This window comes from Sebastes fasciatus, chromosome 19 (genome assembly GCF_043250625.1).
Source record: "Sebastes fasciatus isolate fSebFas1 chromosome 19, fSebFas1.pri, whole genome shotgun sequence".
In the NCBI taxonomy this organism is placed as follows: domain Eukaryota; kingdom Metazoa; phylum Chordata; class Actinopteri; order Perciformes; family Sebastidae; genus Sebastes; species Sebastes fasciatus.
The window spans coordinates 27,008,484-27,152,662 of NC_133813.1; the positions used below are offsets into that span (position 1 = coordinate 27,008,484).

General features: G+C 41.3%; 3 protein-coding genes and 1 long non-coding RNA gene across 55 annotated transcripts; 2 read left to right on the top strand and 2 right to left on the bottom strand.

Moving 5' to 3' along the window:
• Nucleotides 1–1,038: 1,038 nt before the first annotated feature.
• egfl7 (EGF-like-domain, multiple 7) lies at nt 1,039–16,026 on the top strand. Of its 2 annotated transcripts, none has more exons than XM_074617349.1 (9): nt 1,039–1,247; nt 7,671–7,877; nt 8,901–9,023; nt 9,798–9,910; nt 10,786–10,881; nt 11,491–11,691; nt 13,655–13,731; nt 14,018–14,180; nt 15,543–16,026. In XM_074617349.1, the coding sequence occupies exons 2-9, from the start codon at nt 7,798–7,800 to the stop codon at nt 15,560–15,562; spliced, it is 873 nt and encodes a 290-aa protein (XP_074473450.1). In that variant the 5' UTR covers nt 1,039–1,247; nt 7,671–7,797; the 3' UTR covers nt 15,563–16,026. The 2 variants fall into 2 exon arrangements, with proteins under 2 accessions (XP_074473450.1, XP_074473451.1); XM_074617350.1 differs by lacking the exon at nt 1,039–1,247 and adding an exon at nt 4,747–4,981.
• A 1,244-nt stretch (nt 16,027–17,270) lies between these two features.
• agpat2 (1-acylglycerol-3-phosphate O-acyltransferase 2 (lysophosphatidic acid acyltransferase, beta)) lies at nt 17,271–35,243 on the bottom strand. Its single transcript, XM_074617351.1, has 6 exons — nt 34,788–35,243; nt 25,936–26,069; nt 22,278–22,453; nt 21,950–22,045; nt 20,301–20,373; nt 17,271–20,193 (listed from the first exon to the last, which is right to left on the bottom strand). The coding sequence occupies exons 1-6, from the start codon at nt 34,961–34,963 to the stop codon at nt 20,036–20,038; spliced, it is 813 nt and encodes a 270-aa protein (XP_074473452.1). The 5' UTR covers nt 34,964–35,243; the 3' UTR covers nt 17,271–20,035.
• Nucleotides 35,244–41,407: 6,164 nt separating this feature from the next.
• Nucleotides 41,408–120,806, top strand: fnbp1b (formin binding protein 1b). 50 transcript variants are annotated; one of them, XM_074616888.1, is made up of 20 exons: nt 58,375–58,687; nt 70,461–70,576; nt 76,546–76,602; nt 77,653–77,800; nt 85,970–86,032; nt 87,294–87,398; nt 92,634–92,648; nt 94,880–95,008; nt 96,611–96,757; nt 98,309–98,500; nt 99,941–100,129; nt 105,523–105,615; nt 108,157–108,171; nt 108,475–108,510; nt 112,315–112,424; nt 112,505–112,637; nt 113,064–113,181; nt 113,302–113,478; nt 115,398–115,556; nt 118,256–120,806. In XM_074616888.1, exons 1-20 carry the CDS (start codon nt 58,526–58,528, stop codon nt 118,261–118,263), a joined length of 2,172 nt encoding a protein of 723 aa, XP_074472989.1. In that variant the 5' UTR covers nt 58,375–58,525; the 3' UTR covers nt 118,264–120,806. The 50 variants fall into 50 exon arrangements, with proteins under 50 accessions (XP_074473018.1, XP_074473020.1, XP_074473031.1 ...); XM_074616890.1 differs by having other exon boundaries at nt 58,388–58,687; nt 113,064–113,182; nt 113,315–113,478; XM_074616897.1 differs by lacking the exons at nt 58,375–58,687; nt 118,256–120,806 and adding an exon at nt 48,906–48,962 and having other exon boundaries at nt 115,398–116,040.
• A 7,157-nt stretch (nt 120,807–127,963) lies between these two features.
• LOC141757632 (uncharacterized) lies at nt 127,964–135,027 on the bottom strand. Of its 2 annotated transcripts, none has more exons than XR_012591686.1 (3): nt 134,921–135,027; nt 128,510–128,650; nt 127,964–128,273 (listed from the first exon to the last, which is right to left on the bottom strand). It is a non-coding gene; the product is annotated as an uncharacterized LOC141757632 (long non-coding RNA). The 2 variants fall into 2 exon arrangements; XR_012591685.1 differs by lacking the exon at nt 134,921–135,027 and adding an exon at nt 129,677–129,747.
• Between the last annotated feature and the right edge of the window lie 9,152 nt (nt 135,028–144,179).

A 144,179-nucleotide genomic window follows, 5' to 3' on the forward strand; every position in this document is an offset into this window, starting at 1 on the left:
TAGGCCTATAAGGCAAGAATACTTATTTATACTTTTCTAAAGTATATCTCGATCAAAAGATTAAGTACAAGTAGGCCTATAAACCAAGTATACTTTTTTGTATACTTGTCAGTATGAGCCAAGTATACTTAGACTTTTATGTATACTTGCAAGTATGAGCCAAGTATACTTAGACTTTGATGTATGATTGCAAGTATGAGCCAAGTATACTTAAGACTTTTCTGTATACTTGTCAGTATGAGCCAAGTATACTTAGATGTTTATGTATACTTGTCAGTATGAGCCAAGTATACTAAGGCTTTTCTGTACACTTGTCAGTATGAGCCAAGTATACTTAGACTTTTTTGTATACTTGTCAGTATGAGCCAAGTATACTAAGGCTTTTCTGTACACTTGTCAGTATGAGCCAAGTTTACTGATGTATACTTTTGTTAAGTATATCTCTGATAAGTACATAAAGCGTAAACTGAAAGTATACTCTTATTATAAGTTTAAAAAGAAGTATACTAATAGCACACTTGAATAAACTTCTTGTTGTTAAGGTTAGTGTGGATGAGAGTGACACCATTCCTCCCACTGAGCTACCATTAGTGCACACAAGCAGAAGGAGGAAAATGAAACTTATTTCTTATCGTGTCGACTTTAACCAGCTGCAATTTCCCAGATTTGATCTGCCAGTGGCCTGTAAACATGAGTTGTATATATCAGCTGAGTATACTAGAAACAATAGGTGATCAGTGTTCTATTAATCCAGGTGTAGGTACTGATGGTTCCTGTGTTGTTCCTCAGGACTGTAAAGGCAGCAGTTGGGCCATGAGGTGAGAAGATGTCTCCTCTGCACCACAATGGGGACAGAAAAGTGCTTCAGAATCAGATTCTCGGGCGGTTGGAGCAGGATGGAGCGTGTTTGTGCAGGAGAGGAGTTTTATCAGCGGCAAACACTCACAGGAAGTCCGGTTTGGGATTGTCCGTCCAATTCCTGCGTTCCACAGGAAGCTCTGCATAAAAAGCAACTGAAAAACGCCCGAAGACATTTCATTTGTGGCCGCTCGACTCACCGGGACCGACGGGGACCGACGGGGAGCAGCACCGAGAACTAACCGCCACGGTTTTTATCTGCAGAGCACCGAGCCGAGCTTTAAAAGAACCGGCAGCATGGAGCAGTCCTCTCATGCACCGGGGTGGCGGCTCGTGCCCGTGGCAGCCTGCGCACGAACACACACACCTGATGACCCCCTACTGCCAGGGTAAGATCTTTTTATGCATTTACAGATGTTCAGTGTAGCTACAGCTGGGTTCATAAATACACTTTAGATTGACTTTATTACAAAGAGCAGATGTACAGAAGGATATATTATATTATATTATATTATGTAAACTCAACTATTTCATTCATGCAAGAGATGTACAATAAACTATACTATACAGCCACAGTTACAGCTAGTACAAATACTTTGGTTTAATGCAGTGGTGGAGGAAGTACTCAGATCTTTTACTTCAGTGAAAGTACTTTAGTTGCTTCAGTAAAAGTACTCAATACCACAGAATAGAAATACTCTGGTAAAAGTCAACAGTATTCACAATTGTTCTTAAGTATAAGTACAAAAGTATTAGCATCAAAATATACTGAAATTACCAAAAGTAAAAGTAATCATTATGTGTATTATAATTATAGATGCATTGATGTGTTCATCACTTTAATGTTGCAGGTGGAGCTCATTTAATAAAAGCTACTGCTGTGCAGCTGGTGAATTTCCCTAATGATAATATTAATCACACATCATTATTATATTTTGTTCTGAATCTGTAAAGTAACTAAACTGTCAGATACATATAGCGGAGTAAAAAGTACAATATTTCCCTGTGAAATGTAGTGGAGTAGAAGTATAAAGTAGCATAAAATGGAAATACTCAAGTAAGGTACCTCCAAATTGTACTTGTACTTGAGTAAATGTACTTAGTTACTTTCCACCACTGGTTTTCTGTGCATGTGTTGAGAGTATACGTACAGTACAGTCAGACTTATGTGACAATGAAAGGATCATTATGCATCTTGTGTCATTTTTGGGATGTTTGGGGACTTTTTCTTTCTAAATAAATCCTATAGTGACTTCCACATCCAGGGTCCATGGCCCGTAATGATCTCTTAAAGGAAATAATAGCCTGTAGTCGTAGTGTAGTGCAGGCTGTCTACATTAGTACTCAGAGCATGACAGAAATACAGTAATAATTCTTTTCATTCACTTTTTATTCATTTAATATTATCTTTATTCATCATTATAGGCTGAGACGTAGCTTCATAGAGGGATCGGCACACTAGTGTTGACAGAATTTAATAAAAGAACAAAAAACTAAATTAAAGCTCTTAATCACATCATTTCTAATTTCCATTTTTACAGACACATGTTTCTTTTGCACATGAAGGTTTTAAATTTTAAAGGTTTATATTATTTCTAATTAATTAATTAATGAATTACTTTAGTGATTTGTTTTTCTGCAAAAGACACCAGTTTGAATGATTTGTGATTTACTAAGACGAGAAAACCTGCCCTCAATCAACATGTTAAAGGATAAGTTCACCATTTTATAACCATTGAAACTGACTTTGCTTGCTGCAATCATTCCTCTTTTCCAAAATAGCCATTATGAGATCCCTTCGTAATGCGCATATACGTGACGGGGACAACATCCACAGTCCTTGTCCCGTGCACAATCTTATTCCAAAGTTCATCTGAAGCTAATATGAAGCTCCAACAGTCTGAAATCAGGAGGATATCTAGATCTTTTTAGTATAAAAGTCCTGCTTTGTGTTTCGATATTTCCACCGATACAGATCAAGGAAACACTGAAGCAAGTTAGGATGAGATCTCTTAAAGCTGCAGTCAGTAACTTTGGGTACATATGATTAAGAAAAAGTTATTTTTATAAAACGGTCACTATATCCTGACAGTAGTGCATGAGACGGAGAAGGAAAACAACCAATCAGAGTCGAGGAGTCTCTACAGCAGCTGTCAATCAAACGGTCAAACTAGGCAGCGCTGATCAAATATGAATCAATATTCTGTTACTGTAATGTCTATTTCTCTCCTCAGATGTTCTCAGAATCATCTTGTAGTGCATGGTTTAGCTGTAAAATGAGAAAAGTTGCTCCGGCCGGTGGGCGGTTTTGTCTTGACTATTCTCAACATGACTGCCGGGCCACAAACTTAAAAAATAAGTCATCCCTGCACCACTCTGTTAGGAGCACTAGGAGGACACAGAGACAGAGGCCCATTCCAAACCCCCCCTACACCCTCTCTCTACTTACTTCCACTCCGTTTGCACGTTCGCGTGGAGGGTCCGCCATATTAAGGGCCATTCCAGACCAATTCACGGGGAGTGGAAGTGGGTTATGAAACCCTCCAACGAGCTGCATCGATGCCGACTAACCAGCTGCCCTTACTGATGAGGTGCAATATATATATATATATAAAACACACAACATATATTTATTATTTTTACCCCTATCAGGAGTTATAAATACTGATTTAACAGGGCAATAATTTAGTGCAATAATTCAGCTGTGCAATAATCTGGTTTACTCCGGCATTAACTGCATTTATTTATACAGAACATTTAAACTAATGTTCTTATTTTACACTATTCTTGCATTCTTATAAATGCATGCATTTATATTATTTGCATAGATCCTATTTTTCAGCATTATTATTTGCACTGTTGTTATATATATATTTTATTTATATTTTCTCATGATTTCTCTATTTTTATATATTTATATTTATATTCTAGAACGGGAGCAAAACGAGCTTCATTGAGCTGTGAGTGTGACTACAAACAGAGTTCACTCCACCACGGAGTGGGGGGATGGAGGGGCTGGATTGGAACTGGGCCAGATTATCTGTTATCTCATACTGTCAGGATGAAGTGACAGTTTTATAGAAAACTTTTTTTTATCATATTTGCTCAAAGTGACCTCCTGCAGCTTTCGTGGCCACTATGGACAGGAAGAATGATTGTGTTTCAGTGCTCATGTGGCTGCCTGAATATTGTTTTAAAGCTTCAGTGAGCAGACATTTGTTGGCATCATTGTGCAACAATTCCATAATAACCTTTCAGCATATTGTAATTCAAGTGTTCTGAGAGAAAACTAGACTTCTGCTCCTCCTCATGGCTCTGTTTTCAGGCTTTAGAACATCTAGCCTGTGACGGGAGACTTTGACCAATCACAGGTCATTTCAGAGAGAGAGAGCGTTCCTATTGGCTGTGATCCAGCTGGTGGGCGGTGCTTGGTATTCCCTCAACAGATCTCAACATGGCTGCCGGGTCACAAACTTTCTCATGTTACAGTTAAACAGTACACTACAAGATGATTCTGAGGACATCTGAGGAGAGAAATAGGCATTACAGTAACATAATATTGATTCATATTTGATCAGCGCTGCCTAGTTTGACCGTTTGATCGGAGTTCAGGAGTGATTGACAGCTGCTCAGACACGGCAGACTCCAGATCACCTCTGATTGGTTGTTTTCTTCCGGTCTGTGAAATCTTACAGATGAACCTTTTTAAAAATAAATAATAATAATCATATTTACTTTATTTCTACCCACTGCAGCTTTAAGACAGACTTTAATCCTAGCCTAGCAGCTGCAGGGTCTCTCTCCTCCACTCAGTCTGTCAGCAGCTTTATGAATGAAGAAGTAGTCCACGTCCAGTGACGTCACTGGCGGGTCCCCGCCGTGCAGGCAGTGTGAGCTCCGGTAGACCGGGACACCCAGCTGGAGGAGGTCCTACCATCACCCCCCAGGTCTCTCTGACACTCTGTCTCTGAGCTGCACGGTGGACTGCTGGTCTCCTCCACTATATAGAACATCTATACAACATCTATAGAACATCTAGAGAACATAACGGGACTAACTTTGTTCAGTGGAGGACTGTGGGACAGTGGGACTGGTTGTAGGACAGCTGATTGTTCCGTGCACGGTTTGTGATTATTTTTTTATCCATGCATGCGCCCCTCGGCTTCTAATGGCTTGTGCGTGCGTGTCCAGCAGCACCCTGCTGGTTGATCAGTGCAGGATATCTGCTTTTCTCTGCGTTTATTTCTTCTTATTATCCGTTTAATGCGCGAGCGTGTGACTGTGCGTGGCTGTGAGTGAGTGTGTGATGGAGATGTGCACAGTGCTGTCAAACAGCGCCCTCTCATGGACTCTATAATGTCCTGTAATGTGTCAGTAGGTCACAGTTTATTATCACATGGTGATCAGAACATGATGCAGATGTGAACACGCGCCCTGAGCCTGCTGAGCACACATCTGGATCACAAGCATCATTTCTGAATGAACGGTATTCAGAGTGAAAAACCAACATCTATTCAGATTAATTTAATGTGTTTTATGTGAGATTAATTACCACTTAATCTGTGCAGAGTGGTCTCCCTCATGTAGAAATGTTGGTTTTTGCATCCCAGAGATGAAGAATGTGTTTTTAAAGGTCCCATATCATGCTCATTGTCAGGTTCATACTTGTATTTTGTGTTTCTACTAGAACATGTTAACATGCTGTAATGTTAAAAAAAAACTTTATTTTCCTCATTCTGTCCGCCTGAATATACCTGTATTTACCCTCTGTCTGAAACGCTCCATTTTAGTGCATTTCAATGGAATTGCGTTGCTAGGCAACAGCTTTGGTCCATGTTTACTTCCTGTCAGCTGATGTTATTTACATACACTGCAACAGGAAATAAACTGGGACACATTTATAGTGTTTTATGTTTAAAACCGTGTAATGGTCTAAATATTGTATATTTGTGACATCACAAATGGACAGAAATCCTAACGGCTTGTTTCAAACGCACAATTTCTGAATACGGACTGTGTGTATTTCTCCGTATATTGAGCGTTTTGATAGTTTAACAGTATTTATATAGCACTTAAACCTATTTTATAATATAAAAGACCTGAAAATCTCACTTTTTACAATATGGGACCTTTAATATTTAATAACCTTCCATAGCACAATAATAAAAAGCTCTTATCCAATCATATCTTCTTCTGGTTCCCAAACTATTTTCCTCGAAGCTAAAGGAAAAAAAATTGCAAATCTTCGTAAAATGATTCAGTGTATTAAATGAGTCAATAAATTAGCTTTCTTTAATGAATAGATTTCATCAGTGCTTCCTTTTGAGAGCAAAGCGTTGATTTTGACCACAGTGAAAATGTTGTTTTTGAAAGGCTAAACACTAATAAATATGGATTGAAGCATAAAAAAAAAATATGTTGTAAATTTTTGAAATGATAACATCAATCTTATTTCAATAAATGTTGACTTTTGGACTTTACAATGCTCTGGAGTTATTGGAAATGTTTGTATCACACAAGTCTGAAACAGTCCTACGCAGCAACCTTTAATTCTATTAATAATTCAATATTAACAATATTAGTGTATCTGCAGCTGTGCAGAAATAATGGGTTTAAACACAATGTGGTCGACTACGCAGCAAAAAAGACTTTTGTAGAGATGAACCAGTGAGTGTGTTATTACAACTTTAGTTACACATGTACAAATCCAATTTTGACAACATCAGAGAAGACAAATCCTGGAGCACCGACCCCCCTAAGGGGGCCCTGACCCCAGATTGGGAACCACTGTTCTATGTTAAAACACCTCCCTCGTTGCCAATGTTATGATGCTTTACGGTCACACGTGCACATGTTGTGCTCAAAGTGTCCTCCTGCTGTGCTGAGTCACGGCATGCTCTGATTTGTGAATGAAGGCGTCAGATGTGCGTGTCCCGTCTCTGGGCGTGAAGCCAGCGGGGGATCAGAGAGGCTTAGCATTGCCCCCCCCCCCCCCCCTCTCCCACCAGGGTGACTGAGGACTCTCCTGCAGGCCACGCCCCCCCCGTAACCCGCCATCTCACCCGGCTGGCTTTAATGCCCTTTTTCCCAAGGGTTTAGTATCTGGTCTGCAGGTCCACGCTGAGTGTCCCATCCTTTTAATCCTGTACAGTATGCAATAATCCAAAATGGTGTGAAAGGACGAGTGAACATTTGTGTGAAGGGAGAGTTCTTTGTCCTTTGTGTTCTAGTCTCAGAGTCCATGCAGGTGCAGGTCAGAGACAGTTCAACCTGCTGTGTCCACAATAACTCAGGACTGTATATACAGTACATGAGCACATACATGTCTACAAAGATGCATTCAGACTTCAGACATTTGCCCGGCAACAAGTTGTCTACTGTTGGTGTCCAACGTGTCTCAGAAAGTCTGTCTGTGCTGTAGGGAGCATTAACTTCACATGGACAGCCAGAGCAAACTCAGCCTTCAGTCTAAAGCACACAAACTTTACTTGTGGTCATAAAAAGGTTTCAGACTGGAGGATGTGGAGCACTGCTCTCTGTTTTACGACCTTTAAAATCACTCACCAGGGAAACACACTCAATCTATGGGAAAAATAATAGTTAAGAATGTTGAAAATAAACATTTGATCATGTCAAACATTTGAAAATGAGAATGCAACAATAAGAGCAGAATTTTAATAAAACAAACAAAAAAAGTCACATATCCATTTTGTCCACTGACACTTTAATTGAGGGAAAATGACAACTTCTGAATTCGTATTGCTCGGCTCGTGAACTCTGTTTTAATACACAATTATGTCCTCTGTGTCCAGGTAGCTGGAGTCGTCCTGGAGGACAACGTCCACACTCAGCGTGAGGAGACTGTCCTCTTCCCTCCGACCGGCACAGAGAAGAAGAGTGTGAGAGAGCGAGCGAGGGAACGTGGGAAAGAGGAAGACGATGTACCAAACGCTGCTTCTCTCCTCCTCCCTCTTCATCCTGCATGTGATGGCCACTCCTCAGTTCTTCGCTCACCATGGGTAACGGCTCGCTAAATACTCTTCCTGTGTTTATTATCATGTTATCAGCGCGGCCCTTATAGCTACAGACCTCCTCTTTAGCCGTCGCTCAGACATTCTCACCCACTGTCGACGTATACAGTGCACTCTCTCAGGACCGAACCCCCACCCTTATGTCCCAGACTGCAGCATCATGGGAGAGTCTCCAGGCGCGTCTTGTCATTTTCAGTTGATTTGCACAAAGACCAAAATAAACTGAGAGCTAAACTGAAAGGTCAAGTGGAGCCAAAGAGGTCAAAGATCAACTCTCAACTGACACATTCAGGAGTGATTACACGGGTCAGTCAGGAGCTATTAGGCTACACGCCAACTTCTGGTGACAAACAGAAACCTCCAGACTCCTAATGTGGAATCAGATGGGAGCTTCCTCATCTCTGTGGAGATTACTGATGTACATTGAATATTTATACAAAATTCTGTATATAAAACTATTTAAAAATCTGTATTTTGTTGTTACTTAGTTGGCCACATTCTGTTTAAACCCAGTATTTCTTTGATCAGGCTACACTAATATTATTAGTATTATACTATTTGTAGAACTAGACTCCAGTGGTGGCTGCGTTGGATTGTTTCCAAACATTTCCAATAAGTCCAAAAGTCTAAATTTATTTAAAAAAAGGTAGATGTCATCATTTCCAAAATACACAACATGGTTTATCTTAAGAAAATGTTTGCTTCAGTCCGTATTTGCTGGCACACGACGGGAGAAACACACCTGTATCAACGGGGCAATCTAACAACACCATATATTACATTTATTTAAACCCAATAAAAAGACTGAATCAACTTATGTAAATTGAGGATTTTAACTTTTTTAAAGGGTGATGAAGTCAGAAAATATGGGGGTGGAGGGGCGGGGGGGCTCAGCTTTAACAAGTAAGTTGGGAACCACTGATCTAAAATCAGCTCAGCTCAGATGCTCTTTGAAGCCGAAAGTCTGCATTTCAAGTTTTAAATGTTCCATCTCATTTCTCCCTTTCTCAGGAGGAGGGTGTGCGGCCGAGACCTCCGTCACAGCGTTGCTGTGGCAACAGAGTCCTACGTCCAGCCGGTGCACAAGCCCTACATCACCCTGTGTCAGGGGCATCGCCTCTGCAGCACATACAAGTGAGACTCACAGAAACACACCCCTCAACACACGACAACAACATCAGACATGTTCAGAACAGCAGCTGAACCAGCATGTGAACCAGGACTCGGCTGTCTTTACAGCGTCGTAATTAAGCCATCACAAGATTTACTGTATTTAATTAAAGATGTACAACAATGCTTGACATGTTTAGGAAGGGAACGAGTTAGAAGTGCAGTCATAAATAGATCGAGACTTTGTTTTACACAGAACTGGGTCACAGTGGCACATATTTGTGTGGAATCTAAATATCGAGTAGTTTGTGTAACTACGGGAAATGAACTGGCCGCCCGCAGAGACCACGGCCGTGTTTATTTTGGACCGCGTCTCACTCCATACTTACATACACACTCTCAATCTCTCCTCAGGCCCCCCCCTTACATTCCCTCCATCTTAATCTTTCTTTTTAACTCTTCCCTCACCACCAAATTTGTGTTTTTGCTCATTATGTCGGCAGGAACGGGCCTTCTGATCCCGTCGTGGTTCTCCCTACTTTGATTGATTTCACTTAGTTTGTAGCTATTTCCTCATGTATCTCTCCTTGTAAACCCAACATACCAGAGTCTCAGTCTGACTCTTCTCTCTCTCCATCCCTCCCTCCATCCCGGTCTCATCTCTGGTGGTTTCAGTATCCTACCAGATTCCCTCATCAGCGTTCTTTCAGTCTGACAGAACGTGGAAAAGACGGGGTCAACCACACACGGCAGCATTACAAACAAGCAGGATCACCTAACTGTGTTCTGTCTCCACAGGACCGTGTACTCAGTGGCGTACCGGCAGGTGAGCAGAGCAGCGCCTCCTTCGCATTTCTACTCCGAGTGCTGCCCGGGCTGGCAAAGATTTCACTCTCACAACTGCAACCAAGGTAACCTGGAGGGTTTATCCAGCCGTACCTGCAACTGTTGAGTGGAAAAGCTTTTTAAATGTTAAAGGAAACATGCATGTTCACGTTCATGCAAGCACTCTCATGCTTGTGTGCTAAGTATGAACCTCCAGCCAGGAGACGGTTAGCTTAGCTTAGCATAGAGACTGGAAGCAGAGGGAAAAGGCTAGCCTAGCTCTGTCTAAGTTGTGGTTTCATGGGTGGTTACTGTCTGTGCTGGACTGTTTCAGATGCAACCAGTGGAAACTCCAAGAAGTCACTGCTCCCGGCCAAGAAATAGTCCAGCATGTAACTCCCCCAAAAAACACAACTTGTTGTTTTTACATTTTGTTTTCTGTGTGGCTTAAACAAATGAGATATGTAAGGGATAATGTACAGCTAGTGGGTCATTGTTGGCTTGGCGTCGGGGTCCACATCGTCCTGAAGGTGTTAATCTCACAACAATGACCCGCTAACTGCACATTATCCCGCTAGTTACACGGCTACTTACTGAAGAAATCAATATTTTGACACAAAACTGACATCAGAACCGCGGCCATAGCAGCGGTCTGTTCTAAAGAAATGACAGGCCGTAAAACAATTTCTCACATTTGTGCTCAGACAAGCCGAGAGAATAATTCCACCAAAGGAAATTAAAAATGTCAGTTGCAGGCACAAATGTGCGTGTTGATCAGTGAAACTCTGGGGTGCTGGTAGGCAGACTCTAGGCAGCCAGGCTAGCCATTTCCCCCTGCCCCCCAGCTAATGGTCTCCTGGCTGTAGCTTCATATTGAGTGCTTCTGATTTTATCATCTAACTCTTGGCAAGAAAGCAAATTTCCCCAAATGCTGAATCCTACCTGTAAACGTGTGTTCCAGCCGTGTGTGGACAGCCCTGTGTGAACGGAGGAACCTGCTTAAGACCCGATCGGTGTGCTTGTCCGCTGGGCTGGACGGGACACCAGTGTCAAACAGGTACACACACACACCTTTACCTGCACAACCACACTGGTCTCTGTGAGCACATTCACACATATAAACTAGGAAGCTGTGAAAGTTAACGCCATAATAACGCAACCTATGATTTTTAGGTTTTAAAGCTTGTCATGAAGGAGGTTAAATAACGCTCCAAACTTACGCTAAATGTTGGTGTGGAAAAACTGTCATGTCCATTTTCAAAAGGGTCCCTTGACCTCTGACCTCCAGATATGTGAACGAAAATGGGTTCTATGGCTACCCACGAGTCTTCGGGCAAGTTTGAGCATATTGTTTTATGCTAAATGCAGTAGCTGTGAGGGTTTCTGGACAATATCTGTCATTGTTTTGTGTTGTTAATTGTTTTACAATAATAAATATATACATACATTTTGCATAAAGCAGCACATTTGTCCACTCCCATGTTGATAAGAGGATTAAATACTTGACAAATCTCCCTTTGAGGAACATTTTGAACACATAAAAAATGTGTGATTAATTTGCAATTAAACGTGATTAACTATGTGCAATCATGCGATTAATCGCGATTAAATATTTGAATCGATTGACAGCCGTGATATAAACCCGTTTCTTTGTGTTTCTTGCCAGATGTGGATGAGTGTGGCGAGCAGCGGCCGTGCGCCCAGGAGTGCACGAACACAGCTGGCAGCTATCGCTGTGCGTGCAGAGACGGCTTCAGGCTCGCCGGAGATGGCCGTTCCTGTCAAAGCCTTCCTCCTCCTCCTCCTCCTCCTCCTCCTCCTCCCACCCACACCAGCCAGGCAACAGTGGGTGGTCACACTGTCGCGGGTAAATGAGCAGCGTAGGAGCGTGTGCGTGAGCTCACATGGTGTAATTTTGTGTTTCCTTGCAGCAGCAAAATGTCTGGAGCACAGAAGAAGAGAACCATAGCCAGGTTCGCGGTCCATTATTACTTTTGGTACGCGCTATGCCACTCTCAACTCGTACCGTGAGTAATAATGCACTGCGACTGGTGCCGACTCCAGACAGAGGTCCTGTGGTCTGGCCCCCCCGCTGCCAGACTGGGACCAGTAGGTCTTTGATAATGACTTGGTTGACTCTTATGAGTCCTGTGAGGAGAGCAAACATCTGCCTCCAATAGAGCTCCCATGCTAATACACACATATTTTTACCCTTTATAAATGTTGCAACGTTGTCTCTTACTGTGAAAGTTTCTTCCTGTATCTTAGCAACAAAATAATACAACCCCCCCCCCACCATGTCTACAAGTGTAGTGGTTGACCCCAGGACATTCCTTTTAATTCCTGTTCTGTGTCAACATGAAACCTTAAAGAAGACTGAACCCTTTTCCTGATTTCTCCCAAATCTGTCCCCTTTTGGGGTATTTTTATTGAGTCCCCAGACAGTAAATGTAAAGGGGGAAACCGTCTCATGTGTCAGAACATGAAATATCTATCATGTAAATGTAAGATTGCCAAATTTCCCCGGGCTCCGCTCCAAACTGCCTCCTATTTATCAGTGTTTCTGTAGAGAAGAAAGTCAGAATAGGACTGCTCAGCTAAAACCAGACCCTTCACTCCCATGACTCCACGCAAGAGTCTTGCTGAGTCAGCATGAGGGGGGGTGAAAAGCAAAAATATGACAGATCTTTCTACTCGGTGAAAGCGACGGATGGGTTACTAGTGGGAGCGTGCTCACTTTCACCGCTCAGCTCTCGGATGGGAAAGAAATGCAAAGTCAGCAGAGTTGTTTTACTTAGTTATCTGACGGTGTATCTGTCGGTGTATCTGACGGTGTATCTGACGGTGTGTCTGACGGTGTATCTGAGGGTGTATCTGACGGTGTATCTGATGGTGTATCTGACGGTGTATCTGTATCTGAGGGTGTATCTGACGGTGTATCTGAGGTTGTATCTGAGGGTGTATCTGTCGGTGTATCTGAGATTGTATCTGTTGGTGTATCTGACGGTGTATCTGTTGTAATGGAGACGTCAGAGGGATGTTGATGGAGATCACAAAAAGAAGTTTAAATGCTCCAAAAAAGCTGCAGTCCGCCGAGCGGCTGTGGAGGAGTGTTGGATTACGTTTGTGTCTCTCCGTCTCCCTGTTTCTCTGCGCTCTTGGCCAACACGTATTCTCATTCCAGCTCCATCAACTCTGTCTGCTGGGGGTCATCGCCAGCTCCCCCCTTTTCCTCCCTCCTCCTCCTCCTCCTCCTCCTCCTCCTCCTCCTCATCCTCCTCCTCCTCATCCTCCTCCCTCCTCCCTCCTCCTCCTCCTCCTCCTCCTCAGCCTGTTTCTGAACTCGTTCTCGTCTCAGTAATGGACCACATCTGGGAGAGATTGAGCCGCTCCAGCTCTGTCTGCCAGATCACAGCCGGATCGCAGGGGGTCCCAAATTTTGCATCCCGATCTGGGTCCCGACTGCTCCGGGGACGTTCCCCCTGGCATGGAGCCGGGCAGACCGATGCCTGTTCACAGGAGGGATGATTGAGCGCTCATCTATTTCTGGTGACCTCTCTTTCAGCTTGTGAATCGGCCTTCTTTGGGCCGTTCCCATGTCTGTGATTCCCCTCCCCCCCGCCCCTCCTGCAGCTCTGCGGTCCTCTTCCTGGTCTGTAGTTCAGAGACGTTGCAGCGTCCATGAATCATTCAGAGAGAGGGATTGATGAGGGAAGAGGGAATCTTTTGGGATATAAACTTTAGATCTGAAAGAGAAGATTAGACGTTTTTCCAGATTCAACAGTCTCCGTCCTCTGATGTACATGTCTGTGTTTATGTGGTTTCTACAGGTGGAGGGTTCAGCCAGGTGGAGAACGTGACGGAGGAGGTCCAGATCCTGAGGAACAGAGTAGAGCTCCTGGAGAAGGTACACAAGGAAAGCCACCCACACTGATACCTCCCAGCCTCACTCACCAGGAACACCTCTGGTCCTTCTATGATAGAAAGTCTGAGCTGCTGTTTAATCCCCAAACAGACGATTCTTTGAAATGCCAGACCTACACAGGATGTTTTACGGGCTTTAATAGAACCCTGCTTCTGTTTAGTGAAACAGGCAGAAAGAGTGAAAGAAGAAGTATAATGATGCCGTAGGTTGTATTGATTTGTTGTTTACGAGGTGAGTAATAGCCTCATTCTTTCCTCCCCGTGTGCAGAAGCTGCAGTTGGTGTTGGCCCCCTTCAGCAGCTTCTTCCCACTGTCGCTGGACGAGGGCTGGTCAGAGAAAACCACCTTACTGTCCCACTCCTTCCAGCAGCTGGACCGCATCGACTCCCTCAGCGAGCAGATCGGCTTCCTGGAGGAGCGCATCGGCACATGTGAGTGACCACAGGCTGACCTTAGACCGGTCACTTAGACGAGGGAAAATCCAACATTTAGCTGAACACTGCTGGAACTTTGTGTCCCAGGAAAGCAGGAAAAACTTCTTCAAAAAGATCAGCCCAAATGTAACAAATGTCCATAATGTGATAAAATAAAATGTATTAATAGAAATCTAATAACATAATAAAATCTTGTGCCTGTAACTTAATAACCTTTTTGGCTAAGTAAGTTTGGTGATACGATCAGAGCAGATCAAACTAGAAGTGAAACCTAATTAAGACATTAAAGATTAGATAAGAAGACGCTAGCGGCGCCGTGAGGCCGTACTCAACCATAGTGGTGCTGGAGGAAATATCAGGGGATCACCAAAGTCAGTAGCATTCATCATCTGGGAACCATAAATATCTGCACAATATTTTCTGTCAATCTATCTAATAGTTGCTGAGACGTTTCAGACCTAAATGGTGCACAGACCAACAGACAGACATTGCCATCCTTGCAGCCACAAGCTCTTTATTGCTGCAGTGTAACTGGACATGCACGTACTTTACATCTTAAAGGTAGGGTTGGGAATGTTGAGAAACTAGCAAGCGTATTTAAAAAAATGAGCCCAGTGTTGCCAACTCTTCTCCAATGAAAGCAGCTAGCAGCACGAGCTCCAGAAGTCACTACATCTAGAGAGAAAGTCACCAAGTCATCAACACTGACAGTCCCAGACGCTAATAAGAAATAGTGTGCAATAGATTTATTTTTTTTTCTTTAAACACCCTGTCAAGGTGCTGACTGGAGCACTAACCTGCGGTCTCTTGCACATGCCCAGTGTGGCCTCTGCAGGTCACTGAGGGTGTCGCCTTTGATTGACAGCGGTGCAGGGATGACGTGTTTTTGTAGCCCAACCAGGAAGTTAGCATCGCCCTGGTTCCCTCCACAAAAAGACAATGGGATTGTTTCATAGGATTGAGGTTTACCGCAGAAGATAATCTCTGTGGCAAACACACGTTTATGATACTAACATGTTTTGTTCAGCAAGATAATCTCCACTAATGAACACCACTTTATGATCTTTGAAGCGTGAAGGCGATCGCCAGAAGTAAAAAGCTAACGTTAGGCTATAAACTAACTACGCCACGGTCACATGAACGCGAGTATACACAACGAGGCTGTGAAGGAGGACGAGTCGCCGTGATGACGTTTAGTCGTCTCATTTAGCCAAGTTTGCAACATCACATCCGTATCTATGAAATCAGGCTACAGTGTTAAAGCACGTTAACCGATGCAATTTCATGAACTTTGTTTTGAAATGTAATAGCAAATAGCCAACACGATTTAATAACTCTTTCCACTCTTCTCGCCTGCAGGTTCTTGCCAGGAGAATTAGCTACCGAACATTTCCGGACATCTCCCGCCACGAAGTTAATAATGACACCAACCTGCCAGAGATCGTACGAGCCAACACGGCCGCCGCAGTTTACAAGAAGCAGAAACAGCCTCAGTGACGTGATCATCATCTGTGATTCTCACTACTCCCAACAGCTTCATTTACTTTTCTTGTTGAATCACCGTCAAAGATCTGGATTTTGCAACCTGTGGCGGGGTCAGTGTCAGCATGACATCATCCCTGTAACATCTGAATGAGGGTCAAAGGTCAAATTGGCCACTTTTGTTTCTGTGTTTGTTTTGCATCGGTGCAGCTGTGTCCTCTGTCTAAAGCCCAAACTGTCCCGGGGCGGACGTGGACATCTGTATTTATCTATTTAAATTATGATTACATCTAGTTATTTCTCCAATAGACATTTTTACCTAGTTTTGTAACATTTTGTAATAAAAAGTCTTAATCAAAAACAGTCCGTGTGCTCACTAATATTAATATGACAGGATTACATTGCTGATATAAGATAGCCAACACAACATCTGGATGTCTTCTGTAGCCCTGCTATACCTGTACTTTAATCAATGGTGGAGGAAGTATTCAGATACTTTACTGAGGTAAAAGTATCATTAAGGCATCGTGACAGTACTTCATTACAAGTAAAAACCCTGCAATTACAGTTTTACACAAGTATTATTAGCAGTATGTAATTCAAGCATCAAAAGTACAAGAACCCATTATGCAGATATTACTTATTGAATTTAACTATTTTATATGATAATCATATTATGTTTCTATCCGCCTGTCTGTAGGGATTATTACAACCGTTTTTTCAACAGAACTTAAATAAGGGGTGAAATGCAAAGGGAAAATAGAGCATACATAAATGAATATATACATGAATAAATACATACATATAAAAAGAAATATAAAATAAACTAAATGCATAAATAAATAAAAATAAATGCAAAAATAAATACATTTATGAAAAGTAAATGTAAAACATATTATAAATTATTATAAATATATGAATAAATAAAGGGAAATTAAACAGAAGAGTAAATAAATAAGGGAATTAACAGAAAGATAAATAAGCAAATATTAGCAGAAATATCAATTCATGTCACATTTTATCAATTAATTAATGGCTACATTTATTTTTAATATCATTTTTGCTACATTTAATGACATTTATTTTTAATATCATTTTTGTCACATTTAATGACATTTATTTATTCATTGAGGCAGGTTATGTCCTCCGTACAAAGAAACCAGAAAGTATTCACATTTTGTTTTCTTAAAAAGTTATTCAAACCGCTCTGAAATGTAGTGAAGTATAAATTAGCAGAAAATGAAAATATTCAAGTAAATGACCTCTAAATTGTGCAGGTATTTGAGTAAATGTACTTAGTTACTTTCCACCACTGACTGTAATATAAATCACAGAAGCATTTCAGTGCATGACCAAGTATGAAAAAAAGAATTGATGTTTATTTATTCTTTTGCATTCACGTTGAACCAGAACCGGTGAAATCAAGAACACTACATCATCAATATTAACCAGATACTATAATGTGCGTCTATACCATGTGTGCATATTCAGACACACACACACATACAAGGCTCTGCAGGATGTCAGCTCTGTTTCTCAGATCCATGTAAAGCGACCACCACTGACACTTTTAATAGCTTTGGTGAAAAATCACAGAAAACGTTGTTTTATTTTTCCACCCAAACTCAGCATGAAAAGTGCTTTATTAAGGTTCAGAATACTTTGAATATTTTATCTTACAGTATCTCAGTTCGTAAACAACTGCCCAAAAACCAACCAGCGGGGTTGTTGCGGAGCCTGTTCGCCGCCGGCTCAACCTCAGGACACAAAGCTTACAAATCACACATTTGTATTACAAAATAACAAAGAAATAAACAGAAAATAAATGGATAAAACACTCCTTTAGCAAAATTTATATGGTATACTTCATATTTTTGGAAGAAATCAATTTGGTTGAGTACATTTATAACATTCAGACCACCTGCTGCAAAGGTCAAATCTGCCCTTACAGATCGAAACTCAATAAATAGATTCAAACTAAGAAATCAAACAGAATTAGTATTAATATGGGGGGTATATTCTATACTGGCTGTGAACATGAATGAAACCCTGACCATCACCAGCAGGTAACTCACCTATGAACAGCAGTGGCTTAGTGCCAAAGTATTGATAAATCCATTCACAAGGTGATCTGCTCAGGAGGTTTGTGTGTACGAGTCAGTCGAAATTTAACATGTAATGGTCAAATTAAATACACTTTCTAGATGCGATGCCAACTGTAAGCAAGACAACATCCACATTAATACAATAAAAGAAATTAAAATAATATGATGCAGTTAGTAGTACACAAATATCCTGAATGCTGAAATACATTCTCAGATGGTGTTTGATGGGCAAAAGCGGCGAAATAAGTGCTTTTGCAAACCGTGTAAAGGCAGTGAGCAACGTGAAATGTAAGACCTGGATGTAAACTAAAACAGTTCAGTCGGTTCTACGCGGTTAGAAGTCTTCGTCAGTTCACGTTACAGAACAGAAGCAAACTAGCCCAACAATCCAAGGTGCAACAACAACAGCCAATCCAACTTAAGGCCAAAAGTTCCACAACCTTCTTAAAATAATCTAATATTCTTCTAGGAGGTTAACTGAATCAGAACATCACAACTAAAACAATGGTATTCACTTTTATATTGATTGAAAAAAACAGGGACAACCTTTAAACTCTTCTGAGATGTAGACATAGAGCGGGGGCAGGCGGTAGATTTTTTGGCATCATTGGGCAACAAAAGGACGTGCACGCTCATCTGCATTTCTAGAACAACCAATAGGAACGCTCTCTCTCTCTCTGAGATGACCTGTGATTGGCACAAAGTCTCCCGTCACAGGCTAGATGTTCTAAAGCCTGAAAACAGAGCCATGAGGAGGAGCAGAAGTCTACTTATCTCTCAGAACACTTGAATGACAATATGCTGAAAGGTTATTATGGAAGTTTGCCCGATAATGCCTCAAAAATAGACTGCCTCTCCGGGCTTTAAGTATGCCAGGTTTGTTAGTAATTAGTGAATATTCAAGTTAATCAGAACAAATGAAATCAGTCAAAAAAAACGCTCGAGATCAATCATTTCACGATTTGACACAAGCTGTACCCTCATCCTCATGATTGGTTCAGGGCTATCAGTCAGTGATGACTCATTAAAGCAGTTCATAGTGAAATAATAACGGGCTTACACTGGAAACTTCCCAAAAAAACACTTTGTCATGGCACAGCAGGTAGCTTGCACTTTGGAACAGTAATGCTAAAAACAGTTGGACATTGCACAATATGAAATCACCTGTTTGACACGTCTTAAATATTTCACTTGTGAGTTGCTGTCCGAAGCGCAAAAATCACTTCTAAAAAAAAATAAAACAAGATTATCTGATGTAGAAATAAATAGAAAGCAAAAATACAGCGAGAAGACACTTGTTGGTCAACGCAGGTTATTTCTAATCTTTTGGAGAGAATATGAAAGAATGCACAATGATACACCCACAATGCACAACATTGAGAACTGATCAGTCCAGTAATTCAGTACAGATGGGTGCTATTGGTACACACTGCATCTTGTAAGCTTGAATTCCTCGCTCGCTGACATCATGAAGGATGTCACGAAGCTATTGGTCGTTCAGTTGAAGAGCCAATACGGATATAGAGTTGAATTCATAGCGACAGAACTTAAGAAGTCCGTGGTCGACCGGTGTCGACCTCTCACCTCCACACGCTCCTTCGCTCGCGGAGACCCTGCTCCTTTTGTCTTTAGGCAAGAGACTGGAATGCAGTAAGGGGGAGAGCACACTCAAAGGAAAGCAAGGAAGGAGATGGGGTACTCTGGATGAGGGTGTGCGAGTATGTTTGTGTGCGAGAGCATCCGAGGATAACTCAAATAAAGGCAGTATGAGAGGAACAAATGAATATCCACTGACATTTATGAACAGAGAAAATGCCAAGGATGATCTGCTAAACTGAAGGCAGGTGGAGAAACAAAGGCCAAAAAGAAAAAAAAGGTACAAAATGGTGATAAAGTAAGACAATAAAAAAGGCAGAGAGCAAAGCAAGGATGAAGGTGGACAGAGCCATCCAAAAGGCATGCATGAAGAACGACACACACGTATACTGTTCGGCTTGCCGTCCGTCACTCCACTCACGGCGTGCAGAGCAGCGCTGCTGCTGGTGCTGCTGCTGCAGACACAGTGAGGGTCAGGACTGGCTGTGCTGTGTGGTCAGGCCAGAGGCGGACCGGACCAGGCGTCGACTAGACAAGAAGAGATTTCATGACAAGAGACCTGTGTCACGGTGTTTCCTGGCCAGGTAATGGGACAACCCGGGGAGAGCGGGGAGGTCTGGGGGAGGGATGGGCTATAGGAGGAAAAAGAAGCGGGAGCATGGTAAATGTTCAGTGCCTCAACGGCCCGTTGCTCTGGGTTACGGAGTCAGAGACGTTCAGGTAGGCAGAGCGCATCACTTCGAAGGATTTGTCACAGAGGGACGCAACGTCGTCTGACGTCATCCCCTTTGTCTCGATCTTTGGGAGGATCTGCAATCTGATGGTCCCTGAGGAGGCACAAAACTTCACCGTCAGAAGTCTCACAGAACATCACACAGACACGAAAGGACCGCATGTAAGAGGAAATAAATCAAAGACAATCAAGATGAGTTACCCGAGTTGAACTGCTTTTCTTTCCGTAGGTAGAAGCCGCTGTAGGAGGAGAAAACGATGGGTATGATGGGTACCTGAAAAACAGACAGGGAAGAAGATCAAACAGGATATCCCAAAATATTATCATCAGCTCACAGACCTCCTGCAGGAGATCCGGTTAAATCCATCTAAAATAAAAACATTAATAACAAGAGCATTCATTGTTTTTGCAGCAGAAAGCTAAAGGCCCTGAGTAACATCACACCGAGCAGACAGTTACATCACTCCAACAAATGACATCACAATAAGCAAAACTACCCATGTAGGCACTGGCAGACCATTTCTATTGCAGAGTTAAAGGGTTAAGCACACAGATCTAAAGTCATCTGACTCCTACATTTTGCTTTTGACCATTTTCTTTCTCCGAAGCCAAAAGATGAGAAACAAACGGACAGAAATGCTTGACTGAACCGACATCACGCTCTTTCTCTCCCTCACACACACAATCAGCACGACACTAGCAATCTCCATCTCCTCCACTAATAGAGGCCGAGTTGCTCTCTCGAGGCCTCGAGTGGCCCCTTCAACGGGACCGGCTGAGCCAAACGTGGCTCCCCCTGGGGGCTGTCCTGCTTCCACTCAATCTGGCCGGTTGGGTACAAACGGAGAAGGCTGCGCTAGAACTCGGCAGAAGCAAACACAGAGAGATAGAAATAGTCTGTGTTCACACAGGAATAGTCTCGAGTGTGAAGCCAACAGGGAAAACCAAAACACGCATTGTGTTCTCCAAACCTCAAATGGAGTTATTCCACCACCTCATGCCAACACACACAACAACGAGTCCAACATGCATACTCTGTTTGTATAACACGTAAACACGCATGAGCCCCTATAGAACATGGTAATGTGTTTGCTAATAAGCAGCAGCAGGGCTTTATTTGTCTAGCCTCTCAGCCTCCGTGCATATCTGAACCAATCCCGTATTCATCTTTAGCAGCACATAACAAAAAAAACAAAGAAGGACTCACACATACACACAAACGCACAACACTTTTTTTTGCCTGGGGCGAACCGAGTTGCGGTTTCTGGCCACATCTCATTCAACAATGTTTTTTTAATTCATTCCACCTGTCGGACTCCCGAGTGTGTGCTACGAAACATCAACTAGAGAACAGAGACCTCCCACCTGCACGCATGAAGAGATCGCAGAACGCACACAGCCAACTTACTCAATTACTCGAGTCATTCTGCGTTGTCTGCCCTCCCTATAATCATTTGGTGCGAAGCGTTGGGGGGGGGGGGGGAGTTACGTCATGCACAACCAAGGACAATTTCACAGAAGACCGAGACAGAAATATCCCAATGAGAGTGCTCAGACAAACTATTTCAGAGCATGTGTATACTGGATATGGTGAAATCATCATGTTGCCCTTGTGCCACATTAGGTTGCTAGCTCCCCCATGTGTCTAGAATCGGCACATTGCTGGCAACATCTCTCCTTTAGAAGACAAGAGTTGGCAGAAGTCTCGTGGAATACAGCCAGCATCATCACAGCCCTTTTTGCCAGCAGGGTTAAGGATGTGTTAGGATAGCGGACAGTTGCTCTACCTCAGTACACAGATGCTCCAAAAGAGAAGTGAATCTTGAGGAGAGAAGAGGGGAAGCACTCACTTGTGCCTGCACCGCCAGGTGGAAAGCCCCTTTTTTGAAGGGCAGCAGGTCGCCTCTCTGGTTTCGCGTTCCCTCTGGGAACACCCACAGACGGATCTGTGGAGGTCAAAGTACAAGGGTGGAAAGGAAAAACAGTGATTTAATCATCCCATGTCATCCGTCATCACTCAATGTGTCAAAAACAGAAAGTTGAGATGGATTAAGTGCAAAAAGAAAAATAAAGAAAAACCACAAGAGTCGAATTAATATGACATAAAAGCATGAAGTATTAGTTCTTCAGGGATCTAAACCATCACTTAAACTGATACAAGTGTATCCTGTGCATTACCTGGTCGTCCAGCATGGTTTGGGCAGCGTCAGCCATGACGCTCTTGGCATCGCTCGTCTTCTTGCGGTTGATAAAAACGATGCCACCCAGCCAGCAGATGAGACCTACTGTGCCGGCGTAGATCAACTCCTTCTTGGCGATCATGGTGCAGCGGTCTGGTAAGATCTCCATCAGGCCTGACAAACAGACGACAACAGAGGAAACATGTGAGACAGGCAGTTACTGCAGATATACACTACTTTTTTCTTTTTCTTTTACAATATTGTGTCATAAATGAGAACCACTAATGTGTACTATATGTTCCAATACATTATCTCCAAGTAAAGCTCGTCATTCATGTCCGACCACGAGCATAAGAAATAGGACTCAATTAATGAATAAAATTAGTTTTCTGGTATAAAATTAAAAGTAGTAGCAAAGCAGAGACAATGAGGTGCTTGGTATTTGAAGATAATCCAACATTTCATACTTGACTGACTAAAAATAGTGCAATAAACATCCAAATGGGATTCACTTTTTTGGAGATTTTATTTTCTATCCAGGTGCAAAAGTATGAATACTGTAGAATTTATTATTAATTATTATTATATTATTATTATTATATTTATCATCATTTGTTGATATTCAAATTAAAACTCAAAATTAACTAAAATTCTATTTAATTCTAACTTTTGGAATTTCTAAAGCAAACATAAACACTTAAAAATCACAAGATCTGTAGTGTTGTTCACATAAGCAGTATTACTCTTGAAGACATTTTCATAGAAGAAGTTGGCTAATTTATTATCATAGAGCCACTAGCCAATTTTTTTTTTTTTTTTAAACATGTACTTATTGATTTTACACATTTAACGTATTGTACATACAACACAGAACCTTTCCCCAAACTGAACATATGGAAGTGTATAAAATAATAATAATAGTCAAAATAAAAATCTCTTGAAAATAAATAGCTTAACATAAAGTTAAAAAGGATATAGATTAACAATTAAAATATAATGGAAGTAAATATATAAAATAAAAGATATATACATAAATTAAATAAATTAAATAAAATTAAATTAAGAATACAGTCACAAACATAAAACAGAGTACAACACACATTCAAGCCTGAATTACATAATAATGTTTAGTTTTTTTGAAGCATTTTCCACTGAAATTGGTCCTGGTAGTAAACAACTGAGACCTTGAAATAAGGCGTCTCTAATGGGGCGAGTTAAAAGAAGTCTCTAACGTATACAGTACGCTTCCATCTTATCCCTCTATGGCTTTGTCAAAACCTGAATTTCATCATCAAGTACAGCATAAAACCTGCTGATGTAATACATGTGATGTTGGAAAAGAAGTCTCACTTCATTGGTTGTCAGTTATATCCATGGATAGTGTTTACATTATGAAATCAGACATGTTTGATTAACCTTCGTGCAGAAGATAAGAGTGCAAGATGTCAAACATACACCATATTAGAGGGAGGAAGTCAAAGTGTGTGAAATAAAGGATGGCAAACAGCAGGGCAAGTAGACGAGTCGACATCGGAGCAGACAGAAGCAAACTGACACCAGAAAGAGTGAAACCCAGCCCTAGCTGTGGAGGAAAGTACTTCCGTACGGTCTTATCACATCAGCTTGAGGATGAGCAGCTATTAAATGGCTGGGGTGTAACGGTTGGCATGGCAACTTGGACGCCAAATCAGACTCATGCTGAGTTTTCTCAGCCTTAATTAGATGCCTAGTTCTCCCCCTGCTGTCACCACCCTGGCCTGAAGCCTGCCCTCATCACTCACCGGCACTGAGAAACACTCTCTGCCAGGCAGTGATGGAGAGAAACCACACCTCTGCTAAACAAGTGGCCTCAACACCACCATCAAGAAGAATGAGCCAATGAGAAAAGACATGACCACACATGCAAAATCATAAACGAACAAGAATCTAAATCTTTCTACAACATGCTCTTACTCAGTGTACAAGCAGCCATCATAGACTGGGTGCTGTGAGGCCAGTAAAGCTGCTATTATCTCACATTTGTAACACTTTCAGCAGGACCGTTGCTTAACTTCACTGCAATCTGCCTAGTCGGGTTTCCACCGGGACTTTTAGTCCTTGGAACTATTTTTCAAGGAACTTAAAGGTTCCTTCTGCCCACTGTTGTCTGCGTTTCGACCATGGTCTAAAGACCTGTGAAGATTAGGTAAATTAGTCCGCTGACATATGAAAAAGCAACACAACATGGGACGAAGACTGCTGATGGTCACACACTTGACGACGGTGGTATTTACTGCTAGTATTTACTGATGCACGTTGAATGTAATGAATGAAATGCAACTAAGAGCGTCTGTCTCCACAGTAAATCAGCTGTTGAATGTTTGACGGTTATTTGTGCTTTAGAATGTTAACGCTGTAAAACAATCAGAAACACTGATTGCAACGCCGCGCCTGTTATGTTCCCCAAACAAACAAAAACCTGAATGACAGGGGTCGCTACTGGGAAACTAACAAAAATAAACTGCACACAGAAATAATAAGAAAAGGGTCCCTTGGGTTCTAAAAGGAGACTGTGAAAATATAACTCCCCACAGCCGACCACTAAATCTACCAGAAGTTGTGAGTCACTGAGAGGGGACACAGAAGAGAAGTAGAGGCTGGCTAAAGATGGTCACACTCAAAATAAAAAACACACAAAACACACAGAATCACTAAACCCAAAATAAAGCCAGAGAGCCAGCTGAAGGTGTTGACCCTCTGCAGACACACAACCAGATGAGCAGGGTGCAGCCAACCTGCTTCTACAGCTGAGAGTGATCACAGGTGATGAGCAAGGCTCAGAGAAACCTGCAACCCAGATCTGTCATGATCCCTCTGACCAGAACACGCCGTATCCCTCTTTTAACTTTACCGCTCGCCCTTGCGATCTCTCGCTCTTTTTCTCTTTGTCTTTTTAAAATGAGTCGGGAAGCCGACAGCAAAGCCTAACTAATCAAACAAAGAGAAATGCTCTCCCCTCGTCCCAAATCAATACTAGAGTACTTTCTTGTTTTATGAATGATGCGGTACAGTTGAAGCAGCGGCGCTGTGTGTGTGTGTGTGTTTGACCAATCAACCTTACAAACTCAACCCTGAAAGTTCCTGTACTTTCAGAAAGTCCTACCCCCCGACCAGGGCATTTTCTGGGGGTAAAAAAGGCCCCGTAAAATGTCCCCAGAACTTAATTTAGACCCTGGTCCCTGCGGTCGAAACGCAATGAGTTCCTCAAAAGGTTCCTAGTTCCTGTTGTCAAGAGGAGAAGTGGTTCTTTGTAGAATGAGGATTTTAAAGTTTCTATGGTATGCACCTAACGGACCTTAACATTTGGTTCCAACAAGTTGTGGCTCAGGTGAGAGCAGTATGTGCTGACTTTCCCTTACTGAATCGGGAGAAGTACTGAGTCCTGGAGGGTAGGAAGAGCGGCACCAATGATGACTTCAGTAGTCTCGAGTGTCCATTTGAGTCTGTTCTTGAACCGTTTGTTGACCGATCCAAACCAGACTGTGATTACCGTCCAACGTAAACAGGATGCAGCCGTGTTGCATTCCGGCTCTGTCGCAGCTGTCAGAGACAATCCTGCTCTCTCTGTGATCACAAACACTGTGTAGCTTCATACATAAAGGTAGAACATCACCCACCCAAAACATCCAGGGAGCTCTGGTGGTTGGAGATGATGACATAGGGTCCCTCCGTCTGCAGCTGCTCCCAACCGCTCACATCAAACCGAAGACCCAGGAAGTACTTCACATGACGAACCAAGACGCGAATAATCCTGGGGGGTGGGGGGGGGGGGGGGGGGGGGGTGAAAATGTTAATTACAGTGCTGAATAAGTATAGGTTACTGTTCACAGTCATGTGAGTGCAGCAGGCTACATATTATTAACAAGAACCCTTTATGGAAAGGTTGGAGGCAACAGTGGAATGTATAAAGCCTGTTAGATACTGGAGTATTACAGTTTATAGTATTATAGTGCAGTGGAAGTATGCCAGCTCAAATACATAACATTTGACCTAAATCAGACAATCATGACTGTCTTAAAAATACAGGACATCTGGTAGATTAACTGTGTACAACATCCCTCTTAGCTGTGTTTGTCTCTTGGTTGGTTAAATAATTGCCTGCAGTAAGAACAACGCTCCAATGAGCTTTGAGAAAGAATGTCCAACCATCTGCCTGTCTGCCTCTGACACTGAAAAAACTAAACAAAACAAAACAAAACAAAGTTATGAGGGATTATCCCCATTAGTAATGGGGATTTATCAGATCTAATCAATACTTTGATTTGTCCGGAACTACACTCTTGTGGAGTGGAAAGGCAGGTTTTTTTTAATTTTTTTTGCTTAGCCCACTTCCAGTTGAGAGGGGGTAAATGCATACTTTATGCTTTTTTAATATTTGATAATTTTAACAATCTTATTTCCCAAATACCTAAAATGAAGGAATTATGACAATATGATATAGACATTAGGGCTGAACTAAAAATAATTTTCATTATGAATTAATCTGCAGGGTTTTTTTTCTATTATTTGACAAATAGTTTCGTCTTAAAGTGTCAAGAAATAATGAAAATGTCTGCTAAAATTTCAAACACTCAAGATGATGTCTTCAAATTTCTTGTTTTATTCAACCAAAAGTTAAAATTCCAAAGATATTCATTTTAATATCATATATTTAAAAAAGAAAAGCATGAAATCATCACAACTGAGAGGATGAAATCTGTGAATATTTGGCATTTTTGCTAAAAAAAATAAAACTGAAGTAATCTATTAACTAACCGACATAACTATATTATTAGCACGTCATGCCCGTCACACAGCGACAAGTCGGACAACAGTTTGTACCTTCTTGTCCCCGGCTTCCATTGAAAATGACTTGTAGCCTGTTGCTGTCGCTCATAGTGTGAACACAGCATTAGGTGTTTTGTTCTATGTGATTTTGGCACAATGAGTGACACTTTCAGATTACACACAGTCATTTGATTTAATATCAATATCAAGTTACTGAAAGAAACAATACGTAGTACTGACAGCTAGCGTTTTAAAATGAAATGAGCAGTGGACGGGATCACACCGGCCAAAACAAAGACAGACGTCCTGGACCGGAATGGAAATTTAAAAGGAGAACATACTGACTGTGGCATTGTTGTCAGAGAAGTCAGTATTTCCTTAATCTCTGATCACATATCATGATCATTTTATGATTTATTAGAGTAAATATAGTACATATTGGTCCTTTAATGAAGCTTCAAGAACTGTGTTCAAATTAAATATTCCTAATATTGTTTACTGTTTTTACTCTTTCTGGTCGTGGTTTATCTTTAGGGATGTATAAAACTCGAACTTTGTAGAGACAAAGAAGATAACTATAGAGATAAGTTCTGAACTATGTTAAGAAGTATCCAAGGTCATCTCTGTTTCAGTGTGATTCTAAACAAACAGCTCCAGGATGAGAGTCCAAACCTGATCATGCTTTTACTTCCATCAAATGAGATCCTTTCTCACCAAGCACTAACATCCATGATATTTTCTCTTTTGCCACTAAAACACTTTCGAAAGCCTGTCCTCAATCAATACACTTTCTCACCTCAAGCACACAGAGTATGGCTGCCAATTTATCGGAACTCTGGTGTTGATGTGTAAGGCTGATGAGAGAGCCTTGGCATTTTATGTCCAGGCCAACTCCATGTTACAATCAGATACTTAGCGCTCCATTTCTTGGCTTTTATTTGATCATCATTCGATTGGGACTAACCTCTTTTTCCTCTTGGAGCCAGAAGCAGTATAGTAGCAGGACTGTGTGAAACTACGGTTTCACACAGTCCTTTATCTGAAGGTTTGAGGAGTAAGTCTACTCTCAAGAATCGGCAAAGGACACGAGAAAGCTCAGACCATATTAGCTTAACATACATAGTTGCTGAAACAATGACCCATGAAGGTGAAGCCTTACACATTTAGGGATGCTCTGATTGACTACAAATGATTTGATCAGAATATCAATGGTACATTTTATGTAATTATGGAAAATAATCAAGCAAAACTCAGTAATTTCACTGATCTATTACTACTAAGAGCTAATAGCGCTTACAGAGATGATAACAAGGTGTAGGACCTGGAATTGTCCATTATAATACAGTAAGTACGGCAGGTAAAAGTTGAACCAGGGAGTATGTTTTAATGGAAGTTTACACTTTGACTTGGGTTTTAAAAAAAATAAAAAATAAAAAAATTCCCTTCAACTAAAGTAATTAGTTTGTGATTGATTGATTTTTTGTTTGCAATGCCCAATGGAGCACAAAGCTGAAAATTTGTTGACCGGAGTCCCAACTAGGGCTGCAACTAACGATTACTTTCATTGTTGATTAATCTGTCGATTATTTTCTCGATTAATTGATTAGTTGTTGTTTGGTCTATAAATATCAGAAAATGGTGAAAAATGTCGATCAGTGTTTCCCAAAGCCCAAGATGACGTCCTTAAATGTCTTGTTTTGTCCACAACTCAAAGATATTCAGTTTAATGTCATAGAGGAGGAAAGAAACCAGAAAATATTTACATTTAAAAAGCTGGAATCAGAACATTTACTTTTTTTTCTTAAAAAACTACTGAAAATGGATTAATTGATTATTAAAATAGTTGCCGATTAATTTAATAGTTGATGACTAATTGATTAATCATTGGATCTCTAGTCCCAACAAACCCATATTTTAGCTGAGATGCCAATATTTGAATGACAATCAAAACTACAAAAACAAGACGCAATTTCTTAAAAAATAATAAAATAACACCCCTCCCAAAAATCTGACGTTGTGCACACCGGAGTTAAAAGCCTTAGGAAATATTTCACAGGATTGGCAGATCGAATAGTCCCTTCTCTTTAAATGATTTTCTAATTAGCTTTTACAAGATATACTGTACATTAATGTTTTATAATTACTCTACTAACTCTTGCCAAGCTGTAGTTTTTCCACTATTTGTAAGATGGGCTGGGTAATGATGACCCAGCATAGAAAACTGCCGTACCTTCTATTTTTGGTAATCAAATCAAAGTGATTTTAATTACTACATCAAAAGGTAAAGCTCACAATGTTAATCAAAGACACGAGGAAGCTCTTGAACACCTTGTGACTCCACCTAATGCAATCATCTCTCACTTATCTTGCACATAAAGTATACGTTTAATTGGTGTACCACAGTAAAATAACTTTAACCTTTAAAAAGTCTTTAGGTTATCTTTCAACACAGCAGTACAGTGATAACACACTGAGTCTAGTGCAAAAGCCACTGGTTATGCAACGACTCAGCCAGCGCTGCAGCAATCGTAAGATTGTTCAAGGGGAATGAAATGGCCTCGGTTGGATTCTTTTTATGGCCAATCCACTAAGCTTTTCCTCCGCTTCACTTCATTATCAGTCTCTACATAAGTTCCTTTTCCTACAGAGCATAATGACATTTAGGCTGATTTGTTACCAGCATAGATTCAACACCACCTGGCTGCTCATGGATTAAAAGGTTAGCCTGACCGGTCATCCCTAAAAATGTTGTACCAACAAAGATACCAGTGCCAAAGCTAATTCAGGTGCTAAAGGTCAGAGAGTTGTTCACAACAGGGACATGGTCACATAATCACAATGACATACCAGAAGATGAATTCATTCAGAAAGGCAGGGACAAGAAACTACGTAGGTTTCAAAGGTCAGTCACTCAACGGCCTGAGTGACAACATTACTGCTTAGTCAAACACACTGGTAGTCTCCCAGTGATGTTAAAATCCATTACACAGCATGGAACCTGAGCTCAATCCTCTGTCTTTTATCTTTTGTCATGAGATCGTACCTGATAATTAACGTTAGAGCTGTTGCTAAAAGTTCACATACAGTATGTGAGAAGTAAAACTGTGTGTCTGTTAGGGTTGCTTGATTATAGCAAAAATCACAATCCCGATTATTCTGGTCAATACCGCGATCACGATTATTTAACACGATTACTCATTGACTTTGGAAACATTGTGCATTTAGAAAGAACATTTTGTAAATGCATCAATCTGGTGCACTTTGAGAACTAAATTAAGAGGCTAGATCTATGAAGCACTTTGTGTTCTTGTAAACAATTTCATTAAAGGTCCTGTTCAGACCGGGTATTAAGATGCGTCCTCAGTGATCGGATCACAAGTGGACAGCTCCACACAGTCTCCACATGCGTCTTGAGTGGCCACTTGTGATCCGATCTCACTTCCTGGCTATATGCAAGTAAACACGTAGTAAACACACGGCTAATACAGCAGACTAAGCGGCGAGGTCCGGGCGAGGAGTGTTGTTAAAACCTTCACCCAGGGCCTTTCCAAGCCGACCTAGAGTCGGTTGCGGTGCACCACCACGGAGGAAATACGACCGGCGAGGTTCCAGCCAGCGCCGAGGAGAGTTCCCATGAGGGGATCCTCCCACACGTGGCGGCCCTAACCCGCCAAGCGAGGCGAAAGCGCACCGCTGTAAAGGAAAGGGGTTTACAGTATAACATGACAAAACGGATCGTGTCTATAAGGGAACCCGCAAGTTGGGGGAACTCTCACGAGATGATTAAGGGTAGGCAATGATCTCGAATAGTTAAGGTTAGAAACTGATCTTGAATAGTTAAGGTTAGGAATTGATCTCGAATAGTTAAGGTTAGGAATTGATCTCGAATAGTTAAGGTTAGGCATTGATATCGAATAGTTAAGGTTAGGCATTGATATCGAATAGTTAAGGTTAGGCAATGATCTCGAATAGTTAAGGTTAGGCATTGATATCGAATAGTTAAGGTTAGGCATTGATCTCGAATAGGTAAGGTAAGAAGAAGTTGTCAGCAAGAGTTTTTGCAAGTTTTTGCAGATTTCGCAATTTGCGGATTACCTGCTGGACACAACCGACAAAACAAGAGCGTCATTGTGAAACAGAATGCCGCACAATAATTGTTTTAGGTTGATTATCTTGTTTTCATAATTGTTGGAAGTCAAAATCATAAATTGTAACTGAAATTTGATACTGCACAGCCCTCGTGTCTGTAAACTCTATTCAAACACTTACAATAAACTGAAAACCAACAAGAGTGTTTCAGGAAATGCAAGTACAATATTAACAGTGACTTGAGGTCTATGGATGCTTTTCACTGCGCAGAGGTCTGTTCTGGCCCAACATAGTTGACTGTGTTGCATTCAAGTCCTCCAAGTCAGCTGTGAAGCCAGTAATCAACCCCAGAATCCAGGCCTTTGTGTACCCGTCTGACAGCAAATGTCTGTGACACACTACTCTGTCCTTGATGAATCACAGCGCTCTTTCTGCCAGAGCTGGCGAGTGTGTAAAATGTGCAGCCAAAACTCTATTCACTCCCAGTACAAGGTCTGACCCCGATTCAGTCGCTTTGTCACAGTCAACAGGTCCAGATAACCTTTGAGCTGACAGAACGGCTCACTGGTGCAACATGACACCACGGCCGTGGCTAACAGTTATTCCGAGAGCAGCGAGGCCGTAAGGTCTGCTGTTATAACTGACACGGCTGCTGTCAGCATTGTGGATGGGCCTCATAACTATTCAGCAACCCCACTCTAATCCGGGGGAAAGTTGCCATCTGGCATCGGTCTCTTCAAGGTAATTACTTGAATGCAGTCACTTGTGTCCAGCAATCCATCCTCACCATCTAGGTTTAACCACAACAACAAAACTACCCGTGCTACAAAGTGGACACCGACACTGGAGGCGTACTACATTTCAATCCTTACAGGTATCAGTTGACCCAATCGTTGTGTGTGTCGGGTATAAAATAACATATTTCCTTCAGTGGTAAGGTCAAGGGGTCATCCCTACAGAGCCTATATCCTATAATAACTTACAGTATGTTACAGACGATCAGAGAGTTGTAGTTAGTGCAGCTCTTGTTAGACTGCATTACAGTGGTTTCTAGTGGTGGAAAGTAACTAAGTACATTAACTCAAGTGCTGCACTTTTTTTAGGTACAGTACTTTACTTAAGTATATCCAATTTATGCTACTTTATACTTCTACTCCACTACATCTCAGAGGGAAATATTTTACTTTTTTACTCCACTACATTTATTTAAAAGCTATAGTCACTTTGATTTTACGTTAACAAAACATGATCCATTTATGAAATATGATGAATGTTATAGATTAAAGACCCTCACAGGTCAGTGATGTTGCTGATTAGACCTCCTCAGGTCGGGGTCCTGTGAAGCTCTGCTTCTGCTGGGATTTCATCATCATGTACTAAAAAGAATGATAAAGTTGTAAATTGCCCACATTTTTTTATCTTACTGCACACGATCATAATCTGTGTGTGCAAATTATTATCTTGAGTGCATAAATTAAGAAATAATCTTTCAGGACCTTGAAGATGGGGCTAATTCAGCAATCTGAAAGGGGCCATTTAGCCTAGAAACTACAATTACTTTTGATACGTTAAGTAGGGATGCACTGGTACCGATACCGGATCAGATATGGCGCCGATACAGACTCAAATATTTAATAATAAATAACAATTCACTAAATTTAAGTTATGTTATCTATGTATTTATTTGTTACATTTTGTTTTACAAAGTTAGGAGCGCAATGTTTAAGTCAAGCCTGATGTTGCCTTATGCCCGGGTCAGACTACACAATATCAGCCCGATTACAGCCCGACACGGCCGTCGTAGGGTGTCGACTCGGATTGGGAAGGATAAATCAGTGTCGTGTGCGATATTGATCGTATGTAGTGTGTCATAGTACACGACAACCGCTGCCGTGTCTGGAACGCCTCACGACGTCCCGACAGAAAGTCTAGCATGTTTGATTTGCTTTTTTGCTTTCCACAACGTGTTCCGTCATGGCTGTGACTTTGACAGTAGGATATTCAATCTAGGTTGTGTTGGAATAAAAAACACCACCGCCATTGCGTCTCCCGGTGCCAGGAGAGTGTGTATTGTCGGAACAGGGGACCAACATGTAGTCTGTCATGTGTCGCGGCCAAGTCCCAACAAGAATTTGTGACTCCCAATCATCTAATCTGACAGAGACCATCGTAACCGTCAAAGATGTTGTGTAGTCTGATCCTGACACAACACATACGAGAAAGATCCCAGTCACTTCCACACATTGAGGCATATTAATTAAATGGACTTGGACTTATATAGCGCTTTTCTAGTCTTCCGACACTCAAAGCGCTTTACACTACATGTCAGTATTCACACACACATTCATACACTGATGGCAGTTTTCTAGTCTTCCGACACTCAAAGCGCTTTACACTACATGTCAGTATTCACCCATTCACACACACACATTCATACACTGATGGCAGAGTTTGCCCATCAGGATTTAATTTAAATACTCATTCACACACCGATGGCTATGCCTCCGGGAGCAATTTTGGGGTTAAGTGTCTTGCTCAAGGACACATCGACATGTGACCCGGAGCAGCCGGGGATCGAACCACCGACCTTCCGATTGGTGGACAACCTGCTCTACCCTCTGAGCCACAGCCGCCCTACACTGGTATCGGATCAGTACTCATTATCGGCCGATACCCAAAGCCCAGGTATTGTTATCGGTATCGGGAGTGAAAAAGTCAGATCGGTTACTTTAAGTACACATTGCTGCTAATACTTCTGTACTTTTTCCTCAACTAGTAATTTTCTTGTAACAGAGTATTTTTACATTGTGGTATACTTTTACTGAAGTGAAGGATGTGAGCACTTCTTCCACCACTGGCTGATTGTAATAGTCAGCCGCTGACATATATGGGAAACACCATCACCACTACTACTACCACTAACTAGAGCCTCAAGAACTCAATCCACACCTCATTCATACACTTTCAACACCATTCAGAGCTTCATGAAGATAGGATTTATAGGATTTCTCTATGGTGCACAGGTGTACTTTGAACGGGCACACTGACATTTGCATTATTAAAATGAGCTTCTGTCATTTCCACTACAAATCAGAAGAGAAAAGCAGCTGTGATATCAGAACTAGTAAAACAATGCTCGCCTTGTTGTGATATTCAGTGAGCAGTCTAACTCAGCTAATGTCAGCCATATGACTGGAGGGAGGAGAAGTGAGCAGACATTCCTCTTACAGGAAATCTAATTAGGTTTCTCTGAGGCTGCTTTGGGTTCACACACATCGGAACAAGTCCTGACTCGGTTCTCTCAGCATGTTAGCACGTTAGCATGTTAGCATTCCTGTAGTCCTCCTGTGAGCTGTGTGTCTGCTGTCTGGGGGCTAATGTTAAAGTTACTGTTAGCACAACTACTGTGTATGATTAAACATGATTCATTGATGTGTTTTTGTCAGACTAGAAGCTCCCTGTCCGTTCTACAGCACCGTGATGTCCACACAGCACACCGCTACAACAACACAACGTTTCATAGAAACTAGCTAGCCACAGCAGCTAGCAGGCTAGCAGGCTAACTGTGGCTAGCTGTCAGAGCTCCATGTCTGATGCCAACAGACTAACTCACCTCATGTTCTCCACGTCTCTGCCGCCGCTCTTCAGGAAACACAGAGGAATGGCGACCAGAGCCAGCACCATCATCCAGCCCACGTAGAAACACTTCTTGAAATAGAAAACAAAGGTTCTGCTGGTCCACATGAGGAGCGGAACCAGCAGCAGCGGGATCAGCCAGAGCGCCTCCATAGCGGTCCGCTACAGTCCGCCACACACAGACTCTCAGTGCCCGCTATAGGGGCAGCACACGCGGGTAACACAGCGGCCAGGCTCCGGTGCAGGAAGGAAGGGAAGCACCGTGACCCGTCCGACCATCACACAGTCACTAGGAGTCCTTTATATGGCACCCTGGCGACGGTACTGCTGCTCTCTGGCTGCCTTAACTCAACATGGATGGATCGCTGCTCATCTGTTGCTAGATGGCATCATGAGGTGGAGTCAAGTCGTCATCAGTTGTGGGCTTTTTTTTCTCCATTTCCGGTTGCTGGACCACTACGGGTCTGATGGTCTGATGTCACAAGCTACACATTTCTCTCCTAGCCTGTCTGCTGGCTGGATTCATGCTCAGGCTGGTCTAGGCTGCAGACTAGGGGCCCCAGATTGGCCAGATTATTTTAGATTATTTAAATGTACTTCAGAGAGAAAAAAAACTTCCCATATTGCCCCTTAAGAAACATTCACAAATAATCATCTCTAAATCAACTAGATATTTCAAGGTTTACGTTAAAGGCTGTCTCAGTGTGTGTATATTCCTAGCAGTCTTTTACACATGGCACTTAATTACTTTATTTCTGGTAATGTTAGAGCATGATGAGTAACGGTGGGGGGCCCATACTAAGAGTAGCCTAGTGGCGCCTGACCACCTTAATCTGCCACTGCCTGTATGAGATTAAATTAACTGTCGAAGCATTTGCATTTTTATGCACAATCACAGCTCTTGTATGATATGTGATTTAAAGTTTTGTGCGGCCAAACATCCAAATGTATCACTGTTATAACAGGCCTACTGTATGTGGATACACTCTCTCCAAACTGTTATCCTTATGATACCAGTTTGACAGCCGATTAAACCCAACATGTATAATTGGATTAACAGTGATAATCCAGTCCTTGGCTATAATCTGACACTGTCCAGAACCCCCGACTGTGAAGTTTCAGCCATGTCGAAGAGCTCTACTTGACATGATTAGGATTAGATTAGGATCAATCAGTCATTAATCCTGATTAGTATGTGCGGTGATCCTAATCATTGACAGACTCTAAACTTGGCATCGGTCTACTCATTCAGAAGCAGACTGTCTAATTTGAACTTTGTTGAATACACTGAAGCAAAGGATCATTTGAAGTAAAGAATAGAAACAAGCTTTCTAGATTGCTCTTGATTAATGTCCATTTAAAATCAGATAAAAACTTCTTTGTTGGGCTGGAATTCAAAAAGGTTCTTCTGTCTAAAGACTATTGGGAAGCTGAGGGAGATTTGATAGAGGGATGGTTGTTGCAGGGGGTTGGAAGACGTAGAACAGGTTGGAGCAAGCAGGGCTGCAGGCTGTTATACTGTAAAACCAGTGTTTGGGATTGAACAGCCTACGCATTTTGAGTAGCAGCAGAAGGTTTTGAGGTTGTTGATCAGAGCAGGACAGGGGTACCTTGCACTCCATCCTCTTGTAGCCACTAACAACCAAAATGAATTGCATACGCCTACTGGAGGCAGAGTCCACTGGCTTTCAGGAAATGATTTTATTACTGCAACTTGTTGTCAGAAACAAAATAAGACCTCCCTTTTCTTTATTGAAGATGGATGGACAAAATTAGATGTCAGAGCTCCTGTTCTGCTGCTTTGTCTAGGAAAACACCATGGTTTCACTGTGCCCAGTCATGCAGGTACACAGTCAACACCTGTTTGCTTTGGAGACTCTCATGTACTGTTTACTTAGTAACTCAATGTCGTGACAAGATGTGATGCATGGAGAAAGGAAGAAACTTGACACACAGTTATAACAACCAATGCTGGAGATCCTCTTTTGTTTGCATGAGTGTGTGTTTGTAGTTATGATATGTGTGGTATATTTGTACTTGTGAATGTGTTTGCACAAGGTTTGAAGCTAACTGTAAGATTGTACTACATCCACCTGGTGATGTAGCAACAAAAAAATAGCTCGTCCACATGAATTTAGACAAATACAGCTGACAGATTTATAGAAAATCTAATCCAAGTTGCCAATTCCTTTTCTCGTATTATTCCACCACAAATGCAATCAGCCGTCACACTGTTTCACTTCTGCTTATTAAGACAAAAAATACTACAAGCAAAAACTGAAAGCTTGACAAAGTGGAAAGGCAAGATACTCAGGGAAAGTTTCCTGAGTAAATTAAGGAGATATATTAGAGATGGCTGTTATTTGTGATGTTGTCAATGATACTCATTATATGAGGATAGAGAGCTATGCTTGTTTTAACTCAGTTGTTTTTGTTGCTTTGCTCTGTAGACCAAAGATTTACTGGTAAGGTAGTGTAGAAATAAGTCACCTGAAACCTCTGAAGCGGGAGCAGAGGGAGCAGTGATGTTACAATGCTTGTGGGGAGACATCCCAGGTGAATAGGGTAAAACATTTAACTACAGGATGAAACTTCCCCTGTTGATTACTTACATAAAGACAATTATTTTTTGTATTGCAAGTTTTCTGAAATGTTATGTGTAAATATGTAAATGAGGTAGTATCTTGTGAAATACAAAGATATGGTATGGATAGTCAAATTCCATACATTTTGCAAGAAAGAAGAATAGTGTGTAAAACATTTTAACTAATAGATATCGGCATAAAAAAAAACAGTGCATGAAAAACAATGTTTTAGCCTGTATTCTACTGAGGTGTCTTGCCTTATTGGGAAACCAGCAGTCAATGTGGAATGGATCCACTGTCGGGTGGAAGGATCTAGATCTTGTGCGAGAGATTGAGAGGTCAGGGTCACATCCAGGCTCTCTAGAATCAAACTCCTCCATCTGGAGCGTGTAAAGACCTAACGGCAGCCTTCAGTAACTTAATGTGAAACTACTGAGAAACCTTGAGAAGAGTGACCAAGAGAAACAGAGGTCCGGTTCTGACCATGGTTTGTTGTGATTGGACATCTGCGCGGGCCGTGAGTGGTTCAAGCTAAACATCCTGTTGAAACACAAGAGGATTCACGAATGATGCACGCGGTATCAGAGAGCTCAGGGCCAAAGGATGATGTTGAGTTTGGAGTTGTTTTATTAGACCTGCATGGGCACTTGGATGAATAAAGAGGCCGAGGTGTCCACTGATCGCCATCTGGTGATGTGCTGGATCAGAGGAAGAGGGGAGACTCGTGATCTCATCAGGTAAACTGAAAGCAGGTGGGAAAAGCTGTTGATATGACGTAAGGTATATCACTGTCCTTTAAAAGTTGAGCCAGGAAGACCTCACATTCAAGTCACCGCTCCTCCGACAGAGAGAACAACCAGTCAAGTGTTTGGGTATTTGGGACAGGACGTAAAGCATTTAATGCTTAAGATTTAAAAATACTTGATTTCAGTAGCCTATATTTTGATGTTGTGTATGCAGACTGGTGCCTGACACTGACAGTGAAAGCCCCTGTGCCCCCCCTGCTGGTGAAACTAAGTTTTACTTCAAATGATGTCATGTGTTTTTTCTGTGTATAAAGGCACAATCCCTTATTCCAAATGTAAACAAAGAAGTCGACCTATGACCTTAACTTAAAATCACCAGAATGGAAACTGTTATGACTCTTCTAATACATGGACTAATACTAGAAAACCGAAACAAAAAGTTTTGCATTGTTTTTAAAGGTTCTTTTTTGTTGTTTTTGTTTTAATTTCAGTAAAACATAAATGAAATCACTTAAAAGCCAATTCAATTCTTTCATCATGCAATTAAAATCTTTCAGTATATATGCAAATACACCTGCAATGTAAGCAATCCAACAAATACTAATAAAAATACAGATTGACCCTTTAATGAACATTATTGGTACTTAAACTTCTGACTCATTTTGTTTTACATGCAGTGCACATGCCTGTGTGGTATGTCCAACAGTTAACAGAGTTTACAGAGTTCATACCATATAGTTCATCAACGATACAGGAATGTTCTTTCTGTGTTTTGTTTTGATTTTTTCTCATCCTTTTCATTTTTTTTTTATCTCTGTTATTACTTTTCTTTATTTCTTTATGTTATTACATCAGTTTTACTTTTTCACTATAAAATACATAGACATTGTAGGAAGTATGAACAACATCATATGTTAGAAAATGCAAATGAATGTTAACTCCTGCACTTCTGATACAAAGTATTAAAAAGGTGCAATGTAATCATATGTGAGCTGTCAGCATTTGGCAGCTGTAGCAGAGACTTAGAACTAAAGTGATCACAGTAAACATGATGCCTACCGCTGTTTAAAATGTGTTATCAAGTTATCATTGCATGGTAATGCAGTTGAAAGCACAGATTGGTTTGAATTAAAGTCTGCTCCGTATCACTGCACAACAGTTATGTAACTAACAAAACTGAAATTGTGATAGATTAAGTAAATAGGAAGTTTTAAGTGGCTGCCTGGAACAACCTTTTAAAAAATCTCAAAATCTCTGGTCAACAGAAATGTTGGTTAAAGGTGATTTATCGTAAATGAGCTGAAAAATACCAAACGTGTAAACGATCCTTTAGGGCATGTTAGAGTTCAGTCAAATACGGTGTCATTTTGGAAGAAACGGCACGCATGCCTATAGATGGGTTGATCCTACTGAGTAATTATGACAGAACAGCTAAAGGTTTATTCTATTTGGTGGCTATACAACAATGCTGGGCATAAAATCATCAGAGAAATTCAATAAGAATGGACATCCTCCCATTGGGTTAGTATATAATCCCTAATAATACTGGATACTAATGTGTTTTGTAACTACTGACATTTATAAATGCCAACTGATGAACTCAGGAATCAGTGATGTTCTTGAGTCGTATTCGACTATTTCTCTCAGCCGATGCACCAGCAGTTACTGATAAGCTAGTTAGGTGTGGGCATTGTGATGTGAATAAAGGCCTCCATCTCGCTGCACCTTTAGTGCTGTCTCTAAAATCCAACCACTAGATGGTAGTGTTGTAGTAACAATAAAGGACTTCCCTTCATCATTTCTATAAAACTTAATGCTTATGTAATGATTCACATGGTTAATCACAATGACCGAGATCATGATAATTGCTTGTATACAACTGTTTTTGATAGCCCTTAATAATTAATCTGATTATCTGATGTCTTTAATTTTGTCTAATACAGCTATTGACCTATTTGTTTTATTGTAAATTTCTGAATGTCAACAGTTGGTTTTAAATGTGTTCTATGACAACATTTCACTTGATTATTGAACATCTCATTTCACTTTTCCTTTAACCAGGTAAAAGTCTCTTTTTCAAGCTGGCCAAGAGGGCAGCATTACAACCCACGTTACAACATTAAATACACACTAAGAGAACTATCACACACTACAAAAGAGTATACAAAATATCCAGTTAAGATGCAATAGTCTATTCCCCTGACCAAATCTACTGTCCCCAGTGACTATAGATATAGATATAATAGATATATTATAGATGTAGAAAGTCAGGAAAGAAATATTATTGAGCAACTAGAAGCGAGGGATAAAAAAAAAGAAAAAAGATGCAAATGCACAGATTATTTGCAACCTTGGGATTAATTATGGGGATCCTCAAACTGATCCACAACTAGTTTTGCATATACTGTTAGATGTATAGCTTAAATCAGGTCACAGCTCATATCAGGTCCTAATTATCAGAACAGAGCATCCAGTGGTTCAGCAGGCAAAGGGGACGAATATGGAGGATGGAACCTGCCAAAATATAATAAATAAATAAATAAATAAAGTCATTAAATGTAGCAAAAATAATATTAAAAATAAATGTAGCCATTAATTAATTAATACAATCTGACATAAATTGATATTTCTGTTTTAATTTGCTTCTTTATTTATTTACTTTTGTATTAATTCCCTTATTTATTTACTCCTCTGTTTTATTTTCCCTTTTATTTATTTATTTTTGGTATTGGCGGATTCCATTCTCCGCAGGACAGTTGGGGCCCAAAGTTTTGAATAAGACCGGCCATCACTAAATAAAAATGTCCCCTTTAATGGTGATCAGGTTTTTTGCCGCCCGTTTTTCTTTTGATTCCTGGTGCATGAAAGTTTCTTAATGTGCATGATGAACACAACATCCTGTGTGCAAAGTGGAAGCTTGTGGCTGCTGTGGGGTAAGTGTTCAGTAAATCTAGGGTGGTGTCAACACCATGCATAGTTACTGCAGGTCTCATCAGAGAGAGAGACAGAGAGACAGAGACAGAAAGAGAAAGTTAGCCACAACTTAGTATTAGACCCTGTGTGTGTGTGTGTGTGTGTGTGGGGGGGGGGGGGGGGGGGGGGTTAGTCAATGAAACATCTGCCAGGGGTGGTGACCTCTCTGACCCCCCCCAGCATTCACTTGAGAGCAGACAACAGATACAGCCCTGCAGTGACACCCCCCCCCCCCCTGCCCCCCCACCACCAACCTCCCTTTTTTTTCCTCTTGCCTGTGCGCGCGCAAGAGCAGCTGTCATTGGGTCGAAGCGGGTGCCCGCGCGCTGCATATAGCGAGACCATCCTGTTAGAGAGAGAGAGATTGTACTGCAGCTCTGCATGGCCATCTTGTATCAGACAGGATGAGACGCTGAGGATGTGAGACAGGAGACGCGAGCAGCTCTCTCTACCAGACATATATAATACACAGCTCTAACACCAGCTCTGTCTGTCTCTCTGTCTGTCTGCCTGTCTGTCCGCCGCCGCGCGCGCTGAAACACCTCCATCGAGTTGTGGATTATTGGGAGGACACCGGAGTGGAACCATGAGCTGGGGGTCAGAGCTCTGGGTGAGTCTGCGCTGCACTTGTATCTCTATAGTTTATGTTGTAATGGACACTGTGTGGATCTAACGGTCCTCACACGCAGTAAACGTGCACATGACAGTGCGCAGTGGCTCCGTGTTATAGCTGCTGCTGCTGCTGCTGCTGGTGGTCGGTGGATGTTCAGCCGATAGCAGCTAATCTGTAGCGGTGATCACTGTGCGTGTTATTACTGCTCGTTACATCATGGTGTAACATAACATGGTAAAACGTGGATGGATGTTGGATGGATGGTAGCCGTGTAAAACCAGAGCTAACATCCATTTTAGTTCCATATAAGCGTTTCTAAGCACGCTGTCTTTCTGTCCGTGAACACACACACACACACACACGCACACACGCACACACACACACACACACACACACCCTCACATGAGAGCAGCTCCTCCTGCGGTGCCCAGTCGTTGAGGCTGGATGTTCATGTTGCATTGACACTTGCTCTTTTTTTTTTCTAAATACATGCAACAACATGCATGTAAAGTGCGTGTGTGTGTGTGTGTGATCACTGTCACTAGAGGAAGTCGATGGTCAGGTTCTCTTATTTCTGTGCACGCTGAAGGGTGGTGAGGCACCGCAGGCTCATTTCTAACAAGACACTCACCAGTAACTACTGAAGAACTGCATTAATAGCTTTTGATTTGTTAAACTGGATTTTTATATTTAACATCAGGATCAGGTTTATCTGCCTCTATCTCTCTCAGTATAGAAATAAGAGCTAGAGGGACAAAGACAACCAAACTGGACAGATATAGGTGAAGAAAAGACATGTCAGTTATGTACACGAGTAGTGGAAAAATAGGTGTATATATAAATATGATATGAATATATATAAAAAGTACCAATGACCAACAATAACATAAGAATAACACAATAAAAGAAGTGTTTTGGAAGTTGTGAACAATACAACTACTGTACATATATGTATATGTCTATATACTCTGTGTACAATGAGGAGGGTTTATAGATGATATGTAGTTAGTTAGTTCTTTTATTGACACAAAAGTTCAAATATTTGGGTCCAAACAATATATAAAAGAAAGAAAAATACATACACAGTAAACCCATTAATATGAAGAAATATTAAAAGGTAATACGATTAACACCACAATATCCCATCAGTCAGTCTAAAATCACCTGCTGGTGCTCCAATAACGCCAGAACTACAATTCTTTTATCAGCACATATTACAACAATTTGTGCATTAAAAACTGTAAAAGAGACAGTAGATTTCTCCCTACCAAATCTACTCCCAGTGACTATAGATATAGATATACTAGATATATTATAGATGAAAAAAAAGATGCAAATGCACAGATTATTTGCAACCTTGGGATTAATTATCTGGATTCTCAAACTGATCCACAACTAGTTTTGCATATACTGTTAGATGAATAGCTCATATCAGCTCACAGCTCATATCAGGTCCTAATTATCAGAACAGAGCATCCAGTGGTTCTGCAGACAAAGGGGGCAAATATGGCGGATGGAACCACTCAAAATAAAATTAAATGAATAAATAAATAAATAAATAAAGTCATTAAATGTAGCAAAAATAATATAAAAAATAAATGTAGCCATTAATTAATTGATCAAATCTGACATAACTTGATATTTCTGTTTTAATTTGCTTCTTTATTTAGTTACTTTTGTATTAATTCCCTTCACTTTATTCACAACTTCTGAGGCTAATGAACTATTTGGCTCTAAATGTGAATGCCTGATAGGTTAGTCTTAGATTTAGACCAGAACCTCTAGAATCCCTGGGACCTTGGATGACCTTATACATCTTATGAATGTGTGATTGGACTCATCAGGCCCTCTCTGAGAGCAACAATAGAAGACAACGTATAAAGCCCAGTGACCTTACTACAATAAATTCCTGTGCAATGATGTCACTTTTCTCTGAAATTCTCAGTAAGGAGTGTTTCTCACAGTCCAGCAGTAGTCCTTATCAGTCCAGCCTCCGTATCAGAGGTATTTCCCCGGATTCACACACACACACACACACACGTCGAGGCCGATGTGTTTTAAACTACAGCATGTGAAATAATGAAGATTACAGGACCGTGTTGACTATTTTTACGACTTGATAATAAGCAGCTGTCTCCAGAGGAATTCCTGTTGTTCAGATTTAGTTTCAGTGGCTCTTGTTGTTGTTTTGTTGTGGAAATGATCTGCTGTAAAAGGGAGCCGTCATTCTGCCGACAGACCGCCTGACAGATGTGCCGGCGTGTTTTTTTATTTTTTTTTATTTAAAAAGGATCCCCATTAGCTGATACCAATGGCACCAGCTAGTCTTCCTGGGGTCCGAAATCATGTACATTAATTTATCACATACATACTATATACAACATCACATTTGTGTTACACTAATAACACTCAAATTTTCAAACATATATAAATTTCAAATTTCAAATTTCAAATTCATACACAAATCTTCCACAATTTTTTTTTTTTTTTTTTTTTTTTTTTTTTTTTTTTTGTTTAGCCTCAAGGCCCATCATCAGGGAAAAAGGAACAAAGAAAACAAAGAAAACCATACATGACCAACACTGGACTATCGATCAGCTGTTTAAGTAATGTATTCGTAGATGGTATTTGAATATGGATTTGTTAGAGGATTGACGGATATGAAGAGGGCAGCTATTCCAGTGAGTGATGGCGCGGTAAATGACCGTCTTTTTTAAGGCATTCGATTTTGGGTGAGGTAACATGAGTTGGCCATCACCCGCTGTTCTAGTGAAATGACTGTGAACGTCCCTGCATCTGCTAATTTGACTGTATAAAAACTCGGGTTTAGTAGAATAAATGCTGTTACTAAAGAATGTCGCTGTGCTTAAGGCAAGTCTTTTCTCTACTGGTAACCATGACAGTTTATGATGCATGCTGTCTGTGTTCGTTCTCATGGGGCAGTGTAACACAAGTCTTGCAGCTCTGTTTTGTGCAATTTGTAGTTTCCGCAGTATGCTTTTCGTGTTGTTGCAGGATTCGTTGTACATTCAGTTTGAGTGGTGGTATGTTTTAAGTGTGTGTGTCAGTGCAAACATACAAGTTGCTACATGGAGTGTGCATTTGAACCTGCAGGAAGCCGGGTCACATTTTATTGACGTAAACTCTCGAGCTGCAGGCCGACAAATCTGCTTGACACCTGATCACAATACTGCAGCGTGGAGATCAAACTGCAGTCTGATGTCAATACTATGAGCTGGATTTGTGTCCTTCTCCAGCGAGCAGCAGAGGGGCCTGCAGATAGTTAAATCAGGGATGTGTTTTCCTTTCTAAGAAAGAAAGGAGGGGGGCGGGGGGCACTCCGCTGAATTCTCCAGTAATTTACCTGGTCCAAAGTTCACAGGGGAAACCACCAGTACTCCACATTCTTGCCTTCTCCCAGTGATGTCAGTGTATTTTTACTTTACTACCGCAATGCTTGACTGAGAAATGCCGCTGCCCAGGTAGTCATGCACAGCGAACACAGCCTGGAGACATTCTACAGGCTTTCATGTGCACCTTCAGTCTGGAAAACATTTGAACGTTTTTTAAACAGAGCCTGAGCTTTAGCAGAGAATAACGTATTACAACCAGATGCTCGCTGGCTTTTTCTTCAGCGGGCTGAATGGAATCCAGACACTTGTTCCTTTAATCTTAGTAACGGCAACAGAGGACAGCAATACTCTGCAGGTGGCTGTTGCCCCTGGAGACGGCACACAGCTTATTTTCTTGTTGTCCCGAACCGGCTCAAACAGTAACACCAGCACTGTTGCTGTGGCAGAGCAAGAGCAGGATGTGGTGGGTTAACATAGTTCTTTGTTTTTTTTTAAGGCCACATGTCGGATTGGAACCTCGGCTACCTTGTTCTTATTATTAGGGCTGAAACTAATGATTATTAATGATTATCAATTATTCTGCAGAGGCCAAGATGATGTGTTCCATGTCTTGTTTTGTGCAACTAAGTCACAAACCCAAAGAAAATCTCTTTACATTGATCTATAACAGAGATAAGCATCAAATCCAGGGCTCATAAAAATGTCTATCATATATAATTTTTACCATGATATAGGCTAGGCCTATATTTATTTAGTTTTTTCTCTATAGTTCATTTCACGCTCAAGTTCTTAAAATGAGAAAATACTTCACACAGGAGTATACACATGTGGTTATTTCATATAGACTATTTATTGAATAACCAGAAAACATGCTATATCGTGATATATATCATTATCGAGATATAAAAAGACGTATGACGGGATAGAAGATCGCCCAGCCTTAATCAAATCCTCACATCACATTTTAGGAGCTGAAATCAGTTGATTTTTGCTAGATAGATGACAGTTTCTGTATAATTTTCTGCCGATCAATAAATGATGAATTGACTAATAATAGTTGCAGCTTAGCCTTGTACAACAGCAATATCTTAACATAGCTGTCGTTTAGGCATATCCCATTCATCATAGTCAAATTCAACTCAACACCAGTTAATCTAGATTCCCTCTAATGTTATTTTTAAGGGTAAGATTCAGTATTTTGGACATCAGATTCATTTTCACGCTGTTTATGATCTCTGTCTTTGAGTTTAGTTCGCTTAAAAAATTAGATGGTGCAACATGACAAATGAAGGATGAGGCACCACTGCATGTTTTCATGCTCATCCGGTTGTCTCTCGCTCTGAACAGGAAAGTAAATGATATTTCAGGAAGTGAAGTCATAGCAGGGTTTCTCAACCGCTCACGAACATCACTGCTCTGGTTGAGGTGCTGCAAACAGTCTCGTTGTGATATCACTGCTTCATGAAGTTTGAAGCTGATTGAAACTTTATTTCAATAGAGACCTGTTGTATGGCTGCTATTGTTTAGGGGTTGTGTGTCAGCATGAGGAAAAGCACCACAGTCACTTTATAGTCTCCAAAATGCTGAATGCCTTTGGTGCAACATCACAGCACTGATTATAGTCTTCAGCATCCACTTAAAGACTGGGGATGAAAATTATGACCATCGCTGGGCTGTCCTCGTAACATTACCGACAAGGTGCCGAAACAAGTGGTGCAAAAACATTGTTTGCATAAGGAGACTCTTTCGCTGCAGAGGAGAGTATATTAGTCGACTAAGGGCTCCCGAATACCATTTCTTGGGCTTCGAAGCTTTGGTGAGAAAGTATTCAAAGCTTCGGGACAGTGCTGCTGCCACACTACTGTACACACACACACACACACCTCTACACATATTAAACAACGATATCCATCTGAGAATAACAAATAATTATTAATGTTGTGGGATTATTCCTTATTTCATGGGCTAGTTTGGGATTTATACATTATTATTATTACATACTTACATAAAAAAACAACAACAACAAAGCATTCGAATATTGATTTGGAGATTAATCACCATGGCAACGGTCGAAGCTTCGAAGCATTCGGGTCAGCTCTACAGTCGACTAATATTTCTTCAGTCATTATTCATTTTGAATGCTTTTTAATGTTGAATGACTTATTTCAGAGCACATCTCTGGTAGACAGCAGATAGAAAGTGCTGCTTTTGTCTGATACTTTGTGGAGAAACTCAGTTTTACAGATCTGTCGATTAAATCAACTAATCGATTAGTCGACAACATCTTATGAGTGTTAGTCCACTAAGAATTTCTTTGCACTGGCAAATATTCCGGGCATTAAATCCTCACTGTGTTTTTACAGGGTTGTGTTGCAGAGTACTGAAATGTGCTGGAAGATGGTAAAGTTTGAAAAATGCAAATTCTTCTTCTTCTTTTTGTGCGAGCAGAGATTGACGTAAATGGACCAGAATCACGTGCATCATGCACGTTAAAGAGCCCAAACCCCGTTCAAAAGAGGCATTATGTACAAACGCAACCCAGGAAGAAGGAAGTGAAATGTGGTGAAACATGTGACTGTTTCTCAGCAGAACAGGGCTCAGAAAAAAATGAAATCATACACGACTATTTTAAATTTTGAATAACTAACTTCAGAGGCATCACGCTTTAAATAACCGCTCTAAATCAAGTTAGCCGTGCTTGTTGTAGAAAGTTCGAAGAAAGGGAGACCGCAACATGTCAGAAGTATTTCCTCTTGGGGCTCGGGTGTCAGAGAGTCACAGAGTCAGAGAGTTGTCACTCTGAGCAGCAGAGGTGTCACTAAGGTGCTTTATAAATACAATTATTACTATTACTAATCAGGTTATTTAGTCAAAGGGAGATCAAACACACACTGACTAAATATCAGCAGTACACACTGTAGTAGGGCTGATGGGCAATATATCAATATTATATCCATATTGTGATATGAGACTAAATATCATCTTAGATTTTGGATATGGTAATATAACATAAGTGCTGTCTCTTCCTGGTTTTAAAGGCAGCATTACAGTAAAGTGATGTTATTTTCTGAACTTACCAGACTGTAGAGCTGTTTTATTATTTTCCTTTAGTCATTATATCCGCATTAATGATGATTATTTATCAAAAATCTCATTGTGTTAATATTTTGTAAAAGCACCAATAGTCAACCTTACAATATCGACGTAATATCGATATCAAGCAGGGCTGCACGATATTGAAAAACTATCTAATTGCGAATATTTTGACTGATATTGCAATTGCGATATGATTTGCGATATTAGAGGGTATGATCATTTTTACATCATTATTCTCAATTCATTGAAAAACATATTCAAATGATCATGGTGTGATTTTTGTGGGGATCTGTACCAAACAAAGAAGTTTTCTTAAGGTGGTAGAGTATGATGTGTCGGCCGGGACACCTCTGTAGGATTTCCTCCTCATCCGTCCTGCCATTTGAAAATTGCATCAGAATATATTGCGATTTAGATAAAGTTGTGAATAATTGTGCAGCCCTAATATCCAGGTATTTGGTCAAAGATATGGTGATATTTGATTTTCTCCATATGGCCCAGCCCTAGTGCACACATGTAATAGCTCAAATAAAAGGAGAAGTTGAACCTCCCAGGCCTTTCGTTGAACAAAGTGACGACTCCACCTTTCCACTATGATGCACCTTGAATGTTTCACTTCTCCCGTGTGGTTCTTTTGGGAACTGGATGTGAGCTTTTCTCACAGTTGCACTACACTAAATCTTCATCTTCAGTCTGTAGGATGTAAATCTGGTCTCGTGTCACGCAGCGTATTGATGAGACAACATGGACAAGGCTGAAGCTCTACTTAGAGAGCAGCAGCTGAAGGTGAGTTGAACTGCACGGAGGTCATCGGGAGGGCTCCAACTAACCGTTATTTTCATTGACGATTATTTTCTTGATTGATCGATTAGTTGTGCGGTCTATAAAATGTCAGAAAAATGATGACGTCCTGAAATGTCTTGTTTAGTCCACAACTCAAAGATCAGTTATCTGTCGCAGAGGAGGAAAGAAACCAGAAAATATTCACATTTAACCAGCTGCATTCAGACAACTTTGACCTTTTTTTCTTAAAAGATTATACTCAAACCAATCATCCAAATAGTTGCCGATTAATTTAATAGTCGACAACTAATCAATGAATTATTGCAGCATCGGCTTTAAAATAGTAGGTGAATTGGCCCACGTGTGATCCCCTGAGTGAGCCACGCTTAACATCGTTCAAATGGTGCGTTACTTTGTTCACTCAGTGTTAGTGGAGGCGTGAGTTGTCTTGCCTTTGGGGACAGCTTGAGAGATGTTTGTCTTGGATTTGTAATTGTCGGCACACTCCTATCTGTTAGCCATCGGCCCTAATGTAACTGAGCAGGGAAAGTGATATGGTCTGGGGAGGCCTTTTAAACGCCACTTGTTGTCTCTGATGTCAGTGAGTGCTGCTCCAGACTCTGCCAGAGGGGGGGGGGGGCACAGACTGAACGGTTCAATCAGAACCTCATGCTCGTGTTTTTGGGGGATTCACATTGAGCTCAGTGATGCATCAGGGCGGATCTCCTGGTAGCGTTGTTATGAGTCTGAGACAGCCTGGTGTTAGACAGAGATTTCCTCAGAGTTGTTGCTGTTGTAGATCTGATCTGGGCTCAGACTCCCCACCCCCCCCACCCTCCCCCCCTGGGTCCAGCCTCCTCCCCTGCTGTTCACTTGACATTCAGGGCACTTCCAGGGCTGAAACCTGAGCTAGTTTGTTTCCTTCTGTCAGTGTGCTGAAGTACTGAAACCTTTGGCAGACTACGACAGACATCCCTTCACACCCCCCCCCCCCCCCCCACATTAAATCTTATACTCTTCGCCCCCCACCTGCTGACTCAGTGATACAACCCTGAGCCCATTTTCTCTCAAGCTCCTCCTTATGGTAAGACAGTGATGAATGGATGCTGATGTGAAGGGCCTCAGACTGCCCCCCCCAGGAGGGGAGCTATTCAAACAGAGGAGGTTCACATTGACATATGTAAGACATGCAGATGAATCACAATAAATAGGCCTTTCTGTTGTATCCGACCCTTTGTTAGCCTCCTTCAGGGCTGCAACTAACAATTCTTTTCATTGTCATTGTGCTCCAGACACGAGGACAACAGTAAGAACTATAAAAACACAGCATAGCATACACAATATACCACAACATATACTGTATATAATAATAAACACATTCAATCACATCTTGTGATTGGATGGCGGGGTAAAAAGTGACAGCGTTTTACTTAAAGTTGAATTTTTTTTTCGATCAGTGCCAGTCATGCTAACATTGTAGCTGCTTCATTAACACTCCATCTAGGAATAAATACGACAGCAACAACGTCAGTGATGACAGCGTGAGAATCTCAACGCTGATAAACTTTCACGACGTATTTATATAGCCTATTGTTACACAGCAAATATATGATGAATGCTTTTGATACACAGGCTTTAATAAACAACTGAAATACTTTTAACGTTGCATACTGTATGTCATGCTAATACCTTTTCACCTTGTATAAAATGTATAATATACTGTAATGTATAATAGTAAATGTTACAACTTACTATTACTGAATGTCATTTGCTTCATTATAAGTTGTCTTTCAATCAAACATTAAGATATTAGTGGAAAAAAAACGTTCACAAAACATTATAGACATGACCACTGACTATTTGTGTAATAATTCAGCCACAAATTCACATACTGACCGTATACGGTCCAGACATATACTGGGTTTTGACCGGGTCTTGTTTTACTATGGTAATACGCTGGCCTCAGGAAAAACACGGCCCCTTAAATCATTTTTTAAGCAAATATGCTAAACATATTGTAGCTTCTCAAATGTGAGAATGTGCTGTTTTTTCTTGTCTTAAAACTGTGGTAAATTGAATATACATTTTATTTGTGTTTTGGACAGTTGGTTGGACAAAACAAGTTATTTGATGACATCTCCAGGAAACTTAGTTTCTTTGATGATGAATAGAGATGTTGTGTCTTGGGCGTTTTCTGACCACAAGTGTAGTCCTTCCACTTCCTCGAGCCTGAACAGCAGGAGTCGGAGCTATTTAGTCATCTGATCCATGAAAAGGTGACTCAATCCTTCCCAGCACAGACCGCTGCAGCCTCTAATCTCTAGTTATTGCCTCTTCTGTTGTTTGTAAAGTCGGCCTCTAATCACTGCTGTGACAGAGGAAATGATACCGCTGTTGGTCTGTCACCTGAGCCTCATAGCCGTCCTTGTTCTCCTGATTACTGCTATATTGTACTACATACTGGAAGTGTCGTTTGTTCCTCAGGCTGTGACAGCATTGAGTTTCCCTCAACAGAGTAACGGAGCAACACTTGCACAGACTCCCTGTTCTACGACTGTGAACAAAGAGCTACCACCTCTTTACTCTGCAACATCTCCATTGAAACTACTAATGCTTGTTGTAGACACAACTGTAGCTTATAAACAAGTAGTGGTAGCAGTGATAGTGTGTGCATGGAATGAAAGAAGCATTCAGTGAAAAGAGCAGGTGGCACAAAAGAGGTCTCATGATGACAAATGTGACATTTATACATGTAATCTTTGAATTCTGACAGAATTATAACGTTGAGCTCGGTGTTCACACCATAGACTGTGTATAAAGATGGAGGACATGACGGCTCCTCAAACGTGAAGCCAAACATCTGGATGGCCCCCTGGTGGCTGGCTGCAGTATAGGTCATAAGTCCCGCCCCCTCCATGTCAGTGGATGGAACATGGGCCAAACTAAAAAGTCACAGTCAAATACATTTTTCCCAAAGATGGTTTCTGTCATTTTAGGTAGTTCTTATCACACTGATGTTTGTTCAAGTGTTTATTTTTCTGATAAGTTTGGTTTTAATTAGTTATTTGATGCTATAAAAAGGGGGTGGGACGTCATGATTGACAGCTGTGATTGACAGCTGCTCTGAGTGAAGTAGTCGTGGAGCTGGAGGCTCGGGAATTGTACAAGAGGAGATGTACCTTTAACTTTCTATAACCGTCACCAGTCTGTGTAATAGAACATGAGTCAATTTGATCATAGATGTAGTTCTATATATACAGTATATACAGTATGTACAGGATATACAGTATATTAGTAGTTACTGTATAGAGATATTATGGTTAATTGTGTCTTTCTAGCCAAACAGCTACCGTGATGCTGACTTAGCAGCTAGGTGGCTCACGCTAACAAGCTGTGGCTGTGCTCGGCTTGTGATTGTCTCAGGCGTGTGCATGGGCAGGACCTCGAGACTGCGGCTCCAGCCCTCCCCCCCCCCGATCACTACAGCGCAGACTCTGGCTCCAAATGACGTCAAAATCTCAAGATGGCACCTCCCGCATACGGGATATTTTGGCTTCACTTTTGTACAGTTGGAGGAAGTGGAGACGCGTCGTCTATCTTTATATACAGTCTACGATTCATACATCTGAGAAATGTAAAAAAAACAACTACTGCATTAAAAAAAGAAACATCACAGTGAGCTTAAGGAAATGATAAAGTGTGTTTTTTACTTGACCTCTGGAGTGTTTATTCTCCCAAAAGGCAAATGAATGACAGCACAGATGTTTGCTGCACGTGTGTGTGTGTGTGTGTGTGGTAAAGTGCTAAAGACGCTAGTGTAAATATGATTGACTCAGTTCTCCATCTGTCCTCTTTTGTGATCATGAAGTCGGGGAATGTTTCCGAGGCCGAGAAGCGGTGGGTTTGTGCTTGTGGGACAGTAGTGGTCTGTTATTGTTCTTCGTTTTTAAAGGATACCAGATGTGGTCGGTAGACAGACACGGTCGGTACCATGTTGAACCTTTATAGCAGTTACTTTACGGCTGCTTAATGTGAAATGATTCGTAGCCCCAATGAGAAGTGGCTCATGCAGTTACCACACATTTGTCTCCCACTGCTGAAGACACGTCCAGCTTTCACTCCAGCCCACTCGTCACATTTCCTCATTTGTTTTTCTCTTCTTCTCTCTGCTCCCATCACACTGACTCACCAGCTTTCTCTTCTCCTGTAATTTCCTCTGCAAGACTGATGTTAATTCATCATGTGTGTTACTTCAAAATAATGTATGTGGGAGAATGAACCCGGCATGTTTTGTGATTCTTGAGAGGCTGTGTGGGCTTGAGGAGGCTTTCTTGGCAAGATGGTACATCATTGTGGTCTGTTAATGCTCTCAGATCTGCAGGATGCTTTATCAAAACCGTTTGGCGTTAGCTGGAATCTCTTTTTCTTCATTTAGGAGTTATTTATAATCAGGCAGTTATGGTGGGGCGCTGTGGACATTTATTAATGGTGCCAGACAGAGAGAGTGGAGGTCGCTGATTGTATTAGTATATGGTTTTGGCAGTAAATGGCATTTGAAATGATATCCATCACTTCCTCTAGTGGGGTCTGGCTTCATACAGTAACAAAGACAGTCTTCCGCTCAAACTTAATAGGTTTCCATGTGTCTCCCAGTAGGTGTTGCCCCGCAGTATGCTCTACGTTAGCAGAGAAAACTGGGTGCAACTGTAACGCATACAAGTGCATTAAACACACTGAGAAATAGGGTTGGGGGAAAAAGTCAATACAGCATATTATCACGATATTTTGCGTGGCAATATTGTATCGATACACGGATGTCAAGTATCAATCTTTTATTATATAAACTATTAATATTGCAATGTAGACTCTAACACAAATAGTTATGTTTGTCGGGTGCTGTTGGTCAGTCGGTCTGCTTGACTGACTGAATCCCATTTTGCTGCAATAAAAATGATAGAAGTAAGAAAACTGGAACTTATTAGATAAAACTAGGTCTGTTAACGTGTTAACGCAAATTTGTTTTGACGCAACTTGGGTTTCTTAGGTTGTAGCGGGCTCAGTTTTCATCATATAAAACTAGAAAACCTGATGAATCCATCGATACCAACCATGTCATACTAGCTTGTCATGAAGAAGGTTAAATAACGCTACAAACTTACGCTAAATTTTGTCAAGGAAAAACTGTCATGTCCATTTTCAAAGGGGTCCCTTGTATGTAAATGGTTCTATGGGTACCCACGAGTCTCCCCTTTACAGACATGCCCACTTTATGATAATCACATGCAGTTTAGGGCAAGTCATAGTCAAGTCAGCACACTGACACACTGACAGCTGTTGTTGCCTGTTGGGCTGCAGTTTGACATGTTATGATTTGAGCATATTGTTTTATGCTAAATGCAGTACCTGTGAGGGTTTCTGGACAATATCTGTCATTGTTTTGTGTTATTAATTGATTTACAATAATAAATATAGACATACATTTGCGTAAAGCAGCATATTGATAAGACTATTAAATACTTGACAAATCTCCCTTTAAGGTACATTTTGAACAGATAAAAAATGTGCAATTAATTTGCGATTAATCACGATGAACTATTTTAATCGATTGATAGCCCTACAGTATAAGTAAACAGATGTTGACATAATTTGCAGTTGAAAAAAGGTAATAAATTTCAATATTTCACAATATATCTCAGCGCAATACTTAGCATATTGCAAAATGTTTAAAATTGCAATAAAATGATATTGTGACTTCAGTATCGAGATGATATCGTATATCGTGGGGCCTCTGGTGAGTCAAGATTCAAGCCCTTTATTTTCATTGTGTAGTACAATGACATTAGATTGTGACAATCCCATAGGTGCTAATGAAAAGATAATACAATAAAAAAAGAGATCATACAACATAAATATAAAAAATATAAAAGATAATAGAATATAAAAATACAATATGTATATTGGTGAGATGACAGTTTGCCAGATTATTGCACAAAGTGTCTGTCAGATAATGATATAATTATTGCACAGCATCAGATAATTATTGCACAGAGTGATCAGCATGTTATTGCACACATGCGTAACAGTAGAAAAAGATTGTAATGGATAAAGATTCTCACATCGACTGAGAAATCGGAGTCTTTCCCAGATGAGTTTCCTGCTTGCTGTGTCAGGCAACTTCTTAAGTGCCATCTTTACTCATATCCTGATGAGATGTGTCAGGGAGGAGGAGTGAAAGTGCTGCCACACAGTTCAGCCTGAAACACGGTTAGTGCTGCCAGCAAAGAAAGGACCACCCAGATATTCCATCTTATTTTGATGATACAGGGAAAGTACTTATGTATACTAAATCCCCCCCTGACTTTAACCTGTTAGCAGGTTAAAGTGTTGGCTTTTCATCCAGTAGAATAAAAGATAGAGGAGATCATTATAATTTAAATTATTATTAATATTATTAATATAATTAAATAATTTTTCTGTTTTCTTATTCTACAAAATAATTTAATTCAGAGAAAATAATTCTTCAGCTAATGTGAGTGAGGGATGGTTCACTTGGCCATGCCATCAACCGTAGCAGCTATATGTTTATCTGTGTTAACATCAGTAGACCGTTCCACTGAAATACAATGCTCTGGTTAAAAATAGCAACCCCCCCTGCTCATTGGCTGTACTGGCCACACGTCTGCGTGACTTTTATCTTGACTTATGACACCTGTCTGCAGTGTCTCAGTTCAATGAGTTGTTACAGTCAGTAGAGAAATACACCACATCAGCAACAGACACCTGGAGAGGAAAACAAGTGGTCTGAGAGCCAAAAGAGAAATGCAATACGTGGTTGGCACACGGCCACACGAAGCGATCTGATCCTCAACGGACAGATTTGACTTGTGTCGCCTGAAGCCGAGTTATTAAACTGTAGCTGCAGTGAGTGAAGAGCCACAGCAGGAAGAGAAGCCTGACAGAGAAACAGGCAGATCTATTTATGAACTGAAACTGTGAGCAAGTGAAAGACACATAAATATGTTTAATCTAGTCTCTCATTTACTGCCATCATGTTTGCCAGCAGACTTAATTACATGCTCGTGCTGTTTGTTTGTGTGTTCCACGGCAGCTACAGCAGGATTAAATCCAAAGACTGACACCTATTTGCAAAGACATATAGTAATCACAATTTGACAATTTTGCAAGAGAACATTATGTTCAAGTCATGGTCTACATGAGACACGTCATGAGAGCCGTGGTGAGAGATTCACCTGAACCATGTATAGCATGGTTACTATAAGTGGACAGCTGAGCACGGTGCCATTTACAGAAACACTGAAGTCCCTGCTGGTAACGTTTGCCTCTTAGCATTAACACGTTTCATGTGTTAACGTTAACCTACTGGACAACCAGAATGTGGTGTACTCCGGCCAATACTAGATTTTTGATTAGGCCTGTCACGATAACTCATTTTGTTGAATGATATATTGTCCCAGAAATAATTGTCATTTTAAGACCATTTTATGCCCCTATATAATAATGATAACAGTATAATATACACCCTTTAAAAGAGCATCAGACTTTTAATTCCTAAATATATTCAGACATTGAAATTGGAATGTGAAAAAATATTAAAATATCCTAAATAAATATATAATAATATCAATAAAATAAAACCACACAACTAGGGCTGCAACTAACCATTATTCTATAAGAGTCTATAAAATGTCAGAAAATTCTGAAAAATATTCCCAAAGCCCAAGATGACGTCCTCAAATGTCTTGATTTGTCCACAACTCAAAGATATTCAGTTTACTGTCACAGAGGAGGAAAAAAATCTGAAAATATTCACATTTAAGAAGCTGGAATCAGATAATTTAGACTTTTAAATATACCAGTTGATAACTAACAGTTGCAGCTCTACACACAACCAAAAAACAATCAATAAGATGTGCTCTCTGGTTCTGTTCATAAAAATGTGCGATGTCTTATAATGGTGGGGAAAACCCTGCTGTTTATTCTGGCATCGTGTTGGCTAAAATGTTGTCTTACGGGTAATATGGAGGTGTCCACGTATCAGATGATGAGTCCATATAGTGATTATTGTGACAGGCCTACTCTGGATACGGATCCCTTAGATTGGATTTGTTAAAGAATTGTGACCAAGATACGTATTGAGCAGTAGTGTTGTCACCATACTGGAATTTATAACTTTGATACAATACCTTGAAAAATATTTATATTCAATATCATTTTTGATACAACTGGGAAAAACTGATACAACATTGAGGGCATAAGATTTTTATTAAAAGATAAATACGGTGTTCCTTTTTAATCTTGCCTTAATTTGATTTGCACCCTGACTGACATCCAGCCACCCCCACCCCTCTCAAGCGCACACACACTGTACACAGTCACATGATCTTGATCTTTGCCCAGTTATGTTGGCTTTTTTAAAGTTTTCTTTATTTTTATTTTTTATTTTATTTTATTTTTATTTTTTTTATCTATCTATTTATTTTTCATTTATTTATTTCTTTTATCAGTTTTTTTTCCTAATTTTATTTGATCCATATTTCCTTTTTCATTTATTTTGTTATAAGAACAAAACAAAAAATATATATATATATATATATATATGTTAGGAAAAAACAAACAAAAAAACCCTTCTCAACTATGGATAGAAAAGGGCAAAAGCCCTGAGCTATCGACCAGGCTCACAAATTTACATTACACTCACATTCACGCCTCCGGGACATTTAGAGTCAACAATGAACCTAACCTGCACGTCTTTGCACTGCGGGAGGAAAGCTACTTATTGGCGGACATATACACAGTTTGCGATAATACATCTGCAATAAGCTAATATGAGCAATTATGAGCTCTAAACGTGATTGAAAACTCTTTATAGCTGAAATTGAAACATTTTAGTGAATTGTAGGTCACTTCTATTCTAAGTGGACAAACAGCAGGTCACTGAGTGTCATTTCTTGTTTCAGCCAGTCATATCCAGATAATGTTATCAAGTTTAGAAGCTAAGAGATGGCCTGTCTCAGACAAATCTGGATTACTTCCAACCTGTTCACTGAATGAACGAGCCAACAGCTTGCTGTAGTAGTTTGGTATAAAAGGTGTCTCTCATATTGGGAATATGAAGTTCAAAGTTTTCTAAATTCATGAGAATGTGTTTATATAAGATTTAAAGAGCTTTATCCTCTGAAAAGAACAAAAAGAGCTCAACAAGAACAATGGTTTATGTGTGTTTGCTAATCCCCAGAACAGCAGCGTCCTATTGGCTGGTTAAGGTAGTTAGAAGGGAGGTGTAGTAATCAGATTAACGACAACATCATTTAATCAAGTTCCGTGCTGTTCCCTCTCATTATACCTTTGGTTGTGCCTGCATTGGCTTTGCTTCCATTGATGTACTCTGATTACCGGGACATCTGATGTCTTTGCATTACTAGAAACAGGATCTCAGATCTACTAACACGGCTCTGCTTGACCGAGACGTGTTCCTCTGTCGTATTCTACTCCTTTGAGGTGGATTAACTTCATCCGTAGCTCTTTTTTTTCTACTTTGTTGTCGCATGAAAACCATGACCATGTTGCGCCGGAGAAGTGAGTTTTACATTTTCCTGGGCAACGTTCTTTCTGTGAAATCGGAAACGGAGGAGCAAAAGGAAGAGCAGCCGTTGAGCAGTCATGACGAGTATCTACAGGTGCTGCTGCAGATGAGGATGACGAGTGCCGTAAGTGAGCTGAGACGTAAAATGATTCTTGTAGAAAAATCAAATCCAAACACCCTAGCCAAGGGTGTGCCAACGGGTGTGCCAGTCATAGGATGTCTGTGGTGTGTAGTGTTGGTCAATATGACAAGAAAAGAGTTTCTGCTTTGTCAGATTAAGCCCTCGTTAGACGCCAGTTTACGGGACTTTTACAACAGCAGAGCCTAAAAGAATGCTGCAGTTAAAGTTCCTTGAATGAGTTGACCACCTTCCATGTTACTATGACTCACTAGTGAGAGGCAGCTATTTCCTGTTTCTCAACCGCCACAAGAAGGGCTGCTATTTCTTATCGAGTAAAGAACCGATCACTCATGCATGATGCTGTTAAGTGACACGGACAGAGGTGTAGCGGGGGTTAAAGGCAGGCACAGAGAAGACATACATACATGACACACGTGTGCGTACGCCAACACACATTCTTAAGTGTCAGACCGGCAGAGGCGCTGTTTCTATAAATATCTCCATGGTATGCAAACACATAAGGTCACCCACTGCCCCAAACAGCTGCTCATATTTGGCAGGAGGTTGGTGTGGACCTGAGTGCATGTTCCTCTGAGCATTGTGTTGCTTTTGTTCTTTCAGATGAATATTTTGAATAGATGTCACCCAACATCAGGCAGATGATGACTGATATGACTGCTATGCTTTAGTAATGTATTGATGTGTTTTATTGTAGTATATCGTATTGTGTTGTATTGTGCACAAATAAGACAGAAGTGCTAATAAACAGTATAATAATACAGCTGTTTTATGCGATGCGCTTTTTTTATGTCGATGCGCGGAGCAGCCATCTTGGATTTTGAGGTCAGGGTTGGTGAGATTCGTTCAACTTTCCGAGTCAGGAATCCTACCTCAGGGGGCGTTCCAGTGGAAATTTCCAACTGGGAACTTGGGAATTCCCACTTCCCAGGTCAAATGGAGCACAGCAGTAGTTCTCAAGCTGTAGGCGGTATATTCTAATGAGCTGCATGTGACATAGGAAGGGGAGCCACATCTGAACGGCTTGTTGAATCACACGTTTTCTGATCTAGGCAGCCCACAAAAAACTGATGAGTTGTCGTATTTCACAGTTTGTGGGTTGGTAGACACTCCAGATACACATGTATGAGTACAAGCACTGAGAAAGGGACTTTTCCATGATATGTCCCCTTTAAAACTCATCCTATGCTGCAAGATAGATGTATTTACTGCATTGGCTTATTTTGACACTCTAAGTTGTCTTAGCCTTAGTTTGCATGTGATAAATGATCATTTAGGGTGGGTGGGCAGGGGGCCGACAAACCCCTTCTCAACCTTTAATAACCCAAAGAGAGATAGCCGAGGGCAGATATTCAGTAGTCGGGCACATGACTGTCGGCCTTTGTTGACGTGTGTGTGCACGAGCGTGTTTGTTTGTGTGTGTGAGGCTACTGTCCCTTTTATTGTGACTCCTCTCTGGCCTCCGGGTTACACCGGGCTATGGAGGCATTGTTCCGCCCCGCTTCCTCGTACAAAGCGCGGTGTGTGTTTGAGAGAGGGCTTGGCATCTCCCCCAAATATTTGTTCTCGCTGCTGGACGCCCACTGTCGCCAGACACAGTGAAGCTGCATTGACCCACTCATGATGGACCACAGTCCATTTCAGTGCTTTACTGAGCGTCCCTGACTCATCTCTCTGGTGTGTCTGCTGTGGTCAGGAAGAAGCATAAAGCTTTGAATAATTAGAGCAACTCCAGAGCGTTAGACGTTTTCTGCTGCTTCGCTGCCCCGATGAGGCAGGGCTAGTTTCGCTACAACAACTGGGCTATCTGTTTATTAGGAGCTTCACAGCCTAATGTCTACAGTTTCCTCCTCTCACTCTTCTCATCCTCTCTGCACTGTGAGGTTTGTTAGCTAACAAGGATCCTGAAATAACTCCTTCATGTTTACCGTAATGGTTCTAATAGACTACAGCAACCGCTTTCGAGCTTTTAGCGCCAGAGAGGATCCGTAGCCAATCAGTAACCAGTAACCCGGCCGCAGACACATATAAAGTTATTGCGGCGAGCCGTAATTCACCGCTGCTTGGTGTGAATTTGGCCACTTTGAGTAACAGGTGGTGGGTTCTGGTCGCTGCTAGCTGTCTGCTCTGCTGCTCCACCCACGGTCCACCTCCACTTTTGGATCAGCTGTGACTCAGGCTGTGTCGTCACTGCCGAGATGGGGACGGCCGGAGCTTCACAACGGCTCTTCATTTAACTCTGGGTCACGGAGACTACGTCCATATTTGATACAGTCTTTAATTAAAAAGCACAGTGAAACCAGCTTCTCTCTTTGTTCTAATCACACTGAATAGGGTGTGTATACAGTATGGGTATCATATAATCAGTACTTCCATCATAGTCTCTGAGTGAAGGAGTATGGCCTCCAGGTCAGTACATGCTCTCCATGGGACTCCATGGGACAGTGGGGACTGAAGACATGAGTCAGTCTTTGATGTTTTCAGCACCAGCTCCTACCCACCTACCTAACACACTGAACCATTAAACAAAAAGACAAAAGCATGTATAGGTCTCTTGTCCCATTGTCCTTCCAGCAGAACATCTGTCCCCCTCAGCCTACTCTGGCTTGACATCTGCTTTTCTTTGTGTCAGCAGGTTTCCTGTGTGAGGCTGTAGACCTCTGAGGGAGCTGTTTAGCTCCTCCAAATCACAGTCAAATTTATACTGTTGGTTTGTTTTTTATGTAGTCTGGTTTGGGTTCACATCGCACAAATTAAAGAGGACCAAATAAAAAAGATAATTTGCTGAGGGGCGTGTACGAAGGAGCACATTTTTTCATCTCGAGAGCTGCCACTCCTATACAGGGAATCAGACTGACTGAACAGAATATTGCTGTTGAAGTGTTTCCACTTTGACTCTACACTGATCTACTGTGAGCACAAATCCCTTCTCCTCCGGTTTATCTCTATTTATCTCTGATTTTTGTGGACTTTATTTAGCATCTCTTTGGGCCAGATGTCGAGCAAACGTCGGACTTCTGCAGAAGTCCAGGTCAGTCCTCTCCCACTCATGTTAACCTGTCAGTTACCTGTGTCCATTTCAACAAATACCAGCGCAGTCAGCCTGTGTTTTGTTTAGCTTAGAAACGGTCTGAGACTGCCTCTCGCATGCGGTCTCGGTCCGGTTGTTTTGGTCCGCACCAGAGTATGATTACTGCGTTCACAACCGCCCACATGAACTGCACCAGAGTTTGATTTAAATGGACTAAATGTTGGCTTGTATAAGTGCCGTTATACCAGTGGCGGCTGGTGACTCAAGAAATTGGGGAGGACAGGAGGAAAACCGACCCACAGCGCTGTCATGTTGTTTTATTAAGTTATTTCTCATATTTTGCACATGCACCTCCGTTTTATGTGTATGGACTCAGTGCTGCTTGATATATGTGCTCTCATATTGCTAATTTTATCATATGAGGGGTGGGGGGGGGGGATTGTGACCCCGGGTGGAAACCAGGAAAGGGCAATGAAAAACGGCAGTCTCCCGGGAAAATGGTGATGGTTGGCAAGATTGTAACCTTCCTACTGAAGACAACAGCCAGATGTCAGCAGGTGCTCGTGGGTTTTTGGGGTTTTTCCAGATACCACTGTGACACAATCTGAAAGCTTGAGGTTAAGTTTGGAAAGTTTCACACTTAGTTGTGAGAGCCAAAAGAATTTTTTTGGGAAGTTATGGATACATTTTTGTAAATCCTTCCACAAATGAATTCCTACTACTGCATCCAGTTTCATAGGTGCAGTACATCTCAGCAAACTGTTGTATTAATGTTGTTTAAATGCGTGGAGGTTAACAGTTCTATTCATCTGATGAATGATTTCATGAAGCCATGTGATTTCTATCAACGATATCGTAGCGGGTCTCTCTGACACCGTGAGAGTTCCCCCTCGACTGCTCACACACTTCTGACATAAATACACGGTGCAGTCGTTCACAGCTTCCAACACAGTTCAGCAGACATAGCGCGGACGTCTGTATGAGTGTGTGTCAGTCATCGGAGCTCCAGCACACGACTGCATTTAAAGGAGAATGTAGTTAGTCAACAAGCAGCGGCAGCAGAGGTGTCAATCAGCTCACCTGCTGCCACCGTCCTCACACCTCTCACACCTCTCACCCCCCCCCCACCTGTCTCTGCTGCAGCTGAATGACCACCATGCTCACCTCCACATGTGTGTTTGGGCTCAGTTCATATACAGTCCTGTACCCTCGTTCAGGCGATGCAGAAGCTAATCAGGCACCCATCTGTGAAATCTCCCAAAATAACATCCATCTGAAGACACTATTTCACCGACTACTAAATTAATGAGAGATCTGTTCTTCTCTCTAGAATAAATAATGTTCCTCATTCTGATAAAAGAAAGGTTATAACCTTTATGATTACATAAAAAAGTTAGTTTTGTTAAGTTGCAAGCATCTTTTAAGGGACACGTGGGAGTTTTTTTATTTCAAACACAATAGAGAGGTGAAGTCCAGCCGCTTCCTGTGTCACCCATGGGACCTTATTTCAAAAACAATATGTAGTCAACGATGAGAGGTTATTAATTTTTTGATCCTGTTTGAGTTGTGGCATAAATCACACAAGTTTTGCAAATCAGTTTATCGTAGGTTTGTGGTAGTATCATTTAGTTTAGTGTGAAACCACTCAGTGAACTACATCTCTCGTCTCACATAATATACATCACCAACACTAACACACAGACATCGTAGCTTCAGAGAGAGAGACGTCACCACATCACTTTAGGCTGTGTCGTCTTTCTAATGACGTATTTTCACAGTCACAAATGATCTTTTAAATTGACAAACATCATGTTTGTGATTCATGGAGCAATTCAACCTGGATCAAAATCATATTTGTCTGGTTAACTAGTGTACATATGTTTTCTGAAATAAGGTCCCATGGCGGTCCTCTGGAAGGGGCGGGGCTTTGCCTCTCTATGTATGTATTAGATTGGAGTGTTTTTTTGTTCATTCCCCTCAGTCTACCAATGAAACGACTCCCTTATTCCTCATCTCTTGTGCTTTTAATGGTACATTGACTTTTGCTGTGATCATCAGAGCAGCAAAGCGACCTCTGCAGAGGTGTAGAAGCTGTAATAAAGCTAGAAGTGTCCCCAGGAACGTTCTTTACAGGTTAAAACAAACAAACAGTGCAATGCTGTTATCACCAACCTTGTTGTGAAGTGGTTCTGCTCACTTTCTTTGTGTCGGGCAACCGGACACCGGGTCTGTCTTGATCCATGATCTCATTATCTTGCCTTTTATCCTCCCTAAAAGCAGAGATGACCATGGGTACATCCCACGTCTCTTATTTCTCCTTTCCTCGCTCCTCGCTTGAACCGGAAGTTGTTCTGCACCGTCCCAAAGTGCTTATTTCTGCACGGAGGAGCGAGGATCAAGGAAACATAGATGCAATTAAGAGACTTGGGATGCACCCCGTGTCAATAGTTCCTATTTAGTGTCTTGCCTCTGTGGCTGACAGGTGGCATTATTATGTAAAAACCCCACTGGGCCCTTCCTTAGGAAATGTGTGGTCAGGTCAGAGAACAGTTCTTCCACATGCTCCATTTATTCCAGACCTAGTAGTGGTAGTAGTATTGTTGTTGCTCTCTACTGCCTCCTGTGGTTGAAAGGAGAAAGAACAGGAAGCCACATAAGAATTGACCTGCTTGTAAGTGCATTTGGTGTCAAGCATCACTCCATTTGTCTGACAATAAAGATACACAGACTGGTAAGGATACTGGTGTATGTAAGGAAAGTTATAAATATTTCATTGTCTTCAGATATTGTAGATGGGTTTAAAGGGCCAGTGTGTAACATTTTGGGGGATCTCTTAACAGAGATGGAATATAATATTCATAACTATGTTGTCATTGGTGTATAATCATCTGAAACCTAGAATTGTTGCGTATTTGTTAGCTTAGAATGAGGCCTTCATATCTACATAGGGAGCAGGTCTTCATCATGGAGTCCTCCATGTTTCTACAGTAGCCCAGAACTGACAAGCCAAACTCTGGGTCTAGAGAGAGACTTCAGCGTTTTAACGTTACCTGAAGGCCACCGTAGCTCTCCGACACGCTTGTGTAACTGCGGTAACGTGAGCCGCAGAGTGTTAAACTGTGGTACCGCCAGGATGCTGTCTGACCTCCGTTGCTCCTAAAGTAGTATTATTATGGTATGAATGACCTCTGAGCGAGGCGAACGGCGTTACCACGGTTTTGCACTCGGCAGCTCACGTTACCGCAGTCTTGTAAAGGGAGGAGTGAGCGGAGGGTTACTCAGTAGGTTGCTATCTGCAACCACACCACTAGATGTCACCAAACCTGCACACTGTCCCTCTACGTAAAATCTTTCCGTGCAATAAATCCATTTAGATTCCAACATTGAGTATTCTGTAGTGGTTAAATTTCACTATCAGGTATTCAGTTGCATTAAAGATTTGAATCCTTTCCTTCTATAGGAGATGACCATGAAATGGGGTTAATATGAGAGTGCGTCTGCCTGCACCAGGCTCACCTCTGTTGTACTCTTGCTCTGTGTGTTAAACAGAGAGGAAAGAGGAAACCTCTGTGTTCTAGGGATGCAGGTCAATGGGCCATCGGTTGTGGGTGAAATCAAGAGATTTGATCTGGAATGGCTGCTAGATAATGTGCATTAGTTCAGATTAACTGGCAGTCTAATACATTAAACTGCACCATAATCTGCATCAGCAGTTGTGAAGGGTCGGAGGTCACGAGGCTGATCCTTAAACAAGCATGTATTTGTGTTCTCACAGCACATGGGCAACCTACATATGTTTAGTGACTGCTAAGTGTCTCCTTTCTTCTCTGTTTGAACCGGTTTCCCATTTCCTGGATAATAAAAAAAATATGTAGCTGCTCTGTTCTATTTATTTTCCTTCATGTACTACCACAATAGCACATGCATCACAGCGAGTGGGATGGTGTCCTGAAACAACAAGCAGAGTGGGGCTGGTTGGCTTCCTGAAGGGATCCCCCACTTCTTCCCTCCTGCAGGAACGAGGTCAGGTGTCAGAGGCCACAGAATGGAAGTTGGAGCTGGAGCAGGAGTTATTAGTCTTTAGTACGGGGGCCAGAGGAGGAGCTGGTACACAAATTCCTACGCAGGTTTAAATATGAGTCGAGTAACTGTTCAGCCAACTGTGACAGAATACCAACCTGACACTGAATCATTTCATATGTGCACAAACGCTAACTGAAGTAACTGAAAGTGGATTCATTTTACATGTTTGAAATTCATCTTTTCCTACTGAAAGTATTTCCACCCCAAAAAGTATTCCTGGCATCCTGCTGCTTTAGTTTCTGCAGAGATACAAGTAGGAAAATCATTTGTCAGTCTTTGATTTTGAAGTATTTGTGTTAATAATCAAGATCATAGCATGAAATACTGCTAACATGTTGGAGCGCTACATCAAAGCATGTGAATGGATTCATATTTCATTTCTGTTAAAAGTTTTCCTCATAAGGTTAAGGTTACTTTATTGTCTGGAGATCAAGACCAAACATCACAGTAAAACATCATCACTTACTTCATTTGAACCCAGACATTGTGGTTCGTCAGGGTTGCTAATGATTATTTCTTGATTAACAATGAATTGTTTGGTCAATAAGATGTTAGAAACAGACTGGGTTAGTATTCACATTGTTTGTTTTGACCGACCAACAACCCAAAACCCAAAGATATTCAGTTTACCATCATAGAAGACTAAAATGACTCAGCACATATTCACGTTTGAATTTCTGCTACTTATGCTCAAAATTATTTAACAATTACCAAAATAGTGTCTTGTTACTTGTCTATTGGTTGGCAATAATTCTCCCCCACTTCATATGGTTGCCTGCTTTGCTTTTCTTTGCTTTAGGGATGTCACGATACTTGGCTACCAAGTCGATGCCAAAAATTCTGAAAACGTGACGGTACTCAATGTTCTACAGTACGGCGGTTACCGTGGGTACCGCGGGTACCGCAGGAACCGATGATCAGGTCTCAAGACTATTGGCGTGCTGTCATCTCGTGAACAACAAATCCGAGTTGAATTGGGCAGGAGAGCTAGTTGATTTTAGCTGTTAGCAGCCGATAGACAGCACAGTCCTGCCGTGAGCTAACAGCTAACGTTAACGGAGGACGCATCGAGTTACATCATGATGCGTTCAGTAAAAATGAGTATTGGGAGAAGGTCAATGTATTGAAATGTAATCTTGTAAAATGACATTTTTGGCGAGAAACTTGAGGTGGATCATCAGGGGTTAATGATGAACTCATTATGCCAAACGGTAATAAAGGAGCTTATGTTGAAATACATTTATTGTTTTATTTAGTTTTTTATCGTGGTGTCGAGAATCGTGGAATTTCACTGGTATTGGTGTCGACTACTAAATTCCTGGTATGGTGACATTCCTACTTGGCTAACAGATTCCTGTCATCTGTTTTCTATGGCCGGTGCCACATCACTTACACAATGTTCAATGAAACGTCCAGGACTAGATATTGTACGAGTTGGAACGGCAGGAGGTTGATGCAGTGAAGCCTGGAGACTAGAGGACGGCATGCTCGTCGCTCATCTGACACACTTTCACATAATGTGTTGTTGTCTCTGATACTCGCCCCACTCACATTCATCATTTATTAAGCAGCTCTTTCTCCTGGAGCTGCTTTGCTGATGACTTTTTCCATTTTACTCGAGCTGCTTCCGTCCCGTCTGCAACGATTCATGAGCTCAGAATGACTCATCATGTTGCCTTTATTATATTTGATTATATTTGAAATAAAGAGAAGAGTTTTGAGATCCCAGCAGCAGTAGGATAGTCCTCCCCTAAATATAATCCCTCCCATGTAATCCCGCCTCTCCTGTCATTTCTATTCCTTTCAACCCCCTCCCTCTGCTTTTCCGCTCTCTCTCACCATCCTCACTCCCATCCCACTTATTCCACCTTACGCCTGATGGAGCATTGAGCCTGAATGCTGTAGGCGGCCGTGGCCTCAGATTCACAGTGTGTATGTGTGAGGGAGCCTCTGCTGCTCTCTGGGATTCTTCCTCCTTCCAGACAATCGGGAACTACTTGCTACAACCGTGCAGTTTCTTTGTTACCGTGTTGGAGCGAGGTCAGCGGACATTGTTCCAGACACTAATCTGCACTTGCTCCGCTTTGGATACCTTTGGAAATGTTTTCGTGGACGCCCTCTCTAACCTAGCCTCAGCCTTTTGTTGTGCTGCTGCTCTGGAGGGCGAGCTGGATGGACACTTTCTGGGATATTTTCAAAAGGGTACACATTCCACACGGAGACACGCCGGATAAGATGGTGCCCCTGCAAAAAAGGGTAATCTGAGTTATGTGTGGAGGAGTGTGTGTTAGAGAGGGGAGGGTTTTATGTGCATGATGTGGCCGCGGTGATGTGTGCTGATTGTTTTCTTCCTAGAATGGTTGGTGCCTAGGAGTGATAATGAAGTAGATGCTGTTTGATGACTTTAATTGGCACATAGCTCTGAGATGTGAGCAGGTTGTTGGGCATTAAAGGAGATAGAAACAAGAAGAATAGGTGTTTGGAGGGCAGAGAGACTGAGGGAGGAAAACAAATAGGAGTACCAAGGCTGAGGAGTTGCCTCATTATTTCAGTAAAATGTCTAATTGTTTGGTTTATCTTGTCATTCGTCTGTTGATGAGTGATTGCTCATTGAAACTGACTAACAATGCAGACTGGAAAGCCCCCGTCATTCCAACTGCTCTCTATTGTTGTCCTTGAGTGCTTCAATTAGGGGCTGTTTCATTTGTGAACGCTGCTTCGAAGGTGTTTGAGAGATTTCCTCACACTTAACATGTGACTTCAATGAAGCTTTATCGTCTTAAATGTTCGACACGCTCATAAAAAAGTGAGTCAAAGAGATCTTAAAGTGCTTCACGAACGAGGAGGCTGAACCTCTCTGCACCACAACCGCTTCCTGTGTCTTCGATATGAAAATGCATTTAGTGCAGATATGCACTCATAGAGCACATTGCGTGGTTTGCACAGAGAATCAGATGAACCTCTTGGAGCCAACACTTGACATGCTTTAGTGTGTGTCGCGCTAGAGGAACTAGAGGAAGACTCCAGACATGGTGGAGGAGAGGATGGGGGACTGTTGGAGCTACACCAAGGTCATTGTTTTTGGTTCATCTCTGAAATTACAGCCAAGATCTTTAGGAAGTAGCCATGTGATCGTCAGTACAGGTTAGCCGTAGCGTGTGTTTGTTCGTTGGTGTCGCAGATGAAATGCTCTCTATTCTGAGCTGATGAATTTCGAGACGTGACCTCAGCCAACTAGAGGCTCATTTTTTCCTCACAAGTCAAGAACAAATCATGAATAATGAGTTCAGTCCCAACAGCTGTATTTGGTTATCAGTAGTGTAGACGGTTACTGCCTGTTTTTACTATGAACTACCCTACACCCTCTGTGACAGACCGCTCTTTAACATGATATTAAGCAGCGCTTCTCAACATTTTTTGTGTCAAGGACCCCAAAATGTATACGCATTAGGTCACAGATCCCAGTTTGATCAGATTTGGCATCAGGGGCCTCCATTGGTTGTTAGATATGATAAAGACCAGAATACTATGGTCTGTAGTGGTTGATAAGCGTGGAGAAAGTGAAACCTGTGATCACAATAGTCACTCTTATGACTCTTGCTCTCATAGGGCTCACTTTAGTTCTACAGTGAATTAAATAGTGAACTATTCCTTGTGTTTCTGGGGCCCCCCTGGAAGTCCCTCAGGAATCCCTGGTTGAGAACCACTGATCTGAAGGATATCAAGGGAAAACTCACATGTTTAATTCCAGTCAGTCATAGGCCAGGCAATGACACCTTTGAAGCTGTTAAGTGTATGAATTGTAGGTCAGACACTTTTGTCTGATCAGTGGATCAGAATAAACAAATTGACTGATACATACTGTGTATGCCTGATTGCTTTGGTTGAGGGGGGCAGATGGACAATATTACCACAACAAATGAGTGTAAGTTGTGCGTAGAGGCTAGTCTCAAATCAGCCTGTTCGCTCGAAAAAGGTGTATGAATGACAGGATAATGGGCAAGGCTTTAGCGTGCAATAAGAACGCCTTTCTTGCTTTTGGCGTGTCATTTGTAGGCCATGTAGTCGGTACTGACTGCAATGTAAATATGCCATGCTCAGAGCTTGTGACGTAGTATAATAAGCAAGAAAGATAGATAACTTTCAACCACGAGACCGGTGTTTTGTTTGTGTGTTTGTTTGTCTCATGTTTTTTAGTGACTTTTGTGAAGTGTTTTCCGTACCTCTGTTACGTTGTTTCCGTACGTATTTTACTTAGTTTACAAACTTATTTTAAGCCCCACCATGATGCTTTTCCTAATCCCAAACCTAACTGTGGACGTTACCGTAGTTTTGTTGCGTGGCGTACAAATGACACGCGAAAAGCCTAAATTGCGTGCTCATGATGCGCAGGATGTCTGTGTGATGTCGTGCTATTAATACGCCTTCCGTGAGACCGGGTTGCTCAAATACTTAGATAGATGCTTGGTGATTAGCGTTGCATTTGAATTCAGCATTACGTCCTACAATATATACAATACATGTTGATTTCATCTTTTATTTTTTCTCCTCTTCCTTTATCCTGTATCGTTGATACTGTTATATCTGTATATATCTGCTGTGTATCTGAGTGATTTCCTCATCACGTCTTCTTCTCTTCTGCAGGATCAGTTTGACAACTTGGAGAAGCACACACAGTGGGGGATCGAGTTTGCGGAGAAGTACACCAAATTTGTCAAGGAGAGATCGGAGATCGAAACCAACTATGCAAAACAAATTAGGTGAGTGCCGAAGCTGATTTATGATTCATAATCCAGCTTGTAAAAGTGTTTTCCATCCAGGTGGCTTAGATAAAGAAAGTGACCTACTGAAGTGTCCTTGAAACAGGAGACTGAATCCTCACCAGCTCGTTCTATAGCTGACCGTGACCTCTGACCTCCCTCTGGAGGGGGAAACTGAGACATGGGAAGCAGTACATTAGCAGTGTTATATTAATAACTAAATAAACTGTCATGAAGAGTCTGTTCCCTGCTCCATCTATCTCTCTTTTTGTCTCTGTAGAGAGTCTTTCTGTCGGCCTCTCTCTTGCATGCACACTGTCTGTTGTTGCTAGCGTCTGCTTCAGGCAAGAGGAAGTCAGGTTGTGGGGGGATGGGGTGGTGCTTGTGTTTCTATAGAGACTAGAAGGTATCAGTATTATCAACCCCAGGTCTGACCCAGATTTTTTTTTTTCCTCCAACCACAAGTGTCGCCCCCCCCCCCCCCCCTCCTATTCTGCCCACACACTCACTCTGTGTTAGTGCAGCAGTGATGGAAGCATGAGAGGATCCATCTCTTAAGTCCTTTTGCATCCCAACACAGTAGGAGATACAGCCCCCAAATCCACAATCCTCATCTTTAAAAGAGGCCTGGCAATATGGCTAATGCTCTTAGTATTGACCCCAACCCCCCATTTCATTGTGACGAGCCAATAACGATCCAGTATTCACACAGCCACAGATCCTCTACAGACCAGACTGAGATAATAGGACTAGCTGTCTGTGTTCACATGCACGCATTAACCACACAGCATATCCCTGCACCTGGGAACTTTTGAACAGACACAGATTTATATATTTGATATTTGTGGACTTTGTTCCATTTTCATTTTTTTTCTTAAACATTTTTTTCTTTCTACATATTTGATGAAACATCTGAATTAAAAGAAACAAACTTATTAAAAGCAAATTATTGATTATCAGAAAGTATTCATACCTCTGTTACCGTGGTGCTTAAATTAGCTTTTGTACACGTGTACAACTTCTTAATTCTTAATTTCAACCAAAAATACATGACTAAAAAAGCCAAATTAAAGCTTTTAATGAATATTGTGTCCCAAAACATACACACTCACACGATCTGATATTATCACGATAGTTAAGTCATGATACGATATTATTGCGATTTGAAACATTTTGCGATATGCTTAGGATTGCTATTTATTAACTTTTTTTTAACTGCAAATGATACAGTTTGTCAACATCTGTTTTATCTGATAAGATACAGTATTCACTCTGTTCATCTCAGAGTTTTTATTCACATATCTTGAGGTCAGAGGTCGATGGACCCCTTTGAAAATGGCCATGCCAGTTTTTCCTCGCCAAAATATTTGTGTAACTTTGGAGCGTTACTTAGCGTTCTTCTTGATAACATAGTATGACATGTTTGGTACCGATGGATTCCTTAGGTTTTATAGTTGGATATGATACCAGTATCTTAACCTCTAGCTTTAAGACTGAGCCCGCTACAACCTCTGACTGTAAAGAGGTTAATAGTTTATATAATAAAAGAACGATACTTGACGTCCGTGTATCGATACAATATTGCCACGCAAAATATTGAGATACTATGCTGCATCTATCTTTTCCGTCACCCCTACAGATATCCCATAATTCAATTAGTCAGCGTCTGTCTACAGTATGTGTGACAGTAAAACTGGAGGTAGACTCATCTCGCCGTGGCAGGTTGGCTTTTGTTGAACTTCAGGCTCCACAGATGGTGCGGATGTTTTCATTCAATGTGCTTACACAGAGGACCCCCTGTCAAACTGGGTCTGTTATCTAGCACACACACACACACACACACACATACACACACACACACACACACACACACACGCACACACACACACACACACACACACACACACACACACACACACACACACACACACACACACACACACACACACACACACACAGGCACACGTGTCAGTAAAATGAGGAAATTAGGATGTACACACAGGATAGATGGAGTCATACAGTTTTCCTGTGTTTTCAACACGCCCTGCTTCTTTATTGTGGTGCTACTAGACCGTATTATACCTCAGGACTAATTATCCACTTTAATCAACTCATGCAATCAGGCTTAATCTAAAGGGGACCAAAAGAAACACAGGGCTGTTAGATGTGATAAAGTAATGGACTTGTCCCTGTGATCGGTGTTGCTGGGGACCTTCTGTTCTCACCTTTTAGAGGTAACGGGCCCTTTCACTGTGGAAGACATAGTTTGACACGTCATCACACGTAAGACACAGGTGCTTTTATTAGCAATAGCAGCATTCCATAGAACTGTGGAAAAGGTTCACAGATCTGGTTTTGCCAATGCCGTCTTACTGGGACATGAAATGATCAGTTGGTTTAAGTCTTTTCGTCGCAGGAGGTCTGTCGAGCTTCCAGCGGTGTGTCTGACAGCACATGTCCTCAAAGTTTAGAGGGGGAGTGTCGTATTTTTTCGCTTTTCCAAAGCCAAAGACGCAAGAGGAGCGATATTGGATATGGATTAAACAGAGTGGAAGACCTCACTCACAGCTGAATTCAGATCAATACGTTTGTCCTTCACTTGAGTTGTCAAGACGAAGGGGGTCTGACGCTACGCTCCTATATTTTGAATGTAGCTCTCAATTATTGAGATTATTCAGGATGTTGTAGTCCTTTTCTGTTTACTTCTCTCTGATATCTCAGAAGGATTATTCCAGAAATCTGCCATTATTTCCTTTGGAATATCATTGAAAACGCCATATTGACATGCCGGGTGCAAAAGCTTGACAGGCCTAGCAACAGTAACCAAGGGGCCGAGGGGCTTAGCAAAGGGTGAATGATGAGGATTTGCTGCTTTTCTTTGTCTTATGGGAGAGTAAATGGAATATTTTGGAGGACAACGCCTTGGGCTCTGAGAAGACATGATTGTGAAAACTGTGATTTTTCAAGTGATTAATGGAGAAGATATTCAGCAGATCAATACTGAACATTTTTACTAGCTTCAGCCTCGATGTTTTTAGTTACACAAGTCAACATGCTGCTGTGAAAAGCGCCTACAGAACTGGGTTAGAGGATAGTAGTTATTGATCAGCAGCTGAATAAGTGAGGTTCAGCAGTTATCATACAACTGACTCTTCACTAAGCCCCTCTCCCCTTGGTTACTGTTGCTAGGCCTGTCAAGCTTTTGCAATGGGCCTGTCAATATGGCGTTTCAACGTTGACGATGTGCTGTACCGTTTCTTCTAATGCTAGCTCCACATTTGTTCATGTAGAAACATGATGTTTTAAGAATGTATATCTCCTTCCAACCTCTCCAGGTTAGGGTGGGTCAAAAAATACCGGACTTTTCCTCCGACCTTAGTTGTCAGACCGTGGTCAGAGCTGGCCGATGCTATGATAGGCCAGTCTGAAATCGAGGGGCGGGTCTTAGCAAAGGGTCAATTGCAAATACTTTTTTTTTAAAGTACATGAAATAGCCTACATTCCTCACCAACTGCTCACCACTTCTATCACCACACCATCCACACACTGCACCGACTAATCCATGAATAATCCTCTTCCACTGCATTGGTGTAAACATGCACAATGCTCCAGTCTAGTCACTGCAGGGCAATGCATTAATGCCTCCCCCCCTCCCACCCAAATTCCAGTCTGGCATAATCCATAACACAGTGGGAATAAAGTCCTGCTAACAAAAGAGACTGGGTGAGGGGGGAAACAGTGTCTGTCTTTACCGGCGCGGTTACAGTCTGCCCATGTAGCAGCCGTGCACTCATGCAGCATCATCTTCCAGACACACACACACACACACACACACACACACACACACACACACACACACACACACACACACACACACAAACATGCATTTAATTAAGAGCTAGCTGCTGCCCTTATTTTGACAAGTTTATATGATATGCTATTGAGCTGAGTGGACAAATACAAGCTGACACATGACATGTGGCTGTGAGTGACTGAATGGGTTAGCGGGAACTAGCACTATAATTAGAGATGGGGTGGGAAGGACAGGGAGAGATATAGACGGATAGATCTGCCTAGCAACAGTGCAAACACCATCGGGTAGGAGAGGCGTGTGTGGGGGGGGGGGTGTTGTGAGCAGAGAGAGACACACGTTACATGTAGTAGTTTTTTTTTTTTAACATGTGCATTATTTATTTCAGCAGGAATTTTGCACGTCCTTTTTACAACATGTACAAGCTGAAGCTTTTAGATTCCATCAGTGAACACAATCTCACAACGAGGGCAACTACCACAGACCGTCATCAGCTCTTTACCAGCAATTCACTTACAATAATTATCTATTTTGGTTCTGATATTAGTGTTGTGTTTTTATTCGGGCTCTTAGTGTTTTGGTCTTAATCGACTAGGATTTCTTTAGTCGATTAGTAGTGGTATTGATTCAATGATCAACGATCCAATATATGGATGCAAAGTGTAAACATCGATGCATATCGTCATCTTCAAGATACGCCTTTATTTTTAAATTCTGATAAAAAAACAAAAAAACACTTGCACTTAAACATGAGAAATGTGGTCCTTTATAGTGAACAACAGAAGGTCTAGTTTTATTCTTTTTATGTAAAAGAATAGATTTTTAATTTAAATTAATGTAAAAAAAAATGTTTTATTTAAATGTCTGGAAGAACCCAATAATTAAATGGTCAATCATAATTTAGTCGCTTTTTGTGAGTTGATATATATATATATATATATATATATATAAACATATGATATTGTCTTATATTGATCGCAGTACTTTGCGATATCAGCAAATATTGTATCGTTGTCCAAAGAATTGAAATAATATCGTATCATGATGAAACTTGTGATTTACACCCCTATCGATTAGTCATTTTTATGCTTTTTTTTTAATGCTGAATGACTTATTTCCAATGAGCACATCTCTGGTAAACAGCAGATTTAAAGTGGTGCTTTTATGTGATTCTTTGTGGAGAAACTCAGTTTCACAGATCTGTCGATTAAATCAACTAACTGATTAGTCAACAAAAACGTATGAGTGTTAGTCCACTAAGAATTTCTTTGGTTGAGGACAGCACTAGATTTTAATAATGAATCATGCTGTTTTAATAGAATTTGTCTCAACATTTATTTCTAATAAGCACTGGCTTAACTTGTAGGACATAAAATAGGATTATAAAATGACATCTCCTTGTTACAGTCAGATTTGCTCTTTTTAAAAAGCTTTTCTTGTTTTTGTCGGTCTGTTTTCGGTGCATGTGCACCGTTTGGTTGTTCATTTTTAAATTGAGAACAGTGCTCTGTAATTAGACAAAACATCCTGAAAGCATAAAGCACACAACGTGCACCCAAATTCATCAGAGCATAGTGCACGTTATTATGTTCTGTTGACGGAGTAGCCATCAGCACAGCTGGGTGGTGAGTGTGTGACACTGCAATGAGGAGATGAATGTGACAGGATGTACTGCAACCTGTCAAACAACACAATGGTTGCTGGGTTGAGAGAAGGACATTAAAGAAAGACTGTTATAACCAAAATAAATGTTGTTATTCGCAGCCTGTTCCCAACAACATCAACTCACCTACAGCTGTACAGTGACTGATTTTCTTTCAACCTTACACAATATGTCATTTTTCTTCTCCTCCACTCATGTCGTGTCACTAACATGCAGCCAGAGTCAGACCAAGGGCACTGGCTGCATCAGAAAAGCATGCATTGAGTGGTTCTGCGTGCATCCATCCTGGGGGGGCATGATTTATGACCTGAAGAGAGGAAAGGGGATGTTAGTAGAAAGCACTCTGCTGGATTGAATGGTGTACTGGAGGATCCTTTGGCAGGTCTATAAGGGCAGTGTCAGGGAAATATAATGGGAAGGGTGCACTATAGCCATCTGCAGACGGGAAGATACTGTAAGAAATGTCTGACAAGGCTGAACTCTTTGTCCACACAGGAATTTATCAAAGAAGTATCAACCGAAGAAGAACTCACGAGAAGAGGAAGACAGCAAGTGAGTAACAGGATCTTACACAAAGAATGGATTAAAGGAATATTTCCACATTTTGGAAAATACTCACTTACAGGTGGCAGAGAATGGACATGGCCAGGCTGTTTCCAGGCTTTATGCTAAGCTAAGCTAACCAGATGCTAGCTTTAGCAATGTCTGTCACCTGACTCTCCACCAGAAAACAATAAGTGTTATTTCCCAAAATGTCAAACCATTCCTTTAACATGTTCTCTAAATCTGTTCCCAATCAAATCCAAACTGCTATCGCTTCTATTTCTGAACTAAATGTGTTCTCATCATAGACTGTATATATAGATGGAGGACGCGTCTCCACTGCCATCTTGAGATTTTGACGTCATTTGGCTGCACGACTACTTCACTCAGAGCAGCTGTCAATCACAGCTGTCAATCATGACGTCTCACCTCCTTTTTATAGAATCAAATAACTAATTAAAACCAAACTTAGAGAGAAAAATTAACACTTGAAAAAACATCAGCGTGATAAGAACTACCTAAAATGACAGAAACCATCTTTCGGAAAAATGTATTTGACGTGTACTTTGACTTCTTATTATGTCCCATCCACTAACATGGAGGGAGCTATACTGCAGCCAGCCACCAGGGGGCCATCCAGATGTTTTGGCTTCACTATTGTGGAGCTGTCATGTCGTCCATCTTTATATCAAAGAACGTATACCACCAAGAAGTGCAAGTCAATTGTTTGTTCCATTGCAACATCAGCGCCCAGCAGCAGAGCAACGCTTCGGACTGAAAGCGACGACCGGACGCCAGTAAAACGTTCATCTAAAAAGTGCCGTACAAAAGTAGAGCAAAATCATTTCTATTCTATTGTCATATTCTACCAACATGGCCTGTGTTGAACAATAAATTATTATGAATATAATAAGCGTCTTCAGTCCAAAATGGCGGCAGCGGTTGTTGTCAGAAAAACAACTTTGCTTCTATACTCTTTGTTTATGTGCAGTCTATGGTTGGCCCCTGTCTTTGCAACTATACCGTCTTCCTCTGACATCACTTCCTGTGTCTAACCAGGTACACCTACTGCCGAGCCTTCCTGACATCACTTAATGAGTTAAACGACTACGCAGGTCAACACGAGGTCATAGCGGAGAACCTGACGTCTCAAATCATCACTGAGCTTTCGCGCTACCTGCAGGACATCAAGGCCGAGAGGAAATCGGTGAGACGTATTTTTATATTCACACCTTTTGCTCCTCATCATCTTGTCATTCTCCCCACACCACATTCACTTCAGACAGAAGGACACGGATTGAGTAAAGGATACTGGCCTGCAAGACATTAAGTAGCCCATTCCCTCTGCATGCTCTACTCTCCATGGACTGAGGTCATCGCTGAGTAAATATAGATACACCCGAAGGCTTGCCAGAAGTGCAGAACGTGACTGACTGAGTCCTTTTTATGGAACAAAGTCATCGTCTCTCTATCATTACAGGCTTATTTCTCTCTTTTATAAACCATCTTACAACAGATCGGTGCACCGCACACTATTCTTAAATGCTGAAGTCACTTTCGCCATTATAAAGTGATCTGGAAGAGCGGCGGAGCAGCAGCGCTATGATTCATAGATAACAGTGTGGTGCCCATTATACATATCTATAGAGTTGTTGGAGGAGCAGAGAGAAAGCTACCCAGCTGGAAAAAAAATTTACTTTCTGAAAAATCTGCCGTGGACTCTTGTGTCACGGACATCCAGCTGAGGGAACTGGAGTGGAAAACCAAAACCAGAGGGCTGCTCAAAGGCACAGTGACCTCTTTTAGAGAAGATGTTTGTGTGCACAACTTGTGACAAACGTGTTGCTGCAGCCGCTACTGAACACAGGAAGCCCTGAGGCGCTTTATTACTGATCAGTTTTGATTTTCATCTCGGTTTTAGTTTGGAAAGAGAGGGGATTTCCAGCGCTTCTGATGGGGAATCATCCACTTCCCCCCAGGCCTGTTTAGCTTTATTGGCTTTGGTTAAGCCTGGCTTGGCTTGGCTTGGCTTGGCATAGCATCTGTATCTCTAGTGTCCAGATAGAGGGTTCAAGGTCAGACGCCTGCAGGATGTCACTTCTCTCAACTTATATCTCTTCTTTCCTCTCTGTCCTCCTAGTCTATGATGTGTCTGCCTCTCTTGACTAAAAGAGCCTTCAGTTAGTCAGCGCTGGGGGGGGTTTCCCTTCGTAGCATGACCCCATAACTCTCAGTGTCTTTTCTGAACAGAAGATGGTTTCATCTGAAAGGGCAATGAGCAAATAGTTCCTCAGTGGTGTTCAGAACGCTGTCCTTGTAGAGTAAATGTTCTCTTTTCACTTTTCATTCAAATGCACACACTCGCTATACAAAGAAAAAGACCTTCATCAAAATGTGCCTTTATTTTTTACAGAACAACATTCACAGTTAATTTGTCTGTAACACTATTAGAGAAAGTAATATTGTGAAAGGTGTTAGTGGAGCAGTCATTACCCAGGACTTCCCCAGCTTCCCCTCATTCTTTTCTCTGGTTTCATTCATGAATTATTAAGCAGCACTCAGTGTGCTTTTTAAAACAAATAGTATCAATACATCAGACTATGAGGCAATAAGTCATCCAGAGTATGCTCTCATGACCACGCCCCCCTCATAGACGCTAACAGAGGAAACAGAGGAAACAGAAGAAGTTGAAACTTCTACTTTTAACAAACCGCTAACAGTAATAACGCTATGCTGAATATTCTGAACCAGACCAGAATGGCTTTATGGCTCCAAGCTATAGACCAGACAAGCACGGCGTCCTCTCCGAGGCTGCGTTCCCTTTTGGGGGAAAGAAACTCGCTGTCACAGGAGAGAAAATGATGAAAAGCTGTTGTGTAGCGGGTTAACTGAGTCTTTCACACTGAGATTTGAGGCTCATACGATATGTTAATATTCACCGTCAGTGTGCTAAATGGCTAAATGATGCTGGTGACAGTGACTAGTATGACTAGCTAACGTTCTCTTGAGTGTGAGGCTGCTGCAGTAATACAGTCATACATCAACGTTACAGCAGCATCAGACTGTCGTCTCCAACTAAATCTCAGCCTATAGATCAAACAGATGGTTATTAACAGACAACACTTATCCTAACAGGATTCTATCAACATGTGTGACGTGTATAAAACAAAACGTTTGTATAACAAGAGATGAATGCATACAAACTTATCAAATTTACAATCCTAACATACGTCAGATTACATCCATATCTATGGGATCCAAAAAAGGGGATCCCTTTTTGCGAAGTACCCGTATGTGCCGGTCTGATGTATAGCCGTGTTTCCACCGCATGGTACGGTCCTTCCTTCTCTCTATGCCGTGTTTCCAACGCATGGTACGGCTCTGTTCCACTCGACTCACTGTCGGTACTCGGTCCTTCCTTCTCTCTGTGCCGTGTTTCCACTGTGGTTAGTATCCCCTCAGTGTGGGCGTAGCAGTGACATCATCTTCAACGGGACCCTCGCTGAATCCTTTCGACGGCAACCAAACAGAGAAATGTCTGCACTTCATCAGTCCTTCGGCGTAGTGTTGCGAGCTGCCATTTTCTAAAACATCTGGTTCGAGTGAATTAAAAATTGCGGTCGCTGTTGACGGTAGCTTGGCTATTTAAAAACTGCGGGTCGGTGCCGGTTTATGCAGGATGTCCCGCGTCGCGCTAGTTACAATTCTCTCTGACCAATCAGTGGTCTCTAGTGTCTTAACTCCACCTTCTACAGAAGTATCGGCTCAGTGTACCACTTTGGTCCAGGTACCAAGAACGGAGTGGTTCTGCTGGTACCATCCACAACTTTTGCTCATGGAAACACAAAAATAAGAGTGACGAACTGATGTGGACTGAACTGCTTGGTGGAAACGTGCCGTGTGTGAGACCCAGACAGTTGGATTAGAGACGGGTTTATAGAGACGTTATTGGACAGGTAAAGTCCACACTACAAACCAGAAGGAGAACAATAATACCTCCTCATTAGTTTCTCATGTGGGCTGTTTTGTAACCCCCCCCCCCCCCCCTCCCTTTGCTGTTTCCCTGAGTGAACCTCTCTCTAAGCTCAGCTTGGGGTGGCGCAGGAGGTGAGGCCAAGAATGTTGTCTTAACGGATTTCATGTGAGAGCAGATAATACTTGTTTTTTACTAAAGTGGAACCTGCTTTTATAGGTCAGACTGCTCCATTTAATGTGTTATACAAACACCAGATATGAATTATGAAGGCACCGGGAGAAATGTCTAAATATATCATGACCTCAATAAGATGTCATTTGCTTGTTTATGGTTTGTTAACAGTATAATAGTCAATGATGAAGAGCAGGCGGGGTTAATATGGGATGAAGAGCCTAAGTCTCACTGGACTGTGAATGTGCTGAGGAATCATAATAAAGTGTTGGGTCAGCGTCCTGCTGTCCTGATCACAGGGCTTAGGTGTCCTCTCTAATGAGGACTGATGAAGACCCTTAAAGACTCAGCAAGACCTCCAGAGACGTCCCATTTACTCCAACATTAATAAATGTCACTGTGCTGTATTCACTGTATCAGCATGTGTTCGTTCAGTGTGTGCACGTCATTATATCTTTAGGTGTTGGGGGAAGTTTGATCTGTCTCATCCTGCTGAGATGTGACATGTTCAATCAGTTAGAATACGTCCCATTCAGCTGGCAGGGCCCGGGAAATATGCATTACGTTTAGTGAAAAGTCAGCTGAAAACTAAAATGCACTATAAAACATCTTTAGGTGGGTTTGGCAGAGGACAGTGTCCTCATTTATCTGTAAGGACGCCGAGAGGAAGAACAATGTGTCTCTGGAGTGGCCTCACGTGCCTTCTTGTGTTGAGAGGAAACAGGAAGCTCAGATGGAGAATTGATCGTTGGTTCTTCCCATAGAGAGCATTCTTCACTACTTTTAATCAAGTACTGTACTTAAGTACAATTTTGAGGTATGTGTACTTTACTTGAGTATTTTATGCTACTTTATACTTCTACTCCATTACATTTCAGAGGGAAATATTGTACTTTTTACCCCACTTCATTTATTTGACAGATATAGGTACGAGTTACAAAAAAACACATGATCAGTTTATAAAATACAATTTGTTAAAAATTAAACCAATGGCTGCTCTAGTTTTCTCCAAATTCTCAAACATATCACTAAAAATCAAAGATTAGAGAAAAGTCCAAAATATTAATAGAACTTTGTGTGGCAGAATTTGGTTTTTACTTTTCTACCTGATTAATCATCTCACGACCCCTCAGATGTATTCTGTGACAACCCTAGGAGACCCCGTAAAACACACACCTGTAATAGTAGCAGTGTTTGTGTGTGTGTTTATGTGGAGAAAGATGCTGTGTGTTAGAATTTTACTGATTGAAATAAAAAATCTATCAAAAGGAGACACCTGTTAGTGTTACGGTACCTGGAGGGTGTCTGGTGGTCTGTGCTGCATCAGGAGGGGCTAGCATATGGAATTCCTTTGTAGTCATAGCATAGAAATTATTAAGTAAATATTAAAGGTCCCATATTGTAAAAAGGGAGATTTTCATGTCTTTTATTTTATAAAGCAGGTTTAAGTGCTATAAAAATACTGTTAAACTATCAAAATGCTCAATATAAGGAGAAACACACACAGCTCGTATTCAGAAATTGTGCGTTTGAAAAAAGTCGTTAGGATTTCTGTCCATTTGTGATGTCACAAATATACAATATTTAGACCATTACACGGTTTTAAATGTAAACATTCTAAATGTGTCCCAGTTTATTTCCTGTTGCAGTGGATGTTAATGACATCAACTGACAGGAAGTAAACATGGACCCAAACTGTTGCCTAGCAACGCAATTCCATTGCAATTCCCTTGAAATGCACTAAAACGGAGCGTTTCAGACAGAGGGTGAATACAGGTATATTCAGGCAGACAGTTTGAGGAAAATAAAGGATTTTTTAACATTACAGCATGTAAACATGTTCTAGTAGAAACACAAAATACAAGTATGAACCTGAAAATGAGCACGATATGGGACCTTTAAATCTGCTGATCATATTTTCCACTTTCCAAAACTTTCACTTTTCCACTTTTATAACAGTTATATATCGATGTGAGTCCGGGTCAACAATCTGTTAGCGTGTTAACTCCAGCTTTGTTTCTCTGTCACTGTGTCTGGGTAAGTGAGAGCGGCAGCTTCAGGTCAGCGACCTGTTGAAGGAGCCCAGATGTCCCTGACAGTGCCAGCAGTCGCATGGTGTTACTGAGAAGGACGGGGTGTGTCTGCTCTTTCATGTGTTGAACAGAAGGCTGGATGGACCAAGAGGGCCTAGTGGTGTATCTCTGCAGTTTAAACACACTGCAGAACATCTGCAGCACGTATACCTGCATCATCCCAGATGGCTGTTTGTCTCTAACGATGATGAACTCTTTTTTATGAGAGGGAATGAGCTCATGTTTCTGGGTTGCGGTCTGCAGATCCTCCAGCAGGATCTTGTGAATCTGATCGAGCTGTTTGGGGAAGAGTGTCAGCGTAGTTTGTTTATCTTCGTAGTGATGGAAGATTTGTTGATGCATAAGGCATGAGACGCTGGATATTTTTCAGATATGTTGTTATGGAGACAAATATTTGGTTGAAAGAATGCGCCATGGTAACACTGATGTCACCTAGGCTCCTGCTGCGTGATGTGAAAAGGCTTCATAGTATCTTCACTGCGTCGTATCATAAGACATATTTTCATCACTGAAAGAGATTGTTCTTATCCAACAGGAATTTGAAGGTCAGGGTCAGTTAAAAAAACTAAACCTTGATTATAGATTGGTTTTGTCTCTAGAGGCTCCACAACGTCCCATTTCTGTTCGAGCTGAAATACTTCCTCTGAAACACTGGAGCACTTCCTTATTTTACTCAGCTTCCCTTAAAACGTTGGGAAATGAGAAGTGTGACTACATGAGGTAAACCAGAGAACATTCTCACTACCAGTGGTATTCAGGTGAGATTAACCTTTAGGTCGCCTCCTCCTACATCACTCTCAATTTCACATCTCTTGCTTGTGTGTTGGAGTTAGTACGCAGGATACTGAGGACTTCCTTGCATGGGAAGTACAAGCCAAAGCTTTCTGCTCTTTAGAACGGTTATTGAATAGCACCATCGATATTCAGCTCAGCTACTGACCCACAGTCCGCGTAACCAGGGGATACCTCATTGATAGTCAAGTCTCATTTTCATTTGATTCTTTTGGGATTTTTTAGCAGATTAACGTGACCGCAGGCAACAGAGGAATTATTTGTATGTTTTATAAGTAATCACAATCTAATTTCAAAAAGGTGGTTTAAGATTGGTGCTGTATGTTTCCAGAGGATCTGGCTGTGATCCAGGCAGAGAGCTGGAGAGAGATGTGCTCTGCCTCCGGGCCGAGTGCTCCGGTCCCCCGGAGAGACGAGAACACACAGTGTTAGGTGCTGTGTGTGAGCTGAGACCAGCAGCTGCCCCCTATAGTCTGGTGTAACGTGCTACAGTCTAGCAGTCTGTCTCCCACTAGGTTACAATATCTGGCTCCCATGTTGGTATCTCATGGTATATTCACTGTTAGCATCTCATTGCATGTCCAACCCGTGACCGTACTCATAGACTGTATATGAGAAGTGGACGTAGTCACCATGATGTCACTAGAGATGCTCATTTTGAAACATTTTCTTAACCGATAACCGTCCCTCGTTAACCGATTATTAACCGTTAACCGATTATTAACCGTTAACCGACGAGATTTGTGCCTCGTACCAGCTGCAGGAGCACAACAGATATTGGTTGACGGGAGTCTCCAGTTCACCGTCCGGGAGCGTTAACTTAGCAGCTACGATGCTGCGTGTAGTGTCGCGGACATGCAGTCACTTTCCCAGTAAAAGTCTCCACCGCACATTTAGTTTAGTTTAGCAGGTTGTCAGCTGTGTGTCTGCCCGGTGTAACTTTAGCGAGTGTCCAACAAACAGTGTGTGTGTTTGTGCTACGTTAGCAGCTCTAGCATTGCCGGAGGCTTCGTGCTCGCCGCCGCACACGTAGTCTGAGTAACTTTAGTGAGTTTCCAACAGACCGTGTGTGTGTGTTGGTGGTGAGTGTGAGGTTGTTGGTGGCGTTCTAGCTGTGATCGTAGGTGTAGCAGTGTGTGGACACTTTATTTGTCGGTGAATAAATGCTACGAAACTACAACTCCTCCACTCCGCTCAAGAGAACCAGTGCTGTTCTTTTAATACATCCATGGAGAGACCGGAGCCGACTTCCTGTATCCTGCTACTCCAGCTCCGCCTCTTAAGGTGGATTGTTAAGGTGGACCAGCGTTTCTCCTTAAAGAGATGAGCCGCTCCTCTGAGCCGCTCAGCTTTTCAGTTAACTATTAATGTTTCTTTTAACCGTTTTAACCGATAGCGTTAATCGGTTAAAATGCTTAATGTCGGGTAACGGTTAAACGGTTAATTATTGACATCCCTAGATGTCACCTGTTGGTTTGTGGACTGCCGTTTTGAAGCCTCGAGTTCGGCATTTTGGCCATCGCCATCTTGTTTTTTTGCAACCAAAAGTTACACGAGAGGGTGGTACTAGGTAATAGGGCCATTAATTAATAATTACGAATAATAATAATTAATTAATAATGAATACATATTAATAAATATTTGAATCAATTGACAGCCCTACTAAATAATTTTTTCTTGCAAATCTCTCCTGTTTAGATATTCCCTGTTAAAGATTATATTCACGTTTCTTGTACTGAGTTCATGAAATTAGAGCACCTTTAACGTATGCAGAGAGCACAGAGGACAGTTCTTTTTTAACAACACACACCTCGCCGTCGGCACCGTGCTCTGTACATAACACAGCATCTGTTCGGCTTCACCACGCTGTTATTGGTCCCTCGGTCGTCATAGTTACTTGATCTACAGTATGTTTGACCTTTTCATATTATAAGAATCTCTACTTGGGATAAAGCATTCATTCAGTTGATTTTTAGTATGTTGATATTGTAACACTGTATTTTTATGGTGCACCTGTGTTGAACTGATGAGTTATAACATGGCTGCTCTTCAATCAAACGGACTTATAGCCGTACGTACGGTACGCTGGAGAGTTAAGCCTGTGGATTGGACGGTCATAATTTGTAACGTAGCTCCAGTATAGTGTCTGTCTGAATCTGCCCTACTTTCTCAGCTTATATTAATACTTCCCTGACACAGTGTGAGTAATATTCATAGTGTTTAATGGTATGGTTGAGACTCTCATTCCAGCTGATTCTAATTTATTATGTCAAGGTTACCTACTTTTAAATCCCTTAAGCTTGTGAATAGTATGATAATAAATCTAATTTTTTTCTTCTGACAGTATTTCCACGATGGGCGTAAGGCACAGCAGCACATTGAGACCTCGTGGAAACAGCTGGAATCGGTAAGTGACCCCATTCATGTGCAGTACCACAATACAGATCACTAGTGGCAGTTAACCATTGATCACAGTCGGTACAGTGACTAGAACATAATAAACAACATGTAACTCACCTCATGACTTACTTCTGCCGTTCGCTCCATCACTAAACCTCCCCTGCAACTTAATTTCCAGTATTTCAAACACCGAACATTATTCAATTATGCATATTTGAATAAATCATCATTGTTAGCTACAGCTGATAGCCTAGAAAAAGAGAAGCTTGCTAACGTCACCTGAATGTTTTCTACATAGGTGGAATGTAACTATGTACATTTACTCAAATACTATACTTAACTACATGTTTGAGGTGCTTGTACTCCACCACTGTTGGTAATAATAAAGAGGGATGAGAGGTGAAAGAGATATCCAGATATAATAAATAAATAATTGAAAAGTGATAGATGTAATCATTCCCAAAACGTCACATTTTTATCTAACAAAACATTCTGCTTCAATTCACATTTATATAACCACAATACCAAAAAACATGTATTGTTTCCTCTTTTTTTTAGGGTAATGACGTCATAAAATATGACAACAGACATTCAAAGCTTCATTTGAAAACATCAATAGAAGCCTCCAATGTCTATAGATCCTAGGTAGAAATACGAAAGCAAGTTTCACTAGTGCGTGTATATATAGCAGAACAGACTAACATTAATTCAGTATATAGTACTGTATAATTCCAGTCTTTGTTAAAAGCCATCAGATCAGATCACATCAGATCAGATCAGATCAGATCAGATCAGATCCAGGACTGTCCGTTTGATTAGTTTAAGTGAAGGAGCTGAAGGAGAGATTAGACAGAACTCTTCTTTTCTCTGCCTGGCCCCTCTGACGGGGGGGAAGACAGAGATGCATAACTGCCTTGTCCTCCTCAGACTTCGCTGTGCGTTCAATGATCCCATTGTGAGCGCGGCAGATAGGCGTAGTTCAGAGTGCACAACGCCGGCCCAACAAACACTGATTGTTCCGTTCGAGGGTTGAATGAATGCTTGTTTCTCTACACAAATGAGCACTATGAACATTAGTTTAATCTGCAGGCTGCAGACCTCAGAGCTGTGTCAACGCCATAAACTGACCTCTGTCGCACACAATGCGAATCTATCTGACGTATACGTTACATGTCATGACGTTCATTACCATTTAAAGGTCAAGTTATAGACCGTTTCCTGCTACAGCTCATTACTGGTTTCATGTTTAACGTCTCTCTTTTTTTCAGAGTAAAAGAAGGTTTGAGAGGGACTGTAAAGAGGCCGACAGAGCACAGCAATACTTTGAGAAGATGGATGCTGACATCAACGTGACTAAGGCTGACGTGGAGAAGGTATGTGTCATCTCACTCCCGTGCAGCAGCCACCAATCACGCCAGCTTGTCCTGTTCCCTCCACGCTTGACACAATCGCCTGGCCTTCCTCACCCGCCCACCTAGCAACCTCCCCTTTCTCTCGCCATTTTCTTTTACTGTTTTTTTGCCCCCACAAAGCCGTGACTCCTCCTTCCACTGAGCCCAAACGACAGCAAAGATTGAGTGACCATGTGTTTGATGCCAGGGAGTGTGTGTGTAAAAGCTGGCATTGTCTCAGCAGCACAGTGATCTGCTGCTAAACAAAGCTGATAGCAGCGCCGAGTCCTCATTATCACAGTAGAGCAGATACCAAACGCTCTGCTGTGCTGCATGGGCCTTAGCAACAGAGAGGACTTTGTGTTTACTGTATGTGTGGATTACACACATTAGCTGCTTTTTTACAGCGAAGAATCAAAATCTTTAGTTGGTTCTTTCTGTGATTATACATCGTCTTCAGCGACCATCCGATTCTCAGGACTTGCAGACACACAGCCCCCTGGGCCTGTAGCTGATGTCATTTCCTGTTGTCATAACCAATTAAAAGAGCAGCTCTTAACCCACACGGCTCCCACGCCCGCAAGGCATCATGGGTCAGCAGCGCGTGCTCTCTCTCTCGCTGCTTCATCAGCTGTTGGAGCAGAGCTTTCAGGCTCAGAGTTGACACAGTTCAGACCCGATTATTATGCAAATGTAGGCCGGAATAAAGAGCCTTTCTGCTCTCTGGACATACAGCCAAAGAGCTACAATAGGCTTAGGCTAACACTGAACTCAACTGGAAAGACCCGGCACAGCAGCTCAAGAAGCTAGTCTTCGAACAACGGCGGCGTTGTGTCTGATTACAGATATTTCATTTATTGAGGCATGAAAGACTCCTACATTAAACAGCATTCAGAGCTGTTTTATTGCTCTCATTTAGTTAGTATCACTGTTTGTGTAACGTGATCTTTAATATGCCGGATTCTTCTCAACCCTAAAGGACTGCGTGTGTGTATTATTCACATTTCTGCTGAGCATTTTCTATTGACGTTCCTTCCATGCCTCGGAAATTCAACTTCAGTTCAGTCCCTGTCGGTGCTTTTACAGAACAGCTACTTTACGGGTGTAAAAAAATATGAATACACTTCAGTATCGTGATGTTATGTTTTGTGATTCTGTATCCATTCTCAAAAACACTAATGATTTTTAATTAATAGTTTACTTGGAAAGATTTGTGGCAGACAGTGACTCAGGTTGTGTTGTGTTTAAACCCCGACCTCTAGATAGGAGGGTGTAAATCACAAGTCTCCTCACGATACGATATTATATCAATTCTTTGGACAATGATACAATATGCCCATTTAACACAATTATTTATATTTATATCAACTCACAAAAAGCATCTAAAATATGATTTGACCATTTTATTAATGGCCTCTGTAGGAAGGAGGTGCGCTTGGACGGAAATGATGACACAGATGTGCAATGGGAATAGCTTAAAGATGATGATATATATCCATGTTTTCACTTTGCATCGATGATATTGAATCGTTGATCATTGAATCAATATATCGATCCAGATGAATGTATCATTAAACTACTAGATAGCAGTGTGAGAATGAAGGCTTCCGTAATACGGTGAATACGACGGAGGCTCGTCTTTATAGTATGACAGTTTTTCTAAAATTAAATTATAACAAAATCACACTATTGAATCATAACCCCTGTATCATGATATGTATCGTGTCCAATACACCGCCCTAGGTTAATGACAATTAGGCAAGTTAAACTAATTAAACTATCACATCATTCTTTTTTATTTAAAGGAAATTGTGTCGTATTCTCAGTAGGGCTGGGAGATATGGCCAGAATATTCTATCCCGATATACTGTAGGTCAGTTCATATGCTGATAACGATATATATAATGATATAGCATGTTTTCTGGTAATTCAATAAATAAATTACTTATATGAAATAACCACATGGTAAAGCCTATTACTTTATACACCTGTGTGAATTAAATAAAAAATAAATAATGACCATAACATTTTTAAGAGAAATTATTAAGAAAAAGCAATAAATATAGGCCTAGCCTATATCACCATAGAAATGATATAGAAAAATATATATGATTTTTATATAGTTTTGATGATATATATGGTCATATTGCCCGTTGTGGCCATTCTGACTACCGGTCACAATAACTTGTGGTCGAGGTTCAGAAGGAACAGAGTCACTTTGAAATGATTTATATAAAACTGAAGTTTATTTGGGAAGATTTAGGAGGTTTAAAACCTCTATAAAGAAGGTGGTGAAGTTATTATGACACAATCAGCCATAATTATTAGAATATAATACCACATTTTCCCTTTAAAGGTCCCATATTGTAAAAAGTGAGATTTTCATGTATTCTATATCATAAAGCAGGTTTAAGTGATATATAAATACTGTGAAAGTATCGAAACACTCAATCCATGGAGAAATACACACAGCCCGTATTCAGAAACTGTGTGTTTGAAACAAGCCATTAGGATTTCTGTCCATTTGTGATGTCACAAATCTACAATATTTAGACCATTTTGCAGTTTTAAACGTAAACATACTAAATGTGTCCCAGTTTATTTCCTGTTGAGTGTTTCAGACAGAGCATGAATACAGGTATATTCAGACAGACAGTATGAGAAAAATAAAGTGTTGTTTGAACATTAAAGCATGTAAACATGTTCTAGTAGAAACCCCAAATACACATGAACCTGAAAATGAGCATGATATGTCCCCTTTAAGGTTAGATTTTCTGACAACATAGCTGGTGAACGTGGTGCTTTTCAATATCTCGCTCTCAGATAGGCCTCTAATTTATTCTGGAACAAACTGAGTTTTAAAGCTTATACAAAATATGAAGGTGACAAAATGTTTACCATATTGTGAGTGATTATATACAAAATCTCAAGGAAGTCTCTGCAAGTTGATTTTCAAGCTGTAGTGGAATAGATGAAAGCTAATGTCTGCAATGAAAGCAGGAAGTCAATCTACAAGCCTTTGTTATGCATTCGAAATCAGCAATGTGAACTATATGAGGATTAACGGGCTGAAACTAAATCATCTGGATTGTCCTTTATTTCAGAAGCATTAACACGTACCTCTATACTCATAATGAATATGTATGCTTTTCAGTGTCTTGCCCTACTTGCCAATGTATAGATCACAGCAAAAAATATAATGCCTTTCTCATCTGCTCTTCCTTTCTTTGGGTTTCCAGCTCTCTTTTTCACCTACTCACATTTCCATTGTTCAGAAATGTAAAACTCATAATGCAAATAGCAGTCACTCTGGAAGATGATTGGATTTTCTTCCCACATTCTACTTTATTGGTGTATTGTATCTGTGGTATCAGTTCTAACAACCGTTTCCTAGAGTCTAGAAAAAAGTGTGTGAAATGAAAAAAGAGAAAGGAAGTGTGTTGTTGGGTTTGCTATATCGTCTCTCACGTATGTGTGTCGGTGGTTTAGACACTCGGGTTGCGATGCCTCGTGCGTTCTTTAGCTCAGTGACATACAGAGTATATAGGGTATATAGGCACTTGAACACTTCTGTTATTAAATGTGCTACATCAGGCTGACAGTAAAGTTTGTTTTTTGGTAATAAACAGATTTGTTCATAAAATGAAGGCACAGAAAAGAACAGAGCATGTGTCTCAATGTGTTATTTTCTTTGCAGAGGAATATAACTTCATTATTTAGAGTATTTATCACCAGAAGGAATGACATATCACAACCTCAGCCTTGTTTGTGCTTGTGTCTGAATCATAGTTAAAGCCTTGTGGTGGAAGTAGGTCTGGGTGGGACAGAGCAGACGCATGATAGGCGACAGAGGGTTTATACGAGTTGTATGTGTACCATCAGCTGTATATAAAGGTGGACCAACTGACAGCTCCCTAAAAGTGAAGTCAAAACATCTGGATCGCCCCCTGGTGGCTGGCTGCAGTATAGGTCATAAATCATGTTAGTGGATGGGACGTGGGCCAAATTAAAAAGTCAAAGTACACGTCAAATACATTTTTCCCCAAAGATAGTTTCTGTCATTTTAGGTAGTTCTCATCACGCTGATGTTTGTTCAGGTGTTTATTTTTCTGATAAGTTTGGTTTAATTTAGTTATTTGATGCAATAAAAAAGGAGGTAAGACGTCTTGATTGACAGCTGTGATTGACAGCTGCTCTGAGTGAAGTAGTCGTGGAGCTGGAGGTTCGGTAAATTGTACGAGAGGAGATGTACCTTTAACTTTCTATAACCGTCACCAGTCTGTGTCATAGAACATGAGTCAGTTTGATCATAAATGTAGTTCTAGAGATATTATATATAGAGAGATATTATGGTTAGTTGTTGTGTCTTTATAGCCAAACCGCTACCGTGGTGCTAACGTAGCAGCTAGGTGGCTCACGCTAAAAAGCTGTGGCCGTGCTCGGCTCGTGATTAGCTCCACCGTCCAATCACGGCTGCGGAGACTCTGGCTCCAAATAACATCAAAATCTCCAGATGGCAGCTCCCGTATCCGGGATACTCTGGCTTCACTTGTGTACAGTGGGAGGAAGTGGAGACGCGTCTTCCATCTATATAAAGAGTCTATGGTGTGTACATTAGTATTCTACAGCTAAAGGCCACTTCAGGATCTGAAAAGAGAGTTACTAATGAATAAATGATCTTTCTTGTCAGTAACAATAAAAGAAGACTTGAGTGGATATATTGTGACTCCAGGAGTTGCTCTGGTCTGTGATGCGACGGCTCGCTGTGAAGCTGCTGCTTGTTGAGCTGAGGTATTGTGGTTTTTCTCAGCAGCTGGAGCAAACCTCTAACTGTTCCCTCTCCTCCTCTCTGGCACACAAAACCCTCAATTTGGGGTTTGGATTCACAGCCCAGATATCCACAAAGCCTGTTAGTAGGTCTTTGAGGGACCCCCAGCTCCCCCACACACTCACAGACCTCCCTATCGCGGAGATCCCCAGTCATAAACTTGTGTTCTCCTCTACTAACACCATGAGAGCCTGGTTTACAATTCCAGTATTTTAGTGGTGATTGTGTTTGTTTACCCTGATACCAACTTCCCCCTTTTGAGTGATGACACGCCTGGTGGTCCAGGAAGTGTTTCTATGGCAACGTCTTGTTTAGCTGGAAACGGCTAACAATCCTTTTTGTTATTGTTTTTGTGTGTTTGTATATCTATTTTATGCCATGCCTTGAAGCGAAGTTCCCACAAGGTAGGTCCGACGGATAGAGAGCCTGTTATATCTGTGGGAACACACACTGTCTCGACTTGTCTCGACACACACACACACACACACACACACACACACACACACACACACACACACACACACATGCTCTCCCGTAGAGTCTAACACACAGACCTCGACCAAGGTCACTGTTAACACGCCCTGTCCTGTCTGACTGTGACCTGCTCCCCGTACAGTGGCTTGTCTCGCTGTCTTCTGCTCAACACTTTCTATGTGTGATGTAAGGAAAATGACATGAATGCTGAATATGTAGCGTAAGGCTGATAGATAAATAGTTCTACAGATACTTGAAATATGTGTAGATGGAAATTTAAATATATTAGAGCTAACATGCTAATGACGTGTTCATGCAAATTCGTTTTAACGCCACTAATTTCTTTAACGCAACTTGTGATTTTTAGGTTGCAGCGGGCTCAAACCTGATGAATCCATCGGTACCAACCATGTCATACTAGCTTGTCATGAAGGAGGTTAAATAACACTCCAAACGTAGGCTAAATTTTGGTGAGGAAAAACTGTCATGGCCATTTTCAAAGGGGTCCCTTGACCTATGACCTCCAGATCAGTGAATGTAAATGGGTTCTATGGATACCCACGAGTCTCCCCTTTACAGACACGCCCACTCTATGATAATCACATGCAGTTTGGGGCAAGTCATAGTCAAGTCAGCACACTGACAGCTGTTGTTGCCTGTTGGGCTGCAGTTTACCATGTTATGATTTGAGCATATTTTTTATGCTAAATGCAGTACCTGTGAGGGTTTCTGGACAATATCGGTCATTGGTTTGTGTTGTTCATTGATTTCCAATAATAAATATAGACATATATTTGCATAAAGCAGCATATTGGTCCACTCCCATTTTGATAAGAGTATTAAATACTTGACAAATCTCCCTTTAAGGTACATTTTGGACAGATACAAAATGTGAGATTAATTTGCGATTAAATATTTGAATTGATTGACAGCCCTGGTATGCACACATGCATATGCACACAGAGGTGTGAGTAACAGAAAAAAGCAGGTCATTTCTAGAAAATGAGAACAGGATGTGATGTTGCTGCAGGCAGAGCAGCATGTTACCATGGTGATAATGTTTACCTCATCATTTCTCAACACACTTTGTATGCACCTACAGCAGCATACAGCACACACATGCATGCTCACAGGCCCGCACGTAGACTTTAAACAGCTGGACTTTCACATGTGCTTTTTAGCTTTTCTCTGGAGTTCACATTCCTTTTTTTTTTTTTAAGGCTGTGACTATCATTTTCCACCCGAGGTATTAACTGTCATCCCTCCCGTGCTGGAAATAATGTACCTTTGTGTCTGACGAGCGTCTCTGCTCTGATGTCCTCCTTTTCTTTCTAGTATGTCATCTATTACTTACCCACATGTGTGTGAGTGTGAGAGACTGAAAACTGGATGAAGTCCTTGAAATGTTTCCCTCAGGCAGGACTGCGACAGATCAGGCTTATGTTCCCTCTACACGGTTATGTGGCTGCAGCATCTGCGTTCAGTCAGTTGACCAAATGCAATCCCAGGGTCATAGGTTGACTATTTGTTATAGAAGACCCAATGAAACCACTACATGTACGTATGTGTGGGCAGGCCTCAGATCTGATAGAAAGAGGAAACAGATACGAGTACTTAGTTACACACACACACACACACCCCACATGCTGTCTAGCTGAGATAATCTCATCTCCATCTGCTTGCCTTGGATCTGCAATAGGCTGCTCCTGCTGCGTTTCTGACTGCCTGCCTCGCCTCCCCGAGACCCAACTAGCTTAAAATAATCAACATTATCGACAGTAGAGGTACGCCAGACTGGGCGGGCAATCAAAATCCAAATCCCTCCATCCTGCCGCCAGTGCAGGCTGTTGTTTCTCTTTTTATATGTTAGTTCTGGCCTACATACGGTACGGTACGGTCTAATGCCAACGGCTGTTGCTACTGCCCGACTTGGAGTCTGCACCTGTGACCGTGTGTCCACGAGCTCTATGTTTATGTGTGTGCATGCCTGATCACTCGTATGCATAAACTCATGTATGTTTTTATGCTCTGGCTGCATGTGTGTGTGTGTGTGTGTATGTGTGTGTGTGTGTGTGACCCATATGTTTGTGTTAATCAGGTTTATTGAGGAGAGCGTGTCTCTGATGTGCATGTTTGTGTGTGTGTTTTTTTTTCTCTTCAGGCACGACAGCAAGCTCAGATGAGGCACCAGATGGCCTCCGACAGTAAGAGCGATTACTCCTCCTTCCTGCAAAAGTTCAACCAGGAGCAGAATGAGCATTACTTTACAGTCATCCCCAACATATTCCAGGTAAATATACAGTAAGAGCAGCACAACAGCAACATACGGCCTCATTTTTGGTCAACCAGTGTTTCCCATCAGCGGTGAAAGAAGTACTCCAATCCTTTGAGTAAAAGCAGTACTATATTCTAAAAAATACTCCACTAAAAGTAAAAGTCCTGAATTCAAAATGTTACTTAAAGGTACAATATTGTAAAAAGGGCGATTTTCATGTCTTTTATATTATAAAGCAGGTTTAAGTGATATATAAATACTGTGAAAGTATCGAAACACTCAATCCATGGAGAAATACACACAGCCCGTATTCAGAAACTGTGCATTTGAAACAAGCCGTTAGGATTTCTGTCCATTTGTGATGTCACAAATCTACAATATTTAGACCATTTCACAGTTTTAAATGTAAAATTCTAAATGTGTCCCAGTTTATTTCCTGTTGCAGTGTATGTGAATGACATCAGCTGACAGGATGTAAACATGGACCCAAGCTGTTTCCTAGCAACGCAATTCCGTTGCCATTCCGTTGAAATGTGCTAAAATGGAGCGTTTCTGATAGAGGGTGAATACGGGTATATTCAGACAGACAGTATGAGAAAAATAATGTGTTGTTTGAACATTAAAACATGTAAACATGTTCTAGTTGAAACCCAAAATACAAACATGAACCTGAAATTGAGCAGGATATGGGACCTTTAAATAAAGGTACAGGTAAAGGTAGATTAGAAGTATAGTACTGCATCATACTACTGGGTAGATTAGAAGTATAGTACTGCATCATACTACTGGGTAGATTAGAAGTATAGTACTGCATCATACTACTGGGTAGATTAGAAGTATAGTACTACATCATACTACTGGGTAGATTAGAAGTATAGTACTACGTCATACTACTGGCTAGATAAGATACATATTATGTAAACATACCATGTTTTTTATGTAAAACTAGTAACTACAACTGTGAAATAAATGTAGTGGAGTAAAAAGTACAATGTTTCCCTTTGAAATGTAGTAAAGTAGAAGTATAAAAGTATCAAAATTGTACTTAAGTACAGTACTTGAGTAAATGTACTTAGTTACTTTCATCCGCTGTTTCTCATACATCAGATATATTCAGGGCGCCTCCACCCAGACATATTGTTTTTGTTTATCATTTCAAAACTCGGTGAGAAAATGCAGCCAGAAGTGTTGACTGATTGAAAAGTGGTCCAGAATGGTGCATTCATGTGCAGTCAGTCATTAGTTAGCTTGTGAATTCAATGGTGTTTGCAGCCCCCACCCCCTCCCCCCTCTGGGTCGACTGCTAAAAATAAACGTTTAACATGTGGGGAACACCGAGGGGAACGAGAGTGCACGTATTTTACACAAGATGTTTGTGTGTTACATGTTGACAGCTTGTGAACACAGAGTCACGGTGTTCAGGGTTTGAAATCTTTTTCCACTGAAAGTAGTGTCAAACGTTTAAGAAGATGTAAAAGAGATTTCCCAGACGGTGTGTCACATCTTTGACGACAGCCCTTTGAGACAGTTTCCAAACTCACAGTGTATCATTCTCAAGCCCTGCCTACCCTAGTTACGCTAGTATTTACCGATGAATATTCCTGCTTTTTTACATAGAAACTTCAAGACATGGAGGAGAAAAGAATCGACAGGATAGGAGTGTGCATGAAGACGTTTGCGGACGTGGATCGCCAAGTGCTGCCCATCGTGGGGAAATGTTTAGACGGCATGACGAAAGCTGCCGAGTCCATCGAGCCCAAGACTGTGAGTATACAGAAATGAGATATACGTGCACACACACACACACACACACACACACACACACACACACACACACACACACACACACACACACACACACACCATATGGGACATATTACTCACTCAGCCTGTGTGTCAGTCAGTCACAACCCACTCACTACCGATTAGGCTTTCATTGAAGCAACAAGTGTGCTTCTTGGGGGGGCCTTTTGAAAATAAAAACAGCCCACCTGTGGTCATTCATTTTAAAGAAATAGTTTTGACATTTTGGGTAAAAAAAGATGGCGCATTCTCGATTTTTTTTTAAAGTTACCTCTAGTCTCAAACAGGCAGTAAAACATTTAAAATAAAACCCACAATTGGTGCTGTCAAGGTAACCTGATATGTCGTCGCAAAGTGCTCATGCCCTTGCAGCCTCTCACACTCAACCATTTACCAGGCTGTACCATCAGTTAAGTTCCTGAGGGTTCAGGGCTGAAGGCCTCGGGGGGGGGGGGGTGTAATAAAGTTTAGGTTTACGTTTTTTTAAGGACCTGGTTAGCTTAGCTTAGCTTAGCATAAAGACTGGAATCAGGGGGAAACAGCTAGCCTGGCTTTGTAGCCTTATATTTGATGGACAGATATGAGAGTGGTATTAATCTTCTCATCTAACTCTCTGCCGGAAGGTGAATAAGGTTATTTCTCAAAAATGTTGAACAGTTTCTTTAACACCTGTTCCTGTTGTGGAAATAGGAAGTTGAATCACTTCCTGTAATGTTGATGAGCTCCTCTCTGATTTCAGTTTATATCTCGATGAAGCTGCAGTTGTTGACTCACGTTCTCTATTATTATTTATTATTTGGATATTGAAATGGAAGGCAGCATTTGCCTACGCTGAAGAGAAAATAAGCAGTGTGATATATTGAGATGTCACATGTTGGCAAGACAAGACTATCCCCGGGGATCGCACAGTATGTGTGTGTGTGTGCGTCTCGCTGTTTGCGTGGCCCAGCTCCAAGGAGACGGCTCCAGCAGTCTGTGACAGTAAACACATCACACGCTCCTTCTCCGTCTCTGTCTCTCTTCCTCTCGTAGTCTTCTCCTCATGTACAGAGTGCACAGTCTTTGACCTCTGACCCCACCCTCCAACCAGACCTTCTGCTCTTATCACTTCATTCAGGCTGATGTACACACTGAACCTGATTAATGTCCTCCTTCCTGTGTCTGATGGGCCTGGCTGTGTCCCCGACCTCAGTGTCTTTGTCATAACTCCTGCCTGACAGATTTAGGTCTTTTCCTCTTCCTTCTGTGGCCCACAAACTGGATCTCCACAGTCTCTCTCCGTCTCCGTTATCAGACAAAAACTACTATAAACAAGAGAGTCACAGGCCCACTATTGTGTTGCATCTTATCTCCAGACCTGCTGATTAGCTGGACAATCTAAACAAACAGAGATCCCCCGGCCTTTTTAAGTCATTGCTTTGCATTTTACGAGTTTTCCGTTGATATTTAAAATAAAAAAAGTGGATGAAACTGTATCAAGGCTAAGGCTGTCGCTGATTGCTCCCCCACTAGGACTCGAAGCAGGTGGTGGAGTCCTACAAGTCTGGGTTCGAGCCCCCAGGAGATGTGGAGTTTGAGGATTACGGCCAGGCAATGAAGAGGACGGCGTCCGAAACCAGCCTGTCCAACTCCAAAGAGGCCAAGGAGAAGCCTGCCGGCAAGAGCAAGGGCAAACTGTGGCCTTTCATTAAGAACAAGAACAAGGTAACGCATGAATGCACACTCAACACGGAGCCACGTTTACGCTCCAACGTACAGCAGAGCCGCGCTGGTTTTAAGGCATTTCAAGATGTCCCTCACTTGGAGGTCACGTCGGGGAGTTTTGTGTGGAGTATGATTCTGTCTGCTGATAGAAATATATGTGTTCAATGTCACATTTGTAGTATCTGTCTAGTTGGTATTTAATTTAGTCTAATTTTTTTGTGTAGATTCTGTGACTTTGGTTGAAATGTGTTGCTAGTTCATGTTAGTGTTGCCATTTTTGTTGTTATTATTTGCCACCCGTTTCCTCCTCCCTGGCAAATCACCCTCACCGATTTTGGAAACTTCCTCCTGTAACACACACTAATGCATCTCTACTGTCATCCTGCGGTTGGACTCTACTGGCAGTCATTAATTTGATCTGAAATAACAGTTTCTCTTCTTTGACTGGTGATCAACTCTTGAGTCCTTCAGTTTCCTGCTTCTGAACGGCAAAACTGATCTCTGACCTTACTTATGGGCTGGTGGCACTGTCGGTGTTGTGTTAGAGCAGAGCATGAGTGAGTAACTGGGTGTGTGTGTGTGTGGGAGAGAAAGGCTGGAAGCAAGTGTGTGCAATGCTAGATGAGAAACCCCAGCGTACTGACTGTATGTGGACAGAAACACACCGCTCCTCTGTGCTTGATGTACTCAGGATTACAGAGAGGTATTTCTACTTCACATGCATGCGAGCAGAACAGAAATACATCCCAAAATAATATTTCAGTACAAAAGCACCACCACTGCCTTCTAGAAACAGTGTCTTTTAGCGGTCTCTTTGTTTTTTGAAAGAGGGGTTTCTGACTCACGTGCCCATGCATGCGCACTACGCGGTGTCTTCACCTCTGCTTCATCCTGAAACTCGACAACTACTTGATGAATTATGCAGTCAGATGTTTTAGGACGGCGATAAGCAATTCAATTTCTCTGATGATGACCTCAAATTCAGCTGCTGATATCCTTGGGGTGGGGATGTGGTGAATTCCTCGTCCTAGCTGGCATGTGACGAGGTCGGGAAGGAGAGAACACATTTCTAAAACAGGAGCCTGCATGTGCTTTGACTGGAACTCTTCGCTTTGTTGCAGCCGCTTGCTTTAACACATTTGATGCTTCCTACTCACTCTGGTTGTTTTCTTCTTTTTAACTGTTTTTTTTATGTTTTATATGTTTGACGTACAACATAACTGATACACCCGGTTCGACGGTTGTCTTTTAATTTCTGTTCTGTTATGTGTTTATTTTTTTAATATTTGTAGGAGGCTTATTTATTTCGTTTTGTGTTCCCTCCTCCTTTTCCTCTTTTGTCTTTTTTCGTTGGAATCTTGCCCCCTTTCTTCTTTTTCTTCTTCTTCCATGTTTTTCCTCCTCTTCCTCTCCGTCACGGCTTCCCTCTCTTACTGGTAGCTTATGTCCCTGTTAACGTCCCCCCACCAGCCCCCACCTGCCCCCCCAGCCTCATCCCCGCCCTCACCCTCTGCTGTTCCCAACGACCCCCAGTCTCCCAAGCAGCACAAGGAGCCCCTCTCCCACCGCCTCAACGACTTCATGACCTCCAAACCCAAAATGCACTGCCTCCGGAGCCTGAGGCGAGGGGTAAGTGTGTGTGTGTCCAGCAAGCTCTGAGCATGTGTGTGTGTCCTACACCTGTACCTGAGCTCTGTACCTGCTGCACTGTATGGGTGAAGGAATGGAAAGGTAGAATCCTTTCTGTCTGTTTAGAAGGTCATAATGCCGACATGGTATCATCATATAGCAGCCGATTGAACTGTCACCAGTAACTGAATGCATACATGTAGGCAATGTGAACTCAACCAGAAAACAGTGCTCACATTACAACTTTTAATTTTCACCTTTTTCTGGGCAGGCTTCAAAATGTGTGAAGGTCTTTAAACAGGCGTTATCAGTCACTATAAGCACCATAGATGTGGGTCATTAGGGGCCTACTATGCCTGCTACATTGTAAAAGTGAAAGCGAAACTTAAAAGCAACACGTAAAACTGAATGAAACATTACGATTTGAAAACAAACTAAAAGGCTTTTTAAGGTTTAAACATTGTATTTTGGCTAGGGCTGTCAATCGATTAAAATATTTAATCGCGAATAATATCATGATTGTCCATAGTTAATCACGTTTAATTGCAAATTAATCACACATTTTTTATCTGTTAAAAATGTACCTTAAAGGGAGATTTGTCAAGTATTTAATACTCTTATCAACATGGGAGTGGGCAAATATGCTGCTTTATGTAAATGTATGGATATATTTATTATTGTAAATCAACTAACACAAAACAATGACAGATATTGTCCAGAAACCCTCACAGGTTTTTAATTATCATAAAGTGGGCATGTCTGTAAAGGGGAGACTCGTGGGTACCCAGAGAACCCATTTTCATTCACATATCTTGAGGTCAGAGGTCAAAGGACCCCTTTGAAAATGGACATGACAGTTTTGCCTCACCAAAAAGTTTGGCGCGTTATTTAGCGTTCTTTTCGATAAGCTAGTACGACATTGTTGGTACCGATGGATTCCTTAGGTTTTCTAGTTTTCGAATTTGCGTTAACATGTTATTATCACATTAACTTTGACAACCCTAGTCTTGAACTTTGACCCTCTTGCTCATGTATCTGCTGCACAGAGGATTGTGGGTCATAATAGCCAGAAAAAGCATGCTGGCTTGCATACTGGAACCGGATGTAGTACATCCTGGTATTTTTAGGTATACTGCATTTGACATACTATGTATTAGGACATACTAAATATTTTCTCTGGCATACTAAATAATATGGTAGTATGGGTATTGGAGCGCCTGACTTCCACTTCTGCTCCTGTCATAATTACTATGATAGCTAGAGGTCGCTGTCGTGTTCTTTCATACCTTCTTTCGGTGATCTAACATGTGAATAGATAATAAAACCTACTATTGGGTGTAGTAGGCCCCTACTGACCCACATCTATGGGGCTTATAGTGACCGATAACGCCTATTTAACAGCCTGACAGCAGTCTAATCTGCTGGAACAGCAGCAGACAGCACAACAGGCCTTCCACCTTCACTCATACAGTGCTCAGCCTATTTGCTTCTCTAGCATGCTTCTGTAGCGCATAACGATGAATCCATGGTACTTGTCTGACTCACCAGCATTCTCTCCATCTTGTCCCTCTTCATATTAACTCTGTGCTCACAATTACAGTCCCTCCGTCTCACCCCCCCCCCCCACCCCTCCCTCTCCTTTGACAGAAATGAGCAAGACGCCTGAGCAGTCTTGGCAGTAGCATGGAGACTGCAGTAGCTCCCTGCGCACTTCTCTGCAGTCTCTGCTGGAGGCAGATTGTTTTGGTTTTGTTTTTTTGCATATGAAGGAAGAGGAGAAGAGGGTTAAAGCTCTCAGTATGGACAAGGTGATGGGTTGTGGGTATGGCAGCAAGCTGACTGAGTCAACCACCCCTTGAGGAGGGAGATAAGAGTAATTTTAGAAGGCTTCCTGGAGGGTGGCTTTATCAGCACCAGCCCGGTGGGTCCTGCTGGGTGTCATCACTATGTGTGCTGTGTAATGGAATCGCTGGGCCGGGGCAGGTCATAGCACGCCTTCCCGTAACGCTCTTCACCCGCCAGCTCTCCCTGACCTCAGGAACTGGGCGGCAACTCACGTGTTCCTTCCGCACCCTCCATAAATATAGATTTTGTTTACGCTCATATTTTGAAAGGGCAGCAGTAACTCAAAGTAAAAACATTTGTATGAATCGGTGCTAACGTGACGTCTGAAAAGAACAATACGGTGCAACAGTGCAGTGTGTGCGAGCATATCGTAGAGGAAATGATTGAAGGTCGGCAGAGAAAAAAAGGGAAGTGTGTATTTTTTCTAGCGGATCTATCAGGAAGTGCACGTTTCTGAAAGCGGAAGTGCTGAAACAGCTCTCGAGAAGAGCGATAAAAAGAGTTCATTGTTTGTCGACTATACAGATGAAAAAGATTGAAGTTTGACCTTACTGTAACATCTCATAGCACAGGGAAAAGGTCCATGAGCGGTTAGACGCTGTATCAGAGTAGAAAGAGAAGTTCAATGAATCTCCTTTCCATATCTCATGACAACACATTTAATTAAGTTCTTCACCCTTTCATATCTCATGGCAGCAACCGTTTTATGTTTTTCATGTATATAGATGTTTAATGTAGAGTACATTCTTACAGTATGATCTCCTTCTTTTCGTAATAAATCTACCAATTGTTATAGGTAACTAAAAGGCAACAGACAGTGCATGGTTAATCCAGTCTTTTAGGGAGACCAGCCCTACTGCCTCACTGACACACACACTTTGGGCTAATGCCTCTGAACAGCTGCTGGTAGCGTGTCGGAGCAACTCCTTCATAAACCCGGCTAACTAGCAACACTTAATCACAGTACTACAGTATCTATCTAAGCATCATTTTCAGGTTATTTTTGACAGGGTATCTGCAGGTCTTGAAAATCCTTATATCCTCCCCCTCAAAAAAGGCCATAGAAGGTCTGAAAAAGTCTTAATTTTCATTTATCAAAGTCTTAAAGGTCCCATATTATGCTAATTTTCAGGTTCATACTTGTAGTTTGTGTTTCTACTAGAACATGTTTAAATGCTGTAATGTTAAAAAAAACTTTTATTTTCCTTATACTGTCTGTCCGAATATACCTGTATTCACCCTCTGTCTGAAACACTCCGTTTTAGTGCATTTCAGCGGAATTGCAATGGAATTGCGTTGTTAGGCAACAGTTTGGGTCCATGTTTACTTTCTGTCAGCTGATGTTATTCACATACACTGCAACAGGAAATAAACTGAGACACATTTAGAATGTTTACGTTTAAAACCGTGTAATGGTCTAAATATTGTATATTTGTGACATCACAAATGGACAGAAATCCTAACAACTTGTTTCAAACACACATTTCTGAATACGGGCTGTGTGTATTTCTCCGTGTATTGAATGTTTTGATAGTTTAACAGTATTTATATAGCACTTAAACCTGTTTTATACTATAAAAGACATGAAAATCTCACTTTTTACAATATGGGACCTTTAATAAATACTTAAAGGTGCAGTGTGTAGGATCTGGCGGCATCTAGTAGTGAAGTTGCAGATTGCAACCAACTCAAAACTCTCCCGTGTGCTAAGCATGTAGGAGAACTACGGTGGCCGACGCGAAAACGTGAAAACGAGAATGGCCCTCTCTGGAGCCAGTGTTTGGTTTGTCCATTCTAGGCTCCTGTAGAAACATGGCGGCCGGCTCCATGGCGAGGACCCGCTCCCTAAATAGATATATACGGCTCATTCTAAGCTAACGAAAACACAACGATTTTTATTTTCAGGTGATACAGTATATACTAAAGAAAACCTACTTATTAATATCATATTCCATTTCTGCCAATAGATCCCCCTAAATGTTACACACTGGTCCTTTAAATTAATTAAAATAATTAATCATTTTAAATTGGTTAATCGATTTGATGTCACTTATCGGGGTCTAGGCCTATTAATTTAATCAATTTATCATCAGGATATCATTATTTTATGTCCTGCTGGGAAGTACTGAATAATGTGATGTAATATAATATTAAATAATTCTAGTCCCTACCTCTTTTCCATTATACTACAATATTTTGCCTGATATGAGCGTGAAAAACTTCTTAAAAAGTCTTTAAAAAGTCTTATGCTGCATTCACATGGAATGAGGCAGATGGACACACAGACAAACAAACAGATAAAATGAAACACGCATGGTGACATGTTGCTATGGTGATGGAATCAAATATATGAAATACATTTATTCTGTCTACTTTTTTATGTAATTATTCTAGTAATGCATATAGCAAAAAAAAAGGCAGCTTTCTCCTAATATTCTATTGCAAACTTAAAGGTCCCATATTGTGCTCATTTTCAGGTTCACTACTTGCATTTTACCTTTCTACTAGAACATGTTTACATGCTGTAATGTTAAAAAAACAGATTATTTTCCTCATCCTGTCTGCCTGAATATACCCGTACCTCTGTCTGAAACGCTCCGTTTTAGCACATATCAACAGAATTGCGTTGCTAGGCAACAGCTTGGGTCCATGTTTACTTCCTGTTAGCTGATGTCATTCACATACACTGTAACAGGAAATAAACCAAATTTAAACCTGTGACATGTTGTATATTTGTGACATCACAAATGGACAGAAATCGTGACAGCTTGTTTCAAAGGCACAGTTTCTGAATACAGGCTGTGTGTATTTCTCCATGGATTGAGTGTTTCGATACTTTCACAGTATTTATATAGCACTTAAACCTGCTTTATAATAAAAAAAATACATGAAAATCTCACTTTTTACAATATGGGACCTTTAAACAACTGCGAGCTACATAATATCTGGTTGTTGTGGAGGACGGCGAAAAGTTAAAATACTTTAACTTTGGACTGCAATGCCGTCTACCGTTACCGTTGCTGGTAGTCACTGCCAGCCTCACCTTATTTTACCGTCCTGCCCTCGTCCACTAAAATGTATTATTTATATATATATATCCTGTTTGCCTGATTCCATGTGAATGTAGCATTAAACTTCACTTCCTGCAGAAACCCTGTTTAATGATTTAAGCCTAACAAAGTAAAAGCAATATCACTTTCTATTATATTCTGTATAGTTACAGCTGCAGGTAAATCAAGAAAAAAGATATATTTGACTCCTCTCCCACCTCCTGCAAGGGGAACGTAGCGTCACATTAGGGGTTAGAGTAGTTGTGCCAGTGGAGGTGGGGAGTTGTGTCTCTCTGCACAGTGGAGGCATGTCTACCCCTGCAGGAGAGCCTTTGTGTGGTGCATATTAGCTGTGTAATCCATCCACAGTAACAGAGGAAAAAGAGGCAGCGGTTGTTATTAGATTAATACGGTATACAGTATAAGATCTTTAGGACGTCAGTGCTGTTTTCTGAGCTCTCATTGACAAAGCTGTGTTCTCTCTGATGATCACCTCAGCAGCAATCCCCACGCTCGCTCATTTGTCACAAAGAGCTTATGAAGAGGACTCTGGGTCGACCCACATATGCTTTCGAAGCCAGGCAATATGTTGTAAGTGTGTGATGGGTGTTAGTGAGTACCAGCGGTGTGTGTGTGTGTGTGTGTGTGCGTGTGTGTGTGTGCGTGTGTGTGTGTGTGTGTGTGTGTGTGGTTCAGGTGGTTGGAAGAAAGTGAGAATGAATGTTGGATGTGTGTGTGATTAGTAGAAGCCATGTACAACTCATGCTGTAGCCTCATTACTAATCATGTATTTTGTAATGTTAATGGGGTAAAACATCGTCACAAGGGGAGGCTGGTGTCTGTGCCTGGCTCAGTATTGATCACATGGCTCTGACGCGTGTAGAAAGATGATGACTTCATCCCACATCACATGGATCAGCTTGGGGGTTTCTTGTTGCTCGCTGTTGTCCTGCAGCTGTTTCAGGGCTCCCCCCCACCCCCGCACTGAGCATCTACAAGGGGTCAATTCACAAAGTGTCACAAGCACCGGAGGATGTGGGGGATTATGGGGCGCAAGGATGCTATTCATCATCCCCTCCTCGCCATTTAAATCTCCCTGCCAGGCGGGGGTGACATTAGGCAAGGTGCTGGTCACACTTTGGATCTGGGTTCAGCCTACCGTACCCAGAATTCACCCCTCCAGGGCTTTCTTTGTGCTGGTGTTGCCATACTGCAGCGGTGTTATCTGTCTGTAAGGACCATAATATACCTGTATATCTGTGTCTGTCTGGGGGGTTGGAAAGAGTTCAGGTAGATCTGTGGATCGTATCCATCAAAGTTAGAAGAATCACACTTAAGAAAGCTCAAAAGAGCTGAATGTGGAGATTTAAACACATTTATCACTCACAGTAAAGTGCAGCTCTCAAGTGATCGCATGATTTATCACGTGTGCTCAGAGTAGGAACAGCCAATCAGGGACAAGTCGCCAATCGCCAACTATTTTGATAATTGATTAACAGGTTTTAGTCATTTTTTTAAGAAAAAAAAAGTCTAAATTCTCTGATTCCAGCTTCTTAAATGTGAATATTTTCTGGTTTCTTTCCTCCTCTATGACAGAAAACTGAATATCTTGAGTTGTGGACAAAACAAGACATTTGAGGACATCATCTTGGGCTTTGGGAAACACTGATCGACATTTTATAGACCAAACAACTCATCGATTAGTCGGGAAATATAATCGACAGATTAATCAACAATGAAAATATTTGTTCGTTGCAGCCTTATATTCATTATGACCGATGATATTTTGCTCAGTCACTCAAAAGTATGTCTCAGAAGGTTGTTCCCACCTCTCTGTACTGCAGTCAGCTAACATCTACTATTAAACTCTTACATTTAAGAGCATGTTAAAGTTGTAAGAAATATGATAAGTAGATGTTTTATCTCTTATTTAAGTCCCAAATTTCACTTTTACAGGCCCAGGTTTTATGCCGAGACTTAAATGAAAGAGTTTGAATTTCTCATATACCCATGGTTCATTAGGAATATAGTCCATATCTGACCCACTAAAAACAGAAAGGCCCAAACTAGATGCTAACCGAGAGTTTATGAAGCATTTTTATTACTTCTACTTGACCCTCAGTGATATCAATGTATTAGTGTAAATTTAATATTTTCTTTATGTTCTGTAAGTGAAGCTTCACACAGGAAATGTAGGAATAACAAAGCATTGGGGAAGCGAGAGGGAGAATCACAAGGCGTCGTAGCGCCGAGCGTAACAGGTCATTCCAGGTGGATAACTTGATTAGTGGACCAAAGTGAGTAGTGCACCAGCCTGTGAGCCTCTAACAGGATTACAAGTCATCTGCTCCGGCTCTACCAGCCTGTTAGAGGCTGTTAACCTGCTCTCTACTCTCTTCTTTGTATTCAAAACCAGAAATCACTCAGCAAATTAAGCAGTTGAAACACTTCTACTTGCCTTTTAGTTCATGATTTCTCTTATTTCTTTTTTTAATCTGAGCTTTATCTAGTCCTGGATATGTGTGGATTTGTCTTGGTAACAAGTGAATAGTTTGTTTTTGAAAGTGACTCTCCAGCTTGTCTGTGTACAGTTATCTGCCTCCATGTCAACGCAGGGATCTGCTGATGTGTTTTTGCTTTTGGCGCCCTCTGCTGTAACGTGCGTGTCATTGTAACGGCAGCAGAGAGGGATCAAGAAGTAAAGGGTACATCCGTCCCTGTCGCAGTCACCATCCTTCTACTTCTTTCTCTACATCTATTTTCACCTGTCTTCCCTTAATTTGTTCCCCATTCTTTACTTCATGCTTGTGCAGTAGGTTGGCCTTTTTGCCAACTTATTTCTCATTAATCCATTATATTAGAAATGCTAAACTTCACCACATTAGAAAAGAGTGTTGGGGGGGGGTTTGCTCAAAGAGCTTTTTTATGACACAACTAGCATATAAATCAGCCTTGAAGCGCTATACCCTCTTTTCCTTAAATGGTGAAGTTTGGCAAAGCATTAAAATACATATAAACAATTCTTATTTAAAGGAAAATGAAAGAAATGGCCGTAATATTCTGCTGATGTTGACTGTTGTCTCTTTCTCTCTCCTGCTCCTCGCCATTTCTCTCTCCTCTCCCCCCATGAAGCTTTCTCTCAAGCTGGTAAGCATGACCGTATATAACCTCACGACCGTAGCGGCATGACCATAGCACGCATGTCACGTCCTCCCAATAACAAGTTGTTAATAACGTCCTGTACGCCGTTACCTTTTTGTTTTGCTCTCTTTTATTTTGATTTTTTGGATTTAAGTTAATAATTTAATCTTTGCTGTGACACAACGATGGAACCTCGGACTCATGTCGTTGTCTCATTTCTATGTTATTTATTTTTTTTTTTGTGTGTGTTGTGGTTGTGTTCTCGTCATGTCTCTCCCAAACTGTGTCTGTGTGGTCTCCGTGGTGCAGATCACACTCAATTCCCACGTCCGGAATCTCATTGAGGTGATCAGATTTACTCTATGTTTTACCTGTCCGTCTCGTAGTCTGTCTGGTAGTCCTCCTTGTCTCGACAGATCGTGTGTCCTTGTAACAAACACTAATCTGATTTTATGTGGTAGTTGCTCACTCACGTCCTTACACTGCATGCCGATGTCATTATATTTATAGAATGCTGTTCTGTAAAACTAACATACTGTAAGAGAACTGTATGATGGCAGAATATCAACCATTCATTCATATTGTCCTCAGAACAAGACGCACTTTGAGGATTAAAGGAATAGTTTAACATTTTAGGATCTAATCTTATTCACTTGTTTGCTGAGACTTCAATGAGAAGGTCGATACCACTCTAACATGAAGCTACAGCCAGCAGATGCTTAGCTTAGCACTAATACTAGAAACAGGGAGGAACAGCTAGCCCGGATCACTCCAAAAAATTTATAAAAGTGTGCCAACCAGTTTGTTATATTTATAACAATGTCCAGACACCGTTCGTAGCCATACCTACGAAAAGTAATGCACTTTAATTCGTAGATATCCCACAAAATCAATTCATATGTAATCCACGTAATCGTGAACCAGGAAGGATAAAGAGCGACAAACGCCTCCTAGGGAGGAAGTCGGGTGGATCAAACAACACTGGAGTTTCGCCCAGGAGGCTGGTTTTCATGCCCTGTGTGAGTCACGTAACTTCTGTATTTAAGTTACACCACTTCCAACTTTACCTAAACCTAACCAAGTAGTTTTGTTGCCGAAACCGAGTTCCTGTGAAGATGGAAGTTTGAAAAGACTGTATGCATGTAATTGGCACGTGTTGCTGGACAAACGCACGGAAAATGAGGACTTTTCATAAGATATCATACGTCCATCGTCCTCATCATCTTGATGAGGACACTTTGATGTGTTATAAAATAATTACAACAATGGAACGAAAAAAGTAGTGTCCGAGGCGTGTAAACTGCTTTCTGCTAACAATCCCACAAAGCAATGCGTCGCATTCAAAGATGCAAAAATGACCACTGTGTTACTCTACACCTGTCAGTGATGAAGCCTGCTTTGGGATCAGGGATGTACATCAGCAGTCTTGCTAACTCCGGAATGTTTACATCTTGAATTTTTATACCGATGTCCATCAACATACTCTGCCCCTATCAAATAAACAAATTCATTCATTGATTTTTTTAAAAAATGATTAATTCGTGTCCGAAATCTCAATTTACTGCTCCAGGTTCAACATTGGACAGACCAAGGCTAACTATTTCCCCCCGCTTCCAGTCTTTATGCTAAGCTAAGCTAACCGCCAACTGGCATCATATTTAGCATACAGACATGAGACATGGTCTCTCTGCAAGAAAGCAAATAAGCTTAATGTCTAAAATATCGACCCAAGCTGACTTTGTAATGAAAGCTAGACCTGTGTGTTTTATAAATCTATTCCTGATTCCATACAACAACAATCAAACTGTGAATTCTCATCCTAAATATATCATACTACCAACAATAAATGAGGTAATGTCTGCCGATAGTTGACCTAGATAGTAGTGTTATCATCGGAGAATGTAAACACTAACACGTGACGTATCACTCAGACAGCAGCATGTCTCTGCATGACGACTGACATGATCTTTGTTGTGTTGCATGCCCGTGTAAAGTGTTGCGTGCTGATACAGGGAGAAGGCTGGGTAAGGTTGCCATGGTAACCTGGCTGCTTGTGTTTGACCTGGCTCACGTGAAAGGTGAAGTCCATAGCTCCAGCAGTTCTACTGTGTATCCTGTGGTGCCCCGCTGCGACCCGTCTCAATGAGATCCAACCTGGTCCTGACCTATTCAGTCAACGCATGTTTCTCTTCATTGATACAGTAGGACTGAAGTAACAGCATTTATTCACCCAAAAACTCAATGACAGACCCTATGGAGCCCCAAAGAGTTCAATATTAAATAGATAGATAAGACTTTATGAAATTAATGTAAGACACATTATTATGTTAAAGGTCCCATATTATAAAAAAGTGAGATTTTCATGTTTTGTTATTATAAGCAGGCTTAAGTTCTGTATAAATACTGTGAAAGTATCGAAACGCTCAATCCACAGGGAAATACACACAGCCCGTATTCAGTAACTCTGCATTTGAAACAAGCTGTCAGGAGTTCTGTCCATTTGTGATGTCACAAATATACAATATTTAGACCCTTTACACAGATTTAAACGTAAACATTCTAAATGTGTCCCAGTTTATTCCTGGTTGCAGTGTATGTGAATGTCATCAGCTGACAGGAAGTACACATGGGCCCAAGCTGTTGCCTAGCAACGCAATTCTGTTGCAATTTCGTCGCAATTCCGGCGAAATGCGCTAAAACAGAGCGTATAAGACAGAGGGGGAATACAGGCATATTCAGGCCGACTGTATGAGGAAAATAAAGTGTTTTTTGAACATTACAGTATGTAAACATGTTCTAGTAGAAACACAAAATATAAGTATGAACCTGAAAATGAGCACAATATGGGACCTTTAATGTTATTTAATCATTATTACTTCAATAATAGCAGGGTTTTATTGGAGTTCATTTTTATTAGCCAGGCTAGCAGCGATGGCAGTGTCAGTCAGTCGACTGTTGGATGGATTGCCATGCCAGGATGAAGCCCTCTGACTTTGGTGATCCTTTAGCGCCACCATCAGGTCAAAGATGTCATTTGTCCAGTACTTTTATTTTGGTTTATGACCAAATACCTGCAAACTTAATGACAGCATCATCAGCCTCAGCTGAAGTAATAGTAGTAATAATCAGCAGATGTTGGCATGCTAACACACTAAACTGAGATGATTAACATGGTAAACATTATACGTGCTAAACATCAGCATGTTCATTGCATCATCTTTGTGAACATGTTAGCATGCTAACGTTAGCATTTGGCTCAAAGCAAGTAGCCTCACAGAGCAGCTAGCATGGCTGGACACTTTTAGTTTTGTTGTTTAATAAAGTTCTGTTTCATGACAGAGGAGTTGTGTAGTGTTTTAAAAGGTGCTCAAAGGCACTTTGAGCAGTAGTCCAGTCTGCATGTGATTGGTGAAAGAAAATGGAAGAAATTATGACATTTTAAAAAATTATAAAAAAAAATACAAAATGAACTCCTTTAATATAAGAAAATAAGTTATGAAATACATTTCATATTAATGAGTTGAGTTTTCATTTTATATTTTACTTAATTTATTCTTAATCAAACAATAACATAACAGAGCAGCTAGCCCTGTTGTATATCCAGCTTGAGAATAACAAACTGACACATTATGTCCACAGAAAGTTCCTCGAGGCTGCCGAGCAGGATGACTCATCGGTTCAGTGTAACAGACTGGAAACCTTCTCATCAGGAAATATGACCCTTATTCAGCCAAAAAAGCTCTCACTCACACACACAGTCCCATCAGAGAGCAGCGCCCATTAGGCCGCTCACTCTGAAACATTATATGAGCAATAATAGGATGGAGGTAATACTTTATTACATCTCCAATGCATCTACAGAGAGCACTGGAGTAGACGCGGCGGCTGAATAGGTGAAAGGCCTCGAGTCTGTGCACAGACAAACAGTGAGTGTGTGTTAGAGAGCGGCTGCAGAGTCTCCTTCAGGTGAATTATGGGATTAAAACATAACAAGAGCTCCGTTTGTGGAGCTGTTATCAGCAAAGGGAGATACTGCAGCTACTTAGAAAAGATTCATGTGAACACCACAAATAACGACATCTGAAAGTTGCTTTTCTTCATCTCACAGTTTCTTTTCCTCCCTCCTCTTCCTCCCTTTTGTTCTCTCAGGGTTCTGGACCAGAGGACTTCAGCCACCTGCCACCAGAACAGAGGAGGAAGAAGCTGCAGGGCAAGATGGATGAACTGAATAAAGACATTCAAAAAGAGATGGACCAGAGGTATCTTTACGTTTGGCTTTAAGGAGCTTTTCCCTCCCTTTTATGCAACAAAGACTGACTCTAGTAATTTGCTCTCCCAGGGACGCGCTAACTAAGATGAAAGACGTGTACTTGAAGAACCCTCAGATGGGAGACCCCGCCAGCGTCGACCCCCGGCTATCAGAAATAGGCCAGAACATCGAGAAGCTCCAGTTTGAAGCGCAGAAATTTGAGGTTAGTTGGGTGCCAGTCTGAGCTCTCATTTCTGTGTGAGTTAGTGTTGGCGAAGATATCTTGTTTGGTTTATCTGAGGCAGTAAATAATGAGGAGTTCAAACACACGTCTCCGGCTGGGGTCCTTCCAAAGAAGTCTGCCGCTCGTCCATATTAGGAGAAGATGTGATGCAGCTGGAGGGGCTGGCTGCAGCTCTGTGCAGGGAGAGGGGACTCCCAGAACAATGGCCTGGTTTAACCTCGTAAATAAAAGAGAACCGAGTGTAAGGCAGCCGTGTTCCTCACAGGAACGTTCTTGCCAAATGTAAAGGCCATCTGATTCACGGATAAAAAAGAATTCAACTGCTTGAAATAGATTTCAAGTCATCATGTAAGAAAAAAAGATAAGCTGCAGCCAACACATAGATAATGCTGGTGTGTGTTTCAGGGCTGGTTAGCAGAGGTGGAGGAGAAGATGCCATCCAAGAGTGATACACAGCGGAGAAGTCTCTATGAGACCCAGAACAACACAACAGTGAGCAACAACTGTGCTCAGGACAGAGAGAGGTATGGTATACTCTGACTAACACCATTTCAGTGTGAAACCACCCCACAGTTGTTGCACACCTTATTTCTTCGGAGGAAAACTATGTATGTTTTCACAGTCTATTTACTGTGTGTGTGTTGGCCCTTGAGCAGCCCGGATGGCAGCTACACAGAGGAGCAGAATTCAGAGACTCAGGTCAAAGCCAACATCAACCCCGTCCTCCCCACCACCTCCACGCCGGAGTTCGACGATGAGTTTGACGACGAGGAGACCCTGCCCACCATCGGCACCTGCAAAGCCTTGTACCCGTTTGAAGGTAACAAGAAGAACCGAATACTACTATTTCAAAGTACTCGTGCACTTTATTTCTCTGGATGCAGGGTGGAGGAATGAGGAGGAGGAGGAGGGGTGTGACCTTTCTGAGGAAATGTGTGGAGGAAGAGGGTGGATGGAAATATACTCATTTCCCTGGTACACTATTTTCAAAATCAAATATTCCAAATTCTCTGCCGGCTGTTGACTACAGCGCTGTGTGCACATCAGAGGTGGTGAAGAGCCCTGATCCATCTGAGGGAGGATAAATACCGGTGAACTCCCCCGCAGAGATGGGTTGAACTCTCCACAAGAAATGGATCGGAGTTAAAGTTCTCTCTCTCTATGAGAAGATAAGGACATCATAATTATAGATTTTTTTCGATTTTTTTTATTGGTATTTTTTTCATTATACAAATTATAGTCATCTTGACGTGTATATATATATATAGATATATATACACAATCTATTATCATCAGCTCCCTCCCTCACCCTCCCACTTCCACATCATCTCGTCCAGGGTCACACACATCACAGAAAGAAATGAAATGCACACATACAGAAAAAGCAATTAGACAAATATTAATTATAGTACTAGTTAATTAGAAAACGATATAAAAAATAATAAGATAGATAAAATAAATACATAAAAAAATTAATAGATAGATAAAATAAGTAAATAAATAGATAAATACATACATACAAAAATACAAAATATAAAAAATAAAAATAAAAATAGATAAATAAAATAAATACATTAAAAAATACAAAATATAAAAAATAAAAATAATAATAGATAAATAAATAAAAATATAAGAATATAAAAATAATTTTCATTCTCGATTAGTCTGTCGATTATTCTCTCGATCAATCATTTAGTCCACACAATGTCAGAAGACAATGAAAAATGTCCATGCCAGCCTCTCAAAGCCTAGTGTGACGTCCTCAGACGTCCCGCTTTGTCAGTCCAGAACCCAAAGACACCCAGCTCAAAGGGATATAAGACAGAGAAGAGCAGGAAGTCTTCACATCTGAGAGACTGAAAACAGCGTCCTCTGATATTCATGCATGAAAAATGACTTCAGTGATCAATCGATTACCACTAAATGACCATTTTTCTGTTGATCGACTAATCGACCAATCACTGCAGCTCTGTAAATAAGTAACAATAAAATAGAATTCTTGATTTGGTGGCAAATGAGTTTCCCCATAGGGGATTAATACAGCTTTCTATTCTAATATATAAATAACAATTGACTAAGAAGCAGTTTAATTGTGCGGCCTCATAACCTCAGTATGGTCAAGGGTTGTGAGCTGTTCCATCTTTTTTTGTCTCATTTGTAGAATTCTTTAGAGGCCTGAAAAGGTGGAAGTATAGGATCTTGCTGATTTTAAGGCTTTTTAGAGGCCTTATGAAGTAAAGGCATCTAGTATTTTATGCATTTGAAAAGTTTTTGGAGGCGAAAGTATCCAATATTTCACTTATTTTAGGGATATTCAGAGACTAAAGAGGTAAAAATATCAAGTATTTCACAAGAAAAAAGACCAACAAATAATAATGTAACGGATTTTAAATATCCACAAACGCTTATACCCAATTTAGTTTATAAATCATTCTCTGTGCTGTTGTTGTGCCCACATATAATACATGTTTTTGTCTTCTCAAATAATTGGACATATTAAACAAAGATTTGTCATTAAGTAGTGAGACTGATGTGTTAAAACAGTCCCATCTTCCTTCCATAAGAGGTGCAGATTGATGGTTTATGCACAGGTTAGTTTACTCTGTCTGTCTGTAGGCTGTTGTTGAAGCTGGTCTTGCTTCTTCTTTGTCCTCTGAGTGTACAGGGTGGACAACTCTCATTCACTGTATTCTCGCTCTCATCTCGCCTTTTCTCTCTTTTGTTCCCCTCCTCTCGCAGGTCATAACGAAGGCACCATCTCCGTGGCGGAGGGCGAGCTGTTGTACGTCATAGAGGAAGACAAAGGAGACGGCTGGACACGAGTGCGCAGGAACGAGGACGAGGAGGGATACGTCCCCTCGTCCTACGTCGAGGTCTTTTTGGAAACAAATGCCAAAGGTGCTATGACATACATTTAACTCAGCTAGTGTGTTGTTGTTACTGTGAGTCAGTGAGTTTCCATCCCCTGCTGTATGAGCGGGGCGAGAGATTAAAGGTTGTTACTGGTAGCTCAGATAAGAGAATACACCCCCCCACACACACACACACTTCCTGTCTCACCCAGAAGGAAGGACCAATCAGATTTGTCCACTGTGCCTCATGACAGTTGTGGCTGATAGTGTAAGTGTGTGTCACTGTACACTGAATGTGAGCCAAGCCAGGCGGGTGTTAGTAGTCCCCCCCCCTCCCGTTCACTGCAGTGCCACCTAGTGGTCATACAAAATAAAACATGACACCCCCCCAGCAGTCAGAGCTGAGCATGATGGGACGATCACCCACTGACAATAATCACATGTACATTTCAAACACACAGTTCTTGATTTTTTTTTTTATATATATATATTTTGTGTTTTTTTTGTTAAGATTTCAGATGACAGTATTCCACTCAAATGCAGAGATGACCTATTTTTGTAGGCGAACCTGGAAGTTATAACACATGCACAGTGTAACTGGAGTTGCAGTCGTGCGTTGCGATTGGCTCAATTTCGGCGAGTGCAGAGCAGATTTTACTGCACACGCATCTCACCCCAAAGATGTGACGCGTTGATGACGCGTGACCTCTCCTCTTTTCACCTCCCTTGGGTATCGGCCAATACCGAGTACCGATCCGATACCAGTGTTTCATTAACAAGCTGTATGCCTCACTGTGAGGGAGGGTCTGGATCATTCTTTATGTGTAAGGCATCATCAGACTGGATTTATACATTACATAATAAGTGCATACACCAGCAACTTGGTAAAAAATCTTCAAAATGAACAGGAACCTTTCAAAACCTTAACAAGCCGTTTTAATGCAGCAAGAAAACAGGAATTATAATTCCAGTATATAATGTATATAGTATATAAACATAGAAGTGAATTGAATAGATCAGATCCATTGTCACCGATACCTGATCCAGCTGTTTGAATCAGTATCGGTCCGACGTCCGATCCGTCCCGTGTTTTGGATTATTGCAGAAAATAATCTCTGTGGCAAACAAACGTTTATGATATTTACACGTTTTGTTCAGTGAGACAATCTCCACTAATGAAACTAACCACTTTTATGATTTCTGAAGTGTAAATGATATCGCCAAGGCCAAGGCGTGATGACGCTTAGTCGTCTCATTTAGCCACTTGTTAGCTACCGCCTTTTTTAAGACACGTAAAGGCTTCAACAATTCATGAGTGGTATATTTCCTGTATTTCATGTTGTAGAACAAAATGTTAAAAGCTCGTAATCTTGTGTCAACCACAGACCTTATTTCAGGCATCTAACTAAAAACCCATTGACTTCCAGACCAGGGAACAGGAAGTACTAAACTGCTGAATCATTTCCTGGTTTTAGGATTCATTCCTGCGGCAGTCTAACATGCTTTTAATCAAAAGTCTGATCCACAACCTCGGTATCATATTTGATCCAGTACGGTATAAAATCACTGGACTCGGCTGAGTGAATGTATGCGCCGTCTGAAGTGACAATGAACATCAAGTGAAAGCTGTCGTGTTTGAGTCACTTGTTGTACCCTAAAAGGAACGCATGCTCCATGTGCAATCATACAGATGTTATTTCAATCTGCTGTAAAATATGAATACATATTAAAAAGATATTTTTTTAGGTTAAACAGAAAAAAAAATAAAAATAAAAATTGTGCCCCTCCCTCAAATGTTGCATGCTGTAGATTAATCATAGTGCTGTTACAACATGAACTCCCCTAGTTAGGGGTCATTTTATAAAGTTATTGATGAGATTAATAACTAATAGCCCCCTTTAGAATGTGCTTTCTTTTCTTTTTTTAATCCACCTTTTTTAATTGAGAGTGTTGGGCTGTTCTGGTCCTTTTTTCCAGGCCAGTGGTAAAGGAATAAAGGACTGAGAATTAGCTGTGCTAAGCTATATGGTGAGACTGGGCTGAGATACGGAGCTGGTCATGACTTTAAAGCTTTGTGGTTTTATTGCATGGGTCTCTGAGCGGCGCCTCCGTGAACGCTGCATTCTCTGTCAAAGCATGGTGTGTATGTTTCACCTCACTGCTACAATAAGACGTTCTGTGCTACTTCTCAAGAAATCATCTCCTCCATAACTCACCACACAAGCCTTTGTTTAACTCCCTTTCACACTGTTTTAATCAGCGCTGATGGCTTGTTAACTGGCACAGCATGGGGTTCTTATGGGCAGGATGTCATTTCACCTCAGAGCTGTAAATACAACATCTCATGTCTCCCGTCATTTTTATTGAGGAGCGTTTGAAACGTGTTGCATGCTGCAGCACTTGTAGGAATCCTTGTCCTCATCATGACCTGATTTCAGCATGTTGTGACAAAGTGAAGTGGCTGCATTCTGACTCGCATTCAAGCCAAACTAAAATGGAATAAGCTGAACGGTTCTTAGTTAACCGGATGGTTTAGTGGAGGTCTTGTGCAGATTGTATTCATGCTGACACCACGGTGCTGTCTGTCAGTTTAAAGTAGTTTCATATATGCAATCTCTCTTCCTCCTCTCCATATCTGAATATTTGGGTTGCTGTCAACTTTCCTTTAAAGCTATCTAACTTTTCTTTTTCTCATTTTTTTTTGTTTGTTTGTTCGTATTTTTTTTTTTTTTTTTTGAATTGCAGATTCCTAAAAGTGTGAGGCTGGCTGAGGAATGGCAGGGCAAGCAGCCTCGGAGAAACCACCATGTTCCTCACGCGCTCACTGAGTCAGAGAGAGAAAGATGACCTGAATCTAAAAAGAGAGAGACGGTCCATTAGAACGCATCTCGATTTACCAAACATTACAAAAACGTATCTGCGTTGCGCTTCATCCGCAGAGCTCTGCGTTGTGAAGCGACGATAAGAGAAATCCATCGAAATTTGAGCCCTCATAACCTTTTCCATTCTTAACCCCCATCCAGCAGTCACAACCACAGGGTACAATTTGCTTTTTATTGTTTCCAGCAAAGCTTTGCTTCTTAATGGAACTAACTCCGCTTGCACCACGCGCGGTCATGAACGTGGCTGTTGGCTTCCTCACTCTGACCGTCGCCGCTCCCCCCCCCGGCTATCTTTTTCCTTACCTTTGCCCCCATTGCACACACACGTATGGAGGAGGGTGTGGTCAGAGACAGGACGGAGACCAGCAGGAGCCTTATGGACAAAAGACCAGCTGGTGTGTATGTATGTGTGTGAGTTAGAACAGAACCACCTCAGGCTCATCTACCTACATCATGGTCACCACCGCCCCCCCCACTCACTAACATATCCACAGGTTTCAGAAGAAGAAGTGAAGGTGCTAATCATCTGTCTGTATGTTATGTGCTTCTGGTTTATGTTGTGCGTTTGTTGGAGCTGAATGCTTATTTTAAAGTGTTGTAACGTCTCCACACCACGATCACCCCCCCACCCTCCCCACCCCCTCATATCCAGGACCAGCTGGAGGGAAAGAGATGGACGATGGGGGTCATTCACCATCTTCCTCATCCTACAAGTCTTGTCTTGTCACTGGTGTCTGTTCCTTTCTCTGACCACGCCCTCCCTCACCTCCACGGCCCTCCCCCTCCTGAGGCGCCTCAGGCTCGGCTCAGGCTATCCCCTGGCTGCTTTGAGCCCCCTTTATGTTGCACCAGCCCACTGGAAGGTGGGGGGGGCCTGTCAGCGTTGTGGTGTGCTGCATGCTTGCCCTGTCTTCCTCCTCGCCCCTCTGCTGGCAACCTGGAGTAGGTGTTGGGGGTGTGACGCCCCCTCGCCTCCAGCCTTTCTGTTCAGTTAACCCTCATTGCCTGGTCGTACTGTCTCAATTAACCTGAATGCTGCCGTTTGGGTTCGGTGCCTGTGGTTCTTTTTCTTTTTTATATCTCTTTTCTTTTGGTATCAGAAAGCATGTTTTTAACAGCGAGTGAGTGATCACTACTCCCAGTGTTCCCCCGTTTAATCTCAAAGTGAAGGACGATAGGGACCCGAAATGTTGTTTTCTGATTGGTCTTATGCATACAGTAGGTAGGTCATGGATGTCTTGTGCATTTGTTTTGACTGTAATTACACAGTACAGTATGTTAAAACGTTAGTATTGTATGTTCTGATCAGAGTGTCTAACGCAAGTCGTTGTTAGTTTACAGTTAATCAACATTGTGGGAATCACGTCTCCACTCGGTCCAAGCAAACACAAATAAAACACCTGATGTTTTTAGGATGGTCCGCTTTAAACTGTCTACTGTATATGAAAATATGCTGTGATCCATATTTTCCTGTGAGTTTGTGACTGAAATGTGACCCAGAATCACCTGTTTCTGGGCCTTAACTGGGTTTTATGAGAGAAAGGATGATGCCAGCTGTGGTATGATGAACGGAGTAAGATGTGATTATCTCAAAAGTTTTTATAATCATACAAGAGAAATTATGTCCACTGATACACCCCCCCACCCCACCCCCGCTCAATGGCACATAATGATTTTAACATTTTTTTTGTTTTATATTTGATGATATTGAGTTGAGATTCAGCTTTGTTATTTTTTGTTTTTTAAAGCTGGAAGTCTATGTTGTTGTAGCTTATTCTGCCTGAATGGGACTAAATTCCCTTAACTGCAAATATGAGTAACAATGAAATTGTTTTGAATGAAGCCATTCTTCAATATTCATCTGATGCAGCATGTTACGAACACTTCTGAACCGGAGGAGTGATGGACATATTGACCTCTTGATGGAAGGAATGATCAAATCTCTGCTGAATCAAGCTTCAAAACTTTTGCTTTTCAACACCCATCGCTCCATATGTCAAGATATCAAACATTTACTTTCAATGATAGATCTGAAGAGGCACAGATCACCGCTCTGAGGGCAGCAGCAGCTTCACAGCGGCCGTCTGCCTGCAGCGAAACCACCACAAACCTTTGAGTCGAGGCCCTGGAGTAACCTGCCTGTACAGTGGAAATGGCACGTTGGAATTAGAGAGAATATATATGAATATATAAATAAAGTTTAAAAAGGAAAACATCTATTTTAACTATTGAGAGTCTTACCATTACTTTATCTGCTTTGCAAAGTAAGACTTCTTTTCCTTTGTCAGGTCTACCAAATGGTGTGTTTTTGCACTTTTTCGTTTGTGTTCCATTTGGTAGCCCGTGCTTGTGTTCTGGAGCACTGAATACTTTGTATTGTGTTTACCGTGCCAATTAAATATGCCTGGAAAGTTCCCGGTGTGTCTTTGTTTTCCTTCTCGAGACACAATCAAGAGGCCCGACCCCACCGTGTCAATCATGTCAACATAATTATCCACAATTATTAGATCTGTGTTTATGAGAGCACACTGTAGATGTTTGTAGACGGATCAAGTCTGATGATAAACATTTGTGATTTCATTAAATGAAGATTACTCTTAAAGCGGCAGTAGGCAGTATATTTTTGGCATCATTGGGCAAAAAATCCCATAATAACCTTTCAGCATATTGTAATTCAAGTGTTCTGAGAGATAACTAGACTTCTGCTCCTCCTCATGGCTCTGTTTTCAGGCTTTAGAACATCTAACCTGTGATGGGAGACTTTGACCAATCACAGGTCATTTCATTGAGAGAGAGCGTTCCTATTGGCTGTGCTCCGGTCATGTGACCGGAACTTGGCGTTCCTTCACCAAATTTTACAAGGGCGGCGGCGTCACAAACTTTCTCATTTAACAGCTAAACAGTACACTACAAGATGATTCTGAAAACATCTGAGGAGAGAAATAGGCATTACAGTAACAGAATATTGATTTATATTTGATCAGCGCTGCCTAGTTTGACCGTTTGATCGGAGTTCACGAGTGATTGACTGCCGGCTCTCATAGACGGCAGATGGACAGCAGACCTCAGGTCAGTTCTTACTGCTTGTTTTTCCCGGTCTGTGAAATCTTGCAGATGCCATTAGGAGCACCGGAGGACACAGAGGAACATGATTTTTTCAGGTTACCTGTTTCATGTACTACTGTCACGATATAGCAACCGCTTTATAAAAATAACTTTCTCTAATCATATTTGCTCCAATCTGGCCTACTTCAGCTTTAATACAAGTAGCCCACATGTTCCTACTCTTTCTGTGCAACTAAAACTTATTATTATCGGTTCATCTGTCAGTTATTTTTTATGGATGTAGTTTTAGTCTGACTGCAGATGTCTTTTTATTTACCACCAACAGCAGCAAATCTTCCACTCAATCAATCAATCAATCACTATTCATTTTCTGTCGAATGATTCATTGATTAATTGACAAATTATTTCAGTTCTAGTCTTAACCACACACTTGGTAAGAACATAGTCTTACATTTACTCAAGTACAAAGTCGAGGTACTCATTTTATGCCAGTTAATACTTCTACTCCACTACATTTGTCTGACAGTTTTAGTTACTAAAATTACAATTTGTAATACCCTCCCTGTCCAGTGAAAACCACGTATCTCCAGATGTGTTGATGTGAGTGAATGTTTGTGATGAACTCTTTATAAAGCCTCTCAGATCAGCTGGAAAATGCATTGTCAAAAGCTGAAAACAGCTGTTTTTCTGACACCACGATACATGTTTATCACAGGAGAGTGACGCTACAAAACATTTAGAGAATTAGCACAACCTTAAACACCTACAGCAGTAAAATGCAACGTACACATTAATGCAGCAGTAATACTAATCCAGAAACATCATATACAATAGTGTAACAACATTTGATTGCACAATGACTACTTTAACTTGTAGTACTATAACTACATTTAGCTGATAATACTTACATTTTGACTTTTATTTAAAGGTCCCATATTGTAAAAAGTGAGATTTTCATGTCTTTTATTTTATAAAGCAAGTTTAAGTGCTATATAAATACTGTTAAACTATCAAAATGCTCAATATACGGAGAAATACACACAGCTCGTATTCAGAAATTGTGTGTTTGAAACAAGCCGTTAGGATTTCTGTCCATTTGTGATGTCACAAATATTAAATATATAGATCATTACACGGTTTTAAACATAAACATTCTAAATGTGTCCCAGTTTATTTCCTGTTGCAGTGTATGTAAATAACATAAGCTGACAGGAAGTAAACATGGACCCAAACTGTTGCCTAGCAATGTAATTCCGTTGCAATTACATTGAAATGCACTAAAACGGAGTGTTGAAGACAGAGGGTAAATACAGGTATATTCAGGCAGACTGTATGAGGAAAATAATGTTTTTTTTTAACATTACAGCATGTAAACATATTCTAGTAGAAACACAAAATACAAGTATGAACCTGAAAATGAGCATGATATGGGACCTTTAAGGTTTTGAATGCAGGACTTTTACTTGTAGTGGAGTATTTTCACAGAGTAGTATTAGTAGTTTTATGTAAGTAAAGGATCCAAATACTTCTTCCACCACTGTTGACAGGTTATATAAATACATACATCTTCCCTTCATGTGATGATGGTGCTAATATTTAATCTATACAGTCAAAATAACTAGTGCACAAACCTGTTTTCCATAAAACAAAACCTAGTTTTTACTTGTTAGCATTAACACGTCATTAGCTGGACACCAGAGGCCTGTACTACGAAGCGAGTTCAACATACCCAGGGTATCTTCTCGTTATCTGGCTTCACTTAACCTAACAAACGAGATCTCGCTAAACTGTACTACGAAGCGAGTTCAACATACCCAGGGTATCTTCTCGTTATCTGGCTTCACTTAACCTAACAAACGAGATCTCGCTAAACTGTACTACGAAGCTGGTTATCAACTCGCTAAATCAACCCAGGGTTTTCCAATCTCGTTATGAGCGCGTTCACATGAACGAGGAGGTGTTTGTAGCATCTGACCAATCACAGACATGAACAAGTCTACTGACAGACAGGCAGAGAGACACATTTAACAAAGAGTAAACTATATCAGACAAATACGAAGAAGTTAAACACTTAATCTAGACTAAAAGTAACACAGTTGAAGCTGCCAAATGCAGGAAGAACAGCTGGCAAAAGAAAAAACTCCTGATGTGTGAATGCGTAAATTAACAGACTTATTAATTTAACGGAATACTCAAAAGTCAGATTTACTCGTCTAAATATAAATAGCGTTTAAGAGTGTATTAGATTAATGGATTACTCTTTTTTGTACCCTATGCATTCGTTGGCGTCTATCATTATTTGAACCTTCTTTCAGCTGCTCCCCCCCTCTCTGGCTGTGTGAAACGGACTCAAGAGGAAGTAAAAAAATAGAAATATAAAAATATAAATCAAAGCGGTAAACACCCACAACATGAATCCAGCTGTCTTTCCTGTATTCATCAGTTTAAACTGTGTTAATTTAAGCCTGGATTATGACTGTAACTTCTTCATATGTGTGTAATATTATGATACAATCATCGCACTGAGCTCTGATTGGTCAGTAGGAGGTGCTTTTATATGAGTTGATCTCTTATCTGGAACATAACCTGCTCCGGAGCAGGTTAGGTGTTCAGCATCAGTTACCATGGAGATCTACCCCGGTAAGAAGTGATCCACCTTCGTAGGACGGAAAACCCTGAAGTTACCTCGCTAACGCCAAATCCTGCTTCGTAGTCCAGGCCTCAGGCCTCAGCTTGTTCAATATCATAATATAGTTTTATAAGTCTTTGTAAACAAACACAAAAATCTCGGACCTACAACTGAGTCACGACATGAAGTTTAGGGATTTTATTTTGAAGGCATGACTTCTGACTGGATGCTTTCAAATCTCATTATTTTTCTTTTTACTTTTAGTACATATTACAGCTGCCCTCACAAAGTACGTGCTGTTGCATACAGTATGCACACTATGGGACATTCTACTTTGTCATGACTTGAACTTTGACCCTCATGCTCATAAATCCACTGTGCAGAGGATTGTGGGTAAGAATAGCCAGAAAAGCATGCTGGCTTGCATACTACACACTTTGACCAGATGTATTAGGACATCCTGGTATTTTTCCGCATACTGTATTTGACCTACTATGTATTAGGACATATTAAATCTTTTTTTCTGGCATACTAAACAGTATGTGTATTGGAACACATTTGAGCAACATGATTTGGATGCAGTTCCCCCTGTCGGCCATCAGATGGTAATCATGTTCCACCAGATGTTCTTTCTTTAAATATCTTTAAGTACTTTTCTTTTTTATTGCACTATTTCTCATGAAGAAAAAGCTACCAGAGGTGATTGCTGAATTATGCAAACTACACCTCTGTGTTTGGATTCACTTTTATTTTAGTCTCCCTGTTGGCATTTTAATTCATCCAAGTCTCCTTCAAGGTGTCTCTTATACACACTGTCATTATTCTTACTGATAGTATTTGACCATCAGACAGCACCGCGGTCACATGCATCGATCTGGCCCGCGGTCAGATTGGGATCTGGCCCACTGAGCTGCAGCTGCGTTCAGTCCTAAGTTGCCCCACAGAAATATGCAGGCACATGCTGTGTAGCAGATGCAGCGCTCACCTCCTCCAACATACTTTCAAAAAACAGCCTAATTGGCCTTTGCTCCCTGGGACCCGACGAGCTGCGTGTGCCGAGGCTCGAAACGGCTCAAGAAAATGAATTTGCTTCGGTGAATCCTGTGGGGACAAGCGAGTTTCCCTTTCCAACATGATTCAGAGCCATTTCCACTTTGCTTTCTTAATTGGTTTATTTGGTAAAAACAGTCTACTCATCAATTTACATTACTCGCAGGAGTTAGCGTAGAATGGCAAACTCTCATCTGTAGACCCCGGCCTGTTGTTAAAATAGCAAGGGTAGAATGAATATTTAAACTAAAGGAATACGGTTCGCAGTATTAAACCTTTATGAAGACATTTGCAAGCATGTTCCTCTTCTTTGAAGGCATCAAAGTGCTAAAATAGACACCAAAGAGATGAAACAGACGGACTGGGATCAGTATAGTGGAAGTATAAAGTAGCAGAAAATGTACCTAAAAATTGTACAGTACTTAAGGAGATGTTCTTGCCACAGCATCACTAATGCAGCCAATTTTTTCTTACGAGCGTCGTCGATCGATTCCGCCGCAAAAAGCACCCTTTTGCGGTAGTAGGCGACGCACCGGGCTCCTCATTAACTACAATGTAAACCCATCCGCGGCAACAGTTAACGCACAGGGAAAGTGACATATTATGAAGGGCAGGAGACACAAGGTGGGTGGGAGGAGGAGTGGATGGGTCCAACAAACACAACTCTTTCATCCAGTAGACCGATATTTCATGTTCTCTTTACAATCAGCTGTTGGCTCATGTCCCGTGTTCACAACGTCCAGTCACATTTTCACTGTAAATGTAGTCGTTTTAGGTCCAACCATGTTGTGTTTTTTTCCAAATCCTAACTAAGTGGTTCTGTTGCCTGAACCTAAGCTAGTGTTTTTGTTTAATTCACAACATGAAGCGTGTGGTTACTGAGACCAAAAAGTGGCGCTGAGGTCTCGTTAAACATGTGCTTAGTGTGATGGAAAAAGTGACGCCGAGGGTTCTGACTAAGCGTCAGTATATGACGCGATGGGATGAGAACGTGTTGCATCTGCTCTGTGTGAAGATGAACAGGCAACAAACTCCTCAAAAGAGAAAGCTGATTACGACTCGACTTTGAGGATTGATTAGACCTGCCACAGACTAATCTTCCATCTGTCTTTAGGCCCCAAGAAGTCAGAGAACAATCTCTGCAGACTTATGAGTGAGTGTTATTCAGCTGCTGATGGATGGTTCACCCCTTCAGAAGGTCTTTTAATGCTACTGGACCCGTAGAGACATGCTCACAATGATTTGTTTGTTACTTGAGGCAAGTATAATTCAAACTGATGCTCTTTTGCCTTTAGTGGCTGCACATAGAAGTACAGATAACACATATATTGATGTTGAACTTTCTCAGTAATTAATACAAAAGTCTGGTGTTCAATGTAAGATCATTATCTTCTGATGTGTGGACACAGTGCTGGTACTTTACTTTGTCTTTCTCCGTGTGAAAGGAGGCCCAGGGTTTCAGGTGAACATGCAGGTTAAAAGGTGTGCAGAGTCTGATAGAAAGTTCATCGAGGGTTGTGATGAGGTGCCGATCACTGGAAATACACTTGAAAGTAGGTATGTGTCATATACAGATTTCAATTTTACATACATTTGTGGTTATATATATTTAAAAAATTAAAAAAAAACAGAAGATTTAGATTTCTAATATATGATATATAGTAAAAGAGTCTGCACACAGTGAGAGAGAGAGAGAGAGAGAGGAGTACACTGAGCTCCATCTGAGACAACACATCCCCTTCCACAGAGTGTGCATGGAGCTTGACGGTACTGACAGCCATCACTCAACACAATCTCAATGAGCAAACAAAACAAACTAAATCTATATATGAGAGACATCCTGGAGAAGGTTTCCTACATGAACAACTTGACATGAATTGGACTGTGCATTCTTGAACTGTGAACTACATGTGGATGTTTTTTTGGCTCTTGGGGGTAATGGTAGCAACGTCAGTCCGTCTGTCCACCACTGAGAAACTAATGGATGGATTGCCATGAAATTTGGAACAATCATGTGCCCCTCAAGATGAATTTATCCCTTAAAGGTCCCATATCGTACTCATTTTCAGGTTCATACTTGTATTTTGTGTTTCTACTAGAACATGTTTACATGCTGTAATGTTCAAAAAAACACTTTATTTTCCTCATACTGTCTGCCTGAATATGCCTGTATTTATCCTCTGTCTGAAACGCTCCATTTTAGCGCATTTCGACGGAATTGCGACGAAATTGCAACGAAATTGCATTGCTAGGCAACAGCTTGGGTCCATGTTTACTTCCTGTCAGCTGATGACATTCACATACACTGCAACCAGTAATAAACTGGGACACATTTAGAATGTTTACGTGTAAAGGGTCTAAATATTGTATATTTGTGACATCACAAATGGACAGAAATCCTGACAACTTGCAGAGTTTCTGAATACGGGCTGTGTATATTTCCCTGTGGATTGAGCGTTTTGATACTTTCACAGTATCTTTATAGGACTTAAGCCTGCTTTATAATAAAAAAACATGAAAATCGCACTTTTTTATAATATGGGACCTTTAACATTTAATCCATCATCAGGTTAAAAATTGCTGACATGCTTAACTAGCACAGTGAGACATGGGTTGTGCCCGAAATCACTCACTCCTCACTAGTGGACTAGTGGGCTGTCCGAATGTATAGTGAAAATGATATCCTATATAATGGACTCAAAATATCCCACAATGCATAGTGAAAAGCAGTGCACAACGATGGTCACTAACCGAGCACTATGTACCATCATGCATTGCGCTGAAGACGTGAGGGAATAGAGCAGCACGATTGAGACAAGTTGCGGTGCGAAAATAATGTATTTATTGTGAGCAGAGCAGCGCATCACAACACAAACACAAACACTTTATAATACACATTATACCTGCTAAATGTCAGCATGTTAGCATTGTCGTGTTAGCATTTAGCTCAAAGCACCACTGTGCCTATAAGTACAGTCTCACAGAGCAGCAAGCATGGCTGTAGAGTTTGTCTTGTTCTTTTATTTAAACATTTCAGACCTTTCTGAAGGCCAAAGTAAAAGGATGTTGGATGGACCAGCAGCATATTCAGACAGTCCCTAAAGTTGTCTTCATTTCATTTTCACAACTGCCATTTCTGAAAAAAACAAAAAAAACAGAAGAAAAGCATTTATGCGTTTTAGCAAGCTTCAGTTCTAAACTAACGAAACAACAAAGATGTTTTAAAGACGGTATTAACTCATTATTAAACATCGCATGCTGTTTAGTGGTTCGGCTCTTTCAGCCAATCAATAAAAACTTGGGGAATAAATTGGACGCCCTGTTTTAAGGTTGTAATAAGGTTTTCTGGCTGGTCACCGCGGTGTGTTTTACCTGCTGGTGTCAGTCTGTTCCATTACTGGTCTGTTCCTGTCTGGCCTGGTGTGGGAGCAGGCGGTCTGATGGAGAAAGCACACCTCTGGAGAGCGGCCCAGTCTGCCCCGTCACTAAGGGCTGGTGGGGGTTGGTGTCTGCCTGTGAAACGCATCAAGGCCGTCACCTCATGCACTCTGTGTGTGTGTGTTTAAAGGTAATATGTGAATTTACATGTATTAATTGCTTTGTATTGCCAATGTGTGAACGAATTGTGTGGAACTTAAATACTGAGACCTTCTCAACTTTCTCTGTTGCCAATAACATCCTGAGGACTGATTTCTATGTAAAGGACTCTGGGCGTTTTTTTCCCGTGAAAATCCAAAGGATGTGACGTTCTGCACGGTACTGAGTCCATTGACTCTGTTCAGCTCGCCTACAGCACTAACAGTGTGTAGCTAACGTACTGTAGCAAAGTACTGTCTTGAGTGGATAACATCAGCTAATTAATTCAGACTCCCGAGAAACAGGAAGCTGGCTACAGTTCACTTAATGGCCACCGGTGTCATTAATAACAAGGATCTTCTGAAGATTGCACATAGCACCTTTAAATGAGACATAACCTGTTCATTTTTAGAAAAAAAATACAAAAAATAAATAAAATCCATTATTGTTCTCATCCTGTCTGTCTGAATATACCTGTATTCACCCTCTGTCTGAATATACCTGTATTCACCCTCTGTCTGAATATACCTGTATTCACCCTCTGTCTGAAACACTCAGCCCAGTCTGCTCTGATTGGCTTGAGCAAAAATATGTTGCACCTTTACAAAGGTAGTTCTCAAGCTGTGGGGCGGTATATTCTAATGAGCCCACAAGTGACATCAAAGAACGTATATTGCAGAGAAGTGAAAGTCAATTGTTCCGTTGCAACATCAGCGCCCAGCAGCAGCGCTACGCTTCCGCCATTTTGGACTGAAAGAGACGACCAGACGCCAGTAAAACGTCTGTCTAAAAAGTGACTTACAAAGGTAAAACAAAATGATATCTATTCTATTGTTATATTCTACTGACTTGTGTCCTGTGTTGAACAATAACATTTTAAAATATGATAAGCATTTTCAGTCCAAAATGGCAGCAGCAGCTGTTTTCTTTGCTTCTATACTCTTTGGTGACATGTTTTCTTACCTAAGCAGCCCACAAAAAACTGACAGGGTTGTCTTATTTCACAGTTTGTGGGTTGGTAGTTCCTCCAGATACTGAAATGTATGAGCACAAGCACTGAAAAAGTGAGTTTTTTCATCTCACGTCCCCTTTAAGTGGTAGAACAGCAGTAAGTTGAACTGGACTGAATGATTTAGTTTCACAGCGTCCCTGAATTTTTGAACTCTATTAAAGCTATTTTGATTTATGTCGGCATTTTATACCACAAATTCATCCAACTTCCTGAATGGACCTGTTACTACATATGACCAAATCAATCACTGATTCTGATTAATATGATTCCATGCTATTCATGTCCTTTATGCAGCGTAAGCCAGAGCACCCTGAGGGCCTCCTGGACCTCTTTTCTTCTAATGAAGTTGCAGCATAGATGCAGTACAGGTGTGCAGAACGAGGAAGGCTGTTATTCACAGTCTCTGTGACTGCAACGTCAAACCGAGCCTGGAATGAGTAAACATCTTTCAACACTGAACAGCACTCAGCTGCTGGCCTGTTGCAGCTTCGTCTTCTTCGCTGGAAGAACTCTGCTGGATATTTTCAGAGCCAAAATATGTTGAATCCTTCCCCCAAAGTATGCGAAGTGTGGGAAAGGAAGACGCAAACCACCAGTGAACAAAAGACACTTGGCCACCTCAGACTGCCTGGACGCATGTCACAGACAGACATCCATTAATAGGAAATGCTTTGATATTAGAGACAAACACAATCTGCAATTACATTTCCAAAAATGAAAGCACAGGCGCGCTGCTAGTGTAACAAAGAAGGTCTCTAAAAACCAAGAAAAATGTGAAAAGAGGGAAGCTGGTTCCTCCATCTGGAATAGATATGCTGTCAGCAGGCTGCGTCCCGAGCCGAGCTGAGATAATACTTGGACTGGGGCTTCAGTTTTCTATAATATTCTGCACATTATGGTCCCAACTGACAACGCAGCACTGTACAATCTACTCCCAACAACAATGTTGTGACCTTACTGGGCTGCCATCTGGCAACTAGTCCTCAATATCGTCAATACATATATAAGGATAACAAATGTGCTCTTGACTTGATTCACTGCACGCACCAATGTCTTAACTCTGTCGGAGCTGGAACAGCAGGGGGTGACTTCAGCCACCATTGATGTGCACTATGTGTTTACACTGAGCCTGGGGGCGTGTCAGCAGATACTTTTCACTTTCCCCTCAGCAAGCCCGCCTAATCTCTGCTCTTTAATTAACTGCCGCTAATTAGAGACGAAGGCATGCAGCCGTGGGTCAGGGACCATAAAACACTTCACAATCTAGCAGAAGATCTCTCTTGCTCTGTGTGCCCTCTGCCTCTCACTTTCCCTTTTCTCCTTTTTCCCCTTTTCTCTCCAGGCATCAGCAAAATTATGATGGATCCCATTTATTTGGCGCAATAGTGGAAATATAAGTGGGGAAAACTTGAGCTAAAGCTCCTCACCAGAGTGGCAAGCTCAGCACTACTGCATTTTGGTTCACATGAAATTTAAAGTATTTCTCTGAATGATGTGAATGCACTGTAGAAAGCTGTAGAAAGTTTCACATTAATTAAAGGAAACAAAAGGGGACAAAAACTCTGACATTGTGATCCAAATAACGCTCACATTACATTATCTTTCTGGTGTTGCTTTATTTCAAAAAATGCGTATTTTCTGGGGTCAGTAGCCTAACCTGGCAATGTGTTCTCATACAATGGTTCCCACCTGAGGCCTCTACTACGAAGCAGGATTCGGGGTTAGCGAGGTAGATTCAGGGTTAACCCTTCAGGGTTTTCAGTCCTAAAACGGTGGATCACTTCTCACTGGGATAGATCGTCACGGTAACTTATACTGAACAGCTAACCTGCTTCGGAGCAGGCTTTCAACCAGGAGGTTGTTCGCTGTTCGTGTCTCGTGTGAAACTAAAAGTAACGTCGACTTATTTTGTCACGTCAGTCTTTAGTCACGTGAGATGGTAGTCAGTGAAGTTAACGTCAACCAAAACTGTTTCCTAACCTGAATTAAGTGGTTGTGAACTTCCTGTAAAAAAACAGAAGTTTATTTTGAAAGGACACTATGCATGTAACAAGCATATATTGACACGCCGTCCCCAGTCCGTCCAAAAGTAACACAAGAGGGGTACCCGGTGCGCCACTCAAAAAGCGGCGGTATTTGATGAGTTGGGAGTGAGAATATGTTGACGGTTCATATGATATCTTACAAAAAGTTATTCCTCATTTTTTGTGCGTTTTCCTACAAATGTCTAGCAACATGTGACGCACGTGTCAATTTCCGCTCATTACAATATTTTCAAAATAAATTCCGTCTTCACAGGACACATCTTGGTGAGGTTTAGGCAACAAAACTGAGGACAAGACTGTGGTTCAGGTTTCAATGACTCCGGTAGTGACATAACTTACATATGGAAGTTACGTGACAAATAAATCAATATTGACTTCTGGTTCCACACAGGGTACCAACATCGGTCTCCCACCCATCGACCCAGACCTCCTCCCTACGCTGTATTTGTCGCCCTTTATCAGCGGGCTACCACCAGGTCTGAGAGTGAAGGCAATGTGGAAGTACCTTAAACCTGAATTCTTTCTACCAGCCAGCAGGGGGCGACTCCTCTGTATAGAAGTCCATGAGAAAATGAGTCTACTTCTCTCTTGATTTATTCCCTCAGTAAACATTGTAAACATCAGTTTATGGTCTCAATCTCTAGTTTCAAGTCTTCTTCAATACAGCATGATGTTCATTTAGTAAATGATGGTCCCATTTAGAGTCAGATAGACCATAAAGCAGGGGATGCTTTAGGGCGGGGCTACCTTGTGATTGACAGGTCGCTACCACGGCGTTGTCCGGTCTGGGAGTTGTCCGTGTTTTCGTTTTAGAACTTTAACCCTTTCACAGTGTGTTTTCACTTCATCAAAGTTAATTAGAACATTTTTGGTCGCCTGAAAATGTCTTGTCAATTGTTAATGTTCGATTGTACGTAACTCCAACCTCTCATGTTTCTTTGGTGACGACCAAAACGTGGCATATACATGGATTACAGTGCATTACTCTTCGTAGATATATGTAGCTATGAACGGTGTATGAGAACAGCCTGAGCCCGGCGATCTCCATATTTCCATTCATAGCTCACTGGATGTTTAAAGTCTTCTCTTTGTGTGGTTTTGGAAATGTGTTCTTGGGAGTTCCTCTGAGAAAGAAGGCGACAGTGAACTAGTTGTCACCTTTAAAGAAACCCCCACCACCCGTAAAAAACAAACAAACAGGAGGGACCAACAATAAGATTCCTCCGCTGACCTCTCCACCTTGAGTTGTAATTTGGATTCAACAGTGGCTCCGAGCCACACGGTCGGGTTGCAGTTTGACATTTTTACCAGACGGTTCACATGGCGCTCTCTCAGTGTCATCATCCTCCCCCCACACACACACACACACACACACACTATGGAAAATGACATTTGGAAACAAACGTTAATACGTGTTCACAGTGAATACCACAGCGTATGAGTGTAACGAATGCCTTCACCGCAGGACAAAGGAACGTCTGTTGCTCCAGCCGCTCTTTGAAATCTTTGGACAATTTCATAAGGTCTTTTTCTACCCGGTGTGACTGCAGCTGTGGCAAACCTCCAGACCATCTGACCACCTCTGACTCCAGGCAGCCGTACCGCAGAGAACTCATCTCACAACCATGAGAGATGGTCCAACCACGCGCATGCAGAGCCAGCAATGAACCCAGGCTAATTAAGTACACAGATCCTCCCCAACCCTTCGAAACCAAGGACATGGAGACACACAGACAGACATAACCCTAATGGAGATGAGGCTTGGGTACAAAACTCTTCTCCTTTCCTCCATTACCCCGCATCAATCCTACAAACCACAAACTGAAATAAAAAAAATAGATTTATAAACTTCACCAGATTGAATTAGACTCTACAGGTGTTCACGTTATTGTGTCCATTCATCATAAATTGAAAAATAAACGACACAAAAAATGAGAACTTATTTTAAATTTGGCATTTTCAACATTCTATTGTGTTGGACATTGTCCCAATTACATCCAGTTTCTTAGTTAACAAGCCTGTTGGGTGGACGGTGTCCTACATTCGGGAGTCCCATGGGAAATTATACTGGTGTAACAAAATGCCAAAGAAGTCAACGTGATCAAATAGGTGCCGTTAGAGATGACTCAGGATTGCCGTTATGAATCATACAAGCACTAAAACCTGGATGGCCGGTCCGGCTTCTGAGGGAGTCTCTGTCTACTACTGAGAGATGGCCTCCACCCTGCATGACCTCAAAACAGGCTTTTAATGAAGAGGCCCCGTCACCAGTGAAACCCCAGGGTGCCTGCAGGACAGCACATTTCATTTCTCCTCCAGTTAATTCATGAGACGACTCTTACCGCGGGTTTGTCTCATTTCTGAACTGATTACCAATCACGGAGCAGATTCCCTCGGCTCCACTAATGAAAATCTGGTTGGAAGCAAATGAGTGCATGCATTTAAATGAGGAATTACTTCTTCTTTTTTTATTACTCTCTTTCTTTTGAGAGTTAAAGAGAGGAAAGGTTGGATATATGATTCAGAATAAACGTTATCCTTATATCTAACACCACTATTGGCCATGGGACACATTACAGTACAGCCTGCAATCTACAGTATGGTTGTATAAATCAAGTACCAATAAAATACTTACAGTTTCATACTGGTACGTAAATATTCTGTAGGTACAGAGGAAGAAAGCAAGAGTGTGGCGAACAAGGGAGGGACAATTGGGCATTTTAGAGGAAAGGGGAAATAAATGATACTTGCATTTTTGTAGTGCATTGTACTTGCATCAAGAACCTTTGGGGTAACCTATAGTCTTGTTTTCTTCCACAGTACCTACATTTAAGTACCAGTAACTGGTGAGTATTTTCATTCATACAGTGAAATGACAGGCTGAATAACAAAGGGTTAGTAGTGTTTACTATTCCCGCTATAGGTTAATATTTCAGGACCTATATTCAGGTGAGTTATGTATTTTTGTAAACAGTTGTATATTTACATGTCCAGCAGACATATGTAATATATTTCATCCAGAAGACCACTGCTCATGTCCAGTGTGAAACCAACAGCACGTTGTCTTTGGGTTCATGACGTTCGTTTCATTTTCACTTCCCAAACGTAGGAAGTTTAAGCCAAACTACAAACTTTTTTCATAAAACTTACTAAGTGGTTTTGTTGACACCAAGGGATGTGACAAAGCATCAGTATGTGATGAGTTGGGATGAAACCAGGTTGGTCTGTGGTGTGTGTCAGTCATCAGAGCTCCACGACTGCATTTAAAGGAGAATGTAATTAGTCAACAAGCAGCAGCTGCTGTGTTAATCAGCTCACCTGCTGCCGCTGCTCTGATGAGCCGTCCTCACACCTCTCACACCTCTCACACCTGTCTCTGCTGCAGCTGAATACCAACCATGCTCACCTGCACACGCTCATTTAGCTCATTGTGATTTTACTTTTATTAGGAATTCGGGATGTTAATAATTAACCGTTTAACCGCTAACCGACATTCAGCATTTTAACCGATTAACGCTATCTTAATCTGCCACACACACGGACACTCGTTAAAGTTACATCGCGCTGACAGACTGTATTTGTGTGGCTGCGGCGGCGAGCACGAAGTCTGACAACCTGCTAAACTAAATTAAATGTGCGGTGAAGACTTTCACTGGGAAAGTTGCGGCATGCCCGCGACACTACACGCAGCATCGTAGCTGCTAAGTTAACGCTCCCGGACGGTGAACTGGAGACTCAGTTGTCTGTTGTGCTCATACACTGCAGCTGGCCCACTGCTGCATGCGAGGCACAAATCTTGTCGGTTAACGGTTAATAATTGGTTAACAAGGGTCAGTTAACGGTTAAGAATTGTTTTCAAAATTAGCATCCCTATTAGGAATTTAAAAGCACAACAACTCAAAAGAGTATCATGACACAAAAATCCCAGACGAGAGCACTTAAAAGCATTACTAAAAACCTTGATGGAAAAAAACAAACACAATACATGGAAACAAACAAATTACAACATAAACCTACTTGTTCCCCTATACGCCTGTGGTTCAAACTCCCTCTCTTAAAAGTGAACCATCAACACTTCCCACAAAGACACCTTAACTTTGGTTTCAAATATTCCCTTTGTTTGACGTTGTTTAATATGCAGAGGCAGGTTGTGGCTAATTGTTTGCTAATGAATGCTAGATATTGATGCGTTACTGAAGTCAGTAGGTAACACGTTCTCATCCCAACTCATCATATACTGCTCCTTGGCGTCCCTTTATTTTCCGACAAAAAACCCCACTATAGTTATTGGCGTCACTTTAGGATTAGGCTAAAAAAACATAATAATAATAATCAATTTATAATGCTAGATATAGATATCGTTGTCCTTGATGTACACTCATTTTTCAGTAGGCATTTGCCTCATCAGACATTTTGACATGTCACAGCAGGAAAAGCACAGATGCAATTAATCATCAATGATAGCTACTCCTACTGGGACACCGACAGAGTAATCATTAAGGTTATTAGCTGCACCTGTGCTCTTCCTGCTAAGCTAAGTAATGTCACAGAATGGTCTTCACACGCATCCTGTAAAAATATTATTCCCATCTTTATTAACACTTTTCCCCTCCTTGTGGGTTAAATATTTGTCTATTCTGAGGTCTATCTACATCTTCATCTCATGACTTATTTCTGAGTTATCTATAAATATGTTCTCCTCCATTCTTATGCAGATGACACACACCTTTACACAGCAATAAAACCTGATAATATGACAGATAAATGTCCCCAATTCTTTATTGTCATTTTATCAAAACACAAATGAAGACTTCCTCACTAATGCAGGTGAGCTTTTGCAGGCTTGATCCATATTTCTTCTTTGACAGTCACATAAAGACAAAGTCCAAAACAAGCACATGTTTCCATCTGGGAAGCGTCTCCAGGATTACACATTTCCTCTTCTGTAGAAGAAAAAAACTGATTCATGTTTTTGTTTTTCCAGAATCATCCGCTGCAATGTCTCTGGCTGAGGAGTTTACTGGGTCAGAAATGTCAAATCTAGTAAAGATTTAGCAGAATTGTGAGATTACTCAACGGTGCAGGAAACATGAACGCATTTCTTTCCTGTCTCAGCTTCAGTGGGGTTACAATAAACATCCACCTCGTCTTCCATCTCACCAGCCAGCAGCATCCCTGTGTCTGGTTCCCCTTTTCTTTTGTCTCCTACTGAGTGTTGTGGTGGCGTCTGGTGGCGTCATAACACCTCAATTGTGTGTACGACACCCAGACGTGAGGGGAAAATGCAGCAGTATGCGTGTGACCGCACATGTGGATGGGGTAACAAGCACAACTGAACATGAGGTTAAAATGATGCTAACCATTCCCTCATTCATGAGTAATTCATGAAGGCTCAGCAAGAGTTCAGCTAACATGGGTAGTTTTAAATAATTTCTTGAGAGTGCAAGTTTTCATATCAGCCATATCCTCATTTGCCCTTTGTCTTTTTCACTGGTGTTCAACATAGTAGTGCTGACCCAGAAAAACAAAAAGAAAAGTCTCTTTGACTTTGTCCATGGAGGTTTAAAGGCACACTCTGTACTTTTCCTGTCAACACATAAAGTTATATTTACATTCACTGCTTCTCACCAAAACACATTGTTTGTATTTTTGAGGTCTAACAAATGTGTTGAATGCATTTTTGTCCTCATAAAACATTTGCAAAGCCATTTTTGTGGATATTTTGGAACCTGTATTGTTTACATCCTGGTTTATTAGCTAGCAGCCTTCTTCTTTTTCGTCTTTTGCTGGCACATTGCTATGTTGTTTATCACGTTACCGCCACTAACTGTCGATCAGTGCCATCGTGTAAAACCATTGGCAGGAATGTTCATCACTCAAGCGAGACAAACAAAATGGGACCCGCTCTTAACCCTTTAAAAATGGACCTCGGCAGACGGCCGCAGGAAATCCTGTTTAAATCAATCTAAAATAAAAACCATAATGTCTAGAACTTTTTTTCTTCTTGCAGCAGAAAGGCATCTGTCAACATAATGTTACACACAGAACGTAACATAATAAAACTATCAATGCCTTTGCTCTCAGGTCATAAAAAGGAGCAATCCCATCTCCTACAAGATTCCCATACAACTAAACTGCATCCTCAATTTTCGAGGGAAACGTATTTTCTTCCAGATTGCAGTTGCACTTTCAAACAGTTTTAAACACGTGGTTAACGTTGTAAATTGAAGCAAAACAAAACAACTTTGTTAGGTTAAGTATGATTAAAATAAGTGAACATTGACTTTTAGTTTCACACGGTACACAAACACTGGTCCTGGGCATAAGTCCACCACCCAGGCCTCCTCCCTAGGTGGACTTCTGCAGACTATCGTTACAAACAGATTTGTTATACGTTAAAAACAAGCCGTGATAAAATACATTTCCCTAGAAACATAATTCACAATCATTTTTAGGAGAAAAAAACTTTAAAAATGTACATTGTTCAAATAATGTTAGTTGTTTTGTTCATGTTTCTACATTGTGTTTATTCAAAGATGACAAAAACACGTGTATGATTTTTGTATATATATTTTTGTAATTTCAATACTTTTATAAATAATTATATGGTGAATTGACTTTTGCTGTATTACCTTTTAGCCTAGGTTGTACAGATTTTAGGGATATGAAGCAATTGAAGGTACTCCAAGAAATGACACCACAATAAGCAAAAATACCAATGTTAGGCACCGGCAGACCATTTCTGTTCCAGAGTTCAAAGAGTTAAAAACTCCATAGCAGCCCGGTTTTCTAAAAATGATGTTCTTATACATCAAAACTGCATTGTGAATTACATTTTGAGGGAAACGTATTTTGTCATGGATTACGTTTGTTTTTGCCGTATTACAAATAGGTTTGTGTCCCACATGAAACTAAAAATCAATGTTCACTTATTTTAATCATGATTTTTTTTACTAACCCTAACCAGGTAATTTTGTTGCCTTTTTTGTTTTGTACAATGTTAACCACATGTTTAAAACTGTTTGGAAATGTGACTGCATTCTGCAAGAAAATACGTAATTTAGTAGGAGACAGGAGTACAAACATCTATTCCATCAGGTCCCGGCCTATTGGAAACAGTGACTGTGTGAACTACTTATATTGGACCCAAAATGGCTTCTTATTTTACAAATAGTTTCTTTCTTTCCTTTAAAAATACAGACAAGGGTTATTAAATGGAGCAAAGACCACTTGAGAATGTTTGGAAAGATTTCAAATGATCTCAATAATCTGTCACTTCCATGGAGCTCGCTGTGGTTGTGTTTGCTAAAGGGAAACACGATGAAAGTGGTTCTCCAGCTCCTGCTTGATGCAGTGTAGTAGTGATTTTCTCTCTGTGAGGTTTCAACTTCAAAAGGCAATTTTTGTATTCACTATCACAGGAAATTAAGGCCAGGTGTGAGATTCTTTGGATGATAAAGCAGCCGTCGTGTCAGAGGGATTCAGAGATTACATCTTAAATCAACTGAATACCAAAACATCGTCTGATTATGAGAATAACCAGCCCATCCCACAGAGTAGCAGTTGGTGAAATAGTCACGAAATGTATTGATTCATGAACATAGACAAAAATGTCACTTTTTTAAAAAAAAATTATTTGATGGTCAGCACAAAATCAATTTGTATGTAATCCACGTAATTGAACGCATTTTTGAACCTTGCTATAGGGAGGAGGTCGGGGTGGATGATGGGGTAAAAAGCACAGGAGACCGCTGTTTGTGTACCGTGTGAAACCACAAGTCAAAGTTGATTTATTTGTCAAATGACTTCCGTACTTAAGTTACGGCCCTTCCAGTTATTTTAACCCAAACCACCATCTTTTCCTAAACCTAACTAAGTAGTTTTTTTCACGTATCTTCCGTACTTAAGTTACGGCACTTCCAGAGTTATTTTAACCCAAACCACCATCTTTTCCTAAACCTAACTAAGTTATTTCATTTTGAAAAGAGTGAAGCAGAAATCGACACGTGCATCATGTGTTGTTGAGAGTCGTGCTGAGCGTCACAAAAAAAAAGGAAATGTGTGTCTATGTACATGAATCAAATAGCTTCAATTTCGTGACTATTTCACGAACTGCCGTGAGACTGTGTTGGAATAACAGAGCACCCAAAGGTGCCACACAACTCAGGACAGATTAGCCTCAGCTGGGAGATCCGTCACACTGCCTTTGTAGTGAAACCACCCAGCAGGGAAAAACAGAGAGGGGATTTGGATTTAGACGGGAATAAAGCCAAGATTCGGTCTTATTCTTAATAACAACAGAGAATGAAAGGCAGTTGTCTGTTGTATGGTTGGATCATTTGCTTTGAGTTTTGTGCCCTAACGAGATCTTTTTATAGAAGAAGAGGAGAGTGTCAGATACAGACTGAGACTGTGTTGTATGTGGGTGGGCTGGGGACCTAATCTTCATGGCTAAAGTGAAGTAATCTGATTAAAGTCTGCGATTAGCTGTTAAATTGATCTACTCAGCTGTTTTAAAAACACTGGGCTGATACAGAACAGAGTCATGTGCCAAAGCTACATTGTAAACAGTGTGGGACTAAAGTGATACACAATTAAATTATCCTCCCAAATGTGAAGATGGTTATTAAGAGATTCAACACTCAAGAGGGTTTTATTTCATGGCAGGGAGTTTGACTTGTGGTTGGAGAGACACGGGTGGAACTAATGACATTAATGATCCCTCTGTTCCATGAGGAGTCTCACACAAGTGAGTCATCATGCTCAAAACCAGAGCCCTGGACCTGGAACACCATCAGTAATGATATTAGTAACACCTGTGGCTGACAGGTCTATTTCTTTGCTTGTCCTGCTTCCACACTACACACTACTGGTATGGAGTTTGTATTTAACTGTTAGAATACAAAAAACAGGAAATGATACAACGCCCCTTTAGAGAGCTGCTGATGTTTAAATTTCACAAAAAGAGAAACATTAAAATGTTTTTCCAGTGATTTAATGATTTAATGATTTAATGTTTTCGGAGGTGTTTTTGAGCTATCCCATCCACACTTTGCTTTTTAATGTTTTGCAGCTGTGAATAGCTCCTTCATCTCTTTGAGCATTTGCAATGTGGGATACACAACCTGCAACAACACGCAACATTGAGTTATTATTCATCTTCACCTTTTGATCTCATTATGAGAAACATCCAGCAGATATGGAGTCATTCATATGAAGTCATGTTCACCTGATTAAAGTTCAATATTTAATGTGCTCCTTGTAGTTCTGTTGTTGCTCTCCTCCAACTCCTGAAGGAAACACAACTGTTTAGCAGCTAGAAGTTCTGCTATGTTCACCAGCTAGTCGTGGGTTGTGGGCTGTAAAACCAAAACATGAGCTGAAAGACAATAAAACGCTCCATAGAGCCCTTTGACATTACACACAGCCCATTTGATTCATTTGGTGCCTTCAAATGAAACTCGTGAGCTCGTGTTTACAACGTGGGACGTCGTGTGCACGATATGCGTGGCGTTCAAGTGGTTAAGTCTTGAGGACACCGCTGCTAAGCAACGGCAATATTAACATTACTGTCGGCGTCTAGAAGCCACAAAGGCTAACGATTTAGCAAGCTAGCAAGTGGGTAACATAATGCAGGAAATGCAAAGGCATAATGACAGAGGAGAAAGATGAGGCAGTTAGGAATATCAACATTTTTCTCAGACAAGTTATAAAATTACAATATATTAAGTTTTTATGCACCGAAAAATGAATTGCCATGGGCGCTGCCATTTCTGACAACGTCAGCAAACACGTCACAACTCGTGAACTCAGAGCTTTCAGAAACTTTCCACTTATGAGGTTGTGAATACCACAAGAGGGGGGCGTTCATATCGACTCATCTCATGAACACGGTGAACACGGTGAGCACGGTAAACACGGTAAACACGGTAAACACGACCACATATGAAGGCACCAATTGTTGATATAAGAATATCGATTAGTGCAGCTTTGAAAATTAAGTATTAGCCTAATTAATATGCATCTAACTTTGAGTATACTTTATTTGGTCACATTTTCAGTGTAAACACACTACATACCTTAAAGGGACGGTTTGTAACTTCTTACACGTATAAATCATTGCGGGTCGGTGTCACATGCGCGCTCGCATGTGGCTACGCTGTTCAGACTCAGACTCCAACACAAACTACACGGAAGCACCAAAGTTGTATCTAGTGAAGCCCGTCTGTTAAACAGTGTTGGCCGCGGTCGGAGGACCGTAGCTTTTGTCTCCAGCACCGGAGTCTCTGCTGTACTCTGCTCCTCTGCTCCTCTGCCTGCCTTCACTCACACACCGCGCTCGTTCTTGCTCTTTCGCTCCACCTCACGTGCATGCGCGCACACTACACACTGCAGAAGAGTTAGTTTAGCTCTGAGAATATCTAGTAAATGTACAGTGGACGTTTGTGCAGAAATAACTGCTGCAGCTCCTCCAGACCAACAGAGGTTTCCCGTGTCTTGTGAAGTGACGGGGCTCCGCAGAGAGAAACATTATCGTCTCCGACCGGGTGTCTCCCCTGTTCCGGCCGCGGTCGGGAGGCTGAAGGCAGGAAAAGCCAACACTAGGATCAGCATTGATTCATGGAGAGACCTTCGTCTGGTCAGCTAACATTACTGCCAAGCAGCTGAAATATAGAGTGATATTGTGCTTTTAGCTGACGTGTGTCGCCTCACTGTTTTGAGCGATGCTCGTTCATGTCTATGTGGAGCGAGCACAAGCGCCAGAGCGAGCAACAGGACGCTGACTTTCGTTGACTTAACGGCCACAGGTGTCGCTGTTAACAAGCAATTTCTGATTCTTACAAACAGTCCCTTTAAAGGTGTAATGTGTAAAATGCAGCCATGTGCTCCAAACAAATAGGGGGCAGCATTTCACCTCTACTGGGTCCTTACAATTTAAATTTACAGTCATCAGTTATATATACTAGCAGGGCAATCATACGCAAAACTACCAAAACCAAACTGAAACTCTGAGAGCCGGTCAAAATAACACAACAACAATCTTATAAGCTTCACGTGTGGCGTCGGCTGATAGTTTATATCAGCCATCTGTGTGTTTACCGCCAACCGCGGGATGCACGGTCCGTGCACACTTAGATTGTTGGAAGACTACCCGCTTTTGAATGATGTGTCTTATGTAGATAGCCGTGTGTAGTTATTTGCAAAAAGTGTGTTTCAGTCTAATGACAATGTGCTTCTGGTTTAGCGAACCCAAATTCACAGGAAGGCGTATAAATAGCACGACTTTACGAGGATATTCTGTGTCATGAGAAGGGATTTTAGTCTTTTCCAGTGTAATTTTTTCGCCATGCAACAAAACTACGGTAACGGCCGCATTAGGTTTAGGACAACGAAACTACTGAGTTGGGTTTAGGAAACACATCATGGTTGGGCTTAATAGATAGGCTCCATGAGTTAGTGGTTTTGTGACTTGGCAATTGCAAAAAAATTTAGAAAATGAACAATTACCTGAAATTATAAAATGATCAACTGGGAGTCTGTAATCAAAAGTACGAGGGAAAATACAGTGGCAATTTAATTTATAAATAAAAAATTATTATTTAGCCTCCATGAAAAAGTTGCTTAACTCGACAATACCGAGGCTGTTCATTTCATTCCATAGCCTGTTTTATTTTTGTACATACAGTATTTGTTCTGACGTCCTGTTGTAGTTAAGTCACACAGAAATGGGGTGGTGGGTGCGTTTCTTCCTTCCAGCTGGTGTCTGAGGCCCAAATCCCTGCAGTCCAGCTGGGGTGTGTAACAGGGTTAGGGACAGCTCATATTATCCCTTACCAGTCATCCCCCTTTTCATGATCCCCCAGAGATCTCAGACAGGCCTCACGCTGAGGACCACAGTTTACATGGCCTTTTTTTTTTTTTTCTTCTCTTGCAATTTATTTACACTGCAGTCGTCTAGCAACCATCACAACACTCACCAGCTCCTCCTCCTCTTATACTCTCTGTGTCGTTGGTAGTTAACCCCCTTTTGCACAGAGACACATTTGCTGAAGGCTGATGGACACATGTTTTAGGATGTTCAGGTACCATTGGTGGTCCAGCAAGGATGACATGCAAAGAAATACACATGGAGACACAGGTTTCTGCAGGGGCTGAAGGGTCAGACGGGGGATTACCCTGGTGGGAGTTCAATGACAAACAGGTTGTGACTCAGATAATCCCCCCCCCCCCCCCCCCCCCCCTCGACTAATCAGAGGGAGATATTAAGCATTGTACACTCACAATGCTGTCTGGGAACTTATCAGCGCTTTGCTCTTCCTCCTCGTGCTCCCTCGTCTGCGATGAATGTTTTCTGGAGAAAAAAAGAGAAGGCTCAGAGTCCAATGCCTCCGGTCTGCCATGACATCAT

What these genes read in the sequence shown, in the direction of transcription:
- egfl7 (XM_074617349.1), top strand. Translation starts at nt 7,798, where the DNA reads ATGTACCAAACGCTGCTTCTCTCCTCCTCCCTCTTCATCCTGCATGTG. An exon ending in CGCCTCTGCAGCACATACAA is followed by an intron (nt 9,024 to 9,797) that starts GTGAGACTCACA and finishes CTGTCTCCACAG; the next exon opens with GACCGTGTACTCAGTGGCGT. An exon ending in CTCTCACAACTGCAACCAAG is followed by an intron (nt 9,911 to 10,785) that starts GTAACCTGGAGG and finishes CGTGTGTTCCAG; the next exon opens with CCGTGTGTGGACAGCCCTGT.
- agpat2 (XM_074617351.1), bottom strand. Translation starts at nt 34,963, where the DNA reads ATGGAGGCGCTCTGGCTGATCCCGCTGCTGCTGGTTCCGCTCCTCATG. An exon ending in AGAGACGTGGAGAACATGAG is followed by an intron (nt 26,070 to 34,787) that starts GTGAGTTAGTCT and finishes CCCACCCCCCAG; the next exon opens with GATTATTCGCGTCTTGGTTC. An exon ending in GAGCTCCCTGGATGTTTTGG is followed by an intron (nt 22,454 to 25,935) that starts GTGGGTGATGTT and finishes TCTGTTTGTCAG; the next exon opens with GCCTGATGGAGATCTTACCA.
- fnbp1b (XM_074616885.1), top strand. Translation starts at nt 58,526, where the DNA reads ATGAAAACCATGACCATGTTGCGCCGGAGAAGTGAGTTTTACATTTTC. An exon ending in CGAGAAGAGGAAGACAGCAA is followed by an intron (nt 76,603 to 77,652) that starts GTGAGTAACAGG and finishes GTGTCTAACCAG; the next exon opens with GTACACCTACTGCCGAGCCT. An exon ending in CAAAAAGAGATGGACCAGAG is followed by an intron (nt 112,425 to 112,504) that starts GTATCTTTACGT and finishes TTGCTCTCCCAG; the next exon opens with GGACGCGCTAACTAAGATGA.